A 108,542-nucleotide genomic window follows, 5' to 3' on the forward strand; every position below is an offset into this window, starting at 1 on the left:
TTGGCCCCTAACAGAGACTCTTGAAATTAGTCAGGTTCTAGAAAAGGCTTTTATATTTGTGAAGTAATGCAGATATTAAGTACTGGTACATCAAAAAAAGTAGTAAAGGCTGTTGAAGACACCTTTCTCCTTAAAGCTGCTCTTTCTCCTTAAACCTGCATAGACACCAAGTCTGCTGTTCCCCTCAGCTGTACTGAGGTTGTTATTGTCTTTTAACTCATAGTTTTAAGTTTATGACCCACTTCATTTTTATTTTGATTCTCTTATACCACTCTCATCAACATTGTTTCCAAGATGAAACAGGCAGCCATTTTAAACAAAAAAGCTCAGTCAAATCTCACTTAGACAGAAAAACTTAGCAACTAGCTGGTGAACATAGTGGAGCATTTAGCAGCTACAAAGCCAGAAATTTGTCTCTGGGGTTAGTGAAGACCAAAAACACAAAGAAAATGTTGAGCAAACACTGGACAACCGGGTGGTCTAAAGCACAACTTAAAATGAATGTTGCTCTGTATCTGCTGGATATGTGACGAGGCGACTTTGTATGGTGATAATATGTCCATGTTGTCTTTGCAGGAAAAGAAAAATCAATCACTGCAGTTTTCAAGAGGACACTGGTAACTTTCAGACATTTAAAGATGACTAAGCATCGAGGGTTGTGTATTTTTAGTTGTTCCACCTTAATGTTGTTGGTTTCAACAGCACTAACTTCGTCATCAGTGCATATGTTAATTGTGCTGCAAGGTTGGATCACCAAATGGGCAAAATAGGCTACCATCCCTGGGTCCCAGAACCTCAGAGAGGCACCAAAAATCCCACAACTTTGGCATTTGGAGGCCACATGGTATATACAGTACACAATAAATAGAGGGCAGGGGTCACTAGGACCTGACCTGACCAGAGGGACTGTGGCTAAATGATGACCTCCTGGCTAGAGAGATTGTTACATAATGCAATCAGATAGTCACTAAACTAATGCTTCACATCATGGAGGGTTTCACAGAGTTCACATGAGTACTGTGACCTTTGATGACGTTTTCTTGCGTGTGTTAGATGCAAGAAAATATAACTCCCTACATACAAATATCAGCTATTGGTAGATTAGTTACACAAATACATCCTGTGCTTCCTCTTCATGTCATTAAAACATCTATTAGCATCATTTGTTCATATGTTTTTATTTCACAATGTGGACATGATGAATACTGAACAATGATTGGAAATTTACTTTGTTCTCACAGCAGACACTCTTTGCACAATGTCACTCTGCCAGTCATTTCCCTGTCAGCGTATTGTACACCGGTGTTTTATGATTGAAGAAAATAACAATATTGCTTAATGACGTGTGTACCTACAGTCTTCACATTCTTCAAAACAAATGCAAGTTGTAACATCTCCTGTCAACAGTGTTTGGTTTTCCAATGGCAGTTAATCTTCTATGTGCCTCCCAGTTGCTTGCTGTGTGAAACTGAGGGCTTGTTGATATTTTTTGGCCAAACCACAGCTGGATAACTGCAATGGCACGAACCACTAAATCAACCAATGGCACTCATGTGGGCAAGGTTCTGTTTAAGACACCTGGAGCATTCAATCTCAGTACAAATCACTTTGATTGTCAAGGCTGATACATGCACAGTCACTTATCCTGCTGACACACACACACACACACACACAGAGAGAGAGAGAGAGAGAGAGAGACCCACACATGCACAGTGCAGCATCACAAACTGTTGTTTTTGGCCCAGGCAGGCAGGGGTTTTCTGGCATGATAATGGTATCTATAATAGTGGAATTTCCAAGTGGCCTCCTTTGGAAAACAGGCTGATAATTCAATTTGAGCTTGGCAACAAATGTGCAGACACCAGTAGCATTATGAAATGACTCCCACCATAACAAAGGTCTTGCTTAGACAGCAGTTGCCTGGAACTGGCTGGAGAGTGGCACAGAGACTGGAGACCAGTGCCATTTATTTATCCAGCAGCAGCCAATCACACAAGTGCTGGCCTGGACACCAGGAACCTGTATTCTTCTGCCATTTTCTCTCTCTATCATTGTAATTCTGCCCTTTACAAATGCTAATTACTATTGAACCTCTCTCAAAGTACAGTTTTTCTCAGCTACTTTGGTACATGTCTCGAATTATCATCATAATTGAAAACATGGTCCACAATTGCGGCCCTCAGGAACATGTCTATGTCGTGGTCTCTTCTACCTCTTCCTCTGTTTTGCCTCCCTACCCTTCCACCACTCAGCCTTCACAACTCTTCTTCTTCCCGGCTGTTGATTATGTAATTTCCTTGTCGTTCTTCTATTGTCAGAAATTGTAACACTGTGTTGTTCTCTGTCTATATATGCTTGCCAATCATGAGATGCACCTCAGAGCTGTTTTAGAGAACTGGTTGATCATTAGTGGAAGTCAAGATTCACATTAGAGCAATTCATTCACAGATTAACAAAAAAAAAGTCTAATAGAAATAAATGCTTGACAGATTATTATGCAGTGAACTAATCAGATGTTTTGGAGGGTAAGACTATTCAATAGAGAACCAGTATACAATACGTTTTGATCATCATGACACAGGGAAGTAATAATGTAGGAAACAGCAGACAGATGTACATAATCACGTGCATGAATGTGCCAAAGAATTTTGTTCAAATGACTGAGAAATTGCTTTTATGATATGCACAAGTGACAAGATGATGTTGAAGTTTTCAGTTCTGATCTGAGAAATGAATGCAGCAGTGTTAAAGTACATTGATGCTTTTTTTTTTTTTTTTTTTTTTTTTTCCAGGCAGTGGTTTACTTGTGAAAATCATCTTGCAGAGACTTGATATCTGTTTACTCTAGGCACACCTTTAGTGAATTTATCTTGTTTACATTTTTATCAAACCTCACTGACACAATAATTAAAACACATAAAAGGGAAAAATGTGAATGTGACAGAGGTAAGTATTACTGCTGTAATACATTGCAGTACCGTACTGTAATATATTTACTGTTACAGAGAAGGATTTAATGGCAACAAAATGCCATCAGTTAGTCAAAAAAGACAAAACATCAACATACCTACGCCAGTTTTATCTTAATAAATATCAGCAAATTTTCTGTGTCAACAAATAGAAACATGACATCACTAACAGAATGTTTTTAAAAGCCATCTTTAACCTGTCAAGCTCCCAAATGGTATCTAGTTACATGTCATGCACTGTTACAGTACATTGTTGTCAACACCACTACTATTTTTCTTACTACTGTTTTTATTCTGATTATTCACAGTCTGTTGACTGGGAGGAACACCAAATATGTGAGAGCTAACTCAGCTTAGACAGACAGACAGATAGATAGATAGATTATCACATCATAGCTATGCAGATGACATGCAGATTTATTTATCTGTTTCACCAAATGACTTCAGTTCCATTGACTCTGTGTCTGTGTCTTGAAATAGTGAATGGCTGGAGGCAACAAAATCTCCTTCAATTAAGTTAAGACAAGACTGAGATTCATTTACTTTAAGGAAGGTTGGGTGGGACACAAGGACTGGTCCAGAAATTCTCAGTGAGGAAATAAGCGTAGATGTTCTTCCAGCCCCAGTTTTTCCTTTTTTTCATTTTTTATGTGGGAGAACCATGTAAACAAAAAATATCATCATAGCTTAGTACTTCTACACAGTTTAAAACATGTCTGGAGAGGAACTTTAAAAATGGGAGGGGTGGGGATGGTTCTGACTCAAACTAAGAAAAGAAACCATATTTCTGCAGTTCTCGGATCTTTGCACTGGCTTCCAGTCACATACAGAATCAAATTCAAAGTTTTACTAATTATCTACAAGTCATGTAATGGTCTGCATGGGCCCTAAATATATTTCTGAAATGTTATACACTCATTGGCCACTTTATTAGGTATGCTTGTTCAACTGCTTGTTAACACCCATCACAAAGCAGCAACTCAATGCATTTAGACATGTAGACATGGAGAAGACGACCTGCTGAAGTTCAAATCGAGCATCAGGACGGGGAAGAAAGGTGATTTAAGTGACTTTGAACGTGGCACGGTTGTTGGTGCCAGACAGCCTGGTCTGAGTATTTCAGAAACTGCTGATCTACTGGAATTTTCTTGCACAGCCATCTCTAGGGTTTACAAAGAATGGCCCGAAAAAGAGAAAATATCTGGTGAGTGGCAGTTCTCTGGGCGAAAATGCCTTGTTGATGCCAGAGGACAGAGGAGAATGGTGGTGCTTCAAGCTGATAGGAAGACAACAGTAACTCTAATAATCACTCATTACAACCAAGGTATGCAGAAGAGCATCTCTGAACACCCAACACGTTGAACCTTGAAGCAGAAGCTACAGCAGCAGAAGACCGCACTGGGGGCCACTCCTGTCAGCTAAGTACAGGAAACGGAGGCTACAGTTCACACAAACTCACCAAAACTAGACAATAGAAGATTGGAAAAACGTTGCCTGGTCTAATGAATCTCGATTTCTGCTGCAACATTCGGATGATAGGGTCAGAGTTAGCATGCGACATGAAAGCATGGATCCATCCTGCATTGTATCAACAGTTCAGGGTGGTGGTGGTGGTTTTATGGTGTGAGAGATATTTTCTTGGCACACTTTGGGCCCCTTAGTACCAACTGAGCATTGTTTAAACGCCACAGCCTACTGAGTGACCACTGACAACAGTGTACCCATCTTCTGATGGCTGCCTCCAGCAGGATAACACACCACGTCACAAAGCTCAAATCATCTCAAACTGGTTTCTTGAACATGGCAATGAGTTCACTGCACTCAGATGGCCTCCACAGTCACCAGATCTCAATCCAATATAGCACCTTTGGGTGGTGGTGGAACGGGAGATTCCCATCATGGATGTGCAGCCAATAAATCTGCAGAAACTCCGTGATGCTATCACATCAATATGGACCAAAATCTCTGAGGAATGTTTCCAGCACCTTGTTGAATCTGTGCCACGAAGAATTAAGGCCGTTCTGAAGGCAAAAGGGGTTCCAACCCGGGACTAGCAAAGTGTACCTAATAAAGTAGGTTGTGAGTGTTGAGCCTAATAGGTCTCTAAGATCAGCTAGTGGTGCCTAGAGTTAAAACTAAACAGGGTGAAATGGCATTCAGCCACTATGCTGCCCACTGCTGGAACCAACTCCCAATGGATACCTATCAAATCTGCTCAAACTGCAACTTGTTTTAAAAAATAGCTAAAAACTGCTACTTTCTACTCCCTTCATTTAGTCATTTAATCTTGCAGTTTAATTAGGTTTTACCTGTTTTATAATCTGTTTTGATACTGTTTGCTTATCATGCTTTTGACTTCTGTTCGTTACACTTCTTTTACTTCTGTTAAGCGTCTCTGTGTATGGACATGTACAATACAAATATATTTGCTTTGCCTATAGTAATAAAAAACTGCCATGTACTTTTTCTTATATCAGTTTCATAAGATATGGTTCAGCAAGCTAAAAACTACTCTTCCTCTATGACTAAAAAACACATTTATGATATTAAAAAGAGAAACACAACACTCTATTAACTCAGGTCTGTGGCAGCTAAAAAACTAAGATTACAGCCTTAGTGCCTTTATGTTCAGGTGAAAATACATGAGCCCATGATGTGAGGCAAACATTGTTTTCTTTATGTTACTTTGTGATGTTCATATGTGCTGCTATGTGTGCATGGGTGTAAATGTACCTCCATCAGCAGGTGTGCAGACTGAAGGTGGAACACAACTTTCCTGGGTGGAGAGTTAGGCAGGATATTTTCCTCTTATAAAAATGTCTGACAGACAGTTCAAAAGGAGTTGTGATTTACAGTCCATCATAGGAATCAGGCAACATCAACAGGCTGTGGTGGTGTTTCATCGTGTCTCTTTGATGAATGTCTCCTGGGGGCTCAGTGGCATTTCCTCAGCAGTTTGATCTGTGAAATTTTTGACTTATGAAACAAATTTGAGTAAATGAAAGTAAATCAGTGCTGCCAGTCTATTAGATGTTAATGGTTTTGCTTTAGTGACACCAACAAGGTTGTTTCAAGACTGGTGTTTTCCTTACACACACACACACACACACACACACACACACACACACACAAAGAGCATGCCTTTCCTGTTGATAATAGTTTAGGTAAAAGCAGAGCAGTGCCTGCTGGATCATGAAGGTTCGTTAATAAAACAAGACCATGTAATTAAGCCTGGCACTGCTCTCAATAGCATTTGTGTTTTGCACTTAACCCTCAGATACTCTTATGTGGGTTACATGCATCAGTGTGCGTACATTTCTCTGTTGCATAACTGTGAATCATACGCACTCATTCACTTGCTGTTGACTCACAGCTTTTTGAAGGTGATAATTATACAGACATATTTTTCTTTTTCTTTTGGGAGGGGGTTTGGGGTGGTGTCACTGTTGATATCTTGTGCCTAAATTAACGTATAGTTTTGTTATTTTCACCTTTGAAATATTAAAGAGGAACTAATCCTCGGGCTGTGTGTGTCTCTGTTGTTCTGGGAGCAATTTTTTTTTTTTTTCCAGGAACCAAGTCTCCTGGAAAGGTCAGTCGAGGCAAATTAAACCCAGGTAAACAACCAGTTTGAAGAAACACCCAATTTCCTCTATAGTCCTACGATGACACCTTAACAACCATGTTGCTCTTGAGAGATCCAGCCATGCAAAGGGTTGTTGTTCAAACACTGGTGACAACCACAAAACCAGGTGGTGAATAATTGCAGTGCATGGGTGACCCTGGATTAAAAAAAGTATTAAGAAAAGTATTAACAGGCCAAAAGAGGTTGACCACTTTAAATGTTGTTGTGCTATCATGGATGACACATATTCGCAATATCACAATTATGTGTTGGCATGGTGGCCTTGGACTGGCAAAGAGTACAGCCATACCAGTGGCTATGTGCGGCTGTACACAGGAAAATCAAAACATTGTGCCAGTCCATCCAGATGTTAAAGAACCCCTCTGATGAACATCAAGTTTTTTACCTTGTTGACATGTCCATACAGTGTTTTCATATAATACAAGACATATGAGTGAAATAATCAGTCAACAGCATGACTGAGTATTTCCACCTTGGAACTGCATTGAACTAATGACTCATAAAAATGATTGAGACAACCAGGGATTCATACGTTATATAACCTAAGGAACCAATCTTGCCAACAAATAAACCTTTGTTAGTATAGAAAGTGAGACTTTGCATTAGCACAACTGCTAACACTGTCTTAGCTACTGCCAGTTAGAAGCTTGCAAACAACACAAACAAATAAAAGATGTTAACTGCACTAACTGTTCTCATACATCTCCTAGTCACCAATTTTGGTCACAACACACTCCTCATCTGAGTCTGGGTCTGACTGAGGCTCAAACATGTGGCTGAGTCTCTGCGTTAATCTTTCCTTAACCTTTCCTCTGTTAACCATCTTGATACACTTTGCTCTTTCACCTGTCAACCTTGCACAGCAGTGATGGTGGGAGGCCTGATGCAGACTTCTCATTGAGGAAATAAGTGTATATGTGCTTCCAGCCCCAGGTTTCCATTTTTTTCACTTTCTATCTGGGAAAAAAACTAAATATGAATCATAACACAGTTTTTTTTACATGGTTCAAAACATGTCTAGAGAGGAACTTTAAGATATTTCACAGAAATAAGTAAAAACTGTGACACTACATAAAAAGTTAGGGGATCACAAGGTCATAGGATTCATCCTCTGGGCAATATGAATATCTGTACATAATTTCATAGCAATACATCCATTAGGCTGTGAGATGTTTCAGTGTGTAGTGAAGTATTGGAAGTGTGGGATTTACTGGCGCGTGCAGGGGTTGCTGCAGCAAGACATTCATTTCCTGTATGCTGGAAGTAAGACTATGTTTACATTCTTGGCAGGAAGTCAGGCATTTGGAGGATGGGCACTGGATTCTGACAAGGATGTGACCTCTCTCATCTGTGATATTTGTCCATAAATAAACAGCAATTTACTCAGGGTAGATGATATTTCAGTGTGGCTGTACAAAATATTCAGTTCTCTCCTTCACACCATTTTTTAGATGGTCATGGATATTTACCTCTGATTCTTAAACTGAAAAACATTTGTTTTGGAAATGTCAAATAATTTTCTCACGGTTTGTGAGTTTTTAGAAACAAATCTGTCAGGCCCAGTCAACTTTCAGTCAGTTTCCACATCTGAATCCTGTTGTGATTTGACTTTGCAAGTTTTACTTTTCACATCTGATAACCACACCAAATAAACATGACTTGTTCAATCATGTGTGTTATAGTTACTTTTTTTAAATGCAGCGCAAGATCTGGGTTCAGTCCTGTCTGCAGTGCCTCCGGCTCCACTGAGCACAACTAGTGGTTTTTATGGGTGGCAAGCCCAGAAGAGATTGTGTTTTTGCTGCCACAGTCACTCCCCACTGTGTGGCAAACACTCACACTGATAAAAGCAAGGAATACACTGGTATTCTAGTAAACACTGTTGTGCAATTAACTGCAGTAAGAAATTCAAAGTCTAATGAGAAGAGATGCTGTAATGCGGTGAGGAAACTAGAATCACGGTGCTGAAACATCAATATTTAATACGTAAAATCACACAATAGATTATTTTGGCCTATTTGGTGCAGCCTTTTTAGTGAACCTACCTTAACACTGACATGAACAGAATATGTCAGTAAATGACATTAATTACCAGCCACATTTCAGTATCCACAGGCCATTCGCCCAGAATCAGGGTCTGTTTCAATACTCCATCTTTTTTTCAAACACCATTTCCCCCAAACTTTAGTTTTGTTTCCCCGTATTGTTAAACCTTAGATATACAGTATTTACAAAAAATACTTAGGGTGTAATTTATTTCTTCTTTCCTCTATAATGATAATAATAATAATAATAATAATAATGATCTTCTTGTATAGAGCACTTTTCTAAACCCACGTTACACAGTGCTTTACACAAAGCAGCAGAATAACACATGCGGGTCAAATGAGGCAAAAGAGTTAAAACAAGCAAGTCAGAAATACAATTAAAGTGCAATAAATGCAAATAAACCAAAGGAAGTGTCACCAGCAAGAGGGTGAGTAAAAATTAATATAGCCATAAAAATCTAAGACTTAAGTAATCAGGGCAGTCAGTAAAAAAAGTAAGGAAATTGCAATCCATAAAAATCAATTAGGGAGAGACATGTTTGTCTAGGGCAGCCAATAAAATAAAGTATAATCAGGAGAAACTCTTTGATAAAAGTATGTTTAAGACAATCTTTAAAAGAGGTCACTGATTCCACTGACCTGATTTCCTCAGGCAGCTCGTTCTAAAGAGTCCCCTCTAGTTTCAGCTCAGGAACAACTAAGAGATCTCTGCCTGAGGATCTCTGGCTACAAACTGGTTCATATGCTGTTCACACATATATCATGGAGGCAGGCTGTGAAGAGCTTTAAAAGTCCAGAGTAGGATCTTAAAATCAATTCTGAAACATGCTGAGAGCCACCGCCAGGAAGCTAGTACCAGTTTAATGTGGTCACTATAAATGGCCAGTTATTACTCCAATGAGCCGTATAGTCAAGTTTTCCTCCTCTGGACCTACATCTAAGTACAAGCAGGAATCAGCAAGACCACGCAGTGAATTACAGGCTGTATTTTAAAGCATTACAGATCTTATTGTTTTTCTTGGAGTGGTTAAGGCAATAATAATGGTAGACAGCTCCCATGCCTTAACTGTCAGGGCTCTCCTCTGCCACACAACTGACAAAGAAAACAACTTGTGCACAGTATGAAAGATCCTGGATGACAGACAGAGAGAACACTTTGTCAAGCAGCTGCTGTCATTCACAAAAAAAACTCTTTCATTCATCTGTGCCTGGGAGTGGCTCCAAGATTGTTTACGTGCTCGCTGTTAAGCCTGGAAAACAGAGATTACACCCAGATCCTTCTTTCAATGCTTACTTTAATATTGTGTGTTTAATTTTAATAATAGGTTTATACCCATAAGATCACACAGGGATAACATACTATGCATTTTTTCAGGACTGTGTCTGCCACCTGCGTTAGCTGCATCATCAGTCTCTGTGTGCAGACTATCATACCATATTTAACAGAATAATTCTTGCAGCCACTAACACCTCTCTCTTCTTTGCACAACTGAAATATTTCCCCCAATTGCTCGAAAGCATACGAGTCATGCTGCGGCAGTTGGACTGACAGAGGCATACTTCCACATTTACTCACCTGCCTTCGAAAGTAAATGAACAAGAAACTGAGGCGTATGCTTAGCAAGGACAAAGTTGGTGCCACACCCATGCATGACTGTCTTTCCTCTTTATTCACTTCCTTTACTGCTCTTTGCACGGATTCAAGAGGTTGTATTTTTTGATATTTTGTGTTGCAATCATAAAAATTTTACATGATGTGTCTAAAGCCTAGTTGAAATATCACCAAGCCTTTTGTACACACTGTGTGTTGTGGTAGTATGTCATCGACATGCAAACTGAAAGGGATAATTCTTGTTTAGTACCATTCTTTTTTTTTTTTACTTTGGAAAATCACGGAGCTTTTTTCTTCTATGACGACGTTCTCCAAAGCACCTGCACCAGATCATTGGAAGTGTGAATATTTTCATTGAGTATTTAACTTTGGCCATCATTTCAATTAGTTAAGATAAAACTGCCCTCTGCAAAGCAGTTGCTGTGATCCAAAATTATCCATTGAAGCTATAGCTCATTATTTTGGGAAATACTTTTATTATTTTATATTTCTTGCAGTAAATGGGACTGGAAAAGTCATTATGTCTTCATATTTTGAATAAAACTCTCAGCACCTGGTGAAATCACCACTGAGCAGCAGTGATCAACATGGCCTATGACTCCTGCAGCTTTGAGTGTGACACTGTTACTGTAACTGACACATTGCTGCATATGCTTACTGTCAGTCCATTGCTCCAGACTATAGTTGGATGTGGTGTATGATTGCTGGTTGACCTATTACACAATGGGTCAAGTTGTGTCATAGTATCCTGACAGAGAGTGCAAACACTGAGCCTGTAGAGAGGATTTTTGAGGGTGAATCATGTGAGAAATAGAATGATTGAGATTTGTGGTAAGTTTTTTTTTCTGTTTTCTTTTTCTGATCTCACGGAGAGGCTATGATCACAGAAACTGTCCTGCACTGGGTGATGATATGCTCTTAAACTGATGATGTCTTCATTTCCAAACACGCAAAGCGTTGAGACAATATCACCTTTGTTGGCTGACTGAGGTTTAAAGATGAACAAAGGTGAATTTGTCCGTCAGGTTTAGCAGAGCCGTCCAAGAGCTTGCACCAGAACAGGAAGAGCAGTCTGGACTTTAGGCAAATAATTGCAGTGACCGGTGATAGTGACTTATCTATTTATCTTGCTATCTCCAGCAGCTGTAGTATCCACCTTTTCTGCTGATGTCAGTATTGGGTCAGGAACTGCTTGCTTTACAACACAAGGTTTGACATACAGCAGCTGATACTGAAACCTCTTTATGAATTGAATAATTAATATCCAGAGGAAAGCTTTGATTGAAGTGACAGTCCTCTGGTGATCTTTTGAACAAAGTAATACATGCATGAGTTTAGACGATGTACCATTTTAAGGCAGCAGGGAGCTTGTGGATGTATCCAGAAAGATCTCGGCGTATCACTGAGCAGCACGCATAAACATCAAAGGCACTCAATCCGACAATAAAAAAGCAACAGTACATTAACCTGAGGCCAAGCAGTAACATTTTTTTTGTAACTGCTACAATTATGATTGCTCATAAATTACATTTGGAAGCTGAGAACTGGCTTGAGATCAAATCAGAGTAATTTCTCACTTGACAGGCAGGGTAATGGGCTGTTGGCAGATCTATTTGTAACCTCATTTGATGTGTCACTGGCGGGCAGACTGTGATCCCCTGATTCCTGTCACCAAATGTGACATGACACTGACAGCATTTCCTCGTCAGATGGCCCCTCACCCCGACCCCCACCCCCAATCTAAACTATATTATCGAATGGGGTTCCCACATCACTTGTCAGGTCTTGGTTTTGATGTAGAGTGCTTCTTTGAGTGCAGAGTGTGGATGGACAGATGTTCTGTAAACATGAAGTAGAAGGAGCAGAAGAAGAGACGGGGAGAAATTTTGATTGCGATGTTTATGAGATGCTGACATCCCAGAGATGGGTGGATGACAGGCAGTGCTGCCCTGCAGGGATTGAAATTTATTTAAGCCAGGTTACACCCATTGGCAACAAACAACCAGACTCACCTCTCTCTGTGTGTCATTCTCACACAAAACGCATGTCTCCTGCTCACACGCATCCATACCTCCACACATACCCACAGCGGTAAACACGCACACTTACCGACTAGCATTGTGACACATGCCAATGCCCAGTGTGGCAGATCCTTCAGCGGTTTCTGTCATGTCTCTTTAACATTCCTGCATCATGATCACCATCTTTAATCTCCTGCTGTGTGAGGGCCTGCAAGCTAACAAGCTGCTGGATTAGTGCCTTTACTTATCACACATGCCACCACGGCACACAGCAGCCTGCACTATGAACTTACTTTTTTTTTATCTGCCTCTGCCAGGATTGCATTATATTTGCATGCATGTATATGTACATAGAATTGTGTTGTTGAATTGTGTAGCTCATGTTTTTCTTTATGTTTTCTTATTTTTCCAATAGGGACAATAGGATGTGGTAAACCTGCAAAAATGCACAAGTTAGCACAGGCCCTATCACACACACAAACATCCACATCCATGCATGCGTCCTTGCAAACATACACACACAAGCTTAGTAGCCAGATGTGTGAGCCCTTATGCATTTTTTTTCCCCTAACCTGCCTCCTTGTCACTCACTGTGTTGCATAAAAGAGCATGTTGAGACACAGGGATCAGATGTTGGAGTGCTTCACAATGCACACGATTAAATCTATTGCCACTGGTACAAAAGGAGGGTCGGTGACTGTGCTGTGTAATTTACACCACTGTCCGGCGGCTAAGTCAGCATTATCAGCCACGGTGTCGTCATCCTGCCTCTGTTCTCCCACTGCGTGTAATGAATCCAATGTGTCTGAGCCCTGGCATGCACAAATGATTAACTGGTGGCAAACAGAACTGATTAAGGAGATAAAGCTTGGCACAGAATAGCCTCAGTGCTCCACGTGTACCTGCATAACCAGAGCTTCCTCACGCGAAGGAATTATTCATCTCTGCCAATCATTCTTTTCGGATTCTTACGCCCTCTACACCCATGTTTCTGGAACAGAGAAGACAGAGCATGTGTGTGTATATATATATATATATATATATATATATATGTGTGTGTGTGTGTGTGTGTGTGTATATATATATATATATATATGTGTGTGTGTGTGTGTGTGTGTGTGTGTGTGTGTGTGTGTATATATATATATATATATATATATATATATATATATATATATATATATATCTGTGCTAACTTTACAGTTTTGCATTTTGAGTTATGTGATTGTTTGGTACCTTCGCACTGAACAACAGCAGGGAAGAGCAGGACTGTAATCTGCAGCAAGTTAGTTTGGGTCACAAAAACTGAGAGTTAAAAGTTGACATTCTTTGCCAAGAAAGCAGTAGAAGCAAAATAAAAGCTATGCAATACATACATGAGCGCTTACTGTATGTACTACAGACTAAACCTGATTTTGGCAAATCAGAGGGCAGAGCACAAGCCGCAGTCAAGTGGACAAAGTACAATGTGCTGCGCACTTTTGGTAGATCTGTGGCTCGAGATGTACGGTGCAGCCGTGGGCCACATGGAAACAAGGTGGGTTTAGGAAGAATCCATTATCATACATTATCAGTGGGTGTGTTTGTGGCTGGTAATAATCACTGACATTCACATTCATTGGACTCCTCTCATCTCCTTAAAAAACTGAGTAATGATGTACGTTTGGCGAGTCCACACCAGCTTCTTTTAAAATGGAAAAATATTCTTTCATTATCACAATGCAGAGAAGCAAGTGTCGTTGCTAAATAGTAATAACGGTGGTATTGTAGGCCAAGACTGTGGACTCAAATGTGACCAGAGGGAAAGTTTGGAGCCTCAGTTTCCCAGTCCAACCAGTAAAGCAGCAACAATGTGTAAAACATATCCAAGAACATATACCAGTGTCTGTCATAGTACTATCAAGTTTGGCAAAGTCTGAAAATTGTCAAATAGACTGGATGGACATGAATCTATAACTGCATTGCTTGTTGGTTTTGCTCGTTCATCAGAGTGGCGAGGGACTGCAAGAAGCTGCTGTTCCTTCAGATGTCCCAAAGATAGGGACAAATGTCTACATTACAGGTATTCTATTTGGCCCCCACATGTTTATACTCTATAATAGAAGTGAACTAGTCTTTGTCTCCCTCATGATTCTGACAGTGTCCAGGTTTCTGATCACACGTCACAGCAAACACATCTGTCCTTAACAGCAGTTGCTGGTAAATTCAGTCTGTTTTTTGGCTTTCAGTTTAGAATATAGATCATCATCAGATCTCTTTTTTTTTCCTCAGCAACTGACAGCTATCACAGATCAGGACACACATGCCGCAGAATCATCCTGGTTTCTACAGAAATATGCCAGCTAGTTTCCTTGTGAAGGTTTTTCCAGGTTTCTGGAACCAAGATAACCACGATACGTACGTGCACAAACGTACTCACATTGGCAAGTTCTCACCAGAGAGGGTTTGTTATCCCTTTTTCCCCCTGTCTCTGAAAGTCTTTGTGCACACCACTGTTCTCTGTTGTTTTTGTTTTGTTGTTACTGTCTGTTATCGGTCAGAAAATATTCTTTTTTCTTCTCTTTTCTTTGTATGAGCTGTTTGCTCTTGCAGTTTTAAAACAAACTCTGATCCGCTCAGTTCAAACACAGGAAGTAGTGAGACTTTCTTACACTACAGCAAGTATGGTGAAGAGGGACAGTGCTTGCCTTCCACTGAGGAAACAGGACTTGAGACTTCGGGTCCAATAAACACTGGTTTGCTTAGTCAAGTGTTTCTGAACCTTCACCAGGTGTTTTGGTTGTCTATTTTTATTTAATAATGGGGTAGCACATCAGAAAATGTGGATTTGAGTCATTATATTTTGCACTGCTACTTCGTCATTTCCCTATGAGGAGTTATGCATGTGGAGTGAATGTCATTTAGACGGTTCCAGGGCATTGTATCAAGCTTTTATTTGTATTGTAATGTTATACATAAACCCAGAAAAGTCACAAGAGAAAAACACGAGTTAACCTACTTCTTTAACATGTGAGGGACTCGTACTGAAGCAGCACATGAACCGGTCCAGCTGATAGTGCTTTTAGTTGGCCTACAGACTTAGCATAACCGCAATTTTTTTTTTTTTTTTTTTTGGTAACACAACTTAGCGTGCTGTCTAAAAAAACGGCCGGTTGATTGTTTTGATAGAAAGGGTGCCCGATACCTCCCTCTACTCTTTCTGTACACAACCTCCCGACCCTTGGCTCTGTCCGAGCAAACATAGTCTGCACGCAATGCACAATGATTAACCCGCAGATCGTCTATTGTGGGAGGAATCACTCAGTAAGCAAAAAAAAAAAAAACATGCACACGCTGCTACCTCATTGTTTCTTACTCTTTATTCCCTTGCTCTGTAAATTAACTATTTTTTTCTTTATGTTTAATTTATTTATTTATGTTATGTTATATATGTTATTTAGTAGCCTACCATTTGAAATCTGGACACTGATTTCTCTGGTGTTGCACGTGTTGCCATTGCAACTACACCTAACAACAGTATCACTCTGTCTGTTGATGGTAGAAACTATTTAAAAGTTAATGTGACCGATCTATCAAGCAGATGTCTCTGCTAAGTCCATCAAATGTGCATGTGAATGTTTTTGTTCCAAAAGTGGGTCAAAGTATAATTAGTGAAGTATTATTTTTTATTATCTATTTATCATTTAGCCAATGTTACTGCTGAATATGCCATCTGTGGATTTAGATAACACGTGGCTGGAGTATCTTTCACTTTCTGTCAGCTTGCCAACAGTCTTCACTCATTCATCCTGAAGCCTGAAAAGATCCTTCTGGTCCATTTTGAAATTATTCTAATGGGCTTTTATCTACAAGAATTGATTATACTAAATTTCCCATTGATGGTAATCCACTGCCAGCAATCACTTTGGCCCATTCCTTATAGTTCCTGAAAATGGGTCAGAGTGACGCCTCTTCTCTGAAATCATTGTCTTTGCATTAACCCGTATGATAGGCTGATGGCCCGTTGGTTGCACTGCAAAGAGAATGAAGGTTGTGGTGGGGGCAATGTGTGTGTGTGTGTGTGTGTGTGTGTGTGTGTGTGTGTGTGTGTGCGTGTGCGTGCGTGCGTGCGTGTGTAGGGGGCAGTAGGGGTTAATTTGTATCATGCATGACTTGTTTTGCGTGCCAAGCTCATACATATCTTATTTCCCAATAGAGAAAAAGAATACAACAAATTCCATAGCAAAATTATAAAGTAGTATTTTTCCTATAGAGACTAAATAGGACATGATGCAACAGGCATGACCATAAACTGATGCAGCCCTATCGTGCAAATAACCTATTTCTAAAATAACTGAAGTATCAGCTTTGCTAAATGTTTTGGGAGCAAGCAAATGCATTTAGCACATTGTTAAACCTCAAGGACACAAAGTGTTTTGGTGAGTAAAACTTGATGCAAACATAACTTTTGTTTGTTTACAAGACAACTTTACATGGCACCTTTAAAACTGCATCAATCAACACCACCAGTTAACAGTTATCACTTTATAAAGTTATTATAGCTAATGATATCTCTAATATTTACTTATTTCATTTACTCATTTGCCATATATGTATATATGTGTGTGTGTGTGTGTGTGTGTGTGTGTGTGTGTGTGTATATGTTGTCTCTGTGTTTATATGTATATACTGTACATATATACACACTCACATCCTATATACATATGTACACACACGTATATGTATATATGTATGTATATTATGTATATATATATATATATAGTCTCTGTGTTTATATGTATATACTGTACATATATACACACTCACGTCCTGTATACGTATGTACACACACATATAGTCTATATATATATATATATATATATATATATATACACACACACACACACACACACATATACCACATATACATATACATATACATATACATTTATTTCCCATATTACTTTTTTTTCTTGTACTGTGGGTCTCTCTCTTCAGTCACACATCTTAGGGATTCCTCTCAATGGTCTCACACTCCTTGGCTCTGCCTACTCACGCTCAGTTATGACACCTTCGTGCTCCACTAGAGAGGGAGAGGTGACAGAAAGATGGATGACCGAGATATTTCCGCACGCAACTATTGTTATTGCAGCGCAGCGCAAATACTGGGGCTTGCATAAGGCCAGAGGAGTGTTGTGGGGAGGGGAGGGGAAACCATTAGCTCAGTTACTAATCTGGTATTCACGCCTGGTCAGGAAGGGAAGGTGATCCAGTACCCCCCCCTCCACCTCCTCACCCCCCACACAAAACAGACACACATGCAAAATCTTTTCTCCCTGCCACACAAACACACACACACACACACACACACACTATGCGAAAAGGACTTTTCCTCCCAAGAACACTGCACTGTGTATGTGCTGAGCTCAGGGTTGCGTGTGAAAGTCATATCAGCAGCGGTTGTTCAGCTGATTTTAGCACTTACGTGACGACCCACCCTGACCCTGTTATCTATTGATCATGACTTCTGTTCTGGCCTGAACTGACTCTGACTCTCTCTGCATCATCATGACTTAATTATCCTGAGATCAGTTCAATTCAATTAAATCAATTAAAAAGAGACAAGAAAAACTTGACTTTATTGCTTTGGGATTCTTATGAACTGAACTTCCACATTAGTTTGATACTGATTATGCATAGATTAAAAAAAAAACAAAGGTAACCAAACATGAGTTACCTTAACTGTAACATTACCATGAAAATCTTTACTGTCACAGAATTAGATTAATTTCACATGATAAGAATTTAAATAAAGGGACAAAATCACAACATCAAGAGCAACATTGCACAAAATTCCGCACTACGTCATTTCATGCATCAGTAGATGAAAGCTTGAAATAAGAGGAAATGTCTATATCATGGTCAACTCAGCTGTTTTGTGAACTAAAAAGACAATATCAACATCTTCTGTGTGTGTAACATGTGCCTTACAGTGTATCATTCAGTGTACTCAGCCATGAATCGAAATGACAGGAGGTGGTTTCACCACCACTATTCCCTTGCGGACCTGTTCATTCAGTTTATTTATTTACATTTCTACCAATGGTAACAATGTTATTTGGTGTTGTCATATCACAAGACAACCACCATCATTTGTTATGTTTGAGTTAATGACAGGGAAATAAAGTTATTCCAGGTATTTCCAGGAAAGAGATGACTTGACCGAACGTAACTGCCCCCATGGTGGAAGGTAACAAAGTAATGAGTATTTCCTTTTATGCTGCCATATACTTTCAATTCACTACATTTCAGAGAAAAATATTAGTACAACAGGAAATATTGTGCTTTCACAAAATTTTTAACAGCTGTAGTTACTGTGACCGGTCCAGTCATGTGTGCTGCTCGTTGTAACCACGACCTAAGGAAACAAGCACTGTTACACCATGCATGCAGCGAGGAGCTGTATATCGTTTTACCGTCAGACTGAATACTTTGACCATAGTGCATGCCACAGATTACGTAATAATGTTAAATAATGTAGTTGTGCAGAGCACCAGATAATGTAAAAACTTCACTGATGTGTATCTTTTGAATGTCTCACAGAGTTATACCCATTTTAGCTCCATATCAACTCTTCCCCATAATGCAGTGAATGGGATATTTTGTAAGTTTGTATTAGGTCATAGGCAACATTCATGTGAGGTGTCATGACCTGCAGTCCAAAATAATCCTATTAAGGTTTGCTCAATAGGGCACACGCAAGGGCAGGAGCCTGCTCACCAAGATCCTACTGGTCAAGCATTGTTCCCTTTGATAGTAAACCAACTCTGTGTGATATTACATTTGTCACAGGAAGGTTTACATAATGTACTACTGTTGCATTCATTATAAATTAATTGTAAATTAATGCAACAATTTTAAATTGATGCAAAAGTAGAGTAAGCATTAAAGCTGCACTCCACTGATTTTACACAAGTTCAGTCTACACATCGCAAGTGACTACAGCTGTGTAACGTCTTCTGAGGCTCTGGAGGGAACTCTCCAAAGTTTAAAAAAATAGCCCCGGTGCAGGGAGGGTCTTGTAAAAGGTGATTCTGAGATGCATTGTGGGACATGTAGGCCACAAGAGCTTGACTCATACTTAGCAATAAGACTTAAGATATCTCGACCTATGCTACTTCCGTTTTGACAAATCAGTAATTACATTGCAGTTTCTACTCCATCAACACTCCATCACTCTGATACTTGGGGATTGGTTTGTTTACTGTCTAACTGAGAGTTAGATGGATGGTTGATATCAGCTTGGCACAGGGGCTTGAGGTGGGGGAGGTGATTAGCCTCTACCAATAGAAATACAACCCCCAGTTACTACAAATTAAATACAATAGATGAGATATGTGGATATTGATGATTTGAAGGCACCTTTGACAGATCGAATAGGGTGGCACTGAGAGCTCAACACACTGCCACTTAAGAAAACACAAATAGACTTGCAGCGTGTTTGTGTGTTTAGTTGTGTTGTGAGTATTTGAAGCTCATGTGTTGTTGAATTGATGAAGATGTTTTCTGATTTTTTTTTTTGTGTTTTGTTTGTTTTGTGTTTTCTTAAGCTGCAGCATGTTGAGCTCTTTTTATCAAAGTTACAGGTAACCAACAGTAAAGACTGCAGTGGTAAACGCCTCAGTGCTCCACAACCTGTGATATTTAAAGTAACACATGAAATAAGGACAATTACTACACCTGGGATACCTGCAAACATGCATGTGTAACTTTGTGAAAGAGGCCTTTTGTTGCCATTGGTTACAAGGGACACGCACCAAGTTGGAGGAGTGACATGAGAATTTAATGTGATAGCCTACTTGACAGATCATTGAAGGGGAAATTCCCATTTTGTTTTCCCACTTCCTTGAAGTTCACAGCTCATCACTCCAGGATCAGGTAAAGACTTTGCTCTTGTTCAAGAACATTTCAACACCACCACCACCTCCGCACAGAAATCAAGGGAGGAGGTGTTATCGTAGTCAATCTTTTTTCTGGTGATCCCTAAAAGAAGTGTATTCTATGTAGAGCTGAGTGAGGAGTACATCTTTATCTAGACAGTTCTCTAATTTTCTACTGTCAAGAGCAACATCAAAAGTACTGATAATTGTAAAAACACTAAAGAGGGAACACTGGCAGTGTACACGCTTCAAAATATTCTGAGCATCTTTTGTTTTTCTGGTTTGGAGGCTGTACATTAAAAAAAAACAACTCTATCTACATATTTTGAAAGATTTTATAGCTTTATGATCCTCAACTGATACTAAATCATGAAAACCACTGCATAGCAAAACAACAAGCTCTTGACACGCCGGTATGCAAAGAAAGCTATTCACACACTGCAGCGGAGGTACACACCTGCTCTGAAGGTGTGTGCGTGACAGCCTTTGCGTGAGTAGGAACTAACAACCTTTACAGTCATTACACCTGCTTTTATGTTCAAGAATTCTTTAAGAGGTAATGGCTCTGGGCAAAACATATTTTTCCAGTTTTTTTTCCCAGGTCTGTGAAATGGACACGGGCAAACACTAACACCAAACACCTCCAGGCCAGTGTCCAGCTCTGCATTCCAGCTCATCCTGTGCACAAGGAGACTCCCTCCCCTCATGCTTTACCTGTGGTCAGCTTTACACATGGTTGTGGATTTATACAGTAGCACTAGGCTTCCTGTAGTAGCCCGTAATCTCTTTAATCTTTTTAAGAAGTATAGTCTACCTCGCCACAGAATCTAACCACTGACTCACATCCAGGCTTCCACGTCCTTCTTCCTGTTTCTCTCAGTAGGAGAAAAAAATCCCCGTCACTTCAGCTTTGATTTTTCTATTCTTTGACCTGCCTTTTTTCTGACATTAGGCAGGTTTAACATCTAGAATCTGACTTCTGGCTGATGAGAGGACTAATTGCTAAAATACCTAGAATGTGAATTTAAAAGGTGAAGTGCAGTTTTTCTGAGCCCAAGTTGCGCGGCATTTACAGTCGCTCCGTCTCAAGCTGTGAATGCTGCTCACCCACTGTGATCTGACACACACTCCTGCAGCCTGAGCGCTCACTGAGAATGCAGCCAGTCCGCACACGATCACAGTCACCTTCGTCCTTAATCAGGTTCAGTTTCATCTCCAGGGAGCACAATCACACTCAACACACACAAACGGTAAATGCAGCCAAGTTTGAACAGCGTGGATCAGAATCAGCTCAGCTGCTGAATACAGTATCAGGTGTTTATTTACAAATGCTGCTGCACTGTAAAATAAATACATGAATTGTTTTAACTCAAAGAAGTGAGTTTGCACTGTCTTAAGATTTTAAGTTGAATAAATTCGAGAAGACAAGTTGAGGTAATTATGTAATAAGTCAAAGCCAATAAATGTTTATTGTCACATAAACATAATTCAGCTGAACTTAAATCCTTTAGTTTAGTCAGTTTCTCTAGAATTCTCTAGATGAGTCAATACAATCTTATACTTAGTTCAACATTGTTTTGTGAGCTTTGAAAATGGATAACTCACAGAGTTATGGGAACTAAACTTGTGAAAAGTTCAATAAACTTAAGTCTTGTGTGGACTCGGTTTAGACCTGCTTTACTTTTACATCTTGTCAGTTTAAATAGTATCTTCTTTATTTGACATGAAAAAGAAACCTGCTGAAGCCACTTGGTAAAAAAGCTGCTCCCAGTGACTTTGTTGTATTTAAAGCGCAGGGACTGAGTTCAGTACTAACCTTCACTGTCCTTCACACTGTTTTCATAACTCTGAAAAGAAAAAACTGTGACATACCTTCACATGTACTGAAGAAGTTTTCATCATGTCATCAAACTACAAAAAAGAAGAGTTTCTGGTGAGCTTTAACTCTCAACCAATGCATGCTGGGAAGTTTGTTACTGTGCTTGTTTTGTTTCTTTCAAAACCTCAGTGAGTTAAGCGAACTTTCAGTAGTTCATTCTCTCAACTCATCAAGTCAAAAGCCCTGAAGTTAGATCAACACTTCTGAAAGTGTGAAAATTAAAACTAAACATTCAAAGCTGAATTAACTTAAAACAACAACATTTATATAGCTATATCAAGTTTACAATAAAAGATTAATGGATTCCACTAAATTGTTGTGTGATTTTTTTTTACAGTGTGTAGACTTCAGGTTTATACATGTTCATTATACTTCAATAAAGTTAGTCTGCACTGCCAAGTAATCCTGTCATTCATATGTCTGTAACACCACTCAGAGAGGAGTTTCCCTTTAGCTACTGGCACACAGCTCCCTATGTGCCCATCAGAGCCACAGAGACAATTTATACCTTTATTTGTCATAACAGCGCCTCATATCATTGCAGCTGAAATATGACATGTGCACTAACAGGAGGAACAGCGCTTTCAGTCCACAGTAGGCTCATGGTCTTCACTCGTGTTTCCTTGTTGTCTCTGATATTAGACATTTTGGATTAAAAGCTAGGTTTTATATCAATGTTATATATGTATCCATTTCTTTTAATTTTTTAATGCAATCTATGGAAATATTATACAGAGAGAGAAATAACAGTTCATAAAGTGATGCCACGGGCAGTCATAACTGTCCTGAAATTAGCCTATTTTCCCTGCAGCCTCTCAAACGATCCCAGGCTCTGGGACCCCGCTGCGTGAGAGACAGGGTGACGAGTTCACCTTGTTTCATATGGTCCAGTTTTCGTAACTTGTTTTGCCGTTTGGCGGGTTCTCGCCTGTGTGGCTGCTGAGTCTGGCCCCATCGTGTTGCATGACTGCAATGAATGAAGCCTGAGTGGCAGATTGCATGACTCCAAAGCCCCAAGATCCTCGCATTTACAGAAGCTATAGCGCGCAAATATGTGCACCTTCGTGCCCAAGCGGGGAAAAAAAGGGGAGTTTCGCGTCCTGCGCTCTTTGTTCTGCAGGTTTAAGACCCTTGTGTCTTTTCCAGAGGCTGCTGCCTTCGCGTGACTTGACCAAGCAGATTTAGGATTGTCCAGAAGAACGAGACCCTCCCCTCTGGACGGCAGCTCCGCTTCTCACGCAACATGCAGCACCAGAGGCGCAGCGCCGAGGCGCACGGCGAGAGTCCCCGGGGAGTCCACACACAGTCCGGGAGGATCAGCACAGCGCCGAGCCGCGGGGATTACACAAAATACAACAACATCCCAAACTTTTACCTGTCGGACATTTTCCCCTTTTCATTCAAAATCGTCTCAGTAGCTTTACTCCAGGGGCATGTTGTTTAGTTGTGGTGAAACATGGTTTTACTGGTACAGTACCTGCCATTTAGGTAGCTTATTTCTAAATAGACGAGCAACTTCAACTTTGTGTTCAAATATAGTTTTTTTAAAGGTGTAATAACACTAATTTTGACCCATTATGCGCTAAAAGTCATTTTTTACGTCTAAAGAGCGATTTAAAAAAAAAAAACTGATGGGAACTATCCCTCAACATAACTTGCTGTTGTTATTTGATCTTCAAAAAAGTAATAAATAACACACTCACATCCTATAATAACATATGATCATCCTAAAGACTATGATAAACAGAATGTAGGCTATTTAAGGGAATTTGTTCATAATGAATTAGGTTATTCTGCTTATGCTCAACTGTACTACTATCAGAGGACTTGGGTGTATATTAAAATTGAGACTGTGAGGCAGTTTCTTTATCATTGCAGGAGATATCAGGAGCATTTTCACAATTACAGATTTCACAATTGCAATATATCATTCAAGGGAAATAACACTAAGAAACACAGTCCTGCAACACCTGCTTGTTATTTTTCAAAGCTGAAACCAAATTCATATTGTAAATCATATTAAAAGTGATGCTCTTTGTTTATTGCTTTCCAAGATACTGAGCGATGGAGGGTGACTGACATTTTCTCTCAAAATGACATATGACTACTTGGCTGTGGTCTGATCCAAGTCCCAAATTTCATAGTCTATTAAACAAAACTTTTCAGAAACAGATTAAATGTCCAGGTCCAGTGAAACACAAACCTAAAGCGACTGATGATGGCATAAAAGTTTCTGATCAGCCTCTTTCTTTAATAAATCAGGATAATTGATGACAGCATAAGAAATTAAAAAAAAAATCAGCCTTTACACTTCACCTGAAGCAAGTCGCAGCTTAAGTGAAGAAAGTATAAAACAACTAACAAAGACCGCACAAGTGACACAATTTGCATCTGGTAAGTTTGCACGCAAAAGCTGATGTGTACACGAACATGGACAAAAGAAAAGAGAAATAATGTAGGTTTTCTATATATCTGAGTCATGCAGGCCGCTTTCATCATAACCCCGCAGTGACACATCTGGTAGCTGGAGGCGTCGATCAGTCTCTCCTTCATCGCTGATCGTCACTGAATCTATCAGAGCATTGATTCTGGTGTCGACCTCGCCGTGAGACAGTGGTTTGACAGATGTGAAGTTAAGATGAGAGTCTTAAGTTTCTGCAAATCAAGAACGCTTTGATTAAATGTTTTCGTTTAAAATTGCTTAAAATTTCATATATTTTTTTGTTCACTTTCAAAAAAAAAAAAAAAAAAAGAAAATACTTTTCTGTATTAGAAAAGGCTTGATAACTGGGCTGTTATGCCTACAGTTGTGCTGTGTTTATTTTGAAGTTCGGGAGGCTTCAAATAGCCTTTATCTGATAAAACCCCAATGGCACGAAACTTAATGACGAGAGGAGGTGCTGTGCTGTAAATATGTAAAATGTTCTCTGGGTTTAAAAGGTTGGAAAGGGGACAAAGAGGACTGGTACTGAACTCATCTACCCTTGCACTCCAGCAGCGCTGCCCGATTGCCCCCCTCCCTCCTTCCCTCCCCAGCATCCTCTTCAAAGGGGAGGTGAGGGTTTGATCACTGCGCTCTCACGCAACTGGTCAATCTTTAACTCCAGCGGAGAACTAACAGGTACAAGCACGCAATGGCATTTTACTGTTTTATCAGGACTTAAACCTGCCTCTCACAAACTCCTATTCTCACACCAACCCCGATTTCTCTGGCTGCAGGCAGACAGACAGAGAGCAAACCAGATAAGAGTTATGACACTGTTTCTAGAGCCTTGTGTGTTGAGGGGCTTAAATTAAATTCATTTCTCGCTCTTCTCGCTCTTAATGCTGAAAAATAGCTACTCCCTTACATTTTTTTTCCTGATTTTTCAGGATGTAGCCATATAAACTTGGGCTGCTGTATTTGTATTGTTTTTGTCCATGTTGTGTTTGTTCCATGTTCACACAACAAGCCTCTCAAAAAACATTGATTGAAGCCAGTTTGAAATCACAACGGCATCTCATCAAAGGAACTGAGGGCACTGCATGATCGACAGGAAATGAACTGACTAATGAAAAGTCATCTGTTATTAACCACTGAATGATCAAGCAGGTATTTGAAAGTAATTTGCAACACATGAGATATCGATAGGCAGTTTGATTGTTTGATCTGAATAAATTTAGATGAATAAGGTCCCTGCATCAGCAAACTAGACACTGGCACAGATGAGTTCAAAGCGCAGGTTTTTTATACAGACAGTGCATTTATAATAAAAATGTATAATAGTATGGTGTATCCTTTATATAGACCTGTCGCAGAAATATGAAATAAACGCAAGACTGCGTCCGTTCAAAACAACCTGCAGAACGGTAGGATGTATTAAACCGAATATTGTTATCACAGATTGGAAACTGTTTTATAGTGGGGGGAAGTTATACTAGCCTATGATTGGGTATTATGTCTTATCTGTTCATACAACATAAAACATAAACCGCAGGGCTATTAAGTCCTGGAGCTTTTAAACTTGCGTCAACATCTGTGAAATAAACAAAATTGTAGCCCTCATAGAAACGTGGTTTCAAACAGTTTCGAATCTCGGGTAGACACGCACACACAAGAGACATACACCTACACCCACACCTTTTCTCTGTACAAACTTCATTCATGACAGAGAGAGAGAGAGGGAGAGAGGGAGAGAGGGAGAGGGGGGGTTACGTCATGCGCAGCAGCCAATGAAGCTGTGGAGCGCACTATAAAGCCAGAGCCCATTCTCTGTTTTTGGGACATCAAGAGAGTTAAGGCGGACAATAACTCAACTGAACTATACTATTTGGTAAAGTGCCTCTGGGATCACTGCATTGTTCCTCTTTGACCGCTCAACTAAGGTAAGCTTAATGTCAAAGATAAGAGCAAAGTGCTGAGTGCAGATTATTTGGTTAGAGTAACTTGCATAAAGAGGTTAGTCTTTGCAGATGCAGCTTTAAATGTGCTCGTTCTTTTTTAATCAGGCTATTGTATTTTATTCATGGGTTTCAATGAGCTATCATGTGGTGGTAATAAACTTAGGCTTACATACATAGTGTAACACTTTGCATAGACCATCTCCTGTGTAAAGTGTTGTTGTTCAGCATGTAATAATAATAATCATCATCATAAACTTTATTTATATAGGCCTAGCAATTTCCTTAACAATGTTACAAAGTGCTTTACAAAAAGAATTAAAACCAGACATGGGAACTTTAATAAGAAAGAGACCAAAGAAATGTGAGCATATCGAGTCAAGTTAATAAGACCAGTTCATGAAACCGTATAGAGTCAAGCTGATAACAAACACATGCCTTGTGATAGTAATTAGTTACTTTAAACTTTATGGTTCTTGCAGTCAACATATTGCACAATACCTCTTTTCCTCCCTGCCTTCACTACTCTAATGCCCCTCCTATTTAATTTCCAGGTTGTGTTGTAGCCAGAAAAAAGAGTTGTCATCATGGTGCTAATGATACTCCCATTCATTGGATCAGTGTCGGTCTCTGAGAGTTTGGTGGCCATGACAACAGTGTGTCTGGTCTATCTGATTCTCAAGTTTTTCCACACTGAGATTCCTGAGGGGCTTCTTCGGCTCCCGGGGCCAAAGCCCCTGCCTATCATTGGGAATGTGCTGGAGGTGGGCAGCAAACCTTACCTGAGCCTCACTGCCATGAGCAAGCGATACGGCCATGTCTTCCAGATCCAGATCGGCATGCGCCCTGTGGTTGTGCTGAGCGGCAGTGAAACTGTTCGACAGGCTCTCATCAAGCAAGGGGATGAGTTTGCAGGCAGACCTGACTTGTACAGCTTCCGTTACATCAATGATGGCAAGAGTCTGGCCTTCAGTACAGACCAGGCTGGTGTCTGGCGTGCCCGCAGAAAGCTGGCCTACAGTGCTCTGCGCTCCTTCTCCACCCTGGAGGGCACAACCCCAGAATACTCGTGCATTCTGGAGGAACACATCTGCAAAGAGGGAGAGTATCTGATCAAACAGCTCAACACAGTCATGAAGGCCGACGGCAGCTTCGACCCATTCCGATACATTGTGGTCTCTGTAGCTAATGTGATCTGTGGAATGTGCTTTGGCCGACGATACGATCACAATGATCAGGAGCTGCTCAGCTTGGTGAACCTCAGTGATGAGTTTGGCCAGGTGGTGGGCAGTGGCAACCCTGCAGATTTCATCCCTATTCTCCAGTTCCTGCCCAGCAAAACAATGAAGAAGTTTGTGAACATCAATAGTCGCTTCAACAAGTTTGTGCAAAAGATTGTCAGTGAGCACTACGCCACCTATGACAAGGTATGCCAGGCGCTATATCATTCATGAAATCTTCATTCCTCCATTGTCGTTGAGATACATTGTTTCCCATTTCAGTCACTGCGTATGTGCTTTAATTAGATTGTCCAATCATCTTCTTTCAGGACAACATCCGTGACATCACGGACTCCCTCATTGATCACTGCGAGGACAGGAAGCTGGATGAGAACTCCAATGTCCAGATGTCAGATGAGAAGATTGTAGGAATTGTGAACGACCTGTTTGGAGCTGGTAGGTCTATATGTTGGATGATCTGATCATAAGTAAGCTCTACATAGATGAATTTTAAAAAGTCCTAAGAGAGGTTGTATTTCTGTTACTAGGTTTTGACACCATCTCCACTGCCCTGTCATGGTCAGTGATGTACTTGGTTGCTTACCCAGAAATCCAGGAGAGGCTTTATCAAGAACTGAGTAAGTACAGCTGTTATACACAAGATAATTCCTTAGATGTGACATTTATCTTGCAGGAATCTAAAAGTCTGATTATTGCATAGCTTTGATGACCACTGGATATAACAGGGTCATTTGTTCAGTCTTGCATTGATTCAACGGTAAAAAGTAGTGCAGCCTCCATCTTCACCCTAGACTACGATTCAAAGTACTCTTTATTTTTCAGAGGACAAAGTGGGCCTGGACCGCTCTCCTCGTCTCTCTGATAAACCCAACATACCTTTCCTGGAGGCCTTCATCTTGGAGATCTTTCGCCACTCTTCATTCCTGCCCTTCACTATCCCACACTGGTGAGGTTCATCTCTTTTAGATGAGAGTACCACAGGTGCAATTATCAATGATGTTAATGCCATGCTATCACAGAACCACACAAAGACATGGTTGTCACTAGCATAATAATGATGTGACATAAACCTGTAAATACACAATGGACTGACACTTTATTCTTCTTTTTCAGCACCTCAAAAGACACATCTCTGAATGGCTACTTCATTCCTAAAGACACATGTGTCTTCATCAATCAGTGGCAGATCAACCATGATCCGTAAGTTCTTTTCTTTTTTTGGTTGCATGATTTCCTTAAGTGCATGCCAGTAGTAGTTGAAAAGGAAGTCACATAACAGCTTCTGTTCACTTCCCAAACTCCAAGAGATTAAATCTCAAATTTAACATGCTTTTTGGTGTAATTGTACACTTAATCTTATTTTTTAATTCCCTCCACTTTTCAGTGAACTGTGGAAAGATCCATCCTCCTTCAATCCAGACCGCTTCCTGAGCGCTGATGGCACTGAGCTCAACAAGCTGGAGGGGGAGAAGGTGATGGTTTTTGGCATGGGAAAGCGGCGCTGCATCGGCGAGGTCATTGCACGTAATGAAGTCTACCTCTTCTTGGCTATCATTATCCAGAAGCTGCACTTCGATGCGATGCCCGGAGAGCCGCTGGACATGACACCGGAATACGGTCTCACAATGAAGCACAAACGTTGTCGGCTGAGAGCTAAAATGCGAGCAAGGAATGAGCAGTGAGCTTATTTACCATGTACAATGTATGACTCTACAGGTGGTTTAAGTTGACTTAGGCACTGTAAAGGTCAGATTAAAGAGTCAGCGTCAGTGGAGGAAGCATCTTTCTCAGAATGTAAGGCACTGGACGCAGAATTTGATCTACAGAGCCAATTACATTGAAGCAAAGTGAAATTTGCTTGTTGTAGATTTTCAGAGATGTCTAGAATGTGTGGACATATCTCTGTCATTTTTTTGGTTCTCTAAGAGATATTCCTGCACATGGTTGGTGCTTCTTAGTGAAGTATAAGGGGATACTTAATTATCCCGTTATGTTGTCAGGTAATCTAAACTGCTCCCAAAACACACAGAAACTAAATTGCCTTGTTCAACTTTGGGACAAACAGAATGCTTTACTGGATAGGCATTATTAATTACACCATAGCAACCTATTTTTTTTCTGTGACACAGAACAGATATTACCTTATGATGCCATTTATACTTGTAAGCTATTTTTATTCCATTATAATGTGGATCTAAGACACTGAAGATATATTTGTATCCCAAAATGTGATTTTGTGTGTATATCAAGTTCTTTCTATTTTATAAAGTCATTTTTTATGTGCCTAGCATTTGTATATATTTGAAGTGAAATAGTTTGCTGTGCATCTATATGATTTACCAGAACACCAAAAGAGTTCCAGTGATTTTTGGAATATATTAGTAAGCTATACAATTTTGTATTTCTATCTCTAATGTATCAATGATTGTATAACATTTAAGGGCATGTGACCGAAGCAGCCTTTAATCAGCCATACAAATAAAAAATAAATGTTTAATGAGCATCTTGTTCCTATCGCTTGCTTGGATTTGACAGAAAACATACACACCCACTCATACAACGATGGTCATCATATAAAAATAAATACAGTCACTGGTGTACAAAAGGGTGTATCCAGGTCAGGATATTTCACAATATTCAGCTTTCGCATGAGCTGATCTAAACCACACAGAAAAAAAAAAAAAAAAAAATCACAACAAACCCACGTGGGGGATGGGGACGTGACGTCACGCGTCAACCCGGAACACGGCACAAACAACAGCAGGAGCCAAATAGACAGTATAGACTGCAGCTTTGGCTTTCCGCGGCAGCCCGCTACAGGTTTATCGACAAGGTATATATATTCATTATCGACTGATTATACGTAGGTTGTGTATTAAAAGTTAGTAAACACTCTTGACAAGTTCACAACAGTCCGTCCAGATAAAAAGCAACAAGGGCGGACGGAGTCGAAGCTAATGTTAGCTGTAAAGCTAGCCAACAGCTTGCGGGATGCGTAGCTTAATGTTGTGGTTTTCCGTATATTTCTGGAACGATACCCTCAGGTGCATGTTACATTTAAAGTTATGTCTGCCCCAAGTTGTTAATACTCCTCTACCGTAGACAGGTTCAAGCAACACGCGAAATCCCTGTTAAATTAGGGGTAGCTTTAGCTAATATTTCCTCAAAGCTCTGAACATTAAAGAGGACCTCTCAGATGAAGGGCCTAGTTTTTAATACATCAAGCACCCATATCATCAAGAAGTTGTCAATTAGGTATCCTAGTTATTCATTTCAGTTTCAACCTTAACTTATTTTATGGCCACTTATATCCTCTCTGCACCGCTGGAAGTAGCATTAACTCACGAATTACATTTGAGGAGCCAGCGTGAACAAATTAAATCAAAATAACTTGCTGTGTAATGTTAATGGACTGAGTATACCAGAAAACCTTATAGGTCTGTAAAATGTCTTTACATAAAGTGCATTTGGTAAAACTTCTGCCCATAGGCTTACCATCAATAAAGTAGCACATTATTCAGTGGAGTTTGGTTTGATGCTCCACATCACAGAACATCATTTTTCTGGTTTTTGTTTTTGAACCACAGGATCCCAGTGAGCAGAATGGCCACAGACTGGTTGGGTAGTGTTGTATCTATAAATTGTGGGCTGACGCTGGGAGTTTATCAGGGAGAGGTGTCATCTGTTGATGATGCCAGCCAGACCATCTCACTAAGACAGCCCTATCACAATGGGATCAAGTGTCCTGTTTCTGAGGTCACGTTCAGGTAAGAGCAAAGAAAGATGCTACCAAATTTTCTCATCCAACACATCCAGTTTGACCAATTTTTAAAGATTCTTCACATGCAATGTTTAAAACCCAACTAGTAGTTATTTTTTTTGTCTGTCCCTCTCCTCTGACAGTTTCCATAAAAAGCTCTAAGACTTGTAATTAGAACCTCTGCCTCAGAATTTGTAGATCTGAGTGACATTTGGTGGAAAGTTGGATCCATAAAGCTACAATATTTTCAATTTAAGGCAGGCATTTTAAACATTTTGATTTTTTTCTAATATCACCTGCTCCTATTAGAATGAAAAATCCTTGCAGATATATTGGACTATTTCCTATCATAATGTTTTTAAATTTTATTCAGATCAGGCTGTAGATGCAGATTAAAATTTATAAATGAAGATATATGATGGCCACCTATCTCCTCTTCCTGCTTTTGACCAGTTTTATATGTGGAGCTCAGGAAGAATTGCTAGAATTGCTTGTGGCTGGTATAAAGAGGATGTACTTCACTGAATCAGTCACAAACTTGGAGCAGAAATTCTACCACAGACAGTTCAGTGCTTCCCATTGAGGTTTTTGTTGATGTGGATGATGGGGGAAATGTTGGTTTCTACTATTCATGTTTGTTGCTTGGTCTGTTCTAGAATAGTTATTAATGCATTTATATGTTAATGAATCTTTATTACATATAGTCATTATCAGTAGGAATTAAACCTTTATTCATTTAAAGGTGCTATTTTTTGCTATGGCTACATAGCCATCATTAGCATGAGCAATTTGTTACTTACCAGTCTGGAAGACACATTGCAAGTTCAGCATCACACTTTCATTCTTGTAATTCATTATCTTTAATTCAAGAGAAAACTTATATATAGCACCTTTAAGTGTTGTGCCATGTTCTACTGAAAGAGCTATGCAAGACAAACTTGATTTATACGTTTGCATGCCAACTGAAAATAAATCTATATATTTAAGAATGTCAGTACAGTTTAGTTTGGTTTGATCTCCAGGTAAGGTCAGCACATTGTTTCTCTTCTAGTGCCATGGATATCAAGGAGTTGAAGTTCCTAGATATCCAGAATACTGTCAACAAGCGCAGTTCTGGTCATGGAGCTCCAAAACAACCCAGCATCATATCAGCAGGGTGCTATGACCACAGTAGCAGAACCACTCGTCCTCATGTAACTAGCAGCAGCTCTCATCCTGCCACTGCTCCAATCGCCATCCTACGCAGAGGTGGGTAAATGGGTGACCTTGGGATGGGATTCATTGACCCCACAGTTTATTTTCTTTGGTGGAGACCATTGTTAAAAATATTGACATTGTTTAGGGTTTGATAATGCCTAACGATAAGCAATGTTGTAGGATGTTGCCTAAATACTTGTCATTAATAGGACTCTGTTTGGTAATGTGTCATTTTGTCAAGTTAAAGAGGCTGAGGATGCAAGGGTCAGAACACACTGAATTATTGTCCGTTTAATTTCGGATAAGAAGAACTGAACTGTTCTAATGACTAAGGAAGACGCAAAGCAACAGCTGCATACAACAACTTGAACGACTGGTTCACTTACTCACATAAACGGTTCTTTCCAAGTATGAGTTAAGCTTGCTAAATGCATCTTTGTGCAGATAGCAAATTTAGCTTGTGTACTGAAGACAAAGACTTTTACACTCTACACTGCAAGTGTTAATCAAGGTGTAACAACTAAGCACAGCTTGATTACGCAGTGGAATACTAGATGATTGACATTTTACCAATGTTCCAGTGTGACGTAGGCTTTCATAACTAAGAAAAGACCAGTTTATTTGTGGCATACGCTTAATCATTATGAAGCTTCATTTCCTAGTTGTCACTTCACAGAACAAGACTGTTGATATTGGCAAATATTTACTACATGACGGGAATTTACAGTACTCCTCTGTTGAAGAACAGAAGATTGTTATTGTTCTTCCACTTCAGGAAATGTGACGCAGCCCTGTGTCATATGTTACCACTGAAGATAGACTGAAAATGCAAAGTCATTAAACATCATTGCTTTGATCGTACATGAGACATGTGTGGTGGTTGTGATCCTTCAAAAAAAAAAAAAGAATATTTATCGTCATAAGGTTAACTCATTTCCTTAAACAAATAGACATTGTGGGTTTTGTAGTGAATATCTCTCAAACAGATGTAAAAAACTATATTTGAAGGGAAATATTTTCAGATGCAGATTTTGAGTCTGGATTTCTGCTACAACATTTCAGAATTTGGCATCAACAACATGAAAGCATGGATCCATCCTGCATTGTGTCAGCGGTTCAGGCTGGTGGTGGTGGTTTTATGGTGTGAGAGATATTTTCTTGGCACACTTTGGGCCCCTTAGTACCAACTGAGCATCCTTTAAACGCCACAGCCTACTGAGTGACCACTGACAACAGTGTACCCATCTTCTGATGGCTGCCTCCAGCAGGATAACACACCATGTCACAAAGCTCAAATCATCTCATACTGGTTTCTTGAACATGACAATGAGTTCACTGCACTCACATGGCCTCCACAGTCACCAGATCTCAATCCAGTATAGCACCTTTGGGTGTTGGTGGAACGGGAGATTCCCATCATGGATGTGCAGCCGACAAATTTGCTGCAACTCCGTGATGCTATCACATCAATATGGACCAAAATCTCTGAGGAATGTTTCCAACACCATGTTGAATCTGTGCCACGAAGAATTAAGGCTGTTCTGAAGACAAAAGGGGTTCCAACCCGGGACTAGCAAAGTGTGCCTAATAAAGTGGCCAGTGATTGTATATATCAGTATGTATCTTCTTTCAGGGGACAGACAAAATAACACATACACTTTCAGACCGATGCAGGTGGTCTGCAATTGATCTGAGTGAATCTGTGTGTGTTACCAGACGTAGATTCAGGCCAGGGTTGGATGTGCGCTGAACACTGCTCTGCTTTGGGGAAAAAGAATTTCTTAAGCAAACATATTTGGTTTTATGTTATGTGAATGAGTTTTTGTGTACTGTTGTAGACTGCTATGTTACCAGCTGCTCTCTAAAGACCACAGAGATAAAGTAACAGGAATATAATGCAATGCAGTTAAACACTGTCCAACATTCTGCCATTGTGAAGCTTATATTATTGTTCATATTAGATCTCAGACTAGGGGTCTCCAGCAGGTGGCTTGTAAGCTACCAGCAGCTCACCCATTGTTTTAGGGTAGCTCACCCAAAGGTTCTGAGAACAAAGTCTGTACAAACCATGGATGCCATGGAGTCAAATGAGTTTCACTGTCAAATTTGTCTACATCAGATATGCTGCAGGCAACGTGCAGTGATAGCAACTCTTGGGTAACTGACAGATATAAATAAACCTCGAAGAAACAGGAAATATTGAAATATGTTGCCATGGATTAAGTGAGTTACTCTGTGGGCTTCAACTTAAACCCATGTTTTTTTAGTCCATGTGTGTTTACCTTTGGGAAAATTAAGTGCACACAATTAGCTATTGTAAGTTCCTGTTTGTTATGTACCATTGGATGTACTGACAACCGTCACTGGATTACTGACTACTGAGCTTCTTTTTTCTTTGATTTCTTAATAGATTATGGATGTGACACTCACATATGACACTGATGTGAGTTTCAGATGTTTTTGGTACAGAATGTGAGTTTTGGGTATTGATATTTGTTAAATTATCTTATTCATATGATTTGTTTTGGAGACCAGTTTGAGTGTTATGATATATGAATAAATGTAAACAGTAATATAAGACATGAGGAGCTCTCAGCCCCTTTTATTTTGTCAAAGTAGCTGTCAGAGGAAAAAAGGTTGGAGAGCCCTGACCTGACTGTGTCGTCAAGGGATTGATTCAGCTCAGGAATAATAATAGACATTTGTGTCTTATGTCAATAGTGATGATGTTCAACTTGTGACCAGTGTTCTCTTTTGGCAGGGAGTTGTGAGTCAGTTAGTCAGCTGTCTTCGTAAGCGTGACTTGCTTATTTCAAAGTTGATATTCTTTATCTTGTAGGGTTTTTTTATTTTGTTGCCCTGCGCCTGAACAGGCTTTTTAACTGTGTTTACATGCTGTTAGGTAGCTGGCATTTTAACTGTTAAAAACAGCTTATTAGTTTACATTAGCAAACTTTTAGCGATTTGTTGTAAAAATAATCTGTATAATGTAGAAATAATCTCCTCTGTCTGAAATCTGGTTTAAAGAAAACATAACAACAAATAACTACAAAATATGATAAATCATCACATGCCCCCATCATACAGTGATGAGCTGTGATGTTGATATTGAAAAGCACATCTGCATTCTCCTGTCTCAAGTTGTTGGTGTAGCTGTAAAAATGTGAATGCATTGCTCAACCTTCCTGATTAGATAAGGGTTAAAAACAGCATTTCCTCTAGTCAACATCCAGTCAGCAGGAAGTCTGCTTGGACAGCTCTGTGGCCTCTGCTGGAATCAGTTAAAGTCAGTTCACTTTCACACTCAGGATCACCAAACAATGGAGAGGTCAGAGGTCAATAGAATTGGCTAATGGACACTGTGCAATAATCTTCAGCCTGGTTGTAAAAATGACCTCTGCCTCAGTGCTTTTTCCTGTGCATTGAAGATGGAACTTGCACAATAGGATACCAATCTTTTTTTTTTTTTTTTTTTTTTTTTTTTTTTTACAGGAAAAAAAGAAATATGTTAAAATTGGTTTCTGCATTTTTTGCTTTGTATCAGAAATACGTTTAGCTCGTTGTCAAAGTCTCTGTTCCTTCTTCCTGTGTGTCGCTAGCTCCTGTTAAGAAGCTTGAGCATGGAACCAAACACACAGTCTTGCTATGACTCCCCCCAAAGATTCCCATAGCGTGCTAAGAGCTTGTACCAAAGTTCCTCTTTACAATATGTGTGTGACTAAGATCAATAAACATTCCCCCTCCCTCTCCGTGTCTGCTCCTAAAGAGAAGGTTATGCAAAGCCTGGCTTTCGTGCCTCCGTGCCCTCCTGTCCTCTCTCTCTCTCTCCCCATCTCCTCTACGTCCCTCGCTCCTGCTCTGCACAGGAAACCACCCCCCCGCACCCTCCCCCCGACAGGAAGCCATGTTGTCCCAGTGTGCTCGGAAGGCCAAAGCGATATCAATTGTGGAAGTAATGTTTACCTTTTGAGTTTTTATTTTAATCTCCAGCTCTCAGGCTGGTGGCCAGGGAGCTAATGCCCAAATTGCATGGGGCCAAAGTGCTGAGTGGCTTGGGCAGGGCTGGTCCTTTCACACGCAATGCCATGCTCCCAAGAAGCCCCCGGCCACAAAGAAGGGAAAGCAGGGTGGCCCGTTGCTTATATAAGATCACGAATTCCAGAAATGGTCTCTGAATATCTAACACTGATCTTTCTGGGAGAGTAGGATGGGAATTAAGAAAAGGACTGCTTTTTGTGATGCAGAGACCTTCAGAAGCAGATTCGAGTTCCATTAGACCCAAACAGGTCTCATTAAAAGGGCAGTTAGGAAGAGGAGCTCCAGACTCTGCTCTTATGTACTATTCCCATAACCAGCATGATGCCTCTGTTTATGGAGTGAAATTATGTGCAACCTAGTGTTTTTCCCCATAAACTCCTGCCTCGGATATTTTTAAACCAGCCACTGAGCACTTTATTAGGAACCCCTGTACACCTGCTATTTCATGCAGTTATCCAGGCAGCCAATCAGGTGGCAGCAGCATAATACATACGATCATGCGGATACAGGCCAGTAGTTTCAGTTGATGTTGTTCTTGGTGTGAAAGGTCAGAGGAGAATGGCCAGAATGGTTCAAGCTGACAGAATTTAGATAACAACTTTTTACAACTGTGATGAGCCAAGAACAGAAGTCTGAGGCTGCAGTGGACACAGGTTCACTATGACTTGACAGAATCTAGATTTCTGCTGAGGCACGCGGATGCAAGGGTCTTGGCATCAAGGTTTGAATGCCGCAGCCAATCTGAGTATCTGTTAATGGCCACAGTTTACCATCTTCTCATGGTTACTTTCAGCATGACAATGCTCCAAGTCATGAAGCAAACATCATCTCAACTGGTTTCATGAACATGACCATGGGTTCAGTGAACTTCAGAGACCTCCCCAGTCCCCAGATCTAAATCCAGTAGAACAACTTTGGGATGTCATAGAAGTAGGGATTTGCAGCATGAATGTGTAGCTGAAATATGTGCAGAAATTATTTGATGCCATCATGACAACATGGAGCAGAATCTCAAAGGAAATCAACGCCATAAAGAAATTAGGCTGTTCAGAGAGCAGAGGGAGACTGTACCCAGTAGCAGTATGGGTTTATTCCTAATAAATAGCTCAGTGAGTGTGTATCATTGAAAGTTTTTGCTGAGTATGCATTGTTGAGCTTCATATTCATACCACTCCATACACTCACACTGAGAGCTTCACTATGTGATTGTGGTGCAGTTTTGCCATAAGCCGTAGTTCAGTTTGAAATATTCCTGGCCTGTGTAGTTGGACTAATTTGTGGTGGTAAGTTTGTCCAAACTCAAGTCAGTGACATTCACTCCGTCTCGCTACTTGGTATTCATTAGCCTGTTTGACTTGGAGCTCTGCCCAGTTCATTCAGATGATTGATTCATAGCATGACAAAACACTTCCTTGTAAATAAAGACATTGTTGGCTTGTGATAATAAGCACGCTGTCTTTTATCCCTATTCACACAGTCAAACACACTAACCCACCATCTTTCTCCCTTATATGTTGGACCAGATTGTTCAATGTTTTTTTTTTTCTAAACTATAATTATTTATAATTACTAGATTAATGCAACATATTTAATAGTGCACTTGTCTTTGTTGGAAGGAAATTAGGCACACTGATATTACTTTTTGTTACGTTTTGTCGGAGCAGTGATGGAACACTGATTGCATGTCGATACACCAACTCACTGCTGAATGAAGCTACAAAAACAGAAAAAGCTCTCTTCTGCCTGTCCGTGAGCGGTGGTTGAAGAGCCGGATCGTGATATTGAGACAGGTGTCAGATTGGCTCACAGCTGGCTAGTGGTTTTGTATCAACGCCAGTGTACTATGACTGAGCCTCCCAGTGTCTTGCGTGAGAGACCAAAGCACCTTAGCTGTCACAGTGACAGTAGCGTGCGACTGTGCCTCTCTGTCTCCTGGTTAGCGTGAGAGCTCAAGATGATTGGGGTTGAAGGCCAGGTTTTTCCGGTTTTTCTGCCTTTTCTTTTTTTTTTTTTTGTTCTCGGTTCATTTTATTTTTTGTTTGAGCATACATGTATGTAAACTTTATTGAGTGCCGCTCAGGCGGCCATTGTATGTTTGGTGTGTCAGCTGTGATTTGTTCTCAGTGGGCTATAGTAACTAACCGTGAGAGGATAAGAGGAGTTGCCAATTAGAGTTACACAAGATAAAAGGAGTTTGGAACATCTAGTCAGAATTTGAAACTGCTGAGTGCAGGGAACTTATTGTGTACGGATTACACCATTTACGACAGAATGATGTATAGTATGACAGCTTGTAGTTCTTTTCAGAGGTGATTAGGATGTGGGAGGATTTCTGGATAATCTATACATTTTGGCTTTAAGTGCTTGAGATTACAGAGAAAAAAGACCTGTTGTAGCCCAGAGCAGAGACTCCTGCTCTCTGTCATGAAACCTCAGTTTATAAAATTTGGTACAACGGACCGAAGGTGTATGTTATTAATTTAATGTTTACATAGCTGCTAGTGCTGTATGATTGTTTTTCTCAGATGGTTGTTGGAATATTTCCTCATTAATTTAATCTGAACTAAAATGAAAGTTCAATAGGGACCCTTTTTGGTGCTTTTCACTGTCTCACATATATATCTTAATCAAAATACCGGTCTCTGTCTGTTGGGTGTCAGTGTTTTCTCACAAACGCATCTTATACTGTGGGTTATATTTAAACTTTAACTTAACTTTAACAAAAATAAATAATTGTACAATAATGAGGTACGTCATTAATGTGAGAATATTATGAAATAACATGGGATTATGAAATAAATATTCAGTCTTTTTTAACAGGATTAAAAACAGTAAATTCCACTGCTGGTGAAGGCAGTGTGTGTAAATGCATTTATTTCTTTTAGTGCATCAGTGCAGTAACGAATGATTGCAACCTCAGTCAGATGGGAGGATTTAGATGTCTGTTGGCTAATATGATGTTTCTATCTCTCAAAGTACTGTAGATGTGTTGTGAACTAGGTAATATATGTTGGACCAGATTATAATTTCTTTTCAGTGAAACCTTCATGAATCATGAACAGTTTTGCGGTGGTGTATCCAATCTGTTTTTTTTGTTTGTTTGTTTTTTTTGTCCTGTGGGAGAGCGAGGTACCATCAGAGGATTTTGTCCCATTAATATTCAGATTGAATCTCTGCCACCATTGTCCCGCACAGCATTGTGTTTTATGTGAGCACTCACCAAACTGAAGACAAAAGTTAGGATATGTGTGTGTGCCCTATGTGCACAATCATGACTATAAAACACATCCTCTTGTGATGTTTTTCTTACATCTTGATGTCTTTGTTTTCTCCACCTCCTACAGGTTCATCTAACAGTAGAGGGGTGACACCAGCCACAGCAAAGAAAAACAATGTGAGGAATGGAAGTACTGGAGGGCCAATGAGGTCAAAGGATGATGAGTGCTTCGGAGACGGGCCTGATGAAGACCTGGACACTGACTTTGACTTTGAGGGAAATTTGGCTCTATTCGACAAAGCCGCCGTCTTCTCCCAGATTGATGGGACCAGAAACCACAGTAGCAGGGCACAGCATCACAGCACACAGGCCGAACAGAAGCCGCTGTCCTATCGCCATGATGAGAATATTCTGGCAGGGAAGCCCGTCGTATACCGACAGATAACAGTGCCCCAGCATGAGGGTAAAGAGTATTGTACTGGTAAGAACAAGATGCATGTGCATACTCACGTACACACATGCGTGACATAATTTACGTGCTCTTCATGACTCTTTATTCTTTGATGTAGTGCTCTCGGTCAGTATGACAGCAAACTAACAACAATAGTTGAATCACGTTGTTATTAGAGTGGCTGTGAACTGAAACATGCAGGCAGAGGCATTTGTTGTGCAAACTTTAGTGTAATCCTTGAGGATGACAGTTCTGGAGCTGATCCTGACATGGCCAATGGAGAACAGGAATGCTACTGTAGTCTGCAAAAAGTTTCAAGAAATAGTGAAAAATGTCAGCTGCAGTTTACCAGAGCTGAAGGTGATTTAACTCCAGTGGTAATTTGTATTTTTCTTCCCCAACAAATGCACTATTTATTCCTGAATGTGTAACATTTGCTACAAATTACAGAGCCTTTTTAAACAACACCAGGTCAAAACCTAGCATATGGCTGGACCCTGTTGTGGAACCATTGTAAACAACTGACATCACCGTGTCCTATTCTCTCCTACTCTCTGTGCTCACATACACAGTATTTTAATACAGCTGAATGCCCAATAAAGCTGTTCTCATTTAAATGTTTTTCTGTTTCTGTTGTCAGACAACGGAACAAGTTTGAAATAGTGAGTGAAACGTGGCACAGACTACATGTTAACTTCCAAGCCATTTCCAAGCTGCTCCTCTGCTGCTAAAATCCTGAATTTAGAACCCTGACGTCTTCTGACAAAATCACCTAACACATAAACTGAAGACAAAGACTGTGCTGTGATTTCAGCTGTATTATTAAATGATCGCTCTGACAGAAAGTTAGAAGAGACAGTATATTTTTCTTATTTTGTCTCTCACACAGCACACAGCCTTCTTCTGGGATCCACAAGTTTTCAGTCACTGTATTTTCTCAAAAAGTGACTGGGGCCTTTGTTTACCTCAACTGCTGAAGGTAATGGGCCTTTATTTGAGGCAGGTTTGTATTCGAGGCAGGTCTTTATTTCCCCCTGTTTGACATGCAGAGTTGGTCATACCGGTATTTTAGTACAAAGCCTTGTTTTGAGTCGCCTTGTTAAGATTACTGCATTACATGTTAATACAAACTCAACACTTCTTGTAATCGTTTCAGATTAAAAGCCCTTAAGTGCTTCAGTTGACAGAAACCTTTTATTTGTTAATAGGGCTTTTATTGCTGTGCTGCAGTAAGTGTATTGTCTCATTTCCGGATGCTGGCGTTTCTGTTGTTTACATGCTAATCAGATCTGCTAGTTTCTTTAGCTTAGCAGTTACCAATGGCTTCTCTCTCTCCTGCTCACGCTTGTTCAGTGTGTCGGATGTTTGGTCTTTCCTCTGCCTCCCATCGTAATGATGATAAACTGACTGATGTAACAAGAGGTGTAGCCCTAAGCCCACGGTGTGTGTGTGTATATCTATCTATATATATATATATATATAGATAGATATACATTTTATTTTACCCTTTGTGGTTGATTGCCACAGACTTAGTCAGTTTTTCTCTGAATATAAAACATTTCCACCCTGATCCTTAAAATGCCTGTTTTTTCCAACATTTTGAAACCCAGATGTATTTAATTATATAAAACATAGGAACAAACATAGGAGAAGGTGCTAATTCTCAGTCTTTATTTCTCTGATTTGTGAAATTATTTCTGTGTAATAAAAACAACAATGGAATCTTGGTATACTGGTATCAGGTCAGATTTTCCATGAAGCATGTCAGTCACAATGCTAGTGTGTAATTACAAGGTACATCCCAACAATACCTTGTTTTGTATATCAGATATGAGGAAAGGAAAAGAATATTTAGAGCAGGTCATAAGGTATTTATGGATCCACTGTGACAACCCTAATGACACACCTGCTGTTACTCACCTGCTCCTCCCACGGTGTCCAGGAGGATTGTATGTACTCACCATAATTTACTTTCATATGAAATGATTAACATGTGACTCTTGTACAGGGAATAACCTTGCAATTATGCAAAATCCCTCTTTGGGACATTTTATCAGTGAGCATGTCAGTGTTGTGAGCACAGTGTTTGTTTTGGACAGAGTATTTTTTTTCCACTGTGTTTCAACTTTGACCAGGAGGACCATCTGTTTATCTAATAACGCTGTTACAGCCTTTGCCAAAAGCTGTAATAATTTAAACTCTTTTACACTTGATTCTGAGGCTCAGAGGCTCTCAGCTCTGTGGGGAATGTGCTGCAGTGGCTCTTGCCATTGAACACAATGAGAAAAACAACACGCAGTATAAAGAGTGGGCTCACAGCCGATTTCCACCATTGGCCAGAGGGAGGTCACCATGGGGCAGACTCCCTGGCAGTATATACCCATGGTTACATAAGGTGTGCATGAAGTTGACTTTTGACCCCCCACCCCCCTGTTATAAGCCCACAGAGATGAGGAACCCATCCTTTCTCCCTCTTCAGCCCACTCCAGCAGTGTTACATAACTAGTTACAAGAGACACAAGATAAGTAAATAGCACACTAGCACAGGCCATTGAGTCCAAGGTGTGAAAGAAGCAGTGAGTGGGTGGAATTGGGGAAAGGGCTGAGTGGTATGGTGTGTCAGTGTAGGTGTTGTAGTAGAACCAGAGCGATCAAATTCCACCTTTTTCTGTTCATGAGATAGAGTAGTTTACAGGAATGATGAGCAAATGGTTATGTAAAATACAGGGAATAAAATGTATCATTGTGTTGGTAAATTTTTCTCTAAGCATCTCCTGAGCATTAGCGCCAAATTCTTCTAATCTCATTTGTTTGTGATATTGCTCAGCAGCCAGTGTGTACATGTAGTATCTCTCCTGTGCTGATGAATAGCAGGACTAGGATGACTAGAGCAAGTGTAGTGGCAGATAAGAATCTCAGCTTTTTCATTCCTCGGCTGTGTACAGTAGATGATGGGCAGGTTGTAATACTAATGGTGTTTCTAGGATTTACATCCCAGACTGTCTATCTGATTGTGGTGACACAGCACAGCTCAGCGGGGTCAGCTGTCTACCAATCAGCAGACAGCTGCCAAGCAGAGCCTCCTTTTCTTACTGTGCAGGCAGATCTGCTTCCCAGGGCTGTCATCATAATCCCCATCCACTGCACTCTGTAATTAGCATGCCGCCGTACAGCCTTACATAAACAGCACCTCTGAAGCAGGAACAAACCGCAGTGCTCTTGACCTGGAATCTTTGCCAGTAAACAGATAAATCAACAATACGAGGACAGAGAAAGAAAAACAAAGTGCCCAGCTGTATGTTAGGGTTGCCATAACGCACTGGCATGGGGGGTTGACAGGCCTGTTTCTATAGAGCATTGTTTATTGTAAAGCTTGCAGTCTGTGTTAGTTTAGTTCTGCTATCGTCTCGCTTTCCTCTACTGTGATTGACTCCAGCTGTGCAGCGAAACCTCTCCAGTGCAAACAAGCCAGGCTGCAACACAAACTGCAACGAAGCCAACTGCCAGCTTGTTTTCCAATTTTTTAATTTGTGTATTTTTATTTATTTATTCATGCTGTATCACTTTGCATGAAGTAAACTTAAAAATGTGTCATTATAAAATATTTTAACCATTTCTGCCCCAGTGACCTTGGGATAAATGGGAACCCCCAAGTGTTATAATCTTCTCTTTGAACTGCACACTGTTAGGTAAAGAGGAGGCCACTACTGGGGGTTTAGAGACTCAGGGGCTGCAGTACACATGGGGAAGTGATTCATTTTAGAGTGGTAGTGCAGGTTATTTGACATGGGGATGTGTGATGTAGTCATGCATAGCTGATCTAAATCTACTGGGAGAGGCAGCAGGGACCACGGCACACTAGCAGAGTGATGTGATGCTGTGCACGGGGCCGGCAGACAAAAAGTGTGTTTTAGACACTTTTAAAAGACGCCCACCGAAACAGTCCAATATCCATTTAAATGTACGCTTCATTTAGAATATTTTCAGCTATTTTTCTTTTTGTCAAAACAAAGTGAAGTTTAGCTCTTTCTGATTCACTCAGCTGACCTGCACCTGCAGTGTAATACAGTGCACACTGTAGGAGCATTTGTGCGTAGGAATACAGTAGGTCAGCATTTGGGAAAAATGTAGTATTACAGGAAAGTGCTGTGTTGACATTAAGAAAAAATGCTGAAAATATTCTTTTTTTTAAAATATATTTTTAGATTTTCTATTAATTATATTCTCACTTGAAGTTTCAAGCTGCAGTTTTGTCCTTTTGATCCTTAGACCTTCTTATGAATCAACATAAATTTAACCTGATGGTGGCCTCACTTACTAAAAAGTCTTGCATGTGAAAGGACAAAAAAAATCCTGCAAATTGTTGATCACGCCCACTCCTTTTATTCCCTTGTACTGAGGTAACATTCATATAACCTGTAATATGACAAAAAGTTCTGACAAGTGGGTACAAGTGATGAAAGGATTGCAGGGCTCTTTGTCTGTTTTATCCAATGAAGGCCTGGGACGCATTATTCAATGGGGTAAAAGTGATCAGCTGGATGTAAGATTGTTTCATCGCAGTCAAGATTTTTTTCATCATATGCACCTGTCAATACGATTGTTTACAGGGACTTTGGAGGGAGTTTCCAGGAATAACAATCTCAGGTTGTTTGAAACATTCAAACTTTAACTGAGAATTGACACAAGCAGTGTTACTCTGAGTGGCTCAAGAGACAAAATGAAGAGTGCCACCTACAGAGGTGTACTTAACCAATAGAAAATCCAGTGAATAATGTTAATTGGTTTAATTGATAAGTGATTTGTGCAAAACACAATGCAGAAAGCACTGAGCAAAGAGCTACTGGCACCAAAGACATTACCAACTTGATAAGAAGGAATCTGACAGATTACCACATTAAGCCCTTTTTCTGTGAGTGAATGAATGGGCGCCCCATCTGGCTACCTCTGCAGCTCTTGCACTGCAGAACAGAGGAATGGAAGAGCCTCGTCTCGCTCTCCCTATCCCAGCCGAGCCTTAAGTCACACATGGCCCGCATCCAGCCAGTGTGTATTGCTTTCAGTTCCATCGGCTCCCTTGTCATGCTTGACGGATTGCTTCCAGGTCAGTTTATTTTAGTGCCGCTGCATATTCATGGCTACCCGGTTTGGCTAGTTGGCTCTCAAGGTTGTTTTCACACCACATCAAGAGTGGGTGTGTGTGCATAGATAATTGCATGTGTGTCAGAGTGTCAGGGAGGAGAACATTGTGTGTGTGTGTGCGTGCGTGCATGCGTGCGTGTGTGTGTGTGTGCGCGCGTGTGTGTGCGCGCGAAGTGGAAGTGGTGGTAGTGGCAAGTTCAGAACTTCAGTAAGAGAGTTACTTAGAAGTGCACCTGGTGGGATGTTTGAAAAGCAATTAGTGCATACTAGTGCAACTCCCACTTCCTCTGAGCTTGGCACTCAAGGCAGCAGTTTGCATGACAAGAGGCAGTTGACTTTCTTGTGCTTATCGCTCATGTGAGGATTGGCATGTTCCAGATTTCTGTTGCCCACTGAAACATATTAACAGTCTTTCTGCGGTATCAATAAAAGAATAGTGGGAGGGGAGCAGGGCCAACCTAAAGATAAGCCCGAATTTCAGTCAGGCACGGCATGAGTCTCTGTGTTTATATGGAGTTATCTTGTGCATGAGGGTGTGCGTGTGTGTATGTGGCATGGTTCATTGTGTGCGTGTCACTTTGTCCATGTTGCATGCCAGGGTGAAAAGTTGTGGATATACATGTGTTTGTACAGCAACTTCTTGTGAGTGTGATTGGGCTGAGGTGTGTGCTAGTGTGCGTGAGTGTGTGCGTGCGTGTCAGTGTGAATTTGTGTGCACCAATGAGGCCACCAAGTTCTCAGCTACAAGGCCAGAGATCTGTAGGAGGCCATTAAGGACTTAACTGCCTCCCAGCAGCTTTATTTATCAAAGGGATCCTGAGCCGTGCAGTTCCCCCAGCTTGACTTTCATTACCCTTCTAATGTGCCACAGGCAATAGACAGCCAGAGATTAGCACAGACTCTTTAAAGGTTTCTACACACTTCAGTTTGTACAGTGATAAAAGGCTGAATTGTAGTTATGTAATACAGTAATTCAAAAAATACACAAAAGAGAACAATTCTGACAAGGTTAGGTGATTTAGCATGACAGCACACATAGAGACAAAGGGATGTATGCATTTTCCTCTAAAGAAAGAGAACTACTAAAGATGAGGTGAATTTCAAAGCAGAATCTACTTTTGGAAAAAAAGGGTGTGATAGTGGCAGTGAGCGGAAATGTAAAAATGACAACCAATCCACATGTAGTCACTATGTATCTTACTGTACCTGTGTAGAACATTCTCCATACAAAGCTAAACATCTTCAAAAAACTTAGAACCAGTCCTTAGTGTCAATGGGACACTTTGATCCTAAGGACTGTGTCAAATGCCTGACTGTGTCAAGCTTCCTACAGTAAAACAGATTGACCCTTGTGGTAACGAGGGGCAGCAATTACACGGCACAAAAAAGGGTCCACTTGGGTTCATTGTCCTTTATACAATTTTCTTTGCTTCTCTGGGAGCTTGACTGAAAAAAATGGCAGGGCAAATATATTGTCCAGTGTTAGCTTATTGCAGATATATTTTGTAATTGGCTTTATGTATTCAGGTGAATAACACTGAGATATAAATCATGTTTTCAAGACAGATCTGAATGTACATAAAAATAATTTACAATACAATTCAAATAACAAACAATTAAAATTACAAAATTTTAGTAAAAGTAACACAGAAAGAAAATTCAAAACAGCCATTTATCCAGAGAGAAAAAGCCTCATCAGTTGAAACAATTGCATTCTGTTTTGGGCAGGTTTAAAATCGTGTTTTTGAAATGTGGATAACTCATAGGGCTGTCCATTTTTTAAATGCTCTGTAGCTTATTCCATGTGTCTGAAGCATTAAATCTGAATGTGGTCTTTCCAAATTCAGAATTAACTTTAGGTTATGAAATATTAGCCAGTCATGTGACTGGCTTTATATATTGGTGTAAACACATACAGTAAGAAAACAAGAAATTACAGTACAAGAATGTCAAAGATGGCCTCTCTGAAACCTTCCAGGGACTAATAATATTTTATTAGATTTTGAAGTGTAAAATCACTTTCCTGCACATACTTTATGCAGTTCTGTATATTTTCCCATATATAACCAGTCTTCCATCATTAGCCAGTGATGGGTTAAAAGTCTGCTCAGAGGTAACTTGACAGTTATTGTCAAGGGAAGGCAGATCACTCCTCATTCAAATGGCCCCTAATGTGGAAATGGGGAACTATTGCAGTTGTAAATTATATAGAGAGCATTTTTATTTAGTAGTGACACGTGCTCCAGCAAAGACATGAGGATTTGAAAAAAAGTTGTGCTTTCCTTTAAATGCTTTACACAGTTACATAATACTGAATTGAAAATAGATTGGGTGACATGTCCCATCTTAAAATGTACAGTCTCTGAATTACTCTGGTTGAGAAAATGCTCTTTATTTAATAGCCATTGGCTGCGTCAACAGTTTAATTTCTGAAACTGAAATGAATCCATTGTTTGTCCCGGTCACCACCATGCCTCCCCCATGTTTAGTCCTCCCCAGTCTCTCACCACAAACCGTTGCGATAGAGGTGCAGGTGTTCATATGTATATGATGTTTGTCCCCTTTTTTGTCACGCTAACCTGCTGTATGTTTTGACTGAGACAGCAGCCAATGTGGGGGGTCCAGCCCAGTGCAGCCCCGTCCTAATGCTAGGGGTGGGAGATTGGTCAGGAACCATGTGATGGTGCGTGTGAACTCAGGCCCTGCAGGGAATAGGCGTCTCACTCGAGCTGCCTCATGTTTGTCATGTTTTGTAAAGGTTGCCAATCTTCCCTTTGTTGCTGCAGACAGCAGTGACAAACAGGAGAGGAAATGGAGAATCTTCCGTGATGGGAACAAGATCAGGTCATGAGGAGGAGGAAGGGCTTTTCCCTGGGGAATGGGTTCCTCGCAGGGGGATATGAGTTACTTAAACATAACTGCCACCCCCAGAGAACCTGGGAGCGTGTTTATCTGTAGACCAATGTCCTTATCTTAGAGGTCAGATTCTGGGTTTTACTTCTTTTCCAGCTGTTATTTTTCAAGGTGCACCGATGAAAATAAATGTATGTATATATATATATAAGATATATAATAATTCAGGTCTGCGTTTGAGTTTGTTTCTGGAACTTGTCAGACTGTTACAAGGGATGCAAGAATATGAGAGTACAGATATGTCTATGAATGTACTTCATCTTTTTTTTCAGGGGTTAATTCAACCTTTTAATCTAAATGTAATACACGCTGCTCAGTCGCTCTCTGTTTCAGAGAGAGAGACATTGTGGAATTTAAACTTTATGCATATATGAATTGTACCTGGTGGCATATATTTACTAAAATACCTGCCACTGTCTCACAAAATCAGTGATGTTATACGGATTATTTCTGTGGGAAAGTTAGAAGTGGACTACATTTACCAGTAAGCGACGCAAGGTTCAGTTGCCTGGTTTTGGCATGGAGCTTGACACGACTTTGATAGCTGCGGAGCAATGTTAGTGACGGTGCTAATTGCTATTGGAGAAATTCTCTTTTTGTGCTTTGTGTCTTGCTTAATTAGTGACACGCCATCTGGCCAGATGTTCGCAAGATAAAGAAATGACAGAGTAGCGTTAACATGCTGTCTATCTCACCTCCTGTTTTCCCTTTGCAGACTCAGGCCTGGTGGTGCCCAGCGTGCCCTACGAGCTTCATAAGCGTCTACTAGCAGCCGCAGAGCACTGGGGCCTGTTGCTTGAGCGCAGGCTGGAGGCAATAGGCGTCTGCTCCAGTCAGATGGCTCTGACGTTGCTGGGTGGACCAAACAGGTAAGGAATACCAGTCTGGGCACTGGTATGGTGGGGAGGCCTGAAAGAGCTCATGGCTGATAAGTGTAAGAAGTGAGAAGTTAATCAGTTCCTCAGATACATGACTTGCCATCTGATGTACAGTACAGTGCAGTAGAGCCACTGTCGTTTGTGTAATAATAAGAAGAATGCACAGCGGTGTGCCAAACACCCCTATCTGAGGAATTAACCCCTAACCCAATCATAAGAGCTCTCACTTTTTGTTTTCATGTACTGTTTTCCAGTTTCCATGGCTATCATCTTTACTACCATGTTTCTACATGAGTTAGGTGGTGTTGACCTTGACTCCCCTCAGGGTTTATTTTGTCAGGAAAGCATCCTAATAGACCGAAGACACCCCTGTTTGGTATTGTTTACCTGCACCTTTATTAGCAATGAAGTCTTATTTTAAGATCACAGACGCACAGCGCAGTGGCTCATATAACAAACAGGTTTGTTGTCTCGGATCCTTTTATCAGTGCAGCACTGTGATACTTGTGTGTCTCATGTTTACACTGGAACTACCATGAGTTCAGATCAAATTTAATTTTGTATTGTAATAGCACGATCACAGACACTACAATAGTGGCAGCAGACACTTTATCACTCCGTTCATTCTCAATGTAACAGTACTCAGTTCTTTAATTTAAGCTTCCAGATATCTCTTGCCTATGTGTGCAGTAATTCATTGCAAACAGGACATTTTAAATCTGTGATTATGTATAAGATGGTGGCCATAGTTTATAAGCTTTAGCTAAGTTGTTACTGTGTTTTAACAAAAGGCACGAACAAAGAGAATTTCTAAAATATAATGTCAAAACAGCATAACACACTGCAAGGACCTGCTGTGACAGCACATTTAACATGCTTTACTTATTACTAACATTACCTCTGTTAATGTTTTCTAAAAAGGCTTTTCATTGGCTAGTTGTATCTCTGTCCAGTGTGACAGATTAACAATGAGTTATTTTGTAACAAATCTACAGTGTCTGTATTATTTTTAGCAAAACTCTAAGAACTGTATTATTGTTACATGCATGTTACAGAGTGACTGATATGAGTATGAGTTGGCGTTGCATGTAGGTTGGCTTGGTGTCCATAAACAGCCATGTCTCATGTCGTTCTTGATGAAGCCAGGGTTGAAGTTGGATATTAGCCCTTCACCATCTTCTGCTTTTGATATTGTGGATTTATTGCAGTTTGTTTGATTTTACAGGTGTTGTGTAAGTGGTTGCCTTCCGTCTTTTTGTAACATGATCTCTTTGTCCCCAGACTCACCCCAAAAAACGTCCACCAGAGGCCCACCGTGGTCCTCCTGTGTGGGCCCCACCTCCAGGGAGCCCAGGGCATCAGCTGTGGTAGACACTTGGCCAACCACGAAGTGGAGGTCATCCTCTTCCTGCCCAATTTTGTCAAGATGCAGGAATCTGTCACCAGTGAGGTCAACCTCTACAGCAGGACCAGTGGCAAGCAAGTGTCCAGCATCAAAGGTAAAATACACCAGCGGAGACTTTTTAGATGATTAAATCCCTGTCTGCTCAGGTTTCATTTACACTGATGGAAAGGACCAATCATGACTGAGTACCTGTGCAAGCAGTAGTTTTCTCAGACAAACGTTGCCCTCTAGTGGAGTAGCATCATTTAAAACACTCCATCTTGGACATGTGCTTGTAACTCAGAACACTGAGTTTTTCTCATGTTTGCAAATTGTGTAGTTACATTAAGAAAATGTGAGAAAAGCTGGTGGTGATTTGTGTTTCTGTGTCAATTTGTTAAGTACACACCAGGCTTGTAGTCTGGCAACACAGGGACGAGCTACACGGCCAAGTGCAGGTGCAGGTTTCAGCCTCTTATGATGTGAATTATTTTTGACCCTTGTTTAGACATTGTAGAGTCCCGTAGATAGATAGTAAAGATTGTTTTCAGAATATCTCTCAGATAAAGCAGCAAGCTCACATACACTAAAATGTGTTCTTTCACGGTTTTGTGAGGCAACTTTGAAACACTGCATCCACCAACTGTATGTTTTGTTTCTTTCTTCTACTTGTGCTGTGTCTCAGACCTTCCTGCGAGCCCAGTCGATCTGCTCATCAACTGCCTGGACTGCCACGAGAACCCACTGCTGAGGGAACAGTCCTGGTACCAATCCGCCACTGTCTGGGCCAACCAGAACCGTGCTCCAGTCCTCAGTATCGATCCTCCAGTCAGTGAGCAGCATCAGACTGTCAAGGCGAAGTGGACTCTCTCTTTAGGACTTCCACTACCTTTAGCTGAGACAGAGAGCAGGGTCTACCTCTGTGACATTGGCATCCCTAAGATGGTGTTCCAGGAAGTCGGAATCAGATACCACTCACCCTTTGGATGTAAATTTGTCATTCCTCTGCACCGAGCATAACACAACATCCACTCATTTCTCATTACACTTTGGTGCAAGTGCACAGTGGGAGGGAATGGTCTGCGTTTCCACAGTGGGTGTGAGGCACCATTGCTAGTTTCCATGTATGTGGAAACTGTGTGACCAAAACCATATTCATTTGCAAAGTTTACAGAACATAATGACTCGTTTGGGGGCATCATCTGAAAGACTGACCTACACGTGTGTAGTAGGTCTGTCCTCTCATTGGCTGGACACTCTCAGGGGCCGCCAGACGTTGCGTGCGACACCTCTTGTTTTTGAGAGGAAAAGGTTTCCTGTTCTTTTGTGTGTCTTGATAAGGGCTCTGTGACTATGTGAATATGTTTACAAAATGCTGAGCACTGTGAGTCTATGTGACCCCTGACCCCGTGACCAGTCAGAGCAGCAGCGACTCAGTTCCTGTTTCCTCCTTTAGATTTCATGTGGAGTCTGGTGCTGACCCCGGGAACTGGGGCACAGCTCAGCCTAAACCTGCCGTTTATCTCCTCCATCTCCACTGTCTTTCAATTTAATGGAGTTTTGTTTTTTTTTTTTTTACAAACACAAATGTGTGTGTTTTGTCTGTCGGTAATGGTTGTAGCATGTTACATTGAAAACATAGCATCATACAGAGTTTATATTTGTATTTATTTTTAAGTACACCTCAGGAATAATGTATGAAAATTGAAACACGTTACATTAGCATTTACATTGCATTTGATGGCACTCTTTCCACACTGTTGGTTGTTCTGAATTCATAACGACTGACAGTTAAAATGAGAAGTGGTGGCAGACGCTCTAGAGGATTAATTTTCTGTATTTCTGAAGTCCAGCAGATTAGACAGGAATTTGAAGCAAACATTCCAAGGACCAAAGAAAAAAATATCTTCATCTCCAGGGATTATAGCGAGGCAGGTGCAGTGAAACATTTTCAACCACATTCAGTGAAACACCCGCTCCAGCCAACTTCCCCTCCTTCAGTCAGCATTGTGATCTTGTGTTAAAACTTTGGATCAGCAAAATGTCAAGTTTATAAAATCAAGTAAAACAGCCTTATTTTTAGACTGGCAGCTATGCACTTTTGAAATTATGCAGATTGGGTTTTTCAAGATGTTAAGTCCTTGGGTCATGAACTTTCTTTCCAACCACTACTTGCAGTAAAAACCTGAAAATCACAAAACTGTTGTCACAAATTATAAATGACAGCCTTAATAGGCTTTGCAGGTTCAATCTTAACTAATGTCTACATTTAATGTGGACATTAGTTAATTGGGAACAAGACAAGGGCTGCTAAAAAATGTAAGAATTGTACTTCCTCATCTCTTGAGAGTTTGCTCAAAACCAGAAACTGCCCAAAACCAGGTGTAAAAATCTGGTGGAGGGAAGCAGAATAGATTAAAATTAATCTGTTGGTGCTTTGATGAAGTTCTAAATAAGAGATCTGAGTGTTCATGTAAATCACATATTCAAAAGACTCCGGCCTCTTTTCCTGTACTTTCTTAGAAGCACTATTCTTCTTCTGCACTGCAACAAACTCTAAAAAACCTTCATATTTGATTATGTCTGCGAATAACAGGTCTTGTTTTAAAAAATACCATGCAGGTTTGATTGTAGATGAGGTTTTGGCTGCCTTGGTTACTGCTGACATAGCCGGTAATTTAAGAGCAAAGTAGCTTTTGTAAGCCTTTTGTAAGAGTTTGGTAAGTTTTTGTGAAAGACATTCTATGGAAAATGGGATCTTGAAATGTGTTTCTTAAATGTATCTTTAGGTATACATGTGAAGCACAAAGCAAAGTATTTGAAGGTGCAGAAAATGTATCATTGATAAACATTCAGCCTGGATCTTCTGACAAAATGCAGATGCTATGGTGACAGTGGGTACTCCTTTATATGCAAATAAAATAAAAACACTTTGTAAAACTGTACCGGATATCAGCCATGGTCACTGACAAAATACCGCACCTCAGTTTCTACACCAGCTACACTTAGGCCAACACATTCAAGAGGGAAATATTATACTTTATACCCCCTGTTCTTGACAGTTATTGGTTCCACTTACTACTCTGGATAATACGATTTAAAATACATAACATATGATCATTTTATAAAATATGATGTTTCATTATAGATTCCATGACCCAGAAAGGGAGGTAGAATTAGCTCCATATGGACCGGCTGCAACATTCAAATACCTCTTGCACATTAATTCATCAGGAATAGTTATCCAGTAATCTAACTCTCTGAATGGGGCCAGTCTGCATAATGAGTTACTTAACTTGTCATACTTGCCTAAACTTTTTCATAACACGTTTATAAGACTGCTTGTAGTGGAGTCTGTTTCTGGTAGTAACACTTTTTACTGAGGTAAATATGAATACTTTATTAACCACTGCTGTGGAAATCAGTCCCAAGATTATCATAATACAGAAATGGATTCATCAGTATATACACAAAGTTTACAAGAAGTATCTGAGATTACATTCGGTTTTGAGCCCATAAGGTGTTAACTCCCTCTCGTGTTAACTATTTCTAGTGGTCAATGATTGTGATTAACTCAGATGTACCCTTGTGGATTGTTCACAGTGTCACTGATGGTGGTACCAGGGGTGAGGTGTAAATGAGACTGTATCATACTTGTATTCAGTTTGCCCTGCCCCTAAACAGGTAGACCAGACAGGTAATATACAGGAAGTGCAGTGTGTATTTCTATACAAATAGGAAAAAGGAAAAGAATTATCACTTGCCATGGATACAGCAAAACAAGATGAACTGTTATATTAAAACATATATCCATCCTGTGCGTTCACCCCTGACCTGTACAGGACACCTCCCGCTGTAACAAGTCGGCCATCAGTTGACAGTCTCACCTGTTGGCCACACGGTTGTGCTCACAGACCGCTCGCCCTGTGGCAGTGCTGTTCCTCTGCGCATGCGCGTTCCGCTGACGGAGCGGAGACCATTTCCTCCAGCAGCAGGCCTCGCAGAGCTCCGCCGCTCGCACACACGCGTAAGCGTACGCACACAGGCAGACAGGAGTACGGACAACCGTCAAAGCAAAGCCACGTTTGGGATTGTCTGATCTCGCTGCAAAAACTGGATGCCCCCCAACCGCAGGAGTCACCCTAATGGGCCTTCGCCGCTAATTTACAGCAACATCTGGTCGACACCACAGTGGTATCTTTTGGGTGAGTTGCCCCAGCGCAGTCACTGTTTTGTCTTCGTTGTGTTGTCGCTGCCGCTGCTGCCGCTGCAACGTTTTAGCATTGGAGGCTTCAGGAGAGGGAACAGGGAGGGGGATGTCACTGTGGGGCTGAATATGCTGCTCGTATGTCGGGTTTACTTTGCATTCACCAGCGGCTTTAAAATGTTACGTTAAGGCAAACGGTTTTCAGTGTACAGAGCTAACGGTAACGCTGTTTGAGAGCGTTAGCGTTAGCTGCTAGTTAACGTACAGTGTAACGTCACAACATCCATTATCGGACACTATTTATGCTAAATCTGAACAGATTTTATCCCCCCGGTTTACTCCCTAACACATTCACTGGGTTTGACAGCATAACAGCACACACACCAACGAAACAGGGCAACTGTTAAGCGACTGTTGTGTGGTTCGTTTATGTGAGCTATGATGTTCTTGTTATGGGCGATTTTGCGGCTGTGCCCGAAACCTCCAAGTCACCCCCCCTTCCTCTCCTCTGTTTCCATAGTCGGACACCTTGGTCGCGGCTAACGCCTTGTGGTCTTTAACCTTTTACTTTGACTCCGCCTCTTTGTCTTCCTTAAGTCTTTTCTGGCACACTGTAGCCCAGTACTGTAGGGGGGCGCAGAGACGAAGCTGGAAGTCTATAAAACAGGGAACCAGACAGCACTGGGTTACAGGCGGATGCGCCGTTTTGGATTTTTGTAAACTGTCCTGGAATAGACTGTAGAGGCTAGTGTGTCGGTTAGTGTGTCGTTTGACAATAACCGCTTTTTATGTCACACCACAGTGCCAACACTTACTTTGGTTTGACATAAAAATTATGTCGCACAAAAGTATTTTGCTTGGTACTGGGGACAAAAAGCAGGAAAGAATGATCCTGTCCGATAATGGACCTAGTAATTTTAGCCACCTCCGCGCTGCACTAGAACACAGGGCTGAGGCAGAGGTTCAGCCCCTTGGCTTGAGGAAACACTGATCAGTATCTTTCCACTGATATTGTTTTAATGTGTCAATTATTACATTCTTTGGTCTTGGTTTTAGGTGATTACTGTTTAATAGAAGGAACAATGCTACACAAGATATGTCCTATTGATGACAATAACATGAGATAAATGTAAAAACACTGTTGTGATGAAACTGTGTTTATCAGACAGGCGAATTGTTTTTTCTCTCACACTGCTCCATGGTAAGGTCAGAGGTCGGTTAAGCTACACAACACCATCCTGGAGATGTTAGAGCTCCAGTGTTTTGCTCAAGGACACTTGAGTGGGATGGATGCTTGTAAACACTGAGGTTTTCAGGTTAAGGAACATGAAATACGCTAACAATAGGTGTGCTGTTGCTAAGTGTTGTTGGTATCTGATGAATCAGATCATCATTCACCCTGTTTTCCCAGCACCTTTGGCCTTGTTTGTTAGTTCCCAAGTCAGAGCTTGAAGGTAAAAGTCTGACTGAAATGTTGAAATGTACATACCTTTGCAAGCTGTGGCACGACTGACAAGAGCGATTTAGTGTCTGTACTGTATTGTTACGTTACACAGCACCTAATCACTTTCAATCTTACTTGTGGGTTGTTTTGAGGGAACAAATCTTCCAATTAGCGTATTATCTCCGTGGCTATGCTTGTTATCTAACGTTACTGCTTAAAATTTAAAATATCAGCCGTTTAGATCTTGTTACCTATTTTGATAACTGATTGCTACACTCAGTTTGAGGGTGACCATCAATTGGATTTTTGCATTATAATCTGGATGGAGACATTGGCAATAGGATACTCTGATATGATATATAATTATTTTGCACAGTTTGCTGGTTTGCCGCTAGGTTTCACTTACACAAATTGGTCTTCAGAATTGCAACTAGTTTGCAATTTCAGTGTTTCAAAAATGTGTCCTAATTTGCGATTTAAAAAAAACGCAATGACAGTTGGTGTCTGTTGTTTATTTCTTTGCTACCACATAGTTGTTATCTTTTTTTGCAGCCAACCTGTCTTAACTGCTGTGCTGAGTGCTGATGAAGCAGCATGGTAGCTTTGGGTTTTCCATTAGAGAAATCTGTTACAAAGACTGGTTGGAGCGAGGTTGGGGTGTGAGGGCTTGGCACCCGTTATCCCCAGAGGAATCTGGTGAACCAGACTGCAACATGTTAGGAATCCATATGCTGCGTCTGTCGGGGCTAACCTGCTGCCGGTGTGCAAGGATGTCCAACAGAGTGGCTTGAGTTCTGTGCTGAGTGGTTGCAATTAATGCCTTTTCTCTCAGTGTAAGATATCATGTCATTTCTGTGTGATAAATAATTGCACACCATGTTTTATTTTAGCACACTGTACCAGTCCTCTAAACGCAGCGTGACTCATCCCTGGTCTGAGTAGTGAGACTGTACAGCTCCAGCTCCATCTGTGAAGTCAGACCCATCGAGTAAGGTGGCAGAGGACTCGCAGATTAAACCTTCAACCAAGTTCTTTCTATCACCTGTCTTCTGTTTGTCAATAGCTCTCTCCCCTGTCTCACTGACTGACTGATGGCTCGATAGTAGTCGTCTAATGGAGCTGCACCTTGACGAGGACTAGAGGTGACAGGACAAGTCTGGAGGCTTAGTTACATGTCGGCTCTCTTTTTGGTTATGAGTTATGAGGAAGAAGGAAAAAAAATCACTCTGGTTGATCCTTGTAGTGGCTAGGAGCTGAGCTCCGTTACTGTCTTGTAAAGCTCTGAGCTTGGCTTATGTGCTCAGCTGGGAAGTAATGGCTTCTCTGTCTGTACACTGACCATCTCATTGCACATTTGAAGCCTGTCCAAGGCCCTGCTGACCTCAACACAATGACCGCGTTTAGTTAGTTCTTCTCCTCCAGCCTCTTTTCTCCAACATCCAGTGTCTCTTTCATCAGCAAGTGCAATACCAGAGGAGGGATTTATCGTGGTGACTTTGGTGCAGAGCTTAACAGTATACTGACACTCATGAGCAACAGGACATCACAGATGGTGCGAGACTTACTCTGCACAGTAGGCTGTATCACTCTGCATAGATGCATTCAACACCATTTACTCATGGTTGTCTGCACTTCAGCAGCCTGGGATAGTAGGTTTAGTACACTTGGTTTTTGCTGTGCTCGACTTTATACCCAAACACACAAAGTGCACAGTGTAGTGTATTTTACTGTGTCTGATAATGTTGAATGAGTTATGCATGTTTATTGTAGACATTGCAAGATGCAAAGTGGCAAGCAGTGCCATGGTCCGCTTATTTAGGAATGATGATAGAAAGTGAAACTGGCATTAGATCTGCACTGCACCTGCACTGCTTCCTCTTTTTAAACATGCGCAGAGACAGAACAGGTGCATCATTCAATAGTACTGTACACACTTGTTTGTGAGGCATACAACAGTCTCATTGTCTCTTCGCTGATAAGTGATCAAAGCTTTGTTTGTGTGTTTTCTGTATAGGCTACCAGACACGATTCTGGCTGGTTTCTGTTAAGGAAACCACTGTCTTGCTGCTCATCATACTCTAATCAGATTATTGCTAGTATTGTGAAGGAAGGACACATATGCTGTGTCTTCGCATACTACAATACTCACACTTGCTATTTTGAGTGTGTAAGTGCATTCACATTGAAGTTACTGCAACATGCAGTGCACTCTAAGCACCTGGATGATGAACTTAAAACAGTCAGAAAATCTGAGTATGAAATGCTGCACACCTCTCACCTTAGATGGTCACCATCTTGGCTACGAAGAAAGGAAAGGGAGGGACCATCAGGGTATTTTCAAACTTGTGAAAATGGCATAATATTCATGTCACATGACACAGGCCACACACAGAAAGTAAACCGGTCATTTTTACGTCAAAGAAGCTGGGAGATATTTTGGCAGAAGACAGAATCACGGTCACATTACAATCGTCGTTTCTGATGAGTGCACAACAGCAGTGTTAGATCGGAGACAACACTTCCTCGTCGGACGTCACGCACTACACCACCGAGTACACTGTGTACACATTGTACTAAATGCGAGTGTACTGACTGAAGTATCCGATTTGAGACACAGCAATACTGTGTATCACACATGCAACTTGACTAATGATTAGTTTAATTATTAATTAATCTGCCAATTACTGTCTTGATTAATCCATTAGTTAGAAATGTCAGAAATAAATGAAAATTGTCAGTCACAATTTCCCAAAGCCTAACTTGACGTCTACCTGTTCTACTACCTGTTCAAAAACCAGATATTCACTTTACCATCATAAAGGACTAAAAAAAAAAAACAGAAAATATGTAAAAAAAAAAAAAAAAAAAAAAGGACTTAAATGATTAATCCATTTTCAAAATTGCTGCAGCTTAAGTTTTTGTCAGTTGACTAATCTATTAAGTCACTAATTGTTTCAGCTCTAACTGCTAACTGTGTGATATAACTTGACAATATTTTACTATTTCACAAACACATTTGGTGCTTGCCTCTTTTGAGTCGTGTGTCCCCCCCTCCACTTTAACTGCATTGACCAGAAACATCAGCTATTTGGTCTTAATTTTTTTTCTTCTTACAGTGTCACTCACAGTATTTCTTCTTATCTGTTCAGCACCTGCTGAAAGCTGTGATCGTGACAACCCCCCTCATACCCTCCCTCCTGGTGATCATGCTTCCTAGTAGAATAGTGGTATTGTGGCTGCCATCTTGTGTGCAAATTCAGCGGAGGCCTCTCCATCTGGGCAGCGGCTGGTCAGTCAGGCAGCTCCTTGAAGGCCGGGAGGCTTCTACTGCCACGCCTGCTGGCTAGCTGCACAATGTAGGCAATGAGCATAGCCGGAGGCCTGACACATTCCTGGTCTTTCACTACACCCACCGCCTCCAAAGATTCCCCACTGGGAAGCACTTCACACAAGGATATTGATAATCCAAACTTTTAGCACATCTAGAACAAACCACTTTGGACAAATTAGTTTCTCATTGTTTATTTTTCTCTTTTGCACTGTCTGTGTGTGTTGCTACTGTGGTGGCATTCAATCATCTCTCTACCATGCATAATGTAAAAATATTTTTAACATATTGCAAATGCATTATATACATTATGCAAATGTCTACAAACTGTTTTTTCCTTAAATATCTTTAAAGAATAGAGTGGCAGCTTTCTTCCTACATTTAAGAGTTTATGATATAAATGGAGCCTGACCTGTCAGATGACAGCCAGATGACCCCTATCAGTTCCTGTAACCTGCAGCTTAAATGTTTTATTAACCACATAACGATTTTCTACCTGAGGTGATCATTTGGATATGGGATAGTGAAGAATTCCTCAGGTCCATGACATAAATCAACCAAAACTGCCAAGTCACCGGCTTTAATATGGCTTATAGGCCCCTGCTCGTCCTTCACTTACCACCCTGCTTCTATACCCAGCAGAGCTACCCCACTGTGCAAACCAGCACAACACAATGGTTTCTTATTTAACTGACAGATGAGCTGGATGACATCAGCCTGCGTTTTAGGGTTGTGTGAGAGCTGACTTGAAATAATGAGCAGAAGGAAAGATTTCAGTTGAGGGAAACAGCCGGACATTTATTCTTTGAGTGGATCCATGTAGAAGAGCTGATGTCGGGAGCATCTGTCTCACTGCTGGTGTAATACTGGCTTTGAAACCAGCAGCCGCCTCCTGCATGAATGTACACAATACAGACAGACCTGTAAATATATGCACTATAGGACACTGTTCTGTGTGTCCTGCACAGCCAGATTCGCCACCTTACAAAATAAGATAATTCTATCAGGCTTAGTGAGGAAAAATAAACAATTAGTCTGCCATATGTTGTTTTCATCGCACAGTCTACAGAAGTGCAGTATGGTAGAGTTAAATAAGAACAATGTAGTAAAAAAAAAAAAAAAAAAAAGTGACAGGACATTGATAGGGAGTGTTTCATTTTATAATGCTAATCTAATGCTATCAACACAGAGGTGTTAAGATGATTAATAACTTCTATCTGGTTTGCTGGATTTGCTGGTTGATTATTTACAGTAGAGGAAATCTATAATGGTGACCAATCAGTGACAATGATCTGTGCGATACCATTGGCATCTCCTTTTGACTGTCTAAATAGTTGCCTTAGTTATTTTTCTATGTGAAATAATGCTGATAACCAAGGCTGTTCTCTACCACAGCCTCATGTCATGTTGGGCTGATTTCCATATTGTTTTGTGTCATCTGGCTTGTAAAGCTGCCTGTGATATTTCTGGTCTAAATTGCTTTTATCTTGCCAGAATGCACAATAGACAGAAAGAAAAGCCATAGTAGAAGGCTTTAATTGAAACACCTTATATTCTGGGATTTTCAGGCACAACAGTCTCTAGAGTTCACTCAGAATGTTCAAAAAACAAAAAACATCCAGTTAGCAGTAGTTCTGCAGATGGAAACGCCTTGTTAATGAGGGAGGTCAGAGGATAATGGCCAGACTGGTTGGAACTGACAGAAAAGCTATGGTAACTCAAATAACCACTCTTTACAACTGTGGTGAACAGAATGCACAACATGTCTAGCCTCAAGGCATCAACAGCATGAATCCATGGACCCAACCTGCATTGTAACAACAGGCTGATAGTGGTGTAATGGTGTGGGGAATGTTTTCTTGGCACACTTAAGGCCCCTTTAATACCAGTCAATCATAGTTTGAATGCCTCTCTGAGTATTGCTGTTGACCATGTACCCCCTTATGACCAGAATTTACGATCTTGTAATGGCTACTTCCAACATGATAATGCACCATGTTACAAAGCAATAGTCATCTTAAACTGATTTCATAACATGACAATGAGTTCAGTGAACTTCAACTCAGATCTGATTCCACTAGAACACCTTTGGGATGTGGTAGAACAGGAGATAGGCAGCATGAATGTGCAGCTGATAAATCTGTAGTAGTGATGTGATACAATCATGTCAACATGGAGCAGAGTCTCAAAGGAAAGTTTCATGTGGAATCAGTGCCACATAGAACTGAGACTGTTTTGAGAACAATGTATTAGTATGGTGTTCCTAATAAAGTACCCAATGAGTGTATACAAGTGTGTATGTATGTACAGTAGGTTACACGATGTAGACAATTTTATCTATATCTTATGTATAGTGTGATGCCACAGCACCAGTGTTCTGTTCCTTGAGGAGAGCTGTGCTCTGTCACATGCACATTGTGTCGGGCACATATCATTATCAATCTGAGCTGAACTTCGGACACAAGTTGCCCAGCCAAGCAGGAAGTAGAAAGTACCAAAGACCTGTGCCAACCTGTCATTTATAGTTGTGGCTTTCCCTGCTTACCTCCACTGTCTGATCAGCCTGTGTCCAGGATCACTGGAGTCCTTCATATTTCAGACAATACAGAGAAAGAAAGGGGAAGGAGTGCAGTCAGTGTCAAGTTTATGGTATTTTTCTCCATTTATAAAGATGTGAAACTCTACGGCCATTATTGTATCTGTCTAAAGAAGAATGCAGAATGAATCTCTCGTGATGATGATGATGACGATGACGACGACGACGGCGGCAGTGATGTTGATGGTGACAATGAATTGTGTCTCAGCGGGGAGGCTCCAGTGCTTCCTCTTTTATCTGCTGTTCAGTGCACTCCAGAGTAATTTTTGTACAATTGAGTCATCAGATTGACTTCAAAGATACAGTTCAGCAAATGTGTCTGCTTTAATGATGTCACAGAGAGTGGTGAGAAGTAAAGTGACCTGAATTAGGTCTACTTTAATACAGGATATCTTTTTTAAGGAAGATTGTATTTGATCAGTTCTGCGTACAGAACTCCCCCCAGGCTATCGTTTTAATAAAAGCAACATTTTACCTGATGTTTTCAAATGAGAGATTAAGAAGATCTGCAGTGACTGCAGTGCAGTCTGCATAGAGATGTTTATTGTAGATTGTGGCCTACATCTAGGCATATTTCTGATACACCATCTGATTAACCCCATGGCTTACTGAGAGGTAGGCTGTTGGATAGATGAATGCATAAACAGATACAGAATGATGTATTTAAAGATAGACAGATGGGAAACTCTCTAGGTCTTAACTTCGAACATTTTGTTGTACACAGAAATTCAATCAGCATAAGAATGTTATCAGCACATAAATGTGGCCCAAAACCTTTCAATCACCAACTTAATGTTGAAAATGCTGACACTGAGAATCAAGACTATCATTTATTTATTTGGATCCACATAAGCTGTTACCAGTGCAACAGCTACTCTTCCTAGGGTCCATTTTAGTCGGTGTCTGCCTGGTAGCCCTGCGCCACATGTGACGCGTCAGTGGCATCTGGATGTTAAGTATACATCAGCAGGGACTGCACAATAACTGCTGTAGTGGTATATCATTATTAGAAACACAAACAGCTGGATGTGAAATGAACACAAGAGGCAGTGTTCATCTGGGGGAGGCTGTTTAGGGATTCCGTGTTTGTTACTGCATTAGCAGGTCTTGCCTGTTGGTGAGGGCTCCTGGAGGTCATGGCATGTGGTGGGAAAGTGTGGAAGTCTGGCCAGGTTTCCCTGGCTAGTAGTGATTTGATGAAGGAAACTCAGTATAACTAAAACTTCCTAATACAGCATGTCCACATGGCTATGATCTTTTCTAGCCTGGCCAGAGTGACGACTGTAGCCAGGTAGTATGGAACTTTGCCTAAATAACATGATACAGAACTGAAATGGTCTGGTGAGTATCTAATACCAGGCATTACTTGTTACCTGGTGGTTATCTTAACTTTGAATGTTTTTAAAAAAATCCACAGAAAAGGCATCAGTGCTCAGTTTCACATTAGCATTGGTCAAAATGAAACTCTATAGTGAGCAGCAGTCTTAAGGGGGTTTTCCCTAATTGTCACTCACTCTCCTGTCTCTTCCCTTTTTTAACTTAACAAGCGTCCTGAAAAAGGATGATGATGATGATGATGATGATGATGATGATGATGATGATGATGATGATGATGATGATATCAATGCCATATTCAGGATATTCTGTTCTGTATTAGGTGGTGATTCACTCTGTTGCACTAACAGGGATAAGCCAGTAAATAGTATACTAATATACTAGCAAAGATGCATGGACATTAACCAGTATGTTATGTGCTCCTTGGATTGTTGATTGATTAAGTGTAAGTACTGTTTCCTTGGCATTGCAAGATTCAAAGTTAACACACCACTTATTAACTTAGCAGGTAATAATAAACAATCTCCATCCAAACAGGTCCATGGAATAAACCATTTACTGGTTTTTCATGCAAATGCCTTATCCCAGTAAAGACTCTGTCCAGGTTAAATATTAATGTGCATGTAAACACACTGTTGCGTTTTATCTCCTGTAGAGATGTTCTGATACCATTTTTTCCTTAGAGACACTGATACTGATACCAGCCCATACCGAGTGCCAATCCCATACTAGTGTGTTAAATAATGTAGGAGCTGCATTAGCTGTACACTACAAACCCTGTGTGGATGTGTTATGATAGCTGTCATTGTTGTATGGCATGGCTCATTGTAAAACATGAACAAATGCATGAATACTCTCTGTTTTATAGTAGAAACTGCTTATAGTGATCATGTTTACAGTAATCAACCTCCTCTATGCATCAAAAAGGGAGAGTTATTCCTAAACAAATGCTGTTTATATAATTTGCTTATAGTAATTAAGTAGTCTACTTACTGTGCTCATTCTGGGTCTTTTCATATATGACTACATATGGAAAGAATTCAAAACTGTAGCATCCTACTGCAAGCTGTCATATGTTGAGGCTCTCCGACTTACTTCTGAGACTGCCTCTCATCTTGTCACAATCATTGGCTGAGTATCATCACGTAACCAGCACTGACTAGAAAAGCTTTGCCACTTTGCCACTAAACAGAAGCACTATGTCAAAATGTACTAATTCTCAATAATTTATAGGTTATAGGCCCGGCTCTGGATCGGACAGCGTCTGGGTCTGAAGCCGGACCATGGTCAGCTTATTAGTGACTTCAGCCATGCCAGTTACCAGAAATTAATTATTTTTCGCTGCTCTATTACAGTAGTTGCCAATGGCTGCACAGCACAATTTTCTGTGTAGGCTACTGTTGAAGCGAAGAAGAATTTATTTTATCTGTTCTTTTAATTGAAGCTTATCAGTACATTATGTGGTATCGGATCGATACATAGACTCACATACCCACAGATTCCCACTCCAGTATTTTAGATAGTATCGGAGGTGTTTCCAATGCTAGTATCAGAATGAGAACAACTCTAACCTTCTGCTTTGTGCAGGTTTTGACGAATCAATATTGTTTTGCCACCTGATAAAAAGTTTCTCCAGTAGAAATTGTTAAGCTCACGGTGCCTCTCAATTCATACCATTTCATGATGAATTTATCTAGCAGGTGACAGCCTTAACAATAACAACAGTAAATATGTGGCATTTATGGCTTTGCTCTTTCTCTTTGAAGGTTAATGTTTTATTTGTTAAAAGTTAATCATAAGTCTAGAATAGGTGTCATTGAGTTGAGAAAATGGGATTATTGAGTGTTTGTTGTGATTATAGTTGATAGTGCAGTGCTAACCAGTTGACTTCAGCTTATTTTGTCTCACTCTTTCATAATTACATCCACACTTTCACACAAGGTCTCAGTCTGTTCTCTTATCTGCTCTGACTTAAGCATGCACGTGTTCAGTCACTCAGACCCATTCAGACCCATATACTATTACTTGGTCACTTTCTTTGCCCCTCTTTCTCTTTCTCTGCCTCTCTCTAACACACACATGAATTATCTGCTATCCATGTCAATGTCCAAACCTTTGAGTAGACCACGGTGGGGTCAGCGTCAGAGGAACATACAGCCACACGTCTCAAGTTTCTGCAAAGCTCCATCTTGAGTCTCTGGGGAACGTAAGAATGTGCCAACCATTTAGGATACGAGGACACCTCCCTGCATATTCTTTGACTTGTTTTTAAGTGTTAACCTCAAGTAAAGGCCAGAGTTTGGATAAATGTTAAGTTGTAGATTATTTACATGGTTGGTAGCAAATATGCTTCCTCCATGTAGCTCAGTCAGGTAACCAGAGGACTGTGTATTGTGATTGGCGTAGGATGCTCTTCATGTTGTTACTATGATGTTATTGCAGTAATAATGCACCATTTTGTTTATGTCCTTGTGCAAAACTTTTGTTGTGCTGTTTGCTCGGGTGTCCATAGTGTCTCTTGCAGTTCCCTCCCTGAAATAATAAGGCCATAATTTGATTACAGAAAATAAATCAACAATTACTTTGATAATCATTTGATTAAGCCATTCATCACACCAAAATACCAAACCGTATAGTTGCTTGTCTTGTTCTAACTTCTCAAATGTAAGATTTCACAGTTTTATCTTTATCTTTATCCATAGTTTTCTGACATTTTATTGGCTAATCAAAATATAAAAATGAAGATTAATCAATCAAGATTAGTAGATCATAAAATAAACTGGCATGGGCAACCTTGCTTTAATTTGCCATTTTGTCTCTGCCTTCCTGAGCATGAATCTGCCATTGGAAAGAACCTGTCAGGGTCCCAAAGTAACACTAAGGCAGTGTTAACTCAGTTGATCCAACATTTTATTTTCTTTGCACCAAAGCAAAGAAACTGAAGTACAGGTGTGATTGCAGCATCACTGCAACCCTTGCACCCTGCAATGACCATTAATATTGCAAACCTTCCATGTGAACATGCAAATTTAGGCAAAGTGAATAAGGAGAGGGAACATACAGATATGTATGTATATATATATATAGACTATATTGCTACTAGCCAATACTGAAATTGTACTGTAATATGAATTTAAGATCTTACTGTTTAGCTTTATCTGCACAGGCTTCTCTAGGGCTGTATACCTACTCCTGGGCTGTGAGAGTGAACAGGGTTATCACTGCACGCAGTGTGTGTGTGTGAGGCTTTTGTGAATTTACTGAAGAAGTCCCTGAGCTCTGCTCTCCGCAGGCAAGATTTGCAGTTGCTGCCTCTGCAAACATTGGCTCTGCATTAGCAAAAATTCTCCTCTGTGATGTTTCCTGTGTGCCTCACTGTCTACCTGAGATTTCTCACCCACACCTTGCCATCACCTTATCACCCAGTGTCCTCATCTACAGGTGAACATAGGGCTCTGGATGTGCTGACCAAATGTAGTTTTTCAACCTTCACAACAGTCTCTGTGGAGCACACACACATTTGAATACTTCATTGTAGCAGTATGTTCTTTTTTTAGTCTACACACATTTGTTGATTGCAGGCTTTTCACTCTGTTTTCTGTTTCAGCTGATGTTGTGATTTGCTTTCCTGCCTGACACTACATACTGGTTGGCAGGCTGTATTTGCTGGAAGGAGAGATGTTTTCTGCTTTGATCAAGAGAAGTGTGGAGTGCAGGCGAATCTGACTTGTGTGTGAGGAGCTCAATGCAACAGAGCTAGTGAGAAGAGCCACAGATGACTGTGTCCACATGATTGTGCTTGCATGTGAATTTTGATTGTATATGTGGTGTGATTTAATAAGGGCTTAAGATTCCCGCATACTGTATATGGAGAGAGGTGACAATACATGCCTGAGTGTTTTGTCTCTGACTCACACACATCCAGACAGACACACACCCAGCCTTCAGACCTCCATTTATACACATTTTGTAACATGCTATCAAAGCAGTGTCAAGCAGATCTCCTTTCAGCTAATTAGGCTACATCTCTTAACCTAGCCTATGAAAAGACACTAATGACCTAGTTAACATTGTCTCTAGGGTTGTACAATTGTGGCTGAAACAGTAATGATTATTAACTAGTAATTTTGCTCGATATTGAGACAGTTGTTTATCACTTTCATCTCATCTAAATTTGGGGAACCAAATACTTCTTGTATTCTATATCCGTTTATCAACACTTTCTGCAACAGGCCTTCTAAATATAAAGACCTGTGACTATTAATCACTGACTCTGAATCAGTGATATGACATGATGGTGACATGAGTGTCAGTGTTTTTCCTAAATAAACCACATTTGTTGTTGATCAAAATGTAAAATGCATCAGCAGCTCTGCACCATAGGGGTTTTTAGGGGGAAAAGCTGCTAGACGTTTCAGATTGCAGAATAATTTCACTTCCTGTCAGTGAGGGAATATGTATGAAAGAATCTGCATGTGTTAAATGCCTGTTCACATATTCTGTATGAGTGCACACAATTTTTTTTTTTTTTTACTTCCTGCATGTGAGTGCACACATGTGGCTCAGTCTAAGCAGGCATTTGTGCCTGCACCCCACAGTGGAGAGTGCCCCACACTGTGTGCTAATGCAAGTCTGTGGTTGTGAATTAATAATTCAGGGAGCTGGCATAGCTGGGTGGAGCTTCTATTATTCATGGTTGGCATTGGAACCGACAGATGACTGCTGTTAATATTAAGGACCAGCAGATACAGTCCTCCGCCAAGAAACCGGCAGTCTTCAACACTTTCATGTCTGCCTCTATCCTCCACCCACTGCACCCACTCCTCTTCACTCCCCTAACTCCTCCTCTTTCGCTTATGTCCTTGCTCTTGTCATCTCTGTCCTCTCCATTCTCTCTCTCTCTCTCACTTTCTCTCATCATCTGTATCTCTCTTTATACACCCCCCTCATGTCTCTGTCTCACTGTGTTGAGCTGTATCTATCTCTCTGTCCCCTTTTCGTTCCATCTCTCTGTGAACTCTTAATTCAGATTCAAATATGCTTCCTTGGAGCACGATGTTTCTTACATGAGTGATACAGTGAAATGGTACTTTATTAATTTGCGGTTAGAAAATGTTATGTAACAGGAAACAGAAAATATATGCAGCTGGGCCTGAAATGTAGCTCAAATATAAAATTGCTTCAAGAGAATAATGAAAATTAGGGCAGCTACATTCAGTCCACTTTATTTTACGGCAGTTAAACGTGTTCTGGTTGACAAGACTAAACACTGGTTAAACATGACAGCCTGACTGCAGACTGCACTGCATTTCATGTTTGATAAGAAAGTACATCTCTGTTTCTGTCTGTCCTTGTGTTCTCTCTTGGACAACCTGGTCTGTCTGTGTCTCACTGAATCTGCACATAGTCAATTTCTTTCTCAATTTGGGATTACTCACTGCTCAGGTAATCTCTATAATCTCTATTTTGAGCAAAACTAGTATTGCGGTGTCCTTAGAAATTTGGAATTTGCCTTTAGCCTCCTCCCCCCTGCCCCCCCTTTCTCCCTATGTACATCTCTTCTCCCCCTCTTTTTTTCATGGAGAATTTTCTCCATGGTGTCAGTGCTTCTGCCACTGAATGCTTCTTTTATTAAATAGATTTGGAAATCCAGTCACCACTTATGCCGCTGCCATATTGTACCAGCACCCTCCCGTGCCTGCTGCTAATGACATTCTTTGTGTCTCCATCCCTGTGCTTCGCCTCCTCCTCTGGTCTGAATGGAGAAGTTGTCATGTGTTGCCATCAAAGGAGGAGGAGAGGCCATGAAAGGGGCCAGGCATCTTCCCCCTTTCCTCCTCACTCATTCTCTCTCAGCCCCCTAGGGTGTTTGAATCTACTTAAGTAGGTGTGGGACAGTATACATCAGGCTATGGTTGGAGAATGTGTATGCTTATGTATGCAAGTGACAGCTTATATTAGGAGGATGAGGGCATTTTGTGTGTACTTCTGTGGTTGTGTGTATGCTGTCAGTGAGAGTTCAGTAACATTGACAGGATGAGCAAGAGCTGAAGAGTGTGTGTGCATGTGCAGCAGCCAGGCAGATGTCCTGTCAGGAGAGCACTGAGACTCCCAGAATCCCCAACTCTCCGGCTCTAAGCCTGTACCCCCTCCAATTCCCAACCCTCCTGTCACCACATTGGGAGCTTCCTACTCCTGTCTGCCTCCACATATCATTTTGCACTAAGGCCGCAGTCGTCCTCAGTCATTGTATTCTTCTGTTCTACTCTGCATTTTAACACAGATGCATACATGCATGCCTCCATCAGCATGAAGATATCCTCTTCATCTCACTTGTAATAGCTGAAGGATACATGGAACCAAGTCTGCCTACTGCCCCCACACACACATAACACTGCTGTTACTGTACTTTTGAGAATGAATCATTTTCTCAGTTAATTTGTTGACTCTCACCAGTACATGCTCAACAAAGACATGATGAGCTTTGTATCCAATCATTTTAAAGGCACTCTGGTCTAATTCTGTGTAAACTACAAGCTAATTAGGCTGCCCTGCTATTTTTCCGTTTTAACTCTTAAAGGATAAGGTCAGTGCTGTTTTTATCTTGTCAGCATTTCCCCTAAAGAGACTTCAGCCAACAATAAACTTCTCCTATTCTCATATTTGGCTGTATCCACAGTCTGATGTAAGAGCCATATTGTTGTACTGGGAGACATTCTTTTATCTTCTACATGGCAAGTGTAGTTTATTCTGAAACAACTCTGCTACTGCATCTTCAATCTTTGAGAGTAGCCCCATGTTGGCCATGTTACGCTGCATTGCTAGTTTCACTAATTGGGAGCAATTAACTGAAATTAGCTTGAATAATTCAGTTTTTAAAGGAGCAATCCACAGATTTTACACATGAAGTTCAGTTTGATAAACACAAGTGTACTGCTCAGCCTTGGAAAACAGGTGTAATGTAAATTGTGTTCTGTGGCTCTGGAGGTAACCCTGAAGATGTCATTATCATGAGAGCTCATGAGAGATGCTGTTCAGTTGCATCATGGGAAATGTAGGATTCAGTGGTTTCGGAGCTTGACCGCTACTAGAGACAGTCTGTGGTGCTTTAATTTTCACCATACTAGGTGTCTCTAACAAGGCCCCCAACTTAATGAAACAGCAGTGATAAATTGCTGAACTACACCTTTAATATATTTTGGTAGCGCTAACATTGCATTAAAACATGTGATTACACTAAGCCTCCTTTGTTTAGTTGATTGAATAATTTTTAGCATTTTGCTTGCATTCTTACTTTAAATACAAAACGACAGTGTCAAGTCCTGGAAACAGCACCTATCATCATCCAAATATAAATGGGGAAATCCTGTAAGAAAAGTAGTACAAGCAGGCACACCCCCAGTAGGCAGACTCTTTTATGCAGAGTCTCCATAATGTATGCAATGATGAAAACGACTGCAGCCTGCCTCCGCCTGCATGGATATTGAGAGGATATAAATAGCCAGAGCTGGATGAGTGTGCGCTGAGACTGGAACCGCAGCACACAGAGCTTAAACAATAAGCCGTCACCACTACCCTTCCTCCCCTCTGCTTTCTCCAGTCCAGCAGCCTCCCACAGCTTGAGAGGAGGGTGGTGGGGGGATTCTCTCTCCCTCTTCCTTTCTTTCTTCCACTTCCTGCCTCTCTGCTTTTGTAATCTGTCATCAACGGCAAGCCTGAGCCTGTCACTTGTTACGTCAGAGAGGCAGGAGGCAGGAGGGCTGACTGTCTACCCACCTTTCTGTCTGTATGTCTGACTGTGGTGGGAGAGGTATATCTGTCACACCGCTCTATTTTTCATTCACTTAGATGAAAATAGGGGACGACGGCTGTAAATTAGACACGCACATGACTCTTCTGCTCTACTGCAACGAAAGGGTGTTTTCAGTCATTTTCAAATTTTAATGCTTTCTCATTGGTAAATTGTTTCATTGCATCACTTCAAACCATTTCTCTTTGAGTATAATGCAGACTTTTGACCTGCATAAAGTTAATGTTAATAACAAAGCCTTCCTTTTTTGTTTGCTTAAATTTGAAGTCTTTATTTTTGTACTAAATATTATGTATTTAAACATTTGTCTTCGTCATACCCATTAGGTGAACCTAATGTTGTTTGAAGGTATTTAATGTCACTTGACTGTGTCAAGCCATCATATCTTAGTATTGTTTGTTAGAAATAGCAGGACAAGTAAACATCTAATTCAGTAAATCCAATCAAGTGTTTATGTAGAAGTGTACTTTGAAAGTTGTTAGTTCAAATCTCTGAGCCATCTGATGAATCTGTGTTGGGGAAATGTCATTAATCTTGCATTCCTCTCCTCCTTGAACGATTAACAGTGAGATACCCTTGAGCAAGGCACTTAAATCTAATCCCTCTAGTGCAGCTGCTGGTTGATGCTGGCCAGCATTTTAGTGAAGTAAATGTTTAAAAGACCACTAATCAGCCTCAGCTAAGACAACAGCGTCCGTCTGTCTTTCCGGGAAAGAGTTTCAGCAGGACAGTGAAAAGAGCACTAGAGCTTAAAAAAAAAAAAAAAAAAAAAAAAAAAAAAAGGTGAGGATCACTCGAAGTGTTTAATGTGGCAGATGGCAGAGGCAGCCTCACAGTTGTCATGATTGGGTAAGCCACAGTCTCTCTTAACTTCCTTCATGCCATGATCATCTCCTTTATTATTTACCACCCCTTGCAGCTCTCTCCTGTCTCTCTGCGCAACTTGAGATTTCAGTTTCCTCTCCATGCTCCTGTTCATACCAGAATACATGGACAGCTTTAGTTTACTCCTCTGACTTCTTCCTGGTATAATCCCAGGAATCTCTTTCAGGATCAAGAATGGATCCAAACTGAATGTATCTTATCTTTTGTACATTTGATAATGCACTGCTAATCTGTGTTGGTATGGAAGGTTAGGGAAATTTTAACCCCTGGCTAAATTATTGGCACACTGTGTGCTCAAGGATTGTTGTCAGCTTTGATTTTTTTCAAAGGAACATATTAAGTTGCATGTAGGAATGTTAAATCACCTGGAATGCGACTGAAATCAAACATCAGTCAAATTTCTTCTGTCTCCCTCTAGTTAAGAGTAGACGATATGGATGAACTCATCCGTCACCTGTTTCTCAATGGATGATGATGATGATGAATGGGACCAGTAGCTAAACCACTGAGTACCTCTTTATTTTGTTTAGAAGAGCACTGTTTGGTTTTCTTTCAGTGTGGTAGATGAACAGTGTTTTATTGTTGTTTTGCCTTAACCGTGCACTTAACACTGTGTGTCAGAGTCACGTGATCACTGATGCATATGGAGGCCCAGTGGCAGCTGCCTGCTGTGGTGGGAGACAGCTCATCCAGATGAAAAGGACATGAGGGCACTGAGGCATACTAAATGTCTAGGGAGACTGCTTCCATTGCTGGGCACAGTATCTCTGCATTTGCACTAATTGAAGCCCACTTCCTGGTTCCTTGTTGGGGATTGCTTGGCACATAAATGTACATGCGCATCCACATTAGACAAGTATAGTGTTACATCTCCTCTTGGACACTCCTCCCTGGAGCTTTACCTAGATCAGGGAGTTTTGTGTCTCATTAATATTAAGGAGCCTGTCATCTGATTGGCTTACTGTTTTATGAGTGACGTACGTTCAGGCCAACCACAGGTAACAGATTGTAGCCCACTCCTATAGCTTGATGAAATTCACCAGTAAATGTGAATGGCAGTGGCTTCCACTGAGGAGCATGTTATTCGACCTCAAGTGTTTGAGCCAGAAGACTACTCAGAAAAATAAACTTTCACCAATTGTCTCTAATATGTGTTTAGACATCACAGAGTTTCGGCGGTCTCGATGATTTGTTTTAAGGCACTTTGGGAAAATAGGCTCTGTGCATTTCCCCGTGGATTGAGCGTCTCCATACTTTCACAGTATTTAAGACGTGGAACTTTCATTTTCGACAATGTAGGACATTAAACTCCAGCAACTATCCCGCTGCATTGTATTGCATGTTCATTGTTGCTCATTTGTGTGTCTCAGTGTGTTGCTGGGTTTAAAATTAAGAGGTTTGTATAAAAAAAAATTTTCTAACACACATAACAGTAACAATGTGCCTGCTCTAGGGACGGCCAATCGCCTATATTTTCATATCATCTTGTAGTCAGTGTGTGTGTGTGTGTGCGTGTGTGTGTGTGTGTGTGTGTGTGTGTGTGTGTGTGTGTGTGCTAGGACAAAGTCAGCAACTAATGAAATGCATATTTAAAAAATCTAACGGATAGTCAATAATCACAGGTATTTAAATACATTCCCATTCATATGCAAGACAGTCCAGAAGAAATGTACCTGAAAAGAGCTGTCGTCATGCATGGCTCACAGACCCAGTGAACAAAAACGGTCTTACACTCACACACACACAATAGCAGAGGATTGTCTCTGGCAGCCACAACATAGCCATGCACTCTGTGGTCAGTGAGCAGGTATACAGAGGATGGAGAAGCAGGAAATTTGTCAGATTACATAGCACACTTCTCAAAATTGGCAGATGGAAGAGGGATCACAAATGGGTTGATTTATATGAAGGAGCATGTCACTTGTGCTGATTATAAGGTTTTCATCATCATAGGCCCTTAGTAAGAGCAGGGAACAGTCAGCAATTTCTCTTCAATCGTTGATGGTCAATTTGATCGCCAATCAACACAAGGCGAGTCTGTTCTGTAAAAAGAAGGCACCTGCACTGTTTGTGCTAACTAACTGATATTCTGTTACAGCCTCAGCTGAATGTCTATACTGTAAATGTGAAACAGCGACAGAGGTAAAATGCAAATTGTGCTGAATGTCAAACATGAGGACAGACACTAAAATGAATTACCTCACTTTTGTGCACAAATCTGTATTTGCATATTTCCAACTAGGGTATCACATCTGTTCACTGTGTGCCATGCGTACCACCTGACCAACATCATACTATATATGGTCATAATTTGCTGTTGCAAACGGGTCTCCTGTCAAGTACTTTGCATATGAGAAAATGCAATGCAGCCACGAGTCATTTGTTGTTGACAGTTCCACGCTGTCCACTTTGCAAAGCCTCCGTCCCTGTGAGCATTTTTTTTCTGAGCTTATACTGTACATTTGCATACCCAGTAGGTCACATTTCCATATTTTCCCTCGTTTTTTTTTTTTTTGTTTTTTTTTTTTTGCTGCCAGTACACTACAATACAAACTTTGTACTGAGCCTCAGTCAGGGTTCAGTATAACGACTTTAGTTAAAAACTGCATTCTTAAAGAACCAACACAAAGCTGCCATGTAAAAACATAATAGTGCTGTGTATAGTGCTTTGCCGCATTCAGAGCAGTTGTGTGGCATTACTTGACCAACCAAACTTGGAATGTGATGGGAATGTTGTTTACTGGTCAATGCTGTGTGATGGCAGCTGTTGTTTCATGCTGGCACAGTAAATTGAATTTTGCTGAGGACTAATGATGACATCCTGATTTAAACAGTCATATATCTGGGCCAAGCTAAATTGTCACCCAAAGTAGAAGAGTTTTATAACCTCTTGACACTGTGCTAATAGAACTGTAATCTGTGAATGGCCCTGAGCCTGCCTCAGAGCACAGACTTCTTTTTACATAACCCACAGCTTTGTCCCAGTAGTTTTAGAAACTGAAAACAGCAGCCTCAGTTAAACTTGTTTATTTATCCTGGGAAAAGCTGACAGAGCAACAATCAGCTAAACATTCTCACAGTTGCTTGCAAATGGTAGGTGTCAAGTGCAAAGAGCATTGTGATTCTTGGATTGATAAAACAGATAAGACAAGCGGAGACCCTCATGAATCAGATGAACCGCAGTATACCTTTCTGTTACTGTTTGATCATCCATAATTTAAACCACCTTTTACTATTTAAATTTTTTTTTCTCTTTCAACAAAGTGAAGCCGCAACATCTTTGAGAAGACTTGTCTTTAGCAAGACATCTTATAGCAAAGACACATCGCTGCCATACGATGCTTTCTAACTGTAGCTATGCTTTTGTGCTGAACAGAGTGGCATAGCTTTAGGATTCTGGATGGTGGTGTAGTACAGACACAAAAGTAAGTTGCTTTATTTTCAAAGAACAATGGATATCAAGAATAAGTCTCAGAGGTACAGCCAGCACAGGGAAATATTAATGTGGTGAAACAAGATCGCACAGGCACGCAGCAGATAGTAAACAAGCAACAGGACCCCACATTCACTTTATCACTTCAATCTCGATTCACCAAAGAAGCTCTACCGCAGTAGGTTGATATGAAGCACAAAGACCTGTGCAGACACTTCACGTACAATATGATTTTAGCACACAATGCTAGAGATAATGAAAATGGCACATAAGACACAAACAGTAGTAATATTACTGTCATCTGGGATGGCAAAGGAAAAGGCAGTGCTGCACTCTGAAAAGTGCTACTTCAAAGTCTGCTGGTTACATCACTCGGCGTGTTGCCATGACACTGTCACCAGCATCTCCCGTCGCCCAGAGAGAGGAAATTAGGAGGAGGGGAGAGGAGAAGGAAGTGATTTCCACTGGTGTGTGGCATATCTGGCAGCTGGGGTGAGCTACACTGCTAAATGTGCGCTTTGGTGTGTGACCTTAACATATGATGATGAGCCATTAAGTTAGACTTTTTATTAAAAAGACTCAAGTGCTGGTGTCAAGTGTTCAACTGGGCCTTGATCTTGGTTTGATTAAAATTATTAGGCCGTGCTCAGACTAATAATAGCACTGTATCAAAAATGCAAGGCTCCTGATGCATTTTATTGAATCCACTGCATTTATGCAGTGGAACTACCACTGAGGAAGACTTAGGATAAAATGAAATGATTGTTGAAATGAAAGTTTATTCTGGCTCAACAGTTCCTGCAGTGCAGGGCAACATCAGCCAGCTTGTATCCATAGTTTTGTTTCAAATTCAAGCCATTCCAACCGATGCAAGCACACACCAAGTAGATTTCAGTGGATGGGAATTTGGCTGAAGTAAAATATCACTGCTACGATAACTTTCCAGAGTTGTGCAATCCTGTCTCAAAGGGATATATACTGTTGTGTAGTGTCTAGGTGTCTGATAAGCTTCAAACTAGGCTTACTGGTTCATGTTTCGTCTTCTGACAGGTAACTCAAGCAGCATACTCAAACTCACACAGCCTCTTGTTTATATTTTTGACACAGTACCTTTATCAGCCTGACACAGCCTTCGGTTTATACATAGATATTCAGCAAGAGTAATATTGCATTATACATCAGTGTAACACCCAGTGGAGAAGTACGATCTATACTTTCTTTGTCAGCATCAAACATGTTTGGTATCACAATGCATTCGTTGTCAGGGTGGGTATTGAAACCATACTCTCCTCTGAGAGAAACTCAATGTCTTGTGCCAAAGTTTACACAGTGTCATTTCTCTCCAATCTGCTATAGAAAATTGACCTGAAGAAGAACTCTTTTCACTCACTGCCTTTACTGAGTACCCTTTGACTAACTTAAGGAGAGTGATGTGAGCACTGTGATGCTGAAGCTCTTGAATAGCTGGCAGGCATTCCTCAGCACTGAAGCGCGTTAAGAATAGCACTCACTTGTCTCTCCGATACTGTCCAGCTCGTGTGGCTGTGGGTTGGTGAGCTGCACTGCTCTGTTCCAGCAGCACTGCTTTAAATGTAAAGAGTGTCAAAGGAAAAGACACGCATGCGCTCTGGGTTCACCAGAGCAGCCTAGCTTTGGTTATATTTGGCTCTGTCAGTTTTCATACAGATCTGGTCTCAGGTCTGCAATTAGGCTGTTTCCTGTTTGAACACAGGATATGGCAGTGCATTGAAGCTTGGCCATAGATGCTGTCAGAGAGCATGCCAGCCAGTAGCCTGGCTTTTGAAGCAGATGCATCATTTTCAGGGATCTAAAATTACACATAGCGCTAAGTTACTTTGAGAGCGCTGGTGGGAAACTGGCTTACGCTCACTGGACAAAAAGTTAGGCTACTTTCCATCAAATAGACTAAATCACAGTGGAAGCCATGGGCTCTTATTAATGCAGGGAAAATCAAAGGGGTTAAAGAGGACATTTTTAGTTGGGATAATTGAGCTATGAATTATACTTGGGTTGTTTTAGTGCGTGATTCACCATGTTTATTGATCTATTCTGACCTGACTCCATTATTAAGAATGGCTGTAGTCAGTCCAAAGGAAGGCAGTGACAGGGGTACCCATGCTCACACTGGACTCCCGACTACAGCCCCTCCCATCCTCCTACAAAACGCTGGAAAATATGCACGACTACTTCCTCCTTCTTACTCACCTCCCTGCCCATTTCAGCTTCCTGTTCTCTGAGCTGGGCGGAAGTGAGATGCTTTGAATGGAGGCTGCTGCAGGGAGCCTTTACTCACTTGCAGTTGAACCATCAAGCCGTAATAATATGCTGACAATGATTATCACTGTATCTCTGACGATGAAGGGCTGCAATAGAAATCAAAAATCCTTCTAAGGGTGGTGTGACATTTAAGAGACACACAGAAAACCCCACACACAGATGCAGTCTCCGGCTGCACACAAAGACAAAAGAACACACACAGATTTGGGTTGATATAGGCACGCAAGTAGAGACGTACCCTCTCAGGCACACACCAGCACCCTCTACCCTCCTATACTCACTTTCAGCCACACACTTTGACACACCCAAACACACATGGAAACTGAAACACAGATGCACACACTCTCATCACTTGCAGTTTATGTCTTCACGTTCCACCTCCCTCTTCCCCCCTTTCTCATTCTCTGCATCTCTCCCTCCGTCTCCTTGTCACTGAATCAAGGTCACCTTTTAAAAGTCTAGTGTTTGGCTGCAGAAGCAAGATGCTCAACAGACTTCCCTTACACCAGAGAGATGTCTTCTACTCATGTACACTTTTAGAATTTCAGATTTTGCAACCAGTGACTTTATTACTACTAGAAAACTGAGATGATCAAAGAGTTAGAAAGCCACCTTTCAGCTAGCCATGCATCTTTTAGCTGTCTTTTATCAGCAGCTTCTTTTGTTTGTTTAAGGAACTAAAAAATCAGAAATAGGTAGGTTACATATGTATAGCTCAGGGATATTAATGTATTTGAACCAAAGACATGTGATTATTATGTCAGAGCCAGAACCGTCTGTTGTTTATATCCACCCTGACAATGAATGCATTGTGATGCCTCCGTCTGTTTTCTTAGAAAGCAAATGCGTCTGTGTTTTAGCATAAAAGGTAAAAGTACGTTCACTGCTTAACATGCCGTAAGAAGCACTAATGCTTGTCATTTACTTTGATGTGATAATTAAAATGCATTCTACACCAGACCCAGAGATTATGGCCAAATCTATATCATAGTACAGAATTCTACAAGATTTGTTTTTATACATAATAAATATACGTATCATCCTAACTGTAGAGGGAACGTATTGATGTGTAATACAGTAAGGTCATTTCAAAAGGTCATTCCACTGCTTGTGTAGGAGGCAAGATGTGGTTATTTAGTTGTGCTTCTCTGTGACTTGTTTTCTGTGGACATGTAGTCCATTGTCAGTTGAGGTCTTAATGTTTAAAACAACAGCTACTCTTGCAGAGACATTTTGCAGACATAGATCAGTAATTATGGCTGGGTATTGTCACTGATTTTCCAAACCGATCCAGTTCCGATTTGCAAGGTCCTGATTTGATGTGATTCACGATTTAATTCTATTTGATTCTATTTGATATCGATTCAGGTAAAGATATTTCAGTTACAGTCAGTTTAGCTTGAAATTCTCAGAGAACCAATGCTTTAATTGTACCTTTAACCTTGTGCATTATTTAAAATATATAATGATTACATTACAAATGGGCCCATCCATAGGAGACTATAAAAGGCATATATCAAAAGATCAATGTAGAAATTTTATGAATCGATATTGGATTATTCAATTGAGGATTGATTCTTTCAAATGAACAGATTATTAGTTGTATTTTTAATGCCTTGCCTTTTTTTCTTTTTCTACAGCTCTGATGGTACGAGCTGAATAGTGACCGCTACCTGCCTGAGGACACCTGCTGCCCAATTCCCTTCATCATGTCTGGGATCCACGTAAGTGAAGCACAGAATCGATTGCATGTTTTTCACCTTTATCTTTATTTTTCACCTATCCAGGCATGTTACCTATACAGGTTTTTACAGGTGCACCAGTAGGAAAACATTTTCAACAAAACATTTCATACAGCTGAGACAACCAGCATCTGCTACTTTTTTCTTCTTAGCAGTCACATCAGTTTAAGGCAGTTATACAGCTACAAGAAGGTCCTCTCAATGATCCTTTAAAGAAATGCATTTGTTCACTTTCTACAGATTTTTCTAGATTTTGTTCTCAGAATCAACTAAATCAAACTAACTGACACAAAAAACCAAAGGTTTCTATCTGCCTAATTGGGCTCCTCTCTAGTACTGATACTTATTTGGCAGCATGTCTCCACTGCTGTGTGACATGCATGTTGTCATGTTGGCTTCTATTTGACCTCAATGCTCAGATGAATAATCCTTGAGGTTGTTATTCAGATTTTATCACTGTTGTCTAATATGGAAAGTTAGTTCACTCTCTCTAGATGAAAACAACACTGTAGCACACTCCTCTGTGATCTGTCAAGGTTTTTGACAGTGCTGATCACAGCATCTTTGACTGTTTTCAACATCAAGAATCAACTTTAGTGCTCAGTAATTTCTTCATTGTTTGGTCCTGCCTGTGTTTTGTTGTCTGCAACAACTGTAGCTTCCTAATTAGTACTGAACTGTGAAGCTGCAATCCACACTTCACTTTACAAAGTCACACTCAAAGCTTCTCTTTGGATAACACACATATTAATAAAGTAGAAGTTAAAAAGGCAAATTGTTGATTTGGAATCATATTTTCCAATAACAATTAATGAGTCAATTAGTTTCTATAATATGACATAAAACTGTAAAAACTTGGATCATAGTGTCAAGGTGACATATTTAAAATGTCTTGTTTTGTCCAAACAACAGTGTGTCAATCTCCATTAGACTGCTTGACTACATAAAGGTTCACTAACATGCACTTTCATACACACATTAGTGCATGCATATACACACTTACACACGCAAGGGAACCCATGCAAGACATGCAGGTGCTGAAATAAATCCCTGTCTGTGTTAATGCACAGAGCTGGTGTGCACACATCCATCAAAGTGCCCAGCTCAGGTTTGGTGGTTTCACATTACCAGGCTGTCTCAGTGGTTTAACTGATGCCTTAGAGTGGGATTACTGTCTCTCCTACATCCTCTGCCTTCACATGTCCTTATCGATCCGGGTTGTTTTCATCTGTCACACCACAGCACTTCACACTTCACACTTCAAAACATCACCTTTTTAGTGCAATGTTGTCTCTCATACATTTCTGAAGTTTCCATTATACTTTTGTCAGTGGATCTAAGTTGCAATTAATTAATCACATCATGCCACAACTAGCAACCACGTCAGATTATTCAGGATGTTTGAGCCCCAAGACTCTTACTCTGACTCTGACTCTGTGGTTTTGCTGCAGCATAAATGCATGATGGATTCAGTGAGGTTCTGGCCTTCCATTGATGGCAGTGTGTTTCTAAAATCAAATAGAGGGTGTCCACAAGGATGTGATAAGGCTATGCACCTTCTTTTTTTTTTCTTTTTTTTTTTTTAAAGCTATTTTTTGGGGCATTTTTTGCCTTTATTGACAGGACTGTAGAGAGTGACAGGAAAGTGGCAGAGAGAGAGGGGGAATGACACGCAGGAAAGAGTCGGACCGGTCGGGAGTCAAACCGGCGCTCGACTGCTGAGAGCATCCACTCATGTGGTACGCGCCCTAACCACTCCGCCATCGGGCCGCCCCGCCATGCACCTTCTTAACCCTCAATATTTGAGGAGCAGAAGTTTGACCTGTTGACTGTGTTCTCAACCCACAAACGTTCCAAGTTTTAGTAGCGATTGTGCCTCCATCAGCAGACCATCAAAGTGAATTAAAGATCAATCCAGAAGTGAAATATTGGAGTTGAATGATGGGGTACATCCTCCTGTCAAGCAATGATGACGTACTTTGTGTGTTTGACCTCTGTAATATTTGACTATGCAATTGAGAAATATTCAGTCATCAGATTCCTGCAAAACTGAATGATTAGTGCCACCTTCCTTTTAGGAAACAGACATGGAGCTTTCGTTGTCTCTAAGTTGTGAATGTAACTTCGGGGTAAATTTAGTCCTTCTAACCTCAGGTGTTTTGTGTGTTGTTTTAAATTACTGAAGATCCTCAAGGAAATTTCTCCAGTAATGCATTCTGTCTAGCAAAACCAATTTTTATAACTCCTTTGGTTCAAGTGACCACACGTGGAAATTAATAACAATGGAAAAACAAGGTTTCCCTATATCTACATAACCCTCAGACACAGTTGTCAGCAGAGGTCCAAACTCATTATGCTGTATTGACTGAGACTGCATCAGACACATGCAGCTGTACTGTGTGTTGTCAGGAATAAAGCAGCTTGTACAAGGACCCTACTCGCTCACTCACATCTGGTGCTTTGTACTCTGGCTTTCTCATTTCATCTCATTCTCTCTATTGAGGCATGTTTTTGATCGCACGTCTATCAGTGCAAACTGAATAATATCTCTGCTATCATTTACATTTGTATTTTAGGCATGTGGCTGCCACTTTTGCAGTATTCAGAGTGATTGACAAAGAGGGTAACTACATCATAAAGCTTTAAGAGCTTTTCTGAGTTTCAAAGCAAGTGCTAGTGAGGAATTTTCAATAAGGCATATTTCTCTGGGGGTCACTGTGGTGTAGTTTCTTTACTTAATGTGTGGCAGAGAGCTACACTTTGTATCGCACAGGCTGCAGTAACAAGAAGACCATAACTAGTTGGTGAGATGACCACACTTTGCCTGGGCTAAATTTACTTGAAAAATATCAATTTTGATGAAGTGACATCCTGGGAATTCACTTTGTTTTTCCACATAACTAAATGAGGCAGCAATAATGATGGAGAATGGAAAAACAGCTAAAGTTTAACTAGTTTAGTAGATCTCTGGTACATTACCTTTGAATCACATTTTGAAATGTATTCAATTGTAAATTAGTTTATTAAACAGATTTCAATATGAATATTAATAGTAGGCTGACAAGATGGACACTTAGAACAACAGAGGTACATTTAATTACTGTAAGTTATGTACCTTAAATAAGCAGCCTAAAACGGCATAAAAATGAATCTTTCTATGTTAAGCAGAAACTTCACAGTTACTGTAGGTACTCAGTTAAATTTTTTGCAATCTTCATTGTATGTTTTTTTCCAATTACTAACTAGAATGCCACTTAGTAGAGCACATACCTCTGCCTAGGTAAAATATTAAAGAAAATTTGGAAAAATATTGACAGTATTGAGGAAAGAAAAAAATCCTGGATTTTAACCAGATCCACATCAAATTTTAATGGGTTCTTCTCTGTGCCACATCCCACAAGTGTGGTGCCAATCAGTTTTGTAGTTTGTGTAGTCCTGCTGACAAATAAACTAAATGTGTGTAAATCATAAAAGTTCAATGTGCACATCCATACAGAACTCTGCTTTGTATTTAAGGATCTGTTAGAAGAGGACTGGGTACCTGTGTAATAATGTAGTAATGACTGCTGAGTAGTTATGGGTTGAAACGCTGGTGGGATCCTTTCACTGCACAATCTTTAGTTTATTGTAGTTCTACTTGGTTTTGTGTAGTTGACTGTACAGCACAAACACATTCACAACAGATGACAAATCGTCTCTTGGAATATGGTCCACAAAGGAAGATTTTAACCAAGAACTGTGAATCTCTGAGGCTGTGATGACTCAACCATCATGTCATAACACTGTGAAATAGAACTTACTGTCCTCTGATTATTTCCATGTCCCTCCTCAGTGCCTCCTCACCTCTAGTTTTGTCTCTGTGGCTGAGTATTATAACTGGTTTCTTACAAATAACTCACTCCAGCTGCTCAGGCTAAACTGAGTTGAATAACTGTGATTAATGTGGGTTCCTCTCTGTTCTATGTGATGCAGGCACCATGGTCGACTGGCACAGAATGTGTAGCCAAGTACAACTTCCAGACTGCCAACGAACAGGACCTGCCCTTCTGTAAAGGAGATGTACTGACCATCATCGGAGTCACCAGGGTAAGGAAGAAGAAGCACACAGTTGTTATTGATCCACATTGTACCAAAGAAGTCCTCAAACTGCCCAAAGGATTATTATTTGAGGAATTTAATTAACTAATTAAGGTTGCACAGTTAATATTGTGTTAGTTTTTTGCTGATTGTGTACTGAATCCTAGAATTTGGTGTAGAATAGAGATGTGAAAATGACTGAAAAATAGGTACTATGAGACTGTGAAACTGTCTTTTATTGTTCCTGACCCACATTTTTGTTTATGTCTCAGAAACTACTGTGCAATGTGTAATGATTACAAACCAAATGTTCAGCTGCTTTTTCTGGCTCGAAATAGCCGGTGCAGCACTTTCATGTAACTATAACTGTTTGAGCAAACTGTAACACCAATAACTGAAAGTGGTGTGCCATATCTCATATTTGGTACGGTATCAATATTCATCTGTTTAAGATTGATGTTCATATTTTTCTTGCATTTTATTTCAAGCTCAATGATGATCCCAGCACCAGCAGTCCATAATGAAAGGGGGATGCTGTAAAAGACAACTAAAAGCTTACCCCCTAATGCTGACATTCGAATAAATTAATACCTCAGCTAATAAGCAGAGCTACCATGTACAAAACAAACAAGATGCGAATGAATATAATTCCATCAAACAGTCAGTGGGTTTCTGTTTTAGCTGGGGGCTCTGGCTCCCATTGGTGCTTCAGATAATACAGCGGCCCTCACTGTTTGCAGCAGCTTATTCCCACAAATATCTGATTGAACCAGTGGTGCTGAAGTGGTTTGCAGCATTCATTCTGCACTATGTGTAGAGTACTGTAGGCTTCTAATCCCTCTGCTCTACCTCGGCTACAAACTCAGTGTATTTAGAGAATGAGTCTGATTTCTGTTGAGAGGACAGCATACCTCTATTATTAAGGTTGTGTTGTCAGAATCAGAATCAGTTTTATTACCAAGTTTCCACATACAAGGAATTTGTGCTGGTGGTTGGTGCAAACAGTAACATAAATAGACTTAGGGTAAAATAAGAGTAGAACTTACAAGTTAAAAATTGAAATAATATTAAAATAAAATTAAGATAAAAAATATACAACAAAGATGTGGGATATTTGCAATAATGATAAAGACATGGGGAATGTAGTGCAAAAAATATAGACAATGTAAAAAATATATAAATATAATCTGTTTAATTGTCTCGTGTTTGGCTGCTTCAGGATCCCAACTGGTACAGAGCAAGGAACACAGTGGGCAGAGAGGGCACCATCCCAGCTAACTATGTCCAGAAAAGGGAAGGAGTCAAGTCAGGAGGGAAGCTCAGTCTTATGCCGTAAGTACCAGAGGGGTAACAGAAGAAGCTCAGCTAAACTATTTGTGTGTGTGTGTGTGTGTGTGTGTGTGTGTGTGTGTGTGTGTGTGTGTGTGTGTGTGTGTGTGTGTGTGTGTGGGGGGGGTGGGGGGGGGTGGGGGGGGGGGGGGGGGACTTGAATGACTCCTGTATTTATTTAAAAAAATACATTCACATTCGGATATTGTTTAAAATGTATGTCTTACACTGTCATGGTGTTTACACATTCTTATGATAAATAGCTGTAGACTGTTGACACTGAAATGTTGTATTTAGAAAGAACATTGTAGGAAAATGACACATGATGCCAAAGTGTAGTACAGGAATAAGACAGTATTATCAAAGATAATAACTGCAGATATGGTTATGTGTCTCTGTTCACTGTCACATATGCTCTCCATCCTTTTTAAGTGTGTGAACAAGTTGTCGTACCACCATTCACTTGTGTTCCCTGCAGCAAGTGAAAACCTAGTGTTGATTCCAAAAATGTAAGGCAAAGCATCAAAAGATGGAAACTCCATCTCTTGCAGTCTTTTGGTTTTTACTGTTTCTTCTCTTGCCGCTGTCTGGCTGCCACAGAGGCCAGGACCAGCTGTGCACTGCGTTTGAATCATGCTTTTTGAAACTGCTGCTATTTCAAAAGGAGGAAAATGTAATGAGAGGCATATGCAAATGAAAGGAGACAGGGAAGCTAAGAGCATACTGGCTGCTACAGTGTTTAAACTTTACAGATTAGTAGCAAGTTTTTGCTTTCAGTGGTAAATGTCAGGAACTGTGGAGTTGGAAGAAGAGCACGGTCACACTAATGGGAGTACTGATGCACAGCGAGATATGCTCCACTGTGAACTAATCTGAAATGAATGAAGCTGAGTTCATTACATCAGACCCCAGCCTTGTTTCCAGTGTTTTGTTAGAGAAAATAGTCATTGTGGTTGTTTTCCTGAAAGATATGTCTTATTGTGACAATATTAGTTGATGTACATTAGCTACTTAATTAACCACTTTGAAACATTGTGTGACAACACACTGAACTGTGCTCATGCTCCACAGAGGAAATCTTTACATTACTATGGGACCTTATGTCCTCACCACTGCCTTTGACATCACTGGGGTTTTTTTTTCTTCTTTTAAATACTGAGCTCGTTCCTCTGGACTGGAGGCATCAGCTGTAACCCGCAGGGACTTGTTGATTTTGTTATGTATGACTAACAGATGTCTCAGAGAAGACCTCTCCCTCTCCTTTGGGTCACATAAGAATTCAGTTGTGGTCTTCTGTCCCATGCTCATCCTGACTTGTTAATAGCAGTGAATACAACCCTAGCCTCCTCACTGGCAGCTGACAGCCTGTTCTCCCTGCTGCCCCCATGTGGCAGACATCTGCGCTAGATTACAGCACCACCCTAAAGAAAGATAGGGTGTTCAGCCCTGCTGTCCTGCTTCCTAGTTCCCCATTGTTGCCACCAAGTTGTTTACCACATGTTTTTGGTGTGATGTAATTTATAAAAAAGTGCAGCTAATTTGTGTGGACAGAACAACCAGTGTACGTCTACCACGGGGATATGTATCTCTCTGGGCCATCCACACTTGGCGCTTGCTCTCGGATTAGTGGGAGTTAAGGAGCTGCTGTCCATCGGAGAAGCTGCCTGCACTGATCTAATCAACTCAACCCATATTAAGCTGCTTTGCCACAAGGGCTTTGCTGTCTGAGTAGGCCGAGTATGAAGAGGAGGAGTAGGAGGTGGAGGAGGGAGTGACGGACGCTGCCACAGGAAAAATGGGCTAAATCAATTATAGCCGTTGATTACCACCCATTCACCAGCTAAGACAGATAGAGAGACCCTGTGGGCTGCTACTGTTTGCAGCTAACGCAACCTTTCACACAAGGAGTGACATAAATCGATGGGGCATGGTGCGCCGCTATGTGGTTGAGGTTGCTGGGTGTGTATGAGCTGAGGGCCACAGATTTTAAATTAAATTCAGTCTTTCTTTAGGACATAGTTCATGGAGGGAGGTGGGGGGGGGGGGGCGTCTATAGGAAGAATAAGCAGAAGAGAAATTGTGTCAAAATTCTGAATCCTTACTCTGAGGACTTAGTTTTTGTCATAGTCTGCCTGTATTTTAGAATTAGATTTTCCATTACACAACAATATTGGCAGATTACAGGTAACAATTAATTTGCTGTTTTTTTTAAAGACACTGAGAAATGTTTGTGATAGTGTAGAAGAGATTTATGAAGAGCATGGAGCAGTGGCTGACGGTGTACTCTATCCATTAGTACTCTATAGATGTATCCACCAGGCCATATGGTGAGGCTGAAGCAGGCTTATACAGCTAGTTTCTAATTCAGGAAGCAAGAGCTTTATTTGTTCTCAGTTCAAACCAGCAGAACTCTGATCCAACTTTTTCATTTAGCCCAAGCCTAAGTTTTTTTTTTCCCCTATTACACCAAAGTGTGTGAAATAGTCAGCCCATCTCCTCGCCCGTCTCCCTGACCTCAGTCAGGAGTGAGTGACTTGGTCCTGTCCTACCCACCACATCGTCTGAGCAGTTTTTGCATTTTCCTGTTATTGCAGTGCCTGTGTGTCAGTTTCCGACTCTGCCCTGAGGCTTTGTGTGTGAGTGAGTGTGAGCACCATGTTTCCTGTTGTTTGGGTTCAGGTACTTTCTCAGTGCCTCCTAAAGACGAGACGGCCCCACCCCTGCTCCACTCAAGCTGAACAGACTGGAAGTGCTGCCGGCTTCCCATTACCACCCCATTCTTGTTTTTCACTTCTCATTTCAGAGCAGGACTGTGGGCTGATAAGTGGAAGTGGAGCCTTCTGTGTGGTTGAATTTGCAAATGAGTAGTGAAGATGAAAACCTGTGTGATCTGTTGTAGCAGATGTTGAAGGATGTTGGCCTATCTGACGCTGTTAACACTGACACGAGGAAATGATGTTTTCAGTTTTCCTTAGGAACAGGAAGTGACACTTGTGGTATTGCCATACATGGACCAAACTTGTGTTTCAGTACACACTCCACCATTGTAACATTAACTTGTGTGCATGTGTGATAATGCAAACTGACAGTTTTAAAATCTCAAACACTCTCCCCCTTTATCTCTCTCTCCCTTTTCTTTCCTCACTTTGCTTTGTCCTGTCCTTCCTTCGCTGCCTCTCTTCCCGCCCTGTAGCTGGTTTCATGGGAAGATAACTCGGGAGCAGGCCGAGCGGCTCCTCTACCCTCCGGAGACGGGCTTGTTCCTGGTGAGGGAGAGCACCAACTATCCCGGCGATTACACCCTGTGCGTCAGCTGCGACGGCAAGGTGGAGCACTACCGTATCATCTACCACAACGGCAAGCTCACCATCGATGAGGAGGAGTACTTTGAGAACCTCATGCAGCTGGTGGAGGTGAGGGACGTTAGGGAGCATAGCTGCCTTTCAAGCTCCTGCTTTTTTCTTTACATAATACCCCTGATACCCATAATACCCTTGGCTTTCAGTGTGATAGCTGGAAAGGATAATTGGCTGTCATTATCTGTGCCAATTGATCAGCGTTCTCTAAAGTTAATAACAGTGAGAACTGTAAGGCACAAAATGTTCAGCTGAAGCACAGAGAGAGCCTGTGAAGAAAGTTGTTTGTAAGAAACTGAAACCTTTGACCAAGTCTGACCATTCTCTCTACAGACGTCCTGATAATCAGTGAAATGTAGGGCAACATTTTGAGGTTGCCGCTGGCAACGTTTTCTGTCCTAAAACAGCTGCTTTGGCAGAAAGTATGGCTGTTCCACAAACTTTATTCCACATCAGAGTTTCTTGAAGAAGCCTGTAGGGCTAACATGGTTAGTTAATTAAGAGATAAGTCGATCAGCAGAAAAACAATCAGAAACCATTTGGATAATTATTTGGCTAATCAATTTTCAAGTTAAAATATTCCTCCCAGTGCAGCTTCTCGAGTGTCGAGATTTGATGCTGTTTTTTTGTCTTAGGTGTTAGTAAACTAAATATTTTTGGACTGTTGATTGGTCAAAACATGGACTTTGAAGATGTCAGTTTCAAGTCTGGGACTTTCTGCATTTTCACTATTCTCACTATTCCTTCACTATTTTAAAGACCAAACTATTAACAAAAATTATTTTTAAGAATTTGAGAATGATTGTTGCAGCACCAGAGGCTGTGTTGACTTTTCTTTCAAGCAAAATCTCCTGTCATTTCGTATTTTCAATCTTCATAAAATAGTCAATAAACTTATTTGTAGAAACCTTTTCAAAAAAAGAGCCATTCCTAAGATAATCTGTTATTTTATTAATTCTTTTATTTACATTTCTAAATATTAATAGCGTGATAATAGTGATTTAATTGTGCTGTAGTATGATTACATAACTTCATTAACACAAATACACATAACACATTCAGTGTCCCCGGGGAGTTTCCCTTAAAAAAAACAAACTCAAGTACATGTTCACATTCTTCAACAAGCTGTCTGATCCTCTCACTCCCTGCCTGTTATCTGAAAGCCAGTTCAGAGTGTGGAGAGGGGAAGACAGGAGACATGATAGCAAAGGGAAGGAGAGAGAGAGAGGAGGGGGGGGGGGGGGGGGGGGGGCTTTCATCCTCTCAGATAAAGAGAGGAGCTGGATTGGCGGCTATCACACTTTTAATTGGACCTCATCTCTTTGCCTTGCGGGGTGTTGGAAGTGGACGACAGGAATGTGCCAGCTGGCACTGAGACTATCTACATCCCTGGTGCATTCTTGTTATCATCAGTTACCCACAATCTCTATCTCTCTATCCCTCTCTCTGTCTCTTTCTCTCTTGTTCTCACATCCTAGTCCTGGTTCTGCCTCCACTTCCTTTCTCCTCCTCCCTCCTTCTCCTTCTCTCCTCGTGTGCTCTCGTGTATACCTGGCATATTGCTTTCTCTCCTCTTCTCTTTGTTATCCATTTCAGCCTCTTACGTTGCCTCGCTCTCCTTATTTTTCTCTCTTTCAGTCTTTCTATATCTCTATCCTGTTGCTGTCTGCATTCCCCTGTGTCTTCTCTCTGTCTCTCTATAATAGCCTATGAGAGGATTCCTTGCATTCTTGTGTGTTTTTCCAGCTTGGTCACTGTTCTCCTGCTCTTATTAGCCTGTCACAGCAGGCTTCCCGTAGACCTAAATATAGACACTCATAGCATATATGCATAAATATATACCAACAGACCCAGGCCGCCTTCCTGTAATGTATGTCAGTTATGTATGTCAGTCATGCATGCATGCAGCGATAGTGGTGAAGTGACACAAAGATGGCTCCATATGGTATTTAGAGAGGTGTAAGAACACAGTGAATGTGTTGTCTGCTACAGTGTCTGTTTTGTATTTTTACTGAGTGGTTACACCCTCTCTGCTAATTATATATGGGAAGATATTGATCTCTCCAGGACCATTGTGTACTAAAAATATATTTCCATGCATTAAAAGGTCCTCCATCCTCCAAGATGATATAGGGAAACAATGCAGATGCAATAACAAATGATGTAGCTACATCACAGTAGCACACCGAAGATTGCGTATTTGTGGCTTCATATGTCCTCTTCAGTGCTGAATTTTTTTTTTTTTTTTTTAAAAGGAGGGAGCTGACCCTTCCTTCACCATGCTGCTCCCTGGTGGTTGTAACAGTAACTTACACTCTGTGATCTGTGGTTTTGATAGTGAGAGAACTTCTTCGTCTTTTGCTGTTTTATTCATTCAGTGGTCACACAGTCCTGTGTAACCTCAAGTGTCTGTACTTAAGACACTGATTCACTATTTGTCTCGTTTCTTCTTTTTCTATCTTTGTGATTTGAAAGCATTTGATTTATTTCCTCTCTTGTAGCAGAATATCACCAAAACAAGACATCTGCCTGATTTATTGTTGATGTCTAATCTGATGTTATGATGATGAGTAGATATTGACAGGGATTTGCTTGTTTCTGAGGACTGACACTAACACTGTCAATCTCCAGCAGAAGTTTATTCATTTCATGTGTGTGATCTCGTCCCATTACAGCTGTCGTGCAGGTGCTTTGGATTTTAGTGACTTATCTTGTTCATGGTTAAGTTTTCTTTGACATTTGGGGTAAAATATATGTAAATATGATATGAATAGAATGTAAATATTTAAATTTCTAGATGTGAAATTTGATCCATATTGAGATCCAAGTCATTTGAAAGAACCACCATCATGTTTGCTAATGTATTCGTTTTGATTTTCAACAGCAGCAGCTGACAATAAAGCAAAGCCTTGCTCCTCCTCCTGCTTTATTCCATCTTTTGTATGGAAATGAGGCAGCGATTCTGTTGTCCCTCAAGACAAAACCCCTTAACTTTGATGCATGTTGATAAAAGTTAAACCTTTCATGCTTTATTTCTTTGGTGGAGGCCAACACCACTGATATCCTGTACATATCAAATAAAAGGAGCTCCTCACATCAACTCCCAGCACAGTCTGAGGCCTCTTTTCATCACCACCTTCATGTTCCTCTGTAGAGCGCAGCTGAAAACATCAGTCACAGTTCTGTTTTATATATCAAACACTTGTATACAGTCTCACCAATCAGGATTAATTTATGAACATTAGTCCCGATCACTCAGCTAGGTCTAAGAGGGTTGAGTGAGAGTGACCTAGTATAAACTGCAGACTTTTATACATTAGATTTTTAAACTTAGACTATGAGATTCAGGACTAATCCTGACCGTTCACATGGGTTTTCATTGTGTTTTCTGACATTTAAACATACAGACTTTTCTCTTTCTGTATTAAAATGTTTGCATGTAATTCTCTACTCCTCTGTCTCCAGCATTACACCAAAGATGCTGATGGCCTTTGTACCAGGCTGATTAAACCCAAGTTAATGGAGGGAACAGTGGCAGCGCAAGACGAGTTCTCCAGGAGTAAGGACACACACAGCTCATTACACCGCTCTGTAGGGACACTGATGCACACTGGGACATTATTGTGCTTGTGTGTAAATACACAACATACAAACAAAGCCTGCATCTCCTTCAAAGCTCTGCCATCATCCCAGTGTTAATAGCATTAATCACAGAGGGTAATTAATCTTTTTGTGTCTGGGGACGACTACTGGGCTTCAGCACCTCTCAAAGTCAATCTGATTCTCGAATTCTTACACCAGAAAACTGAAAAAAGATAAATGTTGCAATAAATCAAGACTTTTTCTCCCAAATGAGATATCCATCATTCATAAAGTGGGACTTCTGCACCGACCAGAAGATAGCTGCCATGAATTTGAAACTCACTACTGAATATTTTAATGCATTAGTTGAATAGTTTAGTTGCTCTGCTTCTTTAATGTCTTCAACTTTTTACTTCCAATCTTGTAAATTACTTCTTATAACAATAGATTTTATGTATTTCTGCCTTTTATAATGCGTGCTGCTCCCTGGAGGTTGTGCAGTGATGTATGAGAGTTATAGCTTGATAATGATTATTTTATTCTTTGGCTGTGAGGTCTGCTAAGTGTCTTCTGTCGTCTCTTGGCAGGTGGCTGGGCCTTGAACAGAAAGGAGCTCAAACTGATCCAAACCATTGGCAAAGGGGAGTTTGGAGGTGAGAATTGAATTTTCAATGATCTCCACATCATCAGAGCCATCATAACAGAGACCAAGGTCGTCTCAGATATTGTACTGAAACTTCACCTTGTCTGCGTCCTTTGTAGATGTGATGGTCGGAGACTACAGAGGGACCAAGGTGGCGGTCAAGTGTATCAAAAACGACGCTACAGCGCAGGCTTTCATCGCTGAGGCCTCTGTCATGACGTAAGATCCCACAGCTCTGTTTGTCCTTCACACCACCTGTAAAATATGTTTGTGTCTGTGTGTACACAGGCACATTGTCCTATATCAAATGTAACGTCATCCTCCATCACTGGCTATTTTTTTCCCTGCTTTTTGAAGAAATGTGTCTTTGTTATGGTCTAAGGGGAGACAGTCTTTTTGATTATCTTGTTACAATGGCACCTGGCAGTGGGTGGGATATATTAGGCAGCAAGTGAACATTTTGTCCTTGAAGTTGATGTGTTGGAAGCAGAAAAAATGGGCAAGCGTAAGGATTTGAGCGACTTTGACAAGGTCCAAATTGAGATGGCAAGACGACTAGGTCAGAGCATCTCCAAAACTTCAGCTCTTGTGGAATGTTGCCGGTCTGCAGTGCTCAGGACCTACCAAAAGTGGTCCGAGGAAGGAAAACCAGTGAACCGGCAACACAGTCATGGGCGTCCAAGGCTCAATAATGCACATGCGGAGCGACGGCTGGCCCATGTTGTCCAATCCAATAGCAGTATAGCTTAAATATGAGTTAAGCCCCTCATAATAGTTCAAATTGCTGAAAAGTTAATGCTGGTTCCAATAGAAAGGTGTTGGAACACACAGTACATCGCAGTTTGTTGCGTATGGGGCATGCTGACCTGTGTCCACCGCCAAAAGCGCCTGCAATGGGCACGTGAGCATCAATCTGGACCAGAGCAATGGAAGAAGGTGGCCTGGTCGTGTCCCTGGGGAAAACATGGCATCAGGATGCACTATGGGAAGAAGGCAAGCCAGTGGAGGCAGTGTGATGCTTTGATGCTTTGGGCAATGTTTTGCTGGGAAACCCTGGGTCCTGCCATTCATGTGGATGTTACTTTGACACGTACCACCTATCTGTGTGTGAGTGTGTTCTTAATGTTATTTTACACTAAAACTACATTTTTCTGTTTTTCTGTGTTTGTCCAGGCAACTGAGGCACAACAACCTGGTGCAGTTGCTAGGGGTAATTGTTGAGGAGAGGGGCAGTCTCTACATCGTCACAGAGTACATGGCCAAGGTCAGTCTCAGTTTTCGAGAGAGGAACGTCATAAGCGATCCTCTCATGAGAAACACCTAAAACTTCTTTAACAAGCCTGAAAATGTTTAGAAAGATTTGGGAATGATCTTGAAAATTACAATAGTTAAAGCTAATATTAATAAGAACTAATAGAACTCCAAAAAATAAAAGTCATATTTAAAGGACAAATCAGTTTGACACCCTGTCCTGTTTGAATTTGTGAATTGAAATACTGTAATACAGTGTGTGTTTTTATGTGAGAGAACATGAACACTTTCAGGCTCTGTGATTTGGTCTTCAATTGAGCCACCCATGATAAAACCGTGTCCACAACATGTTGAGGTAACGATTCTGAACTGTGTCACAGGGCAGCCTAGTGGACTACCTGCGCTCTCGAGGACGGACCGTGCTGGGTGGAGACTGCTTACTGAAGTTCTCACTGTGAGTCCTCTTGTTCTGTGTTCTACTACTTATTAACTTTGCTAAAAAAGACAAATGTTTAATCAGCAGGGGTCTAGAGCTAAACTGTTGCTCTTAAGATGACAGGATTTGAAATCAATTTCAAAACAACAGTGTCACGCATTTGACTGGAAACATAAAAGAAACATTTGTTTACATGAGCAACCATCATGCAGCTTGTTTGCCTTGATAAACGGCTCCTTTATCTGCAAGTCAAGTGCCTTAAAGTCTTCATTTATTTTTAATTTAACAGTCATTTAGCTCATGCTCTAACCCCCACACGAGTTAAAATGAGTGCAACCATTACTTTCAGATCAGTAGGCATAAACACATGCATTCACAGGGAAGAATTTCATGATTCATTTTCAGTGTGAGCCATGTAACCCTGGAATGAACTTGTTAGAAAATTACACGGGAATAGATTGTAACTGGATGATAATGAAGCAAAGGAGGAAGTATTGTCCAGAATGTTCTGATTTAGCTCCTTTTTATGAAAAACACATCTTATAAATTCTTATTTGTCTTTTCACATTCAAAATCTGTCTTTTTTTTCCCTTCCCAGCTCAACCATCTTTTATGAATTAAGACTGTAGTTCTCCTATACTGTCCTCGTATATGAGTTGTAAGCACAGCCACACATAGGCCCATGTACAGTCCACTTATCTTAGTCATGCAGTCCTCACTCTTCTCTCTTCATCTCTCCCATCAGTGATGTGTGTGAAGCCATGGAATACCTGGAGGCCAACAACTTCGTCCACAGAGACCTGGCAGCTCGTAACGTGCTGGTGTCAGACGACAACATCGCCAAGGTCAGCGACTTCGGCCTCACCAAGGAGGCCTCCTCCATACAGGACACTGCCAAGCTACCCGTCAAGTGGACCTCCCCTGAAGCACTAAGAGAGAAGGTGAGAGGGGACGGTACGCAGATCTGGGCTGATAAGTTGCATTTTCTGCATTTTTTTCAATAACTTCACCTACTTCACCTTGAGTACCAGGCTGGTAAAATTTAAAGAGGTGACAACAGTTTTTGAAATTGATATCAACAGTAATCTTCAAAAGAGGTGACACTGCTCTGACATCAGATTCATCAAACATTGGACCTTATGTAAGAACATTTTGTTCCCGAATCCTATAGCTCTCTCACTTTTTTTTCGGTAAGGCTTCTTCATGCAAATGTTCCAAATCAGATTCACCAAACACTCTTAACTGAACAAACCTGTTGTCAAAAGTTTGTTTCATCTTGGTGAATACTACATGTGCATGAGTAAGTACATGTTGGTGCTCTCTGTTTGTGGGCAAGTTTCATTTGCAAAAATGTAAAAACAAAACAAATGTGGCAGTGTTGATAGTCATATTAGGGGATCCAAATCAGATTATACAGCTGCAGCACCGTGCTGTGACAGAAGTTAGATGCTACAAAATCTCTTGCGAAAGCAACTTAGATTGGAGGAGATGAACAGGAAGTGACTGCAACAGAGATGGACTATTACACTGTGTGTGATGTTCCACCTGACACAAACCTGCAGACAGGTCTTAAGATAGTCATCCACTGAAGTGTGTAATTTGCCAGTTGCATGGCAATAAAATCAGAAGGTGCATTTTTGTTATCTATTTTTGAACTCTAAATACTTTCAGATTAAGGTGTTATCATTCTTAATTCATCCTGTGAAGAGAGGCAGACTATCAGTACATGACTCACACAGCAGATCTTATGAATTATGTTTGTACCTAAGAGGACATTGTAAGTATAAAAAACTTGGCAAATGTACCAAGTTCTCTTGAACCAGTCATACATTCCAATAAAGAAGGAATCTCTTGGCACAAGTGTTTCTTGCATGATGCCCAATGTGTTTATAAATTGAATGTGACAGATTTTAGCAAATAGTTTGCTCCTTGTGTGTGTTGTTAATCAGCTCAGGTGGACTGAACTTTCTGAAGCAGTTCAACAGTGCAGTTTAATGAAGAGGCTCCCCTGTTTTCTTTTATTCTTTATATCTGCATGTACAAACAGCCTGTGCTTACGTGGCTTTCTATATTTGAACATGTTTGGTTTTACTTATTACATTTTTAATATAGACTCAGTCAAAAATATTACAGTACTATCACTTGGTTATTGTCACTTTCACATATACTCACTTGAACTCCTGAAATAGCACAAAACAAACAATAATAATAAACCAAAAACATACAACACATACAACAAACAATAAACCCAGCTGCTCTCTGAATGCCTTCTCATGAATGTGTGAATTTAAGCTCCTCTTCTTCTTTTGTCCAACAGAGGTTTTCCACCAAGTCGGACGTCTGGAGTTATGGAATCCTACTTTGGGAGATCTACTCCTTTGGGCGCGTGCCTTACCCTCGAATTGTAAGTACCTGAACACCAAGTCTCTGTGGATCTCTGGGTCCGAGGTATACCAGCAGATGGCAGGCTTCATTGCTGGGACCAGTATTTTATTTTGTTTTTTATTTATTTGATTTTATTTTTGTACAAGATGAATGAAATGTCTTGTGCCGTCAGAGTTGACCTCAAAATAATTAGATTTATGCCATTTAACTGCTGGAGCACATCACGAAAATGTGACACATTATGTGCTGCAAATTATGAATTTAATTATTTCTGCATGCTTCACCTTTTGTTATGTTTCCATTACCATACTTGGTTATTTGTTTGTATGGAGAATAACCTTTGCCTGGGATGTTGCGGTGCAGTTGAGTCACTCACTTGCATCAGCTCACGCCGAGGATCTGATGTTCACTTTGTCCTGTTTCTGTGTGTCAGCCGCTGAAAGAGGTGGTGCCTCGGGTAGAGAAGGGATACAAGATGGACGCCCCAGATGGCTGCCCGCCCGTGGTGTATGATCTGATGAAGCAGTGCTGGACCCTGGACCCCTTGGTGCGGCCCTCCTTCCGCATGCTGAGGGAGAAGCTGCAGCATATCAGAGCCAAGGAGCTCTACCTGTGAGGAGGAGGCGTGGGAGGGGGCGGGTAGGGGGGAGAGGAGGGTGGGGCGAGACGCAGCCGAGTGCAACTGCAAAGTGGGAGGAGGAGGAGGAGAAGAAGAAGAAGAGGGACCACAGCGCCTTCCTCTAGCCCAGCCTGTTGACCTGTAGGACTGCCTTACTGTGCTCCCCTCCCCTGACCTCAGACGTCCACCAGCCGTCCTCTGCTTCCATACAAGGACTGTTTTCCTGTTTGTGTTGTATAGCTTTTGCCAGACAGTTTCCTCTTCTCTCGATGGGCCACTGCTCTTCCCTCCTTCTATACCTGCTGCTGCTCACTCGCTCTCTCTGTCTCTTCTCTCTTGGTCCAACTTTCTCTTCTTCCTCTAGGTGGAAGATCTCTTCTCTTTCTTATCCTTTTCCTTCCCTCCTCCTCCTCTCCTGAACATGGCATTAACTGGAGGGGAGGCTGGCCTTTTCCTCCACGTTTGTCAGGTGCTCTTTCTTCTTCCCCTCACCACTCCATCATTCCTGGTTCTCTGTATCACCATGTGGCTCTGCATGCCTTTCAGCCCAGCTCTCATTCCAGTCATTCCATCCTTCCTTCGATCCCTCCCTCCCTCCCTCCCCTCGGCGTGGTGTCAGGTGTGGGGCCTTCGCTCTGTGCCAAAGTGCCTCCAGTCTACAGAGCTCCAGACTTCCCTCCAGCACTTCTTTCAATTGGACTGTTGTGGTTTTGTTTTGTTTTTAATTACTTTCTTTTTTTTCTTTTTTTTTTTTTTTAAGAAGTCTTTTTTTATTGCTTTCTTTTTTTCAGGGAGGTTATCAAACCATTTTTTAGTGATGTCTCCCCCACTCCACCATGTCCCCATCAGACTGGATTTTTGTTTTTCAAATGTCCAAGAAGAGAGCGTGAAAAGGAAGAGAGAGGACATGGGAGCTAGTATCATATTCGTCCTCCAACCAAGACAGCCCCAAAGGAGCGGTGGGGGGGCAGGACAATAACAGGAGGAGAAGGGGGAGAGGCAGTTCACAAACATGGTTGATTCATCATATGTGGGCTTGTTTTTATATCAAAATATATTTAAAGGATTAAAAAAAAGAACAAGGAAAAAACTGACTGGGGCAGAGAATTTAAAAAAAAGGAGGACTTTCAGGAGCCAGCAGTCTCTTGGCGTTAGAAATGTTCAGTGTCTCTGTGAACGCTGGGGTCGGGGTGGTGCATGCTATGTGTGAGAGGCCTTGGGTTCAACTGTCAGTGCTTTCAATGTTCATTGTTTTATTATGCTATCATGATTATGAATAAATCATTCCATCTGAACAGTGTGGAAACACCTGCATCATTGTGTGTGTGTGTGTGTGTGTGTGTGAGAGAGAGAGAGAGAGGGTGTGATGTTTGAGGGTGCGATCTGAATTCTGTTATTAGGGTGGAACATGAAGGTCTTTTAAAGGATATATTGCATTCCCTAGAGTCCATAGTTGAAATAATCGGCAGAGATTCAACAGCTGAGTCGACAGGAGGATGCTGAAAACGTGGCTTTAATGAAATTACAAATTTTCAGTTTAATCAGTTTAACTTAGGAAACTTAATAGAGACATTACATATATAGTCATCTTTCCATACATCCACACACGCTTGGGGGCTTGCTTGTCAGAACCCCAGGTACTAACAGCAGCTCAGTGTGAAGTGCTTGCTCAAGGGCACCCTGATATAATGGCTGATAAAGAGGAGTAAGGGTTTGTTTTTCATTCTGTCTCATCAGATTTTCCTGGACTATGAGCCAACAGATGAAACTTGTCTGTAATGGAACAGAGATAGTAAAAATGAATTTTTTTTTATTTTTTTTTTATTAAATATTAAATGAAAGCTGATTTTACCTACCTCTATGTTAGCACCTCTTAAATTGTATCTGGACCCTCAGGTGTGTAAGATGACTGTGAGGGGTTTGTGGCGGCTTACAGGAGGAAAACGCTTAAACTACACCTTCCATACACATCAAACAACCTGAAAATAGTTCTGTGATTCTGCTTGTCAACACTCAGGCAACTTGTGACAAGAATCATGAGACAAACTGACTTCTTTAGACTGATGCTGCAAACATGCATCTCATGTCTGTCTCAAAACCTGATCTCTTCACAGCTATAAATAATCCTCCTGTGATCATCTTTTGAGAGAACAAGTATTATGAACAGGTGGTGAAGTGTCAGCTGAGCTGTGTTTGTGTGAAGCTGTGTTAGTGTTATGTCAGCCGAGCAGTTAACACGGAGCTGGGTTCACTACACCACCTCTGCTTCGGGAAAGTGTCCACTCACCCCCAGTTCAGTGACCTACAGGCTGGGACGGAACCAGCAATCTTCTTGTTTCACCATGTCTCACCAAGTGTCATGGCTTTCCACTTTAACTCATTCAGCTCTCATCTTTTTGACTTTTACCAAACCCTGCCCTCTCTGCCTCTACTGCCCCTGCAGCAAACAGTTTGTTTAGGGCATAGTTTCATGTGATTCCTATGAATTTTAATGGCAGTGACAGGACGGTAGCAATGGGCCTTGTTACATAAGCAAGGCAGTTTGTGCTCATGGCCAAGACTGTGCCGCTGTCAGGACCTATCACGCCAACTCCAATTTACCATCATGCCATGGCCACACGAGATGGGCCTGCTGCAGAGACCCACCCCACAACTCAGTTTGTCTCTTTGGCTCATTGGCAAAAAGTATAGCTCATTAGGCGTTCTCAGTTTTCATTTTTGGATGATGCCTGACTGCCAAAAGTCACCACCGGGAGGCAACGCACAGTCTGAGGGGAGCTGGAAAGGAGCAGCACAGGGGTTTGAGCTTAGAGTGAGTTGCCATTGGGAAGGAGTTACTCAAGATATCAGACATAACATTTAGACATGGTCGCATTCCAAGGCAGGGGTCAAAGGTCACGATACATCTGTCTCAAGGGCTTCAAGGATACTTTGTGCTGACAAGAAAGAGACTTGTGATTCTTTCGCCATCTGCCTCCATCTCATTATATTCTTTCCTTCATATTTACATTCACAGCACTGTCAACCATTGTAATATTATGAAATATGATGAATTATAATACTATATTTAAAAATGTAAAGCCCAACTTGAGGTATCACTGTGACAGGAGCTCGTGGTGACAGGAGTGAGAGTTAATGCACTGCTCTCACGTCAGGATGGCTCGGTCTTTCGTTCACACTTAAGTAATCCTGACAACCACACAGCTCCACGTTCTTAGCAGGCACAAGCAGGAGGATTGACGTGTTAATCAGCTTTCGATAAGTTATGGATCTATGCTAGTGACAGCAGCCAGGCAGAACTCAACTGCAGCAAATTAGCCCTTGAATTAATCTGATTATGCCAAGACAATTTCTTGGGCGAGTCCAAGGAAGATCCTGGGCGATGCACATGTTTTTGTGGAGATGACATGTTGCATTGTTCTCCTGCACATCAAGCTGGACCTGACAGATTTACATGTGTGACAGAATGAGGGTGAGATAGTGAGGTGGGGGTGGAGGGTTCAGGTGTTTTTTGGTTTTTTTTTTTTACCTTCAGCCTTGGCTTCGTGTGCTGTTTCTTGGTTACATGATGGCAGATTTTCCTGAAGCCACATGACTCACCAGGAAAACACACAAATCTGTTTGCTGTGTCTGGCCTGGATCACTCAGCATTTGCGTTATATCTATTTAGGGATTTCTTTTTTCTAAGCATCATAGTTTTTGCACCAGCCTGTTTTATATTTGCACAGATGGTGTACTTACGCCTTGAAATTAACCAGTAAAACCAGTCAGTTACACTAGAGAAAAAATTGATTAAAGTCACCATAGTACATTGTAACAGAAGTGAGTCATTTTGACATTTTCCTGAGTTTCTAGGCTTTTAGTGACTAGATGTGAATCCATTAAACCACTGCATGTTTCACACCCACTGTGTTTACATGACTGACTAATATTATTTTAATGTTTTGTTGTTTGATCCTGGAACCTGAATTGGCCACATTTACTGTTAGATTAGAAGTTGACAACCACTCACATTGGTGTACACGAAACATGAAGCTAGAGCTAGCTGGCAGTTAGCTTAGCTTAGCATAAAGACAGGAAACAGCTATCCTGCCTCTGTCCAAAAGTATCAAAATGCACAGTACCTCTAAAGCTCACTAATTACAACTGTCCTGTATAATTCGAGCCCACAGGTCGTCTGTGCAGCAGCTTATCATGACCATACATCCATGATTATGACCCACAGTTACGTTTTGCTGTTAGGCGACATCTAGCGGCTCTCGTAGTTACGACAGGAACAAAGGGAAAAGTGTGGTGACACAATATAGAGCGACAAAGTCCATGTCAGGAAGAGGTCGGGGTGAGTGGATGAGTCAACAAAACACAGCAATATGACACAGGACAGTGTGTTTGATTCCCATGTGAAAGTTACAGTTTATGTTGTTTCTATCATCCATGACCTTTCGACAAAGTTAACCACGCTACTGTTGTAACCCTGACAACAAAGATTGTCCAATGTTGAGGAAGTGCTTATTTTAACCCAAACCACGATCTTTTCTTAAACTTAACCAAGTAGTTTTAGTACCTAACTCTAACCAAGCCAATCCTGGTGTTTATTATTGTAGCCATGACAACCAAGGTCAACCATGGCCTGCTGCCATAGCGGCGCTATTTCAGGAGACAGTGGTCGAAAAAAAACGACATATATGGTTGTTCAGGTTGGAGATTTAATGTGTTAATGTGCTGTTGAGGCGCTGGTCAGTAGATTTTGTCTAGGACGTCTTTTGACCTTTGACTAGGGCCAAGCTACTTTTTCCCTGTTTCTTGTCTTTATGCTAAGCTAAGCTAACTTGCTGCTGGTGATAGCTTCATTGTCCCATCCACCATCAGGACAGCACATAAGTAAATATTTCCTGAACTCAGTGATGCAGCAGATTGCAGGGGAGAAACTCTTGATACCCCAGAATTACTGACACTGAGGGGCTTGTTTAGACAGCTCCAGCACTGTCATTGAGTCAGTGTGGGAGTTCTCCATTTTCAGCCCATTTCAGTGACAGGGAGCGGGCGTCGAGCTGACAGGAGATGAGGGAAATGATATTGACATTATCAGGCCAACATGCTGGCTGGCTGTGTCAAATGTGCACATGGCCTCAGTGACAGAGATCTTTTCACATGGACACATCGCTTGGTTTCATCATACGCCTTTTTCCTTCTGGATGCACGCCTCGACACCTTGCTTAACAGCCTGAAACTATGCTGTTTCCGCCTGCAATTAGCTTCTATTTGGGGACATTTGCACAGACAGGGAGGAAAGCCTGTCAGACATGGGCGCCACTTTTTTGTCCTTGTGTGGGACACTGCGTTCAGGCCCTTGTGCTGTGTCACAGCAGCGTAGTGGTGTTGGAGCTTTTAGCAGCCTGAATCACGCCCCCACTGGCCACATGCAACATATGGAGTTTATTCCATTGCATGCTCTATTTATCTGATACGGCATCAGTTGTGTCTGCCACAGAAAAGTCGATGTATTTGGACGTTCTTCTCACTCACTGTTTTGTCCTTTAAAGGTTTGAGTTTCTGTTAAGGATGTTAATTGCTGCACTGTAGCTCGGTATGACTCTCACTCGCACCAACAGCTCAGTGTATTTTTCATGTCAGACTGCAGGAGGCATGACCGACCTTGTAAACTGAACTACTCATCTTCCACAGACCTAAAGATAGAAGGGAGTCTGACCTCAGATGTCACAGAGTCAGAGAGCATCATCAGGGCATCTTGTACTGAAGGAATCTTAAGCTATGGATTAAATGCAAACATTATGAACTTCTGTTTTATTCAAACATTTTATTTAAAGATTGTATTTTACATTTGGTACACAGTATACAATGCATAAGTGCTGAATTAAATCCCTTACATCAAAAGTTTAAATTTTTTGAGTCATGACAATATCCACATTCTCCAAATTAGCTCCCTTCCTAACCCAACTTTGTAATTGATGAGGGACAAAATCCATAGTCTTTGTTCTGAGCAAATTTCAGCCAAACCTGAGCCAAATATGAGGCTTCAGCAGTCTGTGTTAGACAAATCAGATGGAAAGCTTCCAAAGTTGCCTTGTCTTTTTATTACTTCTTTGTATTTTCATTGAGTTTGTTTCTATGTTGAGCTACAGTGGAGGGAGAGGAACGCACATACTTGTGATGATGCCACATACTGTATGTAGTAAAAAGACTAAGAGTCTACAGCCATGCCGCCTTTGAGCTAAATGCTAACACTAGCATAGACTAAACCAACCTCATGGTGGTGCTAAATGGAAAGTCAGGGGATCAGTTATGTGAGTAAGATTCATCCTCTGGGGACTATGAACATGAAATTCAAATATATGTACAAAATTTCATGGTGATCTATGCAAAGTTGCTGAGTTGTTTCAGTTTGCTCCATTATGGTGATACAAGACACAGGAGGTACAGATTCCTGCTCACACAATCACATTATCACAGTAGAGGGTGGTATGTTATTTTTCATAGTGATAACCAGTGATTGGTGCAAAAAAGTTTTCTGAGGTTCATGTTTAGCTTGGTTAGCAACTAGCAAAGCAAGGTAGGCTGTACATTATGACCGTTCTCGTGCATTTTAACAGTATATTGTGGTTAGAAACCAGTTTGGATTATTTTTGAAGTTTGAGGTTAAATCTGGTTCTTAAGAGCTGATGGTGTCCTGCTGCTAGCTGTGGGCCACTCTGTGTTTATGGGAGCTCAGTGCTGGAGACAGATAACACACGGACTGTGTCCGACAGCGGACCTGGCGGATGACAGCAGAGCAGTGATGCAGTGACGAACTAATGTGAACCAGTGTGTGTCTCCTCTGTCGGCCCACCCTCATTGTGTCTCACTCTGAGAGTCGGTGTTGGCTCACAGACAGAGGGAGACTGGAGAAGGAGGATAACAACCACAACAAAGGCAAGCCTTGTACGCTGAGCTCCACGTAAACAGTCCCTGCTGCCTGTGATGTAACACCGGCCTGCTTTCCGAACCTCCTCTTTAAATAACCCGATAGTTGCCCTGCAGTGTTGGCTGACATGTTCATTTGACTTTGTGAAATATCAAGGTTCCCCAAGTCGCAGAGAACATGTTTTCTGCACCGCTTGTCAGCATGAATTTGCATTTTGCTCTTGACATTTCACCTCCCCCTGCCCTGGGCCCTCAGCCTGCCGGTTGCCAGCGGGGTGGGGGCTGTGCCAACACACATCCCAATAAGGGGAGGATGAAGGGCCCTGCAGCCCCTGAGAGCCACCATTATGATACCACAGCCCTCCATGTAGTAACTTTCCTGCCTACATTATCCTCTTGACTGTCTCATGGCAACATAAGAGAGAAACAAAAATTAAAGCTGCACCAGGAAAAAAATGACGTTACAAATGAAGTTACATCAGCCACTTTAAATGTTGTAGATGTTCTGTTTGTTTAAAGTTATTTTTAGGGCTTTGTTGCCTTCAGTCCGACAGCCATGGTGAGAAAGAGAAAGGAAAGTCAGGGAGAGAGAGGGGATGACATGTAGCAAAGGGGTCGGACTTGCACCTGGGCTGCTGCAGTTAGCCACTGATAACGCCCCAATGCTTTAGATGTTCTAATCAATAATTACATATTAACAGTGAAACAAATTATTACATGTAAGCTTGACAAGGTCACCAATCGTGACAAATCCACTGAGAAATATTATTCAACAGTGGAGTCCTCTTCATCCCCGTGGAGCTTTTTAACATTTTAAAGGACTATTCTGATTCCACAGGTTGACTGACCTGGTTTACAAGGTGTAGCAGACAGAAAAAAACCAACCTCTGACAAACCCACTGCACATTACAACCAAGGTTGGCAGCCAGTCGGTGGTTCATTTAGCAGCTGAAGATCCAGAGAGATCAAAACATAAGAGATAACATAAGACTTAGACCTTTTGACTCACTAGACTGGTGTAGTTGGTAAACATGATCAAGCTGAGTGCAGTTTACTGACATCATCCCACAGGTTTTCTGGGTGTTGAAGCTTACAGTGGGTACGGAAAGTATTCAGACCCCTTTAAATTTTTCACTCTTTGTTTCATTGCAGCCATTTGCTAAAATCAAAAAAGTTCATTTTATTTCTCATTAATGTACACTCAGCACCCCATCTTGACAGAAAAAAACAGAAATGTAGAAATTTTTGCAAATTTATTAAAAAAGAAAAACTGAAATATCACATGGTCATAGGTATTCAGACCCTTTGCTCAGTATTGAGTAGAAGCACCCTTTTGAGCTAGTACAGCCATGAGTCTTCTTGGGAATGATGCAACAAGTTTCTCACACCTGGATTTGGGGATCCTCTGCCATTCTTCCTTGCAGATCCTCTCCAGTTCCGTCAGGTTGGATGGTGAATGTTGGTGGACAGCCATTTTCAGGTCTCTCCAGAGATGCTCAATTGGGTTTAGGTCAGGGCTCTGGCTGGGCCCGTCAAGAATGGTCACAGAGTTGTTCCGAAGCCACTCCTTTGTTATTTTAGCTGTGTGCTTAGGGTAATTGTCTTGTTGGAAGGTGAACCTTCGGCCCAGTCTGAGGTCCTGAGCACTCTGGAAGAGGTTTTCTTCCTTCAATTGCAACCAGTCGTCCTGTCCCTGCAGCTGAAAAACACCCCCATAGCATGATGCTGCCACCACCATGTTTCACTGTTGGGATTGTATTGGGCAGGTGATGAGCAGTGCCTGGTTTTCTCCACACATACCGCTTAGAATTAATGCCAAAAAGTTCAATCTTCGTCTCATCAGACCAGAGAATCCTATTTCTCATAGTCTGGGAGTCCTTCATGTGTTTTTTGGCAAACTCTATGCGGGCTTTCATATGTCTTGCACTGAGGAGAGGCTTCCGTCGGGCCACTCTGCCATAAAGCCCTGACTGGTGGAGGGCTGCAGTGATAGTTGACTTTGTGGAACTTTCTCCCATCTGCCCACTGCATCTCTGGAGCTCAGCCACAGTGATCTTTGGGTTCTTCTTTACCTCTCTCACCAAGGCTCTTCTCCCACGATTGCTCAGTTTGGCTGGACGGCCAGGTCTAGGAAGAGTTCTGGTCGTCCCAAACTTCTTCCATTTAAGGATTATGGAGGCCACTGTGCTCTTAGAAACCTTGAGTGCTGCAGAAATTCTTTTGTAACCTTGGCCAGATCTGTGCCTTGCCACAATTCTGTCTCTGAGCTCCTTGGGCAGTTCCTTCGACCTCATGATTCTCATTTGCTCTGACATGCACTGTGAGCTGTAAGGTCTTATAGACAGGTGTGTCAGTTTAATTAAGCACAGCTGGACTCCAATGAAGGAGTAGAACCATCTCAAGGAGGATCAGAAGAAATGGACAGCATGTGAGTTAAATATGAGTGTCACAGCAAAGGGTCTGAATACTTATGACCATGTGATATTTCAGTTTTCTTTTTTAATAAATTTGGAAACATTTCTACATTTCTGTTTTTTTCTGTCAAGATGGGGTGCTGAGTGTACATTAATGAGAAATAAAATGAACTTTTTTGATTTTAGCAAATGGCTGCAATGAAACAAAGAGTGAAAAATTTAAAGGGGTCTGAATTCTTTCCGTACCCACTGTATATAGTTTTTCAGCGGTGTCTCGCTTGGAGACTCCAATGCGCAAAGTTAAGTTTGAAAGAATCTTCTCTCCCGACAGGTCGGGGTCTGCCAGACGATGTGAGGTTTGATTAAGCCTCGCTGCGTGAGTCACAGCAACAGTCAGACACTGAAGACTCCTCATGTTTGCTGTCATTCAGAAGCAGGAGTTTATTATCACTTTTTATAGATGAGCGGCAGCCTGGGTGACAGGCTGCATGAGCTGACGACGTTCTTGTATACCATTTATTTTGAGAGTGCTAAACTTTACACAGCACCTCACCAAACAAGAATCTAGTAAAAAACATACAGAACCTACTTGAAGTTCGAATTATTATCTATTAAAGAATTATCTATAAAAAGCAAACATACAAGAATTCACCGTAGCCAGAACGAGTCACACTGTCCATACTGACACGCATGGTGTGACAGTTGTAGAGACGTAATGATAAACAGAAGAAGAGAAGACGTCTGAACATTTCAAGTCTCAGAAACAAAAATGAATGTTCTGTCTTTCGGGGTTTCCGCCCTCACAAACGACCCAGGCTTGGTTTCAGCGTCTTAGTGAGCATCCGCAGAGGACAGACCCTAAACTGTTGTGACACATGAGGAACTGCAGCCAACCATGAGTAATGTTAAGGTTCACGAAATGCCTTGTAGACTCCAAATAAAACCGTGCAGTCAAGGGCTTGTCACAACTGTACGTTCACAACTACATTCAGGGATTTTTTTCTTTTTCTTTTTCTTTTTTTTGTGGGGGGGTGGGGGGTATGTAGTAATTTAAGGACAGCCTTGGGGTCAGAGAACACATTAGCCCACTCCTCCGGCAACATTTTCTGGGCTAGTCTCGGATATAAATAAAAATATTAGCTTCAAGAAGAAAATATAACCTGTTAACTACAGCACCACAAGTGATTCTCCTTGTGCAAAGCAAAACTGCCTCCATCTGCTCACCCAGTGTCCCTGTTCATCCAATGGGAGGAGGGCCACACACACACACACACACCGTCTGAGATTTACTCCTGCAGCCTGGCACGGAAGGCAGGGGGAGGAGGAGACACGCACACACACACATACGAGGGCTAGAAGTCTGCACAGGGTTGTTAGACCCTCCTACAAACACAGGAGCTAATGAAATTCAGCCAGAAGTCAGTGTGTGGCTCAGCAGCTGCAGCTTCCCCACTGAAGCTGCTCTGACAAAGGAAAATCAAAAGGAAAAGGGGGCAGGAGTGACTCACCAAGTACAACAAATGAACAGGGATTTGTCTCAGATATCACAAAAAGAACATTGTTGCACATGTAAATGCAAAGAAATCTTTGTGTGTGTGTGTGTCTGTGTGTGTTCCTGTGTTTTCTGCTCAGTGTGTGAGTGATGTTACAGCCTCTCTACCGTGGGCAGGAATGACTCCAGGCCGCTCCGAGCACATTCGCATTAATTAAGTTGATGCATCGTGGCAACTCACATGTGAACAGACATGTATAATCA

At 41.1% G+C, this 108,542-nt stretch overlaps 3 protein-coding genes across 3 annotated transcripts; all 3 read left to right on the forward strand.

Moving 5' to 3' along the window:
- The first annotated feature begins 26,345 nt into the window (after positions 1-26,345).
- cyp1a (cytochrome P450, family 1, subfamily A) lies at positions 26,346-30,216 on the forward strand. Its single transcript, XM_071488411.1, has 7 exons — positions 26,346-26,459; positions 27,029-27,901; positions 28,024-28,150; positions 28,243-28,332; positions 28,538-28,661; positions 28,829-28,915; positions 29,100-30,216. Exons 2-7 carry the CDS (start codon positions 27,062-27,064, stop codon positions 29,395-29,397), a joined length of 1,566 nt encoding a protein of 521 aa, XP_071344512.1. The 5' UTR covers positions 26,346-26,459; positions 27,029-27,061; the 3' UTR covers positions 29,398-30,216.
- A 207-nt stretch (positions 30,217-30,423) lies between these two features.
- Positions 30,424-53,640, forward strand: LOC139627555 (enhancer of mRNA-decapping protein 3-like). Its single transcript, XM_071488412.1, has 7 exons — positions 30,424-30,548; positions 31,303-31,482; positions 32,527-32,723; positions 40,055-40,408; positions 49,149-49,302; positions 50,593-50,810; positions 51,381-53,640. Exons 2-7 carry the CDS (start codon positions 31,319-31,321, stop codon positions 51,713-51,715), a joined length of 1,422 nt encoding a protein of 473 aa, XP_071344513.1. The 5' UTR covers positions 30,424-30,548; positions 31,303-31,318; the 3' UTR covers positions 51,716-53,640.
- A 1,080-nt stretch (positions 53,641-54,720) lies between these two features.
- LOC139628480 (tyrosine-protein kinase CSK) lies at positions 54,721-98,746 on the forward strand. The gene is made up of 13 exons (XM_071490177.1): positions 54,721-54,900; positions 79,672-79,755; positions 83,746-83,859; positions 85,070-85,182; positions 88,373-88,592; positions 92,001-92,094; positions 92,705-92,770; positions 92,880-92,979; positions 93,934-94,024; positions 94,392-94,465; positions 95,193-95,388; positions 96,765-96,851; positions 97,266-98,746. The coding sequence occupies exons 2-13, from the start codon at positions 79,741-79,743 to the stop codon at positions 97,446-97,448; spliced, it is 1,353 nt and encodes a 450-aa protein (XP_071346278.1). The 5' UTR covers positions 54,721-54,900; positions 79,672-79,740; the 3' UTR covers positions 97,449-98,746.
- The last annotated feature ends 9,796 nt before the right edge of the window (positions 98,747-108,542 follow it).

The sequence above is a fragment of the Trachinotus anak genome, unplaced genomic scaffold (genome assembly GCF_046630095.1).
Source record: "Trachinotus anak isolate AG129_WGS33_773 ecotype Australia unplaced genomic scaffold, CSIRO_AGI_Tana_v1 ptg000011l, whole genome shotgun sequence".
Taxonomy (NCBI): domain Eukaryota; kingdom Metazoa; phylum Chordata; class Actinopteri; order Carangiformes; family Carangidae; genus Trachinotus; species Trachinotus anak.

Excerpts from the sequence above, each read along its gene's own strand:
- LOC139627555 (XM_071488412.1), top strand. The coding sequence starts at position 31,319 with ATGGCCACAGACTGGTTGGGTAGTGTTGTATCTATAAATTGTGGGCTG. Across the intron at positions 31,483-32,526 it reads GTTTCTGAGGTCACGTTCAG|TGCCATGGATATCAAGGAGT; the intron begins GTAAGAGCAAAG and ends TTTCTCTTCTAG. Across the intron at positions 40,409-49,148 it reads GGGTAAAGAGTATTGTACTG|ACTCAGGCCTGGTGGTGCCC; the intron begins GTAAGAACAAGA and ends TTCCCTTTGCAG.
- cyp1a (XM_071488411.1), top strand. The coding sequence starts at position 27,062 with ATGGTGCTAATGATACTCCCATTCATTGGATCAGTGTCGGTCTCTGAG. Across the intron at positions 28,662-28,828 it reads CCCTTCACTATCCCACACTG|CACCTCAAAAGACACATCTC; the intron begins GTGAGGTTCATC and ends CTTCTTTTTCAG. Across the intron at positions 28,916-29,099 it reads TGGCAGATCAACCATGATCC|TGAACTGTGGAAAGATCCAT; the intron begins GTAAGTTCTTTT and ends TCCACTTTTCAG.
- LOC139628480 (XM_071490177.1), top strand. Across the intron at positions 95,389-96,764 it reads CTGAAGCACTAAGAGAGAAG|AGGTTTTCCACCAAGTCGGA; the intron begins GTGAGAGGGGAC and ends TTTGTCCAACAG. Across the intron at positions 96,852-97,265 it reads GCGTGCCTTACCCTCGAATT|CCGCTGAAAGAGGTGGTGCC; the intron begins GTAAGTACCTGA and ends TCTGTGTGTCAG.